General features: G+C 36.3%; 1 protein-coding gene across 1 annotated transcript; it reads left to right on the forward strand.

Annotated features, from left to right (window-relative positions):
- Positions 1-34,872: 34,872 nt before the first annotated feature.
- On the forward strand, positions 34,873-120,208 carry LOC116861911 (highly divergent homeobox; the record flags this gene model as incomplete). Its single annotated transcript, XM_032848806.1, has 4 exons — positions 34,873-34,994; positions 73,642-73,788; positions 79,767-80,882; positions 120,155-120,208. Coding segments are annotated over exons 2-4 (1,317 nt in total), but the record flags the coding sequence as incomplete, so codon positions are not given.
- Between the last annotated feature and the right edge of the window lie 17,529 nt (positions 120,209-137,737).

Genomic DNA, 137,737 nt, shown 5'->3' on the forward strand with positions numbered 1-137,737 from the left:
TTGGCTCAGGTCATGATCTCTGGGTCCTACACCAAGCTTGAGCCCTACATCAAGCTTCCGGCTCAGCATGGAGTCCGCTTCTCTCTCTCTCCCTCTCCCCCTCCCCACTACTCATTCTCTCTCTCTGTCTCTCAAACAAATAAGTAAAATCTTTTTTTTTTTTAAGAAGGAAATCCTGCCATAGATGACAACATGGATGAACATGGTAGGCATTATGCTAAATGAAACAATCCAATCTGCAGGACAGATACTGTGTGATTCCACTACATAAGGTATCTAAAATGGTTAAACTTATAGAAACAGACAATAAAATCGTGGTTGTCAGGGGCTGAGAGGAAGGGAAATTGAAGAGTTGCAATTTGACAGATCCAAAGATTCAATTTTACAAGATGAATAAAGTATACAGATCTGTTGTACAACATTGTGCTTATAATAAATAATACTGTATTGTGTACTTTTATTGAGTGTAAATTTCATGTTAAGTGTTCTTACCATAATAATAGAAAAAGAATTGGGCTCCTAAAACATTTTTTATTTGGCAAGTTGTTAATTATAAATGGGGGAAATTTTTAGATCTGATTTTTTTCTTGATGGTAGTGTTAAAGGATGGAATGGGCCCTGAGGCTTCATCTCTTATTGATAAGGTTGGAATCTGAACAATTTACAGATGGTTTTGAAAGGTCAAGGGTCAGGAGAACTTAGCCAGAAATTAAGATTCAAGACCCTGGAGAGTTTAAAACAACAAAGGGATGTTAATTGCTTTTTTAAAAGATAAAATAGTTCTTTGGCCAAAAGATTTGAATTTGGACGTTTCAAGTGATTAAACCTTTAGGATCTGGAGAATCTGTGAACAGTAAGTACCTATATATCCCAAGAATTTAGAGCTCTAAAGGAAATGGCTTATTTCTTGATTTCTTCAAATGGTGTTCATGACACATACCTATCATCAGGCTTAGCATATTCTTAATGGTCCAGGTGCTCTACGTGAAACTGTCATGGAAATAGAAAATCAGTTATCATGAAAATTTATTAGAGACATTCCAGGATCCAGAAACTGGTTCTGACTTTGTTCTTTCTTTTTCTTTTCTTTCTTTTCTTTCTTTTTTTTTTTTCTGGCTTTACTTCTAATGACTGAATTAGCTATGAGGAGTCTGGGAGATTTTTTCAGAGGAATTACATTTGAATAGCTGAAGCTTAGTCACATTAGAACTCACATCTTTACAAACCACCTTTTCAATGACTATTCTTCATTTCTTTAAATAATAAAATACACAAACCATAATAATAACAACCCTATTTAGACTCTTCAGCTGAAAAAGTCATTATTCATACAATTGAAATCTCTTAATTTTGTGTCATCCTTGTACCCTTATTGTAATATATTGCCAATGATAAATATTTGTATTGTTTTATACTCCTACATTTATGAGAGGGCTGGTTGCCTCCATTCTCCCTATCACTTGTTATTGTCAGAACTTGTTCCTCATCTCAAAAAGAAACTCTGTAGCTCTTAGAAAATAACTCCTAGTCCCTGGTAATCTCTATTATACTTTGTGTCTTTATGAATTTGCCCATCCTAGGAATCACACAATATTTGTCCCTTAGGATAATAACCTCAAGATTCATCCATGCTGTACATTTGTCAGAATTTCCTTCCTTTTCAAGGCTGAATAATATTCTACTGTATTTTTAAGTATACACACATATAAGTATATGCATATATTAATACATATATATCTAATATATATTATATATTTCATATTTTGTTTACTCATTCATCCATTGATGGACATTTGGATTGGCTTTTAGTTGTGCTTTTGGCTATCATAAATAATGCTGTTGTGAACATTGATGTGCAATGATTTGTCTGAGTCCATGCTTTCCATTCTTTTGGGTATATGTCTTAAAGTGGAATTACTGGAACACATGTTAATTTTATGCTTAATTTTTGAGAAACTGCCATACTGATTTTCACAGTTGCTACACAATTTTACATTTTCACTGGCAATGCATAAGTGTTCCAATTTCTTCATATCTGCCCAAACACTTGTTCTTTTCCTTTTTTATGATAGCAATACCAATGGTTGTGAGGTTGTATCTCATTGTGGTATTTTATTTGTATTTCCCTAACAACTAGTGATATTTAGCATAATTTCATTAGCTTATTGGCCTTTTGTGTATCTTCTCTGGAGAAATTTATATTCAAGTCTTCTGCCCATTTTTTGAATTAGGCTTTATTTGTTGTTACTGTTGTAGTTGTTGATGTTGAGTTGTAGAAGTTCTTTATATATTCTGAAAATTAATCACTTACCAGATACTTGATTTCCAAATATTTTCTCCCATTCTGTGAATTGCCTTTTCACTTTCTTGGTAGTGTCCTTTGATGTACAAAAGTTTTTTAATTTTGATGAAGTTCAATTTCTCTATTTTTTTGTTGCCTGTGATTTGGATGTCATATTCAAGAAATCCTCACCAAACCTAATGTTATACTTACCCTATATTTTCTTTTAAAAGTGGTGTAGCTCTTATGTTTAGATTTTTAATCCACTTTGAGTTATTTTTTTGTACATGATGTAAGTTAAGATTCCAACTTCATTTTTTTGCATGTAAATATCCAGTTTTTTAGAATGGTCTTGGCACGTTTGTCAAAAATCATTTAACCATGTATGCAAAGGATTCTATTTAGGATATCTATTCTATACTATTGGTCTATGTATCTGTCTTTATGTGAATACCACTGTGTTTTGATTATTGTAGCTTTGTGGTAAGTTTTGAAATCAGAAAGCATGAGGCCATGGACTTTTTTATTCTTTTTCAAGATTGTTTGGCTATACTTGTTTTGTTGAGATTCCATATGCAAATTTTCTATTTTTGCAAAAAAATGCTTTTGGAATTTTGATAAGGATTGCATTGAATCTGTAGATTGCTTTGGGTGGTATAGTCACCTTAACTATATTAAGTCTTCCAATCCATGAAAGTGGGATTCTTTCCATGTATTTATATCTTATTTATTTCAGTAATGTCTTATAATTTTCAGTGTTCCAGTCTTTTGTCTCTTTGGTTAAATTTATTCCTAAAATTTATTCTTTTTAGTGTTATTATAAATTGAATTATTTTTAATTTCCTTTATGGATTGTTCAGTGTTAGTGTATAGAAATACAACAGATTTTTTTTGTGTTGATTTTGTATCCTGCAAATTTATTGAATTGTTTATTAACTTTAACAGTTCTTTGTGAAATCTTTAGGATTTTCTACATATAATATCACGCTATGTACCAACAGAAATAATTTTACTTCTTTCAAATTTGGATGCCTTTTATGTCTTTTATTGCCTTAGTGCACTGACTACAACTGACAAGATTATGTTGAATCAGTGTGATCGTAGTGTATGTATTTTTTAATGTGCTGCTTAATTTGGTTGGCTAGTATGTTGTTAAGGCATTTTGCATCAATAGTCATAAGAGATATTGTTCTGTAGTTTTCTTTTCTTGTAGTTTCCTTGTCTGGCTTTAACAGCCTTCATAGAATGAGTTAGAGAGCATTCTGTCCTGTTAAAGATTTTGGAAAAAACTGAGAAGGGCTGCTGGCAATTCTTAAATATTTGTTAGATTTCACCAATTATGCCATTTGGTCTGGGACCTTTTATGGGGGGGTGGCTTTTGATTACTGATTCAACCTCCATACCAGTTATAGGTCTATTCAGATTTTTATTTCTTCATGAATCAGTTTTTGTATATTGTTTCTCAAAATCTGTCCATTTCATCTGATTATCCAATTCATTGGTATATAAATATTCATAATACTCTTTTATAATCTCATTTTATTCCTATGAAATTAGTAGTAATGCCCCCAATGTAATTTCCAATTTAATAATTTGAGTCTCCTCTTTTTTTTTTCTTTTTGCTAGTCAATATAACTAAAGGTTTGTCCATTTTGTTAATCTTCTCAAAGTTGGTATTTTCTAGTCCCTGAAAGTATAGACTTAGGTCACTCATTGAAGATCTTTTTTTTTTTAATTTTTGCTCTATGTATTTAGAGTTAAAATTTCCCCTAAACAGTGTTTTCACAGCATCTCATAAATTTTATGCTTTCTTCTCTCTCTCCCCCGCCTGCTGCTCCCCCTGCTTGTGTGCTCTCTCTCTGTCAAATGAATAAATAGATCTTTAAAAAAAATAAAAAATAAATAAAAAGTTTCTCCCTACCTTGACATCAAGATCTAATTGTATTTTCTTTGAAAATCTTTATACTTTTGTCTTTCACAGTTAGATTTTTTTTGGTTTTTCATCATGAAATATGAAAACTTATGTAAATTTGGTTCCATTTTTTTGGACTAGATACCCAGAATCAGATTAAATTTGCTTTTGTTTTTCCTCTACTAAGGCTTTTGTTTATATTTTAGCTTTGAGTAATGGAATGAATAAGTCATGGGGATGCAAGGTACAGCATAAAGAGTATAGTTAATAGGACTGTAATAGTGTTGCATGGTGATGGATGTTACAACTGAAATGAAACTAATGTTGATGGATGTTACAACTGAAATGAAACTAATGTAACATTGTGTGTTAACAATACTTAAATAAAAAATATGTTGAATTTTGTCAAACATTATTTAATCCATTGAGAAAATTTTACAAGTTTTCTCTTTCAATCTGTTAAAATGATGAATTACTTAACATCCTAATGTTAAACAAATTTTGCTTTCCAGGTAAAAGCTCAATGACATGTCCTTTTTATACATTCCTTTATTCTTTCTATTAGATATGATTTAGGACTTACATATCTATGTTCATGAGTGATGTTCATTTTAATAAAGTATTTTCTCATATAATCCTTGATAGGTTTTGGTATCACAGATATTCTAAAATGAGTTGGGGGGTGTTCCCTCTTACCTATTCTCTTGAAAATTTTGTGTAACAATAAAGGTATTTCATTTTTGAATATTTGGTGGAAATCATCTAAGCCACCTAAGTCTGCAGGTTTCTTTGTAGAAAAAAATTAGCAACTTATTTAGCTGTATTAATGGTCATAGTACTACTGAGGTTTTCTACTTCTATATGAGTCAATTTAAAAAAAATGTATCTTTAGGGGCGTCTGGGTGGCTCAGTGGATTAAGTCTCTGCCTTCAGCTCAGGTCATGATCTCAGGGTCTTGGGATTGAGCCCCGCGTCTAGGATCTCTGCTCAGCAGGGAGCCTGCTTCCTCCTCTCTCTCTGCTTGCCTCTCTGCCTACTAGTGATCTCTCTCCTTCTCTGTCAAATAAATAAAATAAAATATGTATCTTTAGGGGAATTCACCCATTCCTTCTGCATTTTCAAATTTATTCAGTTAATCTTGTCTATCCATTATAGCTTTTTATATTTGTAATATCTATAACATAGCACTAACTCCTTTTTTATTCCTGACATTTGTTATCTGTTTTCCTCTCACATATTCTCTCTTTCCCTTCTCCTTTTCCTCTCTCCCTTCCATCAACCCTCCCCCCAACTCTATTTTTGTCATGATAAGTATTTCCAGAAAACATGCCTTATGTGCATTTAATTCTTTGAAATTTGTGGATATAACATGATTTATTTCCCCAGTTATTGTAGGAGACTTTTTTTTACCAAAGGCTTTACCACTTAATGGCATGAATCACCATCTGCCTTAGCTCCAGTATTAGTTTGCTTACCAAACATCCCACCTTAAGATACAGATCTCTGAATTTGCTAGAACAAGCTTCAAGACCCAGTTCTGGAACTTAAACACAATGCATGTAAAAGTATATATTTAACACCCCAAAAAATAAAGAATCCAGTCAAGAAATAGGCAAAAGAGATGAACAGACATCCCCAAAGAAGACACACAAATGGCCAACAGATACATGAAAATATATACCGTATCACTTGGCATCAGGGAAATAAAAACCAAAACCATAATGAGATGCCACTTTATACCAGTCAGAATGGCTAAAATTAACAAGAAAGGAAACAACAAATGTGGGCGTAGATGTGGAGAAAGGGGCACACTTTTACACTACTGGTGGGAATGCAAGTTGATGCAGCCACTCTGAAAAACAGTATGGAGGTTCCTCAAGAAGTTAAAAATAGAGCTACTCTATGACCCAGCAATTGCACTACTAGGTATTTACTCCAAATATACAAATGCAGTGATCCAAAGGGCACCTGCCCTACAATATTCATAGCAGCAATGTCCACAATAGCTAAACTGTAGAAAGAGCCCAGATGTCCATTGACAGAGGAATTGATAAAGAAGATATTGTGTATATACAATGGAATACTACTTAGCCATCTACATCGACCTGGATAGAACTAGAGGGTATTATTCTGAGCAAAATAAGCCAATCAGAGAAAGACAGTTTTCATATGGTTTCACCAACATGTGGAATATAAGAAAGAGCACAGAGGATCATAGGGGAAGGGAGGGAACAATGAAGGGGAAGTCATCAGAGAGGGAGACAAAACATGAGAGACTCTTAACTATAGGAAACAAACTGAGAGTTGCTGGAGGGGAGGTGGGTGTGGGAATGGGGTAATTAGGTGATGGGCATTAAGGAGGGCACTTCATGTAATGAACACTGGGTGATATAGGCAACTGATAAATTGCTGAACACTACAACTGAAACTAATTATGTACTATATGTTAACTAATTGAATTTAAATTAAAAATATTTAAAACAATCTGAAGGGTTTGAAGAGGTGGGGGGGTGGGAGGTTGGGGGAACCAGGTGGTGGGTATTAGAGAGGGCAAGGATTGCATGGAGCACTGGGTATGGTACAAAAACAATGAATACTGTTATGCTGAAAGTAAATTAAAAAATGATTAAAAAATATTTAAAATGTATTTATTCTACAGTTGTTGGATTCAGTTTTTATTATTCAGTTTGTTGGAAACACTTTGTCAAATTTATTAATCATCTTATTCAGATCTTCTATATGTTTATCAGTTCATTTCTATTTGTTCTATTAATTAATGAGATGGTTTTGTGTCCTCTTGCATTTCTGTCAAGTTTTGCTTTATATACTTTAAGACTGTGTTATTATATGCATACATTTTTTATACTACCCTGGTGAATTGAAACTTTTTCACTATGAAGTAATGTGCTTCTTCTGTAGTGAAGCATTTTACATAAAGCTTATTTTGGATTTGTAGGGGCTAGTGGCAGAGATGATGCAGAGTGGGCATCCCTGTGCAGGGCAGCTACTCTCTGGCACCACTGACAAGTTTGTGCTTTGTGTTTGAAATAATTTAGTTAATGTCTTTTCTCTGTAAATAAGCGGTATTATTGTTACTTTCAAATACCAGTACTTTGATGTGGTCAGATTCTTTGGCTATATGCAAAAAAATAGACAGAAATATGATGCAAACCAGTATTTCCCTTTGGAGCATATTTCCTAAGCATAAATTTATATCCCAATTATGTTAACTTAAGCAAGTATTCAATTTTACTTGCATTCCTTTTTATGATTTATTTATTTATTTGATAGAGAGAGAGGGAGCACAAGTGGAGGGGACAGAAAGAATCTCAAGCAAGACTCCATGCTGAGCAATGAGTGTGACATGAGGCTCAAATTCAGGACCCTGAGATCACAACCCAAGCTGAAACCAAGAGGGGGATGCTCAACCAACTTCACCAGCCAGACACCCTGTTTGCATTCTTTGAGAATGTGTTTACTTGAAGACAAAAATAACCCAGGTACATGGGTCATTTGTAAATATGTTAGAATTTGTAAATATGTTAGAATCCAATCTATGACTTTGTTTTTCCACCCAGGGAATTATACCACACATTTATGTATGTATGTATGTATTTATGTATTTATTTATTTATGTTCAGTTAGCCAACATATAGTACATCATTAGTTTTTGATGTAGTGTTCAATGATTCGTTAGTTGTGTATAATACCTAGTGCTTATCACAACACATGCCCTACTTAATACCCACATAACCCTCCTTAATATGCATCACCCAGCTACCCTATCCCTCTACTCCTCTCCCTTCTCAAACCCTCAGTTTGTTTCTCAGAGTCTGGGACTTTAGACTTTCTTTAGATAATCCGCAAAATGAATACTTCCCATACACATAAATGAGAGTTGGCAATTTAGTACAGGGAGAATTCTGTACTTTTCAGAGGAAAAATTTAAAGCAAATTCTTTTTATCTCATTTTTCTTTTTATTATAATAACCAGCTTTTGTTATTTCCTTGTTACTGAGATCTACTTTTGGAATAACATTTTGTTTTCCATCTTAAAAAAAAAAGAAATAAAGCCTATTTTGTTTGCCATAACCATACTAGTTTTTTCAAGTAAATAAATAAATAATAAATAATGCGAGTTGTTGCAGCCACTTTGGAGAACAGTACGGAGGTTCTTCAAAAAGTTGAAAATATTTTTACTTAATATATAATTGTAAGTTAACAGTTTATTTCAGATCAATGAATATATTAGTTCACTGTTTTGATTTCCATTGCCACTACTGAGAAACAAGATATCTGTTTACCTGCCATTCTTTTGACAATGTCTCTCTCTTAGACTGTTATTAAAGTTTTCTCTTTTTGGTGTGTGGCTGTTTCATTATGATGTGTGATAGGTGCGAGTTTCTTTTATGCATATTTTTAAGGATTCATTATGCTTCTTAAATCTTTAATATCTTTTGCCATTGCTGGAAAATTCATAGCCGTTATCTCTTTAAATATTGATTCTACCCTGTCCTTTCTTTTTCCACATTCTGGTACTCTAATTAACCACATGTTAAACTCTAATTCTATTTTTATATCTCCTACCTCTTTTATCTTCTCAATCTTTTTATCTCTCTGTGCTTGCATTATTGGTAATTTCTTCTGACTTATATTCCAATTCATAAATTCTCTTCAGTTATTTATAATTTCCTTTTTAAAAAAATATTTTATTTATTTATTTGGCAGAGATCACAAGTAGGCAGAGAGGCAGGCAGAGAGAGAGAGGAGGAAAGAGGCTCCCTGTTGAGCAGAGAGCCCGAGGTGGGGCTCAATCCCAGGACCCTGGGATCATGACCCAAGCTGAAGGAAGAGGCTTAACCCACTGAGCCATCCAGGTGCCCTTTATAATTTCCTTTTAAAAGCCATACATTTCATTTTTGTCATTGTATTTTTTACTTTTATAAGTGTCATCAGATCTGCTTTGTCAGATCTGAGCCACTTTTTATGGTTTTTTGTTCTTTCTAAAATTGATATTATTCTAGGGGCACCTGGGTGGCTCAGTGGGTTAAGCCTCTGCCTTCGGCTCAGCTCATGATGTCAGGGTCCTGGTATCGAACTCCACATTGGGCTCTCTGTTCAGCAGGGAGCCTGCTTCCCCCTCTCTCTCTACCTGCCTCTCTGCCTACTTGTGATCTCTCTCTCTCTCATTCTCTCTGTTAAATAAATAAATAAATAAAATCTTTTAAAAAATGTTATTATTCTCTTTTAATTCTTTAAGCCTAGTAACCATAGTTATTTTGAAGGTATTTCTGATCATTTTATTATCTAAAGCCTTTGTGGATCTGCTATTTTTCCACTGGTTTTCATTCCTGGTACCAGGATTATTAATATACTTGATTATTATTGTGTGTTGCTCATTGACCTTGAGCAATTCATTGTGGGAATAATGTGAGACTTAGAATAAAGGTGACTTCATCTGGGAGAACTTGCATCTGCTTCTGGATGCCTAGAGACACCACAAGTTTGTTACCTTGTTAAACTAAATTCATAGCTTGAGGTTTTCTAGATGAGTTAATATGTATTTGTGTAACAAATGTAGTATACTTATGATTTACTCTTACCCAGAGGGTTGACACTTTAAGGATCCAGTTTACAAGATTCAAATTTTTCTTTATTGTCAAATTCTCTTAGGGCCAAATAACTTCAGTGTTCTTACTTCTCTGGATTGTCACTTTCCCTTCAAATTTTGGTTGGTAGTTTGTAACTATCTTAATATTTCTTTCTTGCTTCTAAAGGTACTTTTAAAATAAATATGTTATCCAGTATTTTAATTTGTTTTCTCAGGAATGATTGGTAAAAATAACCTACACTCTCATTACTGAAATGGAAATCCTTCACTTACTTTTTTGCAAACTCACCTATGCATTTAAAAAGATGTTATTTTCCCATCATCTTTAGATGTACTATAGTGAAGATTTTCATGTTTCTGACCATAATTCAGGAAATAGAACCCTCTAAGATTTATATTAATGGATAATACATAACAAAAATGCTCCAATACACTGGGCCAAAGTGTATATGAACTTCAAAGCCACTTTTGCTCTTTCAATCCAATGTTCAGATTAGAAAGAAGTCTGAGGTACCCGTTCTGTGCCACCCTTTACCTGAGTCCTTTTCCTGAGCAGAAATTTCTAAGCAGAAATTCTAAATTCTTAGCAGAATTTTCTAAGCTGCCTGAATTGGCTTTTGTTTTGGCTTTTCCCCCTGGTCCAAAGTTTTCCAGTCCTATTTTATTTCATCAACGACTTTGAAAGGAAATGATAGATTGTACTAGTCTAGTACCGCTTATATTCCCTTTCCTTATTTGATAAAAGCCCCACCTCATGAAACTATTTGTATGCCTAATTATAGGTCTTTAAAGATTCCATTTTGTCTTAATCATTCTTATTGGGACATATAATGCAGGGGGTGAGGGAGTAGTAGGAGTTGTGGTGAAGAGACTTAAGCAGTTAATTGCTCCAAGGAGAGTATGTAACCAAAATCAGTCCTGTCCTGCAGTACCACTTCCTGTCAGCGAACAGGAGAAGAATGAATCACAAACAAGTCAGCTGCAAGAGAAAGGGAGCAGGGGACAACAGTAGAAAAGACTGTTGCCCCAACAACTCCTCAGTCTCACTTTTATTAGATAGAAACAGTAACCAACAGAAGAGCCGAAGAAGGCCAAACATTAGTCATATGCCTTGTAGATAAACAAGAAGGAGGGCAAAATATGTCTGTACAAGCAGTATAAAGTTTACAGTTGAACAAGCACATTCAAAGGACTTATCTAACTAGCCACAGGTGCTTTTGGGGGGAGAAAGGGGAGATAATGGAAAAACGAAGCAGGCGGCTTTCCGCTTTCCGCCCTGAGCTAGCTGGGCATTCCCTGCTGCTCAGCTTCAAGGCCTTATATCATCCTCTCCCCCAAAGACCTGTTGCCAGTCTGTGTTTTTCTTAAGGTTATCTAAATGTGCTTAGTAACTAGTAAAATTTCCCATGGGTTATATTTTAAGTAATACATTGTTCTGAGGGACAGTTGCACTGTAGCCTAGAAAATTTACATTAATAAGCTTAACTATAGTGAAGAAGATAGCCAACTTCATGGCCCTTGGGGCATTTGCAGTATTTCAGCAATGGCATGCCTGATAGAAGTTTGTAGTCCCCTATCCCTAGTGTTTCTTCTCTATGTGGTACTTTCCTGGATCTGGGATTTGCCTTCTTTATTTGATATGGTGGGTAGGGCACAATGACCATATTATTACTTCAGATAAATTGTTCTTATTTCTAGAAATTCATTGACAACATATTTGAGGTACTTATAATAAATATTCTTCCTGCTTTTTTTCTTTTGTCAAGTTTTGGTGTTACTTTTTATAAAGTTGTAGCTTGTAAGGTTGTGTCACTCTCTAACATATGATATAAATTAGATGGAAGATGGTTTCATTTATAAAATATGAGCTTTAAAATGGAATAATTTCCATATTTTAACATTTTTAGTCACTACTAAATTTGTATAGAATTATTTTTAAAAAGTACATTTAATTCCCATTTGCATACAACCTACTAATTTCTCCATACATATAAGAAATTTCACAAATGTTGTATACCATTCATTCCATCCTTATAAAACAATGGAGCAACATATTCTATTCCCATTCTAGCTCTTGCAATGTCAGGTAACCTTTTTAAGGTCTTTATTATTTATTAAAAGTTTAATTCTTTCTTCAAATTTGATATTTGCCATAGAGATTGAAAGTGCACCATTTTAGAAAGGCAGTTAAGAGTGCAGTCATGTAGGACCTCAAATATTGATGCCCCAAATTGAGAAGTAGGCATAATTTGTCTTTGTTTTTATCCTTTCTCGGTAACATCCACCCCTCTTTATCTTCTATCCCTTTCATGATCTCAGTGTGTACGTGTTCTCTCCCTCTACCCCTAACTCAATTAAGGGGCTGATCTGCTATTGGTAACATACACTTTAGCACTAAAATTTTCCAAACCATTGGGTAGAAGAGTAAGAAATCATTTCTTTTTTTTCCCCTCTTTTCTCTAGGACAAGATGAACAAAGCTGAAGCAGAGTGTCGGTCCTGGTCCCAGACCCAGGTAACAAATGTACAGCAATGAACACTGAGTAAGGATCATCATCTGTCTGAAGAACAAGAGACCTGAGGCCCTCTTACCAACCTTTCAGTGACCTCAAGTAATTCTGGAGACTTCAGAAACTCAGAGGTCTTAGCCTTGGTCTATGAGGTCCCTATCCAAAATGGAAGATGGTTAGTGATATCTCCTCATGTTCTTAACCATTCTTCAAAATGGGAATGAGTAATGTATTATTCAGGCCAGCCACAGGTCCCTGACACTTGGAAACATTTGTAACATAATCACCATTATGGCCATTACAGGAAGCTACCTATTCCTGAGCTCCCAACTTTTCCTTTCCCACATTAGCCTACAGTAATGCATCTTATGTATTAACTTTTCCCCTTACTAGTGGCCAAAATCCACAATGATTGCAGTTAGCCTTTTTTATTATTTTTTTTATTCAGTAAATATTTATGGAATGCCTTCTCTGATTCAGACACTGTTTCAGCTTTTTGAAATATGGCTGTAGATGAGAAAGACAAGATCCTTGCCCTCATGGTTCTTGCCATATACTGGGGTGAAAAGATAATTAACAAGTAAATATATATTGTCTTATAGTGGTAAGTTGTATGAGGAAAAATTATGGCTGAGAAAGGTATTAGAGAGTGTCAGAAACAGGTGTAAAATTTTGATAGGGTGGACAGGGCATAATGAGCATCTAACTTCTTGTAGTCATGTTTTTCTATTACCTTCAAGACTTCTGGGCACTTGAGACCTAAAGTAGCTCATTCCTGGCAGGAAATAGGATGTACAGACCAGTTGGTTTTGCTGTGAGTAACTTCTTAGAAGACATGAAATAGGTTAGAAAATGGGAATCTCTCCCCTTAGTCACTGAGATGGAACTGAGGAAGAATAAAGACATGGAGGGCTTGCTGGTATTAGGTTCATGATTTCTTTAAAAATAATTATGTAAATGTGAAATGTACATAAAAATAGAGTTAAATGATAAAGCCCCCATGCATACATAACTCAAATTCAACAACTGTCATTATTTTGTCACGTTTGCTTAATATAAACCTTTTCTTTTGCTGAAATATTTCAAAGAAAAACCCAGATACCACATATTTTCGCTTTTGCATATTTCTGTATTTATCACTTAAAGAATGAACATTTTCTTGCATAACTGCTGCTAGTATCACATCTAACAGAATGAAAAATTATTCCTTTTTATCTTATCCATTATCTGGTCCATAATCAAATTTCTCCAGTAGCACCTCTTTTGAAAGAATGTGAATATCACATGAGTGTAGAGGGAAGTATGGTAAAGTGCTAATGAATGATGGCGTTGAAGTTAGTTGCAATAAATTTTGAATACTGGTTTTCTGACATACAAGTTTTGTAAGGTTAACCTCATTGAGACTTGGTTCCTCCTTTGAAAATGAGAGATAATAATGTCTTATAGCATTGTGGAGCTTGAAGTATTTAATATCTGCTATGAGGGAGGCACCTGGGTGGCTCAGTGGGTTAAAGCCTCTGCCTTAGGCTCAGGTCATGATCCCAGGGTCCTGGGATCGAGCCCCGCATCAGGCTCTCTGCTAAGTGCAGAGCCTGCTTCTCTCTCTCTCTCTCTGCCTGCCTCTCTGCCTACTTGTGTTCTCTGTCTGTCAAATAAATAAATAAAATCTTTAAAAAAATATCTGCTATAAGGTTATCATTCAATAAAAGGGCAAGTATTACAATCACTAGGTGTGGCATGAGATAAGAGGAATAGAGGTACACCCTAAGGTGAGAAAATGGGGTTTTTGTTTTTTGTAAGAGCTAGCCGTTAAAAAAAATCTAAAACTTCTATTCGACTATATAAAACTAATGTTAATTAAAGTCATTTAAATGAACTGTTTGTAATTTTTACTTATTATCATCAGTACAATAATGATTATTCATTTTTAATATTCTTATCTGTAAAACAGAATTAACTTACTCTTCTCTGAAAGATTAAATAAGATGACATATGGGGATAAATCCAGTACAGTGTTCAATATTGTGGGAGATTAATAAATGTAGATTAGATGTGAGTTAAAAAGGCCTGATATTGTACATTTTGATTACCACACAAAATTAATCATGTATGATGAGTCTTCAGTTTGTTGCTCATGATGCACACAGATGAAAAACGTTACTACAATTTTGCTTAGGAACAGGTTTATTTAGAAGGAGAAGAGATGCTTTTGATCTTTGGCAGTGCTGTAACTCTAAGTTTCCTGAATAACTTTCTCCACAGTATTAAAATACTAATGATAATGTTTGTGTAGGTAAAGGTTATATTTAAGATTTGAGAGTACTGGCCATTATCTCCAGGTGAGTTCGTTCAAAACATCCAAGATACCCTTATTAAAAGAAGGTATTGACTTACAAATAGGTCTAATCCATGTGTCTTTATAAGAGTTCTGGCCTATCACAATCTGAACACCCACTTTGGACAGAAATTGCTTTTATAAAGTTCCATAATATTCTACACATTATTTCAACATCTACCTATGTTTCTGTAGCTCCTGCCTCCATTTCTGATCACTGAGTTCCAGGTCCTGCTTTAGACTGTCAGTCACAACTCTGACCCATTTGATGCAACCCTTGTCAGACCCAGCTTAAATTTAAGACTTGCTTGACATACATCCTCTGTGAAATCACCCTCCTCAAATTGATTTCCTTAAAAGATATACCTACTTTCCCTGGCTTCACATTATTTCAGGATGCTTTCGATACTTTTTAAAAAAGATTTTATTTATTTATTTGACAGAGAGAGATCATAAGTAGGCAGAGAGGCAGGCAGAGAGCGGGGGAGAAGCAGGTTCCCCGCTGAAAAGAGAGCCCAATGCAGGGCTTGATCCCAGGACCCTGGGATCATGACCCAAGCTGAAGGCAGAGGCTTTAACCCACTGAGCCACCCAGGCGCCCCAATACTTTTTTTTTTAATAAAAAGGTAAAACTTAGGATAAAGTAAATTATCATCATTACCAAATAACTTAGGTCTTGATGGCAATATTTCAAAATTTTATTCAATTTAAAAGCTAAGTAAGTTATCCTATTTCTAATTAGAAAAGTGAATTTGTAAGGCAGAAATGCAATGAAATGTTTTCACTCCTCCCAAACAAAATCATTTTTCAGGTGTACTTTATATTTCAAGAGTAACCAAAGTTAAGTTAACCAATCTCTCCTTTAGCTTCAAGCTATTTCTCTGTAATCTGTCCTCATAGTTTTATTTCCTATCTTCAGTGTGCTGGTAATACTTAAACTGACTCTCTGGTCGGGGGATTCTGAATTTTAATGTTTATTATTTTCATTGTGTTACTACCCTCACCGTGGCTAACTTCAAGCTACCAAGGTAAGAGAGTTGTGAAGAGATACACACAATTAACTCTCCAGAGCTAACAGTCTCTAGCATACCACTGTCATTATTCTCCTATTTCTCCTCTTTTCCACCTATTTCCAGGAAGAAGAATATTTAATGTGCCTACTTTTAACATTATCAAATTATTTTGGATATAGTCCATTTGGGAGCAGGGAAAATAGATACAGACTCTACATCAATACTTTAAACTTAAGGAAATTAAAATGGTAGATCTAATGAAGTTACCTACTATTCACTCCATGTATCCAATTTTCCAGGTTTTAAACACACAAAGAATTGTGATTTTGAAATTGCTACACGAGATCTTAACACTAAAGACTTGTCTATGAAAAGAACAGTGGTGAATTGCCATAAATACCCAACTATGCATAACCTTAGGATAGACTGCTAACTGAACATATTAAATGTTAAAAAATGGCTCTTGTCATACTAAACTGCTGAATCATAATTAGAAATGTACTGCTAACACCATCAGCTTAGATTTTTAAAATCCTTAGAAGGCTCTCATGTATCAATCATAGCAGCTGAGAAAAAATGGGATGTATTGCAACACAACTCATTATAATTCCTTTAATGTATTGTGTATATAATATCATAACTTACATTCTATTATTTTGTGATACCTGACTGATTTTTTATTTTTTAAAGATTTTATTTATTTATATGAGAGAGAGATACAGGGAGAGAGAGCATGAGAGGGGGTGTGGTACAGGGAGAGGGAGAAACAGGCTCTTGGCAAAGCAGGTATCCTGATGCAGGGCTCAATCCCACAACCCAAGTTCAATGACCTGAGCCAGAGACAGAGGTTTAACTGACTGAGCCATCCAGTTCCCCTTGACTGATTTCTTTAAAAGATTCACTTATTTATGAGTGAGAGAGAGAGAGAGAGAAGGGAAAGGAGCAGAGGGAGAGAAACCCAAGCTGACCCCCCACTGAACACAGAGCACCAGGCAGGACCTCAATCCCACAACCCAAGAAGAGATCATGACCTGAGCCAAAATCACAAGCCCAACACTCAACTGACTGAGCCACCCCAGTGTCCCAAGACTTTTGTGGACATAATTGATTTTACTATTTTGCACATTGACCATGCTGGTTTTGTAAGTGATTAATCTACTATTTTTATTATGTTCATATTTACCTGTGGACTTTTTTCCTTTCATAATTTTCTTACTCCTGATTATGACTTTTTCTTTCTAATAAAAGAATTGTCCTTAACATTTCTTGTAAGGCTGGTTTAGGAGATACACACCTTTAACTTTTGTCTGGGAAACTCTATAAACTCTTATAAGACATCCAAAGCACTTCTTACTTTCCTATGAGTTTTATTGTCAGAATCTGAATGCTGGAAGCTACTACTTTTCTACCCACGTACACTTCATTCTAACCAGATGTTCTCAATTATATGCTCACACTTCCAGGGCTCACTTTTACCACAGTAAGGTTATAAGAGGTCAAGTCTAAAGCTGAAACACTATCTCATTTATTAGGATCCACATTGGCATTAATATCTGTCCATTTAAGATGGCAAACAGACAAGAAAAATATTCATCATCATTTACCATCAGGGAAATGCAAATCAAAACTATATTGAGATATCAACTCATACCTGTCAAAATGGCTAAAATCAACAACACAAGAAATAACACTTGTTGGTGAGGACAGGGAGAAAGGAGAAACCTCATAAACTGTTGATGGGAATGCAAACAGTGCAGTCACTGTAGAAAACAGTATGGATGTTGTTCAAAAAGTTAAAAACAGACTCATCATACAATCCAGTGAAGACACTACGGGGTATTTACCAAAGAATACAAAAACACTACTTCAAAAGATATGTGCACCTCTATGATTATAGCAGCATTATTTAGAGTAGCCAAGATATGGAAGCAGCCCAAGTGTCCATCAATTGATGAATGGAGAAACAAGTGATATATATAAGGAAATATTATTTAACCATAAGAAGAATAAAATTTTGCCATTTACAATGACATGGGTGGGACTAGAGAGTATAATGCTAAGTGAAATAAGTCAGAGAAAAACCAACTCCATCTGACTTTACTCATATATAGAGTTTAAGAAAAAAACATGAGCAAAGGGGAAGAGAGAGAGGAAATAAAGGAACAGACTCTTACGTATAGAGAAGAAACTGATGGTTAGTGGAAGCAATGTGGGTGGAGGTATAGACGTAACAGGTAACAGGGATTAAGGAGTGTGCATTTCTCATGATGAACACTGGGTGGTGTATGGAATTGTTGAATCATAATATTGTACATCTGAAACTAATATCACAATATCATATTGTATATTAACTAGCTGGAATTTATTTAATTTTTTTAAGATTTAAATTCAACTAGCCAACATATAGAACAACATTAGTTTCAGAAATAGAGTTCAGTAATTCATCAGTTGCATAGAACACCCAGTGCTCATCACATTACTTGCTCTCCTTAATGTCCATGACCCAGTTACCCCATTCTCCCATCCATCTCCCCTCCAGCAACCTTTAGTTTCTTTCCCATAGTTAAGAATCTCTCATGGTTTGTCTTCCTCTCTGATTTCTTACCATTCCTCTTTTCCCCTCCCTTCCCCTACAATCCTCTGTGCTATTTCTTACATTCTTCATATGAATGAAACCATATGATAATTGTCTTTCTGTGGTTGAATTATTACACTCAGCATAAGACCTGCCAGTTTCATCCATGTCGATGTAATTGGTAGATGTTCATCCTTTCTGATGGCTAAGTAACATTTCAGTGTGTGTGTGTGTGTGTGTGTGTGTGTGTGACATTTTTATTCATTAATCCATCAATGGAAATCTGGGCTTTTTCCAGTTTGGCTATTGTGTACATTGCTGCTATAAATATTGGGGTGCCGGTGTCCCTTCAGAACACTACATTTGTATCTTTGCAGTAAATATTTAGTAGTGCAATTGCCGGGTCATAGGGTATCTCTGTTTTTAGTTGTTTGAGGAACTCCCATACTGTTTTCCAGAGTGGGTGTACCAGATTGTATTTGTACCAACAGTGTAAAAGAGTTTCCCTTTCTTTGAATCCTTGCCAACATTTGTTTTTTCCTGACTTCTAATGTTAGCCATTACGACTGGTGTGAGGTGGTATCTCATCATGCCTTTGATTTGTATTTCCCTAAAGGCAAGTGATTTGGTGTATTTTTTCATGTGTCCGTTGGACATTTGTATGTCTTCTTTAGAGAAATGTCTATTCATGTATTCTGCCCATTCTTGACCATATTATTTGTTTTTAAGTGTTGAGTTTGGTAAGTTCTTAATAGATCTTGGATACTAGCCTTTTTTCTGATATGTCATTTGCAAGTATTTTCTCCCACTCCATAGATTGCCTTTTAGTTTTATTGACTGTTTCCAAGCAAAAGCTCTTATCTTGACGAAGTGCCAATAATTTATTTTTGCTTTTGTTCCCCTTGCCTTTAGAGACATGTTTAGCAAGAAGTTTCTGTGGCCTGGTAGAAGAGGTTGCTGCCTGTGTTCTCCTCTAGGATTTTGATGGATTCTTGCCTCACATTTAGGTCTCTCAACCATTTTAAAGTTATCTTTATATGTGGTATAAGAAAATGGTCCAGTTTCATTTTTCTGCCTGAGGCTGTCCAATTTTCCCAAGAACATTTGTTGAAGAGACTGTCTTCTTCCATTAGCTATTCTTTTCTGTTTTGTTGCAGATTAGTTGACCACAGAATTGAGGGTTCATTTCTGGGTTCTCTATTCCATTCCATTGATCTCTGTATCTGTTTTTGTGCCAGAAAAGCTCAAGTCTAAAGCTTTTGTGTCTGGATGATTACAGCTTTGTAATATAGCTTGAAGTCTGGCATTGTGATGCCATTAGCTTTGGGTTTCTGTTTCAACATTCCTCTGGCTATTTGGAATCTTTTCTGGTTCCATACAAATTTTAGGTTTGTTTGTCCCAGCTCTGTGAAAAATTTCAATGGTATCTCTCTTTTTTTTTTAAAGAATTTATTTATTTGACAAAGAGAGAGACAGAAAGAGGGGGAACACAAGCAAGGAGGAGTAGGAGAGGGAAAAGCAGGCTTCCCACTGAGTGGGGGAGCTCGAAACTGGGTTCAATCCCAGGACCCTGGGATCATGACCTTAGCTGAAGGCAGACACTTAATGACTGAGCCACTCAGGCACCCCATCAATGGCATTTTGTTAGAGATTTCTTTGAATGTGTTGATTTACCTGGGTAGCATAGACATTTTAACAATATTTATTCTTCCCCTCCATGAGCATGGAATACTTTTTTATTTCTTGGTGTCTTCCTCAATTTCTTTCATAAGTGTTCTGTAGTTTTTAGAGTACAGATCCTTTACCTCTTTGGTTAGGTTCATTTCTAGTTATCTTTGGGTGTTTGGTGCAATTGTAAATGGGATTTATTCCTTAATTTCTCTTTCTTTCAGTCACATTGTTAGTGTATCAAAATGAAACTGATATCTGTGCATTGACTTTATATCTTGGCATGTTTCTAAATTCCTGTATGAGTTCTAGGAATTTTGGAGTGGGGTCTTTTGGGTTTTCCACATAACGTATCATGTCATTTGTGAAGAAAGAGTTTGAGTTCTTCTTTGCCAATTTGAATGCCTTTTATTTCTTGTTTTCTGATCAAGGCTAGAACTTCTAATATTATGTTGAAAATCAATGTTGAGAGTGGGCATCCCTGTCATGTTCTTGACCTTAGGGGTAAAAGTTCTTAGTTTTTCCCGATTGAGAATAATATTTGCTATGGGCTTTTCATATATGGCTTTTATGATTTTGACGTATATTCCCTCTATCCCTACACTGTTGAGAGTTTTAATCAAGAAAGGATGCTGTATTTTGTCAAATGCTTTTTCTGCATCAGTTGAGAAGATCATATGATTCTTGTCCTTTCTTTTGTTAATGTGATGTATCATGTTGATTGATTTGCAAATGTTGAACCATGCTTGCAGCCCAGGAGTAAATCCCACTTGGACCTGGAGAATAATTCTTTTAATGTATTGTTGCATTTTATTGGCTAGTATCTTAGTGAGAATTTTGGCATCTATGTTCATCAGGGTTATCAGTATATAATTCCTTTTGATGGGGTCTTTGTCTTGTTTGGGATCAAGGTAATACTGGCCTCATAGAATATAAGTTTGGAAGTCTTGCTTCCATTTCTGTTTTTTGAAACAGCTTCAGAAGAGTAGGTGTTAGTTCTTTAAATATTTGATAGAATTCCCCTGGGAATCCATCTGGCCCTGGGTTCTTTGTTGGGAGATTTTTTGATGACTACTTCAATTTTCTTGCTAGTTATGGGTCTCTTCAGGTTTTCTATGTCCTCCTGGTTCAGTTTTGGTAGTTTATATGTGTCTAGGAATGCATCCATTTCTTCCAGATTGCCTAACTTGTTGGCATATAGTTACTCATAATATGTTCTTATAATTGCTTGTATTTCCTCAGTGTTGGCATGGTCTCACCTCTTTCATTAATGATTTTATTAAATTGGTCTTTTTTCTTTTTGATAAGTCTGAGTAGGGGTTTATCAATCTTTTAATTCATTCAAAGAATCAGGTCCTAGTTTCATTGATTTGTTCTATTTTTCTTTTGTTTTTTATTTCATTGATTTCTGCTCTGACCTTCATTATTTCTCATCTCCTGATTGGATTGGCTTTATTGACTGTTATCTTTCCAACTCCATTAAGTGTAGGGTTAGGTTGTGTATTTGATACATTTCTTCTTTCTTGAGAAAGGCTTGTATTGCTGTGTAATTCCCTCTTAGGGCCACCTTTGCTACATCCCAAAGTTTTTGAACAGGTGTTTTCATTGTCTTTTGTTTCCATGAATTTTATTAATTCTTTAATTTCCTGGTTGACCCATTTATTTTTTTTTGACCCATTTATTTTTTAACAGGATGTTCTTAACCTCCAAGTATTTAAGTTCTTTCAAATTTCCTCTTGTAGTTCAGTTCAAGTTTCCAAGCATTGTGGTCTGAAAATATTGGGAGTAATCCCAATCTTTTGGTACCAGTTGATACCTGATTTGTGACCTAGTATGTGATCTATCCTGAAGAATCTTCCATGTACTCAAGAAGAATGTGTATTCTTTTGTTTGGGATGGAATGCTCTGTATATATCTGTGAAATCCATCTGGTTCAGTGTGTCATTCATTTGAGCCCTTGTTTCCATGTTGATCTTCTGCTTAGATGATCTGTCTATTCCTGTGAGTGGGGTGTTAAAGTTCCCTAATATTACTGCATTAATATCGATGTGTTCCTTTAATTGTATTATTAATTGGTTTTTATAATTGGCTACTCCACATTAGGAACATAAATATTTATAATTGCTAAATATTCTTGTTGGGTAGTCCCTTTAAGCATGATATACTGTCCCTTTTCATCCCTTACTACATTCTTCAGTTTAAAATCTAATTTGTCAGAGTGCCTGGGTGGCTCAGTTGATTAAATGACTATCTTCGACTCAGGTCATGATCCTGGAGTCCCAGGATTGAGTCCTGCATCTGGCTCCCTGCTCGGCAGGGAGTCTGGTTCTCCCTCTGACCCTCCCCTTCTCATGCTCTCACTCTTTCATTCTCTCTCTCTCTCAAATAAAAAAATAAAATCTTTAATAAAATAAAATGATATCTAATTTGTTGGTATGAGGATTGCTACCCCCACTTTGTTTTGATGTCCATTAGCATGATAAATGGTTCTGCATCCCCTCACATTCAATCTGGATGTGTCCTTAGGTCTAAAATGAGTCTCTTCTAGACAGCATGTCAATGGTTCTTGCTTTTTTATTCAATCTGAAACCCTGTGTCTGATTGGAGCAGGTAGTCCATTTACATTCAGAGTAACTATTGAAAGATATGAATTTTGTGCCATTGCATTACCTGTAAAGTTACAGTTTTTATAGATTGTCTCTGTTTCTTTCTGGTCTACGTTACTCTTGGACTCTCTCTTTGCTTACAGGATCCCTTTTAATATTTCTTTCAGTGCTGGTTTAGTGATGACAAAGTCTTTTACTTTCTGTCTGTCCTGGAAGCTCCTTATCTCTCTTTCCATTCTGAATGTCAGCCTTGCTGGATAAAGTATTCTTGGCTGCATGTTTTCCTCATTTAGTACCCTGAATATTTCATGCCAGCCCTTTCTGTCCTGCCAGGTCTTGGTGGATAGGAGTGCTGCCAGTCTAATATTTCTAACTTTGTAGGTTAAGGACCTCTTGTTTTGTGCATCTTTCAGCATTTCCTTTTATTTCTGAGGTTGTTAAGCTTCACTATTAGTTGTCGGGGTATTGATCTATTTTTATTGATTTTGATGGGGGATTCTCTGTGCCTTCTGGACTTGATCCTCTGTTCCCTTTCCCAGATTAGGGAAGTATTCAGCTATGACTTGTTCAAATATACCTTCTGTCCCTCTCTCTTCTTCATCTGGATCCTGATTAATTCTACTATTGTTTCACTTTATGGTATCACTGATTTCTTGAAGCCTTTCTAATGATCCAGTAGTTGTTTTCCTCTCTTTTCCTCAGATTCCTTCCTTTACAAAATTTTGTCTTCTGTGTCACTAACTCTGTCTTCTGCTTCATTTATCCTATTTTTATGAGTGTCCATTTTAGACTGCATCTTAGTTAAAGCATTTTTTTATTTTAGCCTGATTAGATTTTCATTCTTTTATTTCTGCACTAAGGGATTCTTCAGTGACTTTTATGCTTTTTCTCAAGCTCACCTAGTATCTTTATAATCATTATTCTGAATTCTAGGTCTGACATCTTACTTATATGCATATGGATTAAATCTTTGGGGGTATTACCTCTGGTTACTCCTTTTGCTGTGAATTTCTCCTTCTAGTCATTTTGTCCAGAGAAGAATAGATGAACAAGAGAACAAAATAAAAAATATCAACTGTGACACCAGGGCAATATATACTAGGTAAATCCGAAGAGATCAGAAACCAAAAAAATAAATAGAAATGGGGGAAAAAGGAATATAATCTAACAGGTGGACAAAACTTGGTGACCCACTTTGTTCCAGGTGCATTTTGATCTGTTTTTAAGAAGACACTAGTTTCCAAAATTGTAGAGAAATAAAAACCTCCATATATCCAAAAATCAAATTGAATATAGTGAAAGGAAGCGAAAAATGAAGAATATATCTATAAAATGTAAATTAAAAAAGACTTAAAGAGTTGATAAAATAAGAAACTAGTTGCAAAGGAAAAAAAAGGAAAAAGAAAACTTTGAACTGAAAGACTAAAGATTCATGAGACAAAAAACCTGGAATTCTATGTATAATTTTCCCCTAGCACAGAAATTTTTCAATTTTGTGTGATCCATAAACTTGGAATTAGCTTGATATTCATGTTGGTCTTCTGGAGGAGAGGCCTGTTGCACTGATTCTCAGGTGTCTTTGCCTGGGCGAGGTTGCACCACCCTTTCCCAGGGGGCCAGGCTCAGTGTAAGCTGCTTGGGCTGTTCTATGTGGTTTTTGTTCCCTGAAGGCTTTCCATGCCACTTTAGAGGATGAAAAATAAGTAAATAAAAATGGCGGTGCTCCATCTCCAGCTCCAGAGCTGAATGATGGAAGCCCCCCACTCTTCAGTGCACCCTGGGGGAAAATCAATCACATCTGTGTGTGAAATTCCTTTGGTTTGCACGCTGTGAAAATCCTTTGGTTTGCACCCTCACCCATTCCTCTGGGGGAAAGAGGAGGTGTTCTTGCCAGCGTTCTGCCACTTGCTGTGTCCCTGCTCCAGGAGTGGTTACCTAATCCTGCCATGCCGTAGTTCATGATATATGGCAACAGTGAGGTGAGAGACCACTCCTGTGCTCACTGATTTTAGCTGGCTTCCCTGATCCTATGCATGGGGGACCCTGCTGTACTCAGACACCCTTATTCTTTCTGTGACCCCTGGGAGCCTGAGACCCTATTGTCCCATCTACGATTTTGCCAGGTTTGCCACCTGAGCACCTTTCAGGCAAGGAGGTCCCTTACCAGAGCAGAGTTGTAAAAATTCTGATTTTGTGCCCTGCTGCTATAGGACTTTCTAGTAGCTCTCTTATGGAGGCTCCCTCTCCCCCATTGGGTCTGTTATCAAAGGAACGAGACTGAGACAACGTGAAAGTTATGCAAAGCCTTATTCTATGCCAAGCCTTAGAAGTTAGACTGACAGGCCAGGGGAACGAGGCTGAGACAAAGTGAAAGTTATGAAAGCTTTATTCTATGCCAAGCATCAGGAACCAGACCGACTGGTCAGGGCCGCCTCCAAAGAGGGCAACGACCCCTTGGTCTTACAGGCTAGTTTTATAGGGCACAACCGCAGACCTCTACATATGTGGCTTTGGCTGATTGGATGTTTCCACCTGTCTGGCCTTGTTTTAGGTGTGTGTTTTAGTAACAGTTACCTGGAACCGATATCAATAACTGTTGAGGTGTTTATTAAACAAAATGGCCTTGTTTTAGGTGTGTGTTTTAGTAACAGTTACCTGGAACTGATATCAGTAACTGCTGAGGTATTTATTAAACAACAAAATGTCTACCTAGGCAACATGGAGTCACTGTGGCTAAGTAGGCCCAGGCAGGCCCTAGGGGTTAAACAGGTTTTAACGTGGAATTGGCCCCCAAAATCCCCACAGTTTATTTTCTGATATATCCCCTCAGATTCACTTCTCTGCACCTCCTACCTTGCAGAAAGTGGTCGCTTTTCTATTTGTAGAATTTCAGCAATTCTTTTCTTAGATCTCAGGTTGAATTCACAAGTGTTCAGGATGATTTGATAAATATCTAGCTGATTTCAAGGGACCAGATGAAAGGACAGTTCCCTAATCTTCCACTATCTTCCCTCCTCCCTTCACTAAGTGTAATTTAACTAAAAAGCTTTAAAAAATTTTTTTAAAAAAGGAATATGGTTAAGTGTATGTGTACTTTTACTTTCATGTCCTTGGTGCTTTATGCTTCTATGGCTGCTGTTCCTTGATTTGCATTGACCCCTGACCACTCACTATCTTGATTGTTAAATAAATCAAACTGGCCTGACCTGAGTTTATCTTGTTTGGTCTTTGGCTGGTTTCTTTTTATCTTGACTTTTGTATTTGAATTTTTTTATTTCTTTTCAGTGTAACAGTATTCATTGTTTTTGTACCACACCCAGTGCTCCATGCAATCCGTGCCCTTTCTAATACCCACCACCTGGTTCCTCCAACCTCCCACCCCCTGCCCCTTCAAAACCCTCAGATTGTTTTTCCGAGTTCATAGTCTCTCATGGTTCACCTCCCCTTCCAATTTCCTTCAACTCCCTTCTTCTCTCCATCTCCCCTTGTCCTCCATGCTATTTGTTATGCTCCACAAATAAGTGAAACCATATGATAATTGACTCTCTCTGCTTGACTTATTTCACTCAGCATAATCTCTTCCAGTCCCGTCCATGTTGCTACAAAAGTTGGGTATTCATCCTTTCTGAAGGAGACATAATACTCCATAGTGTATATGGACCACATCTTCCTTATCCATTTGTCCGTTGAAGGGCATCTTGGTTCTTTTCACAGTTCGGCAACCGTGGTCATTGCTGCTATAAACATTGGGGTACAGATGGCCCTTCTTTTCACTACATCTGTATCGTTGTGGTAAATACCCAGTAGTGCAATTGCAGGGTCATAGGGAAGCTCTATTTTTAATTTCTTGAGGAATCTCCACACTGTTTTCCAAAGTGGCTGCACCAATTTGCATTCCCACCAACAGTGTAAGAGGGTTTCCCTTTCTCCACATCCTCTCCAACACATGTTGTTTCCTGTCTTGCTAATTTTGGCCATTCTAACTGGTGTAAGGTGATATCTCAATGTGGTTTTAATATGAATCACCCTGATGGCTAGTGCATACAAAAGGTTGATATCCAGGATCTATAAAGAACTCCTCAAACTCAACACACACAAAACAGACAATCATATAAAAAAATGGGCAGAAGATATGAACAGACACTTCTCCAATGAAGACATACAAATTGCTATCAGACACATGTTGTATTTGAATCTGCCCAAGTTTTTGGTTACCAATTTAGACCTTAATGCTCTTTTCCCAGTACTCTGATTTATTTCAGATGCTTCTTCTCTTTAGTTCTTGATTTCTGTGGCCCAGTGTTTCATCTCTGAATTCAGAATCTTGCCTTCTGTGACTTTTGCTACATGTCTTTTTTTTGTGGGGGGAGGGGCAAAGGGAGAGTGAGAGTGAGAGCGAGAGAGAGATTCCTATGCAGGAACCACACCCAGTGTGTGGAGTCAACTCAAAGCTCAATCTCATGACTCTGAGATCATGATCTGATCTGAAATCAAGAGTTGGAAAATTAAGTGACTGAGCCACCAGACAACCTGCTACATGTGTTTTTATGTTTTCCCTGACTAGGTATAATTTTGGCTACACTGTCTGTTCTGACTGGTGGAAATTCTATAGACACTTACTTTGTTCTCTTCACACTTACATTTTCAGATCATCATTTCTATCTTGACTTAGGTCTGGATCCTGAATCCATTAAGTTGCCTGGCAAAACTTAGCTCTTCCACTTACATCCATTATCTAGGTCTTAAAATGACACGATTGTTAATAGTAACTTTCAAATAATCAGAAACTCTATTTAGTCAAAATTATATAATTTAATAAATTACTGATACATCGATGTTAGGTAATTCACTTTGCTTCCTTTTACTTTACTTTCCTCATTCATAAGAACTGATGTCAAAATGATGTTAAAAATGTGATAGTTTTCCCTCATTAAATTTCTTCAAAAATAGCCATTTCAATCATTTTAGTGGTTTTTCAAAAATTTGTCAAATGACTCTGAAATTTTAAGTACTCTTCTTTGCCTTTCCTCCCCCTATTCTTCCTAGAACCCAAATACTGGTTTAGAATAATTATGCTTTTTTGCTGTTTTCTTTGATAACACAGATACAAAGAATGTATCTGGGTACTTCTTCAGATACATCTTGCTTACTTGGACAAAGGTATTCTCAAGGTATCTCCTTTGATTTGACCTGAGGACTACTGGTCCTTTCAAAGCCTCAGATCTTTTAGATAAATGAGGTTTAAGATCAAATTATTGATGTCTGGTTGATATATATGTGTGGATTGGTAGTGAAAACTTGCAGAGGATACTGGTTTGAGGCATTCTGGAATGGCCCATACGTCATAGTACTAAATAACTAAGTAATCTCTTTCCAGACAATTTCTCTGGACTACTACTAGCACTCTTGCGACCAAACAGATAATTTTGGGGGTCATGTTGAAAATATAACAGAAGAGTTATTTCCTAGAATATACTCACTCCAGCAAAGTTCATTAATAATCTATAGGAAATGTATATGTGCATGTTTCTGGGGAAAGAATCCATGGCTTTGTAATATTAGCAGAAGTTATCCCTAAACCCCCTGAATGGCTGAGCACAACTTTAAAATTTAAAGAAGACAGTTTAACCTTGACCTAGTAGTCTCTTTTTTAATCCATAGAGTTCAAGCTGCTTCCAGAAGTTAATCAATGTAAATAGGTAGGTCCCCTAAATATCTGGCAAAATGTACAAATATATTTCAATATGGAATTAGAAAAACCAGAATCAACTTTATTGCACTTTTTTATTGCACTCAAGAGAGATATTTATAATTGGACTTTTTCCTGGATGTATACAGTGTTTCTTTCTTTCTTTTCTTTTTTTTTTTTTTTTAGCAGTTTGCCATTGCACAACTGCCAGGTTAGAATAACCGAGGCTCTGGTATTTTGCTTTATCCTGGCATTAGTAGCGTGACTAAAGGGAAAAACATCTGGAGCCATATGAGAAATATAGCTTTTGATATGTGAGAAATAGAGCTCCATTATACAAAAATCACTTATACTTATAGCTTTAGTATTCCTGGAACCACTCATAATCCCTGACACATTCCATCTCTACTTCACTATTTTGCATTTCCCTTTAAGTCTTTGACTACTGTATTAGATTGTAAGTATTTTGAGGACAAAAATCATGTTTTAGTAAATTAGATAGAGCTTCACATAAGGAGTTAAAAAGAAGTTTGTGGAATGAATGCCTCTAATATTCCCTCTCATATTTACAACTTAATACATTGGATCTCAATCTTTATCATACACAAGAATTCCCTAGAGAGCTTGCTAAAACAGTGGTTGCTGGATCTTACTCTCTGAGTTTCTGAATCTGTGAGTGGGGCCCTCAGATTTAGATTTCTAACAAATTTCCAGATGATGAAAACATGCTTAGTTTAAGTAGAAACAAACAGGAATATTAGTAATGGCTTACATCTCAAAAACCACAGGGCAACTTCAAAATCAGTTTTATTTTTCAAATTTACTAGGTGAACAAGTTTCATTAAATATATTTTCTATAAAATGAAGTCCATTAATAACTAAAATACAAAGTAGAAATATAGTATTCTGTAGAGGTTATTTACAGAATCATTACTAGTTATTTATCTAAAGAATACAAAAATACTAATTCAGTACTAATTCAAAGGGGTACATGCACACTGATGTTTATAGCAACATTATCAACAATAGCTAAATTATGGAAAAAGCCCAAATATCCATTCATCCATTCACTGAGGCCTAGATAAAGAAGGTGTGGTATATATATATATATATATATATATATATATATATATATACACATATGTGTATATATATATATATACAGTATGTTTTTCTTCTTGATTTTACTCTAACCTGGCCCACAGTAAACTGAGAGAAGTTTCTTCAACTGGCATCTCTTCAAATAACCAGAATACAAGAACATGACTGTGATGGATAATTGAAATCTATTGAAAATGTATAAATTTAACACTGCATTCTCATTCTAAATTTGTTCTACTTTGGATCATAAACATTTAAAAGAACAACACATAATTTTAACTTTCGGATTAATTTTTGGTATAAAAATTTGATTGGAGATATCAGTAAGCTGCAAAATGTCTGAAAGTTGGACAGCAAAAAAGTGAAAGAGAAGAGACTCAATAATCAACAAACAAAACTTTGAGCCTCTAATTAGTGAAGATCAGGAAAATCAACCTAATTTTCAGTAGCTTAGAAGTTAGTTTTTGAAAACCTTTTTAAATCCTAGCAAGCCATATTGTTAATAGTTGTGTTCTGGGCTTATAAAAGCAGGCTTCACATATTTTAGTAAGTGATGTCTTGATTAAGATAGACTGGAAATGAATTGCTTATTAATAGGGAAAGTTTAAATAGGAAAAATAAAAGTTGAAAACATTTTCTTTGGTGTATGCAGCCCAACACTGACCCAAAATGCACTGCGAAAATGTTTTATTTTGATTCTAACTACTGAAGAATCTGAGAGCAGTAATTTTTTTCTGTTTTATTAGTGGCACCCCAACCTAGAACATCCCTCCCATTTGGCTCAACAAAAACAAATTCTAAAAGACCAAACCCTTTTCTACTTTCAAGGCATATTCGGGACCAATTCCTATCTGACATAATCCAAAGATTAGTAAAGTTCCTGTTGGAATGGATTTTAGCACTCACTCAACATGGCTAAGACCTTGCTCCAAGCTGATGGTCACTATGCTTGAACATTCCTAATGATTTGAGGTCTTTTGACTTTACAGAACAGCTCTTGTCATTTTTGAACACTTGAATGTTAAGCTGAAATTTGTCTCCCTGTCAGTTCTCGTTTTTGGCTTTGGTTTTGCCTTTTTGAGAACCACACAATAAGTCTGTCTTTCTTTGTCCTGGTAGTCTTTCAAATATTTGATGGTAGTTATATTTTCTCCAGATCTTCCCTGATTTAAACTAACCATCCTCACTTCTTGGAGTCTTGCCTCATAGCGTATATTTTTAAGATGCTTCATCATTCCTGGTCTCTCTTCTCTAGGTGCAACCATTTATTAAATTTTTAAAAGGTTTTATTTATGTATTCATTCATTCATTCATTTAGAATGAAAGTGCTGGGGAGGGACAGAGGGAGAAAGAATCCCAAGCAGACTCATGCTGAGTGTGGAGCCCCATGTAGGGTCCAATCTCAGGACCCTAAGATCATGGCCTGAACTGAAATCAAGAGTCAGACACTTAACTGACTGAGCTGCCCAGGTACCCCCATTTATGTTTTTTTTTTAATTATGTTCAGTTAGCCAATATACAGTACATCATTAGTTTTTGAAATAGTGTTCATTCATGATTTTTTTAAAAAATAAGACAATCAACTGAACAAAGCAGATTTTGTCTGATCAGGGTCTAGAATTGTAGGACTCTTAACTTTCTTGCTTTAGATGCTAACGTTTTCTCTTTTTTAATAAAACTTTATTTATTTATTTGTCAGAGTGAGGGCACAAGCAGGGGGAGCAACAGGCAGAGGCCGAGGGAGAAGCATTCAGAGGAGAACTCGATGTGGAACTCGATCCCAGGACTCTGGGATCATGACCTAAGTGGAAGGCAGATGCTTAACTGACTGAACCACGCAGGCGCCCTGATGCTAACTTTTTCTTAATGTAGTTTAATTCTCGATTTTCTTTCTTTCTTTCTTTCTTTCTTTCTTTCTTTCTTTCTTTCTTTCTTTCTTTCTTTTAGATTTTATATATTCACTTGATAGTGAGAGAGGGAGCAAGTGAACACAAGCAGGGGGAGTGGCAGAGGGAGAGTAAGAAGCTGGCTTCCCACTGAGTAGGGAGCCCAATGTGGGGCTTGATCTCAGAGATCATGATCCCTGAGATCCCTGAGATCATGACCTGAGCTGAAGGCAGACGCTTAACTGACTGAGCCACCTAGGTGTCCCCTCAATTATCTTTCTTAACAGCTGTGGTATTCTAGCTCATACTGAATTTATAATTTTATAAATAAAATTTTCCCACCTTAAGTGTTTATTGCCCATTCTGTACTTGTACAGTTGATTTTTGTAGACCTAAAAGTAAAGCTTAACTGTTAAGCCCTCTCCGATTTGATCTTGCTGCATTTGAATTTTGAGTCTTTTGAGATTCTTGAAATCTTATTAATATCCATATTTTAATTATTCCTCTCAGATTGCTTTCATCCACAAATTCAATGAACATGGCTTTAATTGATACACTGTGTGCAGAACAGGGATGGATTCCTATGACATGGTACTAGCAACATCTCAGACTTCTGAATACCAATTACTCTAGCTTATACCACACAATCTATCCTTTTCTACACTCATTCATTCAACAAAGTTTCATACCAGGTGGGGATAGAACAGTAAATAAGAGAGATAAAATCCTAACCTCAGGAAAGGCAAAATAAATAAGCAAATTATGTGATTTCCTACAGTGATTTGAGCAGACTAATGCACAGCAAGAGGACAGAGGATGTAGTGTGATTTGGAGATGCTATTTTAAATACATTGGTCCATAAAGACATATCTGAGGAGGTAAATTTTAGCTGGCCACCTGAGTGAAGTAGTATGTTATGGGATGATCTGGGAGAAGAGTTTTCTAAGAAGGCATAGCAAGAGCAAAATCTCCAAAGAAGGAACAGGATTTTCAAAAAGAAAGAGAGATGGAAAGAAAAAAGGCCAGTGTAGCATAGTGAACCATGGCAGAAAGAAATGGTAGGAAATACCACAACAAGGATTTTGGATTTTATTGTTAATGTGCTGGGAAGCATTTGGAGGGCTTTAAGCTGGGGAGTAATATGATCCTATTCAACTTTATAAAGAATATTTTGACAGTTGCTAAGAGAAAGTATTAAAGAAAATAGTAGTAGACAAAACCAAACCATGTAAGATGATTTTGCAGTGGCTCAAACTAGAAATGATAGTGTCTTTGACTATTGTAGCAGTAATGGGAGAAGTAAGGAGTGCTTAGATTTTGGATGTATTTTGAAGGTACAACCTATAGGATTCATGGATGGCTTGGATATAGAGTGTGAAGGGAAAAGAAGAATGAGCAACTGGATGAATTTAATTACCTCTTTTTGTACTCTGGTTTCATATTTGTTTTCTCTTGTCAGTCGGACAATAAATTCTTTAAGGGTAGAGATCCTGGTTTCTCTTTCTCTCAAATCACTTCAGTTCAGGATATGCAGTAGATACTGGGGTGCCTGGTTGGCTCAGTCAGTAAAGCCTCCAACTGTTGATTTCAGCTCAGATATTGATCTCAGGGTTGTGAGTTCAGGCTTTGCATTGGAGTCCATGCTGGGTGTGGAGCTTACTTAAAAAATAAGTTTAAAAATCTGTGCTGTAAGTACTTAATGAATATGTTATTCTATCATAGGTAGGCCATCTCTGAATCCTCCTTTTTCATCCTAATCATTCCTTCTTTGAAATTTAATAATATCTCTTTATTACTGCTCTTGATGCGCTGATCTAGCCCCAAGTAATCTAGAAGCTATATTGCCACTGTGACTGTCTAACTTATCTTTCTTTCTTCAGCCTATCCCCAATCTGATTCAACCTGCAAATTGATGACTAACAAATCACTTGAAAAATTTGCTTTCAGTCATTCATTCAACAAATACTGATTTGTCCACCTTATATCCAGGACTCTTCTAGATGCCAGGAATATAAAAATAAGTAAGACAAAAAATCCTGCCCTTATGGAGCTTATATTTGCTAAATAATAATAACTAAAAATATAGAGTATGTTAGATAGTAGTAAATGCTATGAAAAATAAAACAGGAAAGGGAGGTAGATGAAGTGTTGAGAAGATCACAATTTAGAATAGGGTTACAGTGTAACTTCTTTAAAATTTCAAAGAGGTTACTTTTAAAGAAGTTACATTTGAGTAGAAATGTTAATCAAATGAACTAAAGTCATATAAAGATCAAACTGAACAACTGTATGAGGGTCCCCATGTGGTCATGAGATTAATTTGTTTGAGAAATGGAGAGAAGGCCCATGTGATTTGAAAGTGAGTTAACTGCAGAGTGCCAGGAGTTGAGGACATAAGGATGGCAAAGACCGGATCAGTTAGGACCTTGACACTATGGTAAGAAATTTGCATTTTATGTAATATATATGTGAATGTAAGCCATTGGACAGTCTGGATCTGGGCATGATTTGACTTTTCTTAAAAAAAATCCCTCAAGCTGCTTTGTAGATGACTGTAAAGGGTTTAGGTACCCTGCTCTAGGGTCTTCAGTGGCTTTTGATAAAATCGAAGTTCTCTGCCTATCTTCAAAGACTTTTATTATCAGTCTATCCTATTTCCCCACTGGTCTTCATATATGCTGTTTGCTAGGCTGAGTTTATCATGGATTTCCTTATATCATATATATCTATGCTTTCCTGCTTTTGCCTATTCTTCCCCTTTAAGACAGTGCTTTCAGTCCTCTCTTATCCACCATTCAAGAACTATTTCAAGTTTTGATTACAAAATAAAAGGATTTCCTAATGGTTATCACCTCACTGGCATTTCTAGTCACTAAATGATGTATCTCTTGTCTGTAGTTGATGATTGAACATCTAATAATGTGCTTAATTTTATTGTTGTGAATGTTTAACATTTGCTAATCTTGTCTTCTGAGTGATAAGTTCTATAGTAGCACAGGACCAATAAATTGTACATCTTTCATGGCACCCAGCAAATTTGGGGAATGTATCAAGTAGCATATGACTTGAAGTTGTGTTTTGTTTTGTTTTGTTTTGTTTCCCTTGCTATGGTGCAGTGGTGATCACGCAAGTAACTTCTGGCAGAATAGGGATTGAGGTTAGGTGAATAGAACTCATAATTTTAATTTCTTGTTTTAATCGGAGAGTCAGCTGGTCACATAAAACTGTACACTTGCTCTTATCGATAAATTCCAAAGGCTTGATGGAAACTTTCTTGATTTTAGTAGCACTGAGTATATACATGTCAGTTGAACACTGACCACAAAAGACTATATTTCTGTTTGTGATCATTTGATTTTGGCATGCAACAATTCTGCTGAAAGCGAATCTCAAGTTGGAAGACCAGGCAGCACCTGCTCAAAGGGTGCCATGTAACTACTGTAGTCATAGGGATGCTGAGTGTCCGCAGCTATTCAGGAAGGGAGAGGTACAGAGAAGCCTGGCCTTGGACACAGCTGATGTGTGCAGGGAAGAGGCAGCCCCCCTGCAGGCAGCTATCTTTCCTCCCCCCTCCCCACTCTTGGGTTCTGGGCTGAGGCCAGGGACTGTCCGGAGCTGATCTCGGGCTCCCATTGGTCGCTGTCTTTTGTGACGTCACAATCATGATGAGAATTGATGATCGGACACGCTGATTTCATTGTCTGAGGAGACAGTGAGACCCAGGAAAAATCTTGCTGAATTTGCCTGCCCCAGCACTGGCCTGATTTGGGATCCTTCGATCCTTCCCGTAACCGCACCACGCCCCGAGGTAAGGACTCAGCCTGGGTGGGTGTAAAGGGCGAAGGAGGATGAGCAAGACACGGGGCTAATGCCCTGCCCAGTGGGGGACTTATAGGTTCAGAGGCCTAAAGAGGCTGCCAACAAACCGCTGCGGTTAGGGGGGAGCCAGCTGCCTCTACTACCTGAGTCCAGGCTGGAGGCAGCCTGAGGTTAAAAAAACAGCTGAGGATAGGGATCCAGTGGGCATTGCCAGAGAGCAAAGGACCTTGCTCCTAGAGAGGGCGACGTTTGGAATGCACTTCTGGCTTCGGAGTAGGAGGAAGTGGCACATCTGCCTCCCAAGACAGGAGGCGGGGAGGGGGCTGAATTCTACCACTTCTACATTTCACTGGACAGCGGATTTCTCACAACCCTACTCAAACGCGCCGAGTGCTGCGCCTGCGCATTAAGAATTTGGGGGAGGGGGGAAGTTGGTGGCGAGAAGAATAGACGCGGAGTTTGCGCAGGCGCCTTTTCGGTTTCGCTGGAGGAGGTGGGGCTGAGCTGTCGGCCGAACGTGGAAAGGGCTGGGGAGTTGGTTGTGTGTTGTTTCAAGCGCCTGTTCATGGAGAGACACCGGCCACTTATTTTGAATCTGGCTTAGTGGGCATACCCAGACCGCACATGGGCCTGATGAATTTAAGAAAGCAAGTTCTTAATCTACAGATATCAGGTTTGTAACAACTGAAAGAACTTGAAGAGGAATTTGTGAAATAGAAATTCCTGAGATGAGAAACCATTAAAAAAAAAACACACACTAATTATTCAAGCGAATCCAACTTCTAATCTTCAATGAACTCTGATTTGAGGTGCCACTCAGTGATTTTGAAACTTAAACTCTTTGGAGAGACTCAGAGTGAGACCCATTGTGGAGTCTCAGAGTAAGAAATTTAACTTTCTTGTGTTTTTTCCTCTTTTTTCTTTTTTTTCTTGTAACGGTTTCTTACAAAGCCTTGGTCTCCCTTTCTGGTTTGGTGCTAAGTCTTTCTTTCTTCCTTTCTTCCTCAGTGTCTCTGCTAAAACCAGCAAAGGCAAATCCTTTTTGGGAGACCCTTTTAAACTCTCCTTTTTTGGGGGGGGGCAATATTACTCAGCAATGGTGAGGAACAACCTGTTTGTCCTTGATGGAAAAATTTTTAACTCCTGACTATTTCACAGAGAAATCTGATTTTCCTGCCACCATTTCTTATGGTTAAGTGGTTACAGAGTCCTGGTGAATTTTCCTTTGAAGGCCCACTGCTCTAATTCTTTATTCTACAATCTAAGCTCTCATCACCATCCATTCAGTCACTCCAGGAACCTCCCAGGAACCTCCAGGAACAGCTTTCACTTGTGCCCCAAATCCTTAATTCATCCTGCCAGACTGATGGTCAGTAAACACTCCTTTTAGCAAGTTATTTTCTTCACCAAAATATTATTGGAATTTATCTTTTATCCTTCCAAGCCCAATTCTAGTCAGACTGCAAAAACTTCATAATCTGGCTTCATTGTATCCTGGGACCCTTATTTTACTTGATTTTTCAGTGCACAATTCTCCTTAATATCTCCTGAACAATCTACCTCCCTGGCTTTGCTCCTGGAACCACTACAACACACTTCACACACTTCACATGCCCTCTCTTCTGCCTATTCAGATCTTACCCAATTTGGAGGTTCAAGTTGCACCTTTCTGCTGAGTGCCTTCTTAATGTAACCCAACCATTATTCAGCTCACTTTTTCTAGAACTTCTACATCGGTTCTTATATTTGTCACTTTCTTATAGTCTGTTTTATATTGTCTTCTTATTTGTGTGTGTGTATGTGTTGGACTAAATTTCTCAAATGAATTTAAAACCCCTTCTTAGGTGTTAGGATGATGCCATCTAATTCTTTATCCTCTGCCTACAGATGATTATTTGAATATATAACTACAACTATAACTATATATGGCTTTTGCATCCCAGTTTCTTGGGTAAAAAACAAGATTGTTATAGAGAAAACTGTATATATGAAAATTTATTCACCATTGGTCAAGCAAGGGACCCTCCGGTGACTAAATAAATTTGATTATGAGTCAGAGGAAAAGCAATATGGACATATCTATATAGCAGGTGCCCTCCAAACATACACTGTCTTCATAAAAAAGACCAAGGGGACATTATCCCAGAAGTGGTTCTGTCTGTAATTTTCTCAGGTTTAAAAACACTAAGACATTTTCCATTTATTTCTTTTTGATGACATTACATCATGTATGTTTTGTTAAAACCTACTAATTGTTTCCTCTTTATTGCAATATATCTTGGAGTTACTGCTTTACATTGACTATCACTGATAGCTTTCATTATATGTCTATTGACTCAGAGCTAATCATTGTGATGGCTGCCATAACTGCTATTGTATAACATATCCGCTGTCACTTTCCTACACCTAGGACTTCAAACTGCATTGTTTCATGGAGCTCGGTTTTATTTGATGGAAACTGTGATTACAGTTCAATATTGAGGCTTTCTAGAGATTTCACTTTGGCTGCTGCCTTACTTTAAGGCACCATCCCAACCAATATCGCATCAAAGTTTGTGGTTTAAGAACATGGATAGAAACCATTCTAGAAGGTATTATAACCTTTAAATTTAAGAATCGTTGTCATAAATCATTATGAGTGAACTATGAATGTTTTTATAAAGGAAAATCCTTTATCCTTGATTTTTTCTCTTATTACTTACATTATGGAAATTCCCAAAGTGTTTTAGCTTTTAGTAATTAATAAGACTTACCTAGACATTTACATGTAGATCAATAAACTAAATTGTTCAAAGGTAGGACACTCTAGATAGAATGTAAAATGATAGGGATATACTGCCCATTTTAGAACGCTTAAAATAAAATTTAAAAAAAGACTGCAGTATTCATGTTTGTTTTTTTTAATTTTTATTTATTTATTTGACAGAGAGAGAAAGGACACAAGCAGGGGAAGCTGCAGACAGAGGGAGAGGGAAAAGCAGGCTCCCCGCTGAGCAGGGAGCCCAATGAGGGGCTCAGTCCCAGGACCCCGGGATCATGACCTGAGCCACCCAAGTGCCCCTGTGGTATTCATGTTTTAAGGTTTATTTTACAGCTCCAGTCTGAATGAGAGGATGGCATTGGCCTTTCTCATTTAAGTTTTAGTTGAGCTGGAGGGGATTTTATAATGACAAACCAGTACCCCCATTTTACATATGAGGAAGCTGAAGTCTAGAGAAGTGGAGTAACTTAGCAGAATTAATAAATACTAATATTTATTAAGCACTTAATACTAAGCATTATGCTAAAAACTTTATATATGTTTTCACATTTAAACTTCACCACATACCTATGAGATAGTTTCTAGTATTATTTCTCATCTTACAAGTGAGAAAACAGTAGCTCAAAGTAGTTGATCTCCCTGGGGCCACACAATGACAGCATGTCACAGTCAGGATCCAAACAGGTCTGTTTTGATTCTTAATCACCAAATTATACTTGACTAGGGTAAAATGCAGTGAATCTTAGGCAAAGTTATTTTTTAAAGATTTTATTTATTTATTTGAGAGAGACAGAGATAGCAAGGGAGAGCACGAGCAGGGAGGAGAGGAAGAAGCAGGCTCCCCAGTGAGCAGGGAGCCTGACGCAGGGCTAGATTCCAGGGCCCTAGCATCATGACCTGAGCCAAAGGCAGACGCCTAACTGACTGAGCCACCCAGGCACCCCTTAGGCAGAGCTTTAACAAGAATCTTAATCTGTGGAGTCCTAGCCCAATGTGTGTGTATGCATGCACGTGTGTGTGCATATTTGTGTTTATATGTATGTATGTGTTTTATATCATAATGTTTTCCGTGAATAGCAGCTACTTCTACAAAATCACTGATTTCTAAGCCTGACCAAATAGTGTATAGTTACATTTCTTTTTAGATATTTTACTAAAACACAGTCTCTTGGTCTTGGTTGAAAAAGATGGCATTAAATTTTATATAAAAGATATTTTTAAAGATATTTAGTTCTGCTTTTAAAATTGTATTGTAGTTTCAAAAGGACTTATGTATTTTGTATGTTGTAACCCCAAACAGAGTAAAAATACTTGAATTGTTAATTTTTATTCTACAGTGGAGACAGCTAAACATGACATTAGTGGTGTCTTAATATACTTGTATGGAGTATATTATATCTAGGCATACTGGTTTAGAAGTAAGCAGTGAAAATTCTAGGGAGATATATTCTGCATAAGAAGGGAGCTGGAGATGTTAGTATATTCAGAAGCTGTCATTAACACTGTGAGACCTTTCTAGTCTGTGTAATATTTCAAGACAATAAATTGAAACTTGTATGTGCAAATGGAGTCATCCATACACCAACTAGTAGCAAAATTTCGTGGATTAACTGTGGCTCTAGGTACATGGCAACTGAATAAATGAGATTATATTGTGTCAATTAAATGCTATACTTTACATTTCTCATTTGTAAAGAAATCTACAACAGCAGCTGTCCTACCCTCTTGGTCTCCTGTTGTTTTACAATTAGAGTTACGTTCTAATTGGGTTGATCCTTAGAATCTTTAAAATGGAGGGACATGGGGAATTGAACAAAATGGGTAAAGGGGAGAGGGATATATGGGCCTCCAGTTTTGGAATGAGTAAATCACAGGAATAAAATGCAGAGCCTAAGGACTGCAGTTAATGATATTGTAATAGTGTAATGGGTCAGATGGTAGCTATACTTGTGAACATAGCATAATGCATAAACTTGTCATATCACTAAGTTGTACACCCAAAACGAATGTAACATTGTGTGTCAGCTATACTCAAGAAAGTGTTGTCAGAGTGGCAAAAATTTAGGAAAACATTTTCTTAGCCTCACTTCCCTTGGAGTTGGTGGCAATTCATTTTAAGATTCTTAAATGCAAACATGCCCCGGGTAGGCACTTTTCTCATCTAGACAAGAATTTGTGCATGATGTTTGCCCAAGGTCATGCAAGTAGTAAGTGGCAGAGCCAGGGCTTTACAGCAGGTGTCATTCTAGATGCTGCACTCTTTATTAGGATATAGAATAGAGAACTAGAATGAAGCCCACCTTTATTTATTGTTTTTAAAATTTTATGTGTATGCATGTATGTGCATGTAATTTCCCTCTAACTTCTCTCTCTTTCTGAGTCTTTACTGCTTTTGACATTTCTCTTTTTCTATCAGTGGAGATAAAATTTTTTAATAGAAAGCCCAAGATTTTGGAGAAAGAGATCATTGTGTTAACCTCCAATGGCTTCAGAAGCAGATGGCATATAGACCCATAAAACTATTCTTTCCTGTTGTCGTACCAAGCAATGGCAAAAGCATTTCTTCTTTCTTCTTTGGGTTTTGTTCTACTACACTAATAGATTGTTGTTGTTGTTGTTTATTAACATATAATGTATTATTTGCTGCAGGCGTACAGGTCCGTGAATCATCAGGCTTACACATTTCACAACACTCACCATAACACATACTCTCCCCAATGTCCATAACCCAGCCACCCTATCCCTACTCTCCCACCCCCAGCAACCCTCAGTTTGTTTTGTGAGATTGAGAGTCTCTTATAGTTTGTCTGCCTCCTGATCCCATTTTGTTTCATTTTTTTCCCCTCCCTACCCCACACAACCCCCTGCCCTGCCTCTCAAGTTCCTCATATCAGAGAGATCATATGATAATTGTCTTTCTCTGATTTAATATATTCTTTATATATACATACTGTTTTGCTTGGTTGGCTTGGTCTATGTATTGTGTGTTTTATGTATGAAGTAGTTATGCCACTTAGGAAAGTAATTATATGAGACCCATCCTCCAAATATCTTTACCCTTTCATAGACCTGTCAGTTGTGTTGAAATCTCTTTAATAGAGACCTGAAGCAATATGAAATGTGGAAGAAAAATATATTCTACATTAGTGGGCATTATTACATTAGGTATACAATGCTCAGCCTTGACTTATACCCACTATTCTTTTTTTAAAGATTTTATTTATTTGAGAGAGAGAGAGCAAGAGCTAGAGAGAGAGCACAGGCAAGGGGAGGGGCAAATGGAGAGGGAGAGACAGACTCCCTACCAAGCAGAGAGCCTGATGTGGGGCTCGGTCCCAGGACCCTGTGATCATGATCTAGGCCAAAGGCAGACAGCCAACTGAGCCACCTAGGCATCCTTATCCCCACTGTCCTGAGACAACATGAAGTTATTTTTGAATACATATGTAACTTATTAAAAATAATCATTTTATTTAGAACCTCTAGGCTCACTTTTATTACCAGTGAATGCTTAAAAGATGTTAAAGGTCAGTTTGAGTTTTTTTCTTCTTTTCCCAACTGCTAGTGCTTAATGTAAAGAGGCACTTAAACAAAAAATACAAAATACAAAAAACCCTCAGTATTGCTTGTGATGTGTAGCCAATTTACTTTTCTGGTATGGTTTAATGTATCTGTATCTAATTCTTGCTCCTCAAAGTGTGTTCCATGGAGTACCAGCATGAGCATCACCTGGAAATGTCTTGGAAATTACAGAATCTCTGACCTCAACCAAGTCCTACAGAATCAGATTCTGTGTTTTAATAAGATCTCCAGATGATTCATATGCACATTAAACTCTGAGAAATACTGATATAAAGTGAAATATAACTACATCTTAGATTTTTAAGAGCTGATAATCAGAAAAATCCCTTAATTTCTTTTTGACAGTTTTCACGTGTGTAAAGAAATATGTAATTGAACTATTATATCTCTAATATACATCAGCTTTGTTCCATTTTGGAGTCTAACTCATTGAAAGAATAGCTACATCTGTGATGGATAAAATTGCTGAGTCTGAGTGAATCCAATTATTTTGGTGACAGTAATGGCCTTGCCATTGAAATGACATTTTTCCCAATTGTCAACAGAATGTTACAAAAGAATATAGATGTATTGGGGTCACTGTCATTAATATCTTCAAGAGGAACTGTACTTAGTTTTCTATTTCCTACTGTAACAAATCACCACAAACATAGTGGCTTAAAACAATACATGTATTGGGGTGCCTGGGTGGTACAGTTGTTTAAGTGTCCAGCCCTTGGTTTTAGCTTAGGTCATGATCTCAGGATCCTGGGATAGAGCCCCACTTTGGGCTCTATGTGCACTATGGAGTCTGTTTGAGATTTTCTCTCTCCCTCTGCTCCTCCCACTCATGCTCTCTCTTTCAAAGAAATAAATCTTTAAAAAATAAAACAACATATGTATTATCTTACTGTTCTGCTGGTTAGAAGTCTGAAATAGATATCATTGGGTTAATGATATCTATTAAAACCAGGATGTCAACAGGCATTTTTTCCTTAAAGCATCTAGGAAATAATTTATTTCCTTACCTTTTTTAGCTTCTAGAGGTTACCCACATTCCTTGACTTGTGGCCCTGTCCACTCAGATAATGTAAAATAATCTCTTTATTTTAACATCAGCTGATTAGGAACCTTAATTTCTCTGCAACCTTAATTCACTTTTGCCATGGAACCCAATATATTCATAGGTTTCAGGAATTAGATGTAGATATTTATGGGTGTGTGTGTGTGTGTGTGTGTGTGTGTGTGTAAGCACAGGAATTGATGGCATTTTTGGTTGATAAAGGAAGTTACCCTCTAATCTTGTTATGGGAATAAGCAGTCACTGTCATGGGTTGAACTGTGCCTCCTCCCCCCCCAAAAAAAGAATTCATGTGTTGAAGTTCTCACTCCCAGGATCTCAGAATGCGACCTTATAATGAAATAGCATCATTGCACATGTAACTAGTTAAATTAATATGAGGTCATACTTGAGTAAAGTAGACCCTTCTTCCAATATAGCTGGTATCTTTATAAAAGGGGGAAATTTCGATATTGTCACACATACAGGGAGAATGCTATATGAACATGATGATGTTAAGGAGAGATGCTTAAAACAGAGCCTTCCTTCACAGCCCTCAGAGAGAACCAGCCCTCCCAATACTTTGATTTCAGGCTTCTAGCCTTCATAATTGTGAGACAATACATTTCTGGTTAAGCCATTCAGTTTTAGGTACTTTGTTTCAGCAGCCCTAGAAAAGTCAGGATTGTCCTTCAGTTGATAGCTAAGTAATATCAACATCAAAAGCAAGTTGTATTCTATAATGTGCTAGATATTAGACAAAGTGAATTAGACATCAAAGAACTTATGATATACATTAGACAGTTTTCATAAAACAAGCTCCAAAATAGATGATTTTACACCTCTGACCCTCTGTTTACTCAATTGTGAAAAAGACATAGTATTCAGAATATCTAAGAACATTTCCAGATTAAAAATCCATGTTTTATTACTTAAATTTTAGGAAGTTATTATATCCATACATTAATAAAAAGTATTAAGCACAGGGAAAGCCATCAAAATTGTGTTAAACTCTTCTTCAGAATCAGTATCTTAATTACTACCATCTCTGCTATTCATTGCCCACCTTCTATTCTAATTTTATTTTTTAAAGTTTTTTTTAAAGTTTTATTTATTTAAGTAATCTCTACACCCCATGTGGGGCATGAATTTATGACTCCAAGATCGAGAGTCACACAGTCCTCCAAATGAGCCAGCCAGGTGCCACTACCGTTCATTTTTAAAAGAGAAGTATTGAAGACATTATTGAGAAACACATTTATTCTTTTGACTCTCTCAACCCATTTGAAATTGGTTTAAGACTTATGTTCAGGGAGTGCCTGGGTGGCTCAGTTGGTTAAGCATCCAACTCTCGATTTCAGCTAGGGCCATGATATCATGGGTCCTGAGATCAAGCCCCATAGTGTCTGCTTGGGCCTCTCTCCTTCTCCCTCTGCCTGACCCCAACCCCCAGCAAGAGCCTTCTCTCTCAGATAAAGAAATAAACTCTTTAAAAAAAGAATTATGCTCAGGAAATAGTATATTTATGATGCTATGCACTCAGTGTATGTTTAAGAAACAAATTTAAATAAATGAGTAAATTGTCAAAATACCCGAAGCAAGACATTTCTGTACTGAATAATTTTGAGACCAGTGACTTGAAGAGGAAATGACTATTTTGAAAATGTTTTCCCCTGATTTCTCATTAATGCACAGTACATTGGAGCAATATGTGTTCTCATAATTCACAGATGAAGCTGTAGTTTATAAGTAGCCTTGACGATATTTTTGCAAATGGTTATTAGGTTTCCTGGATTAATTAGCAGTAAAATAACAATTGCTGAATATGGTCATGATCAAACACTGGATAGTATATTCCTTGTGTTCGGGTCTGGTCTGATTAACACCAAGGAATGTGATTGTAATGAAATACTTAGAAACACATTAGTTATGTAACAATCTCTGCCTTAGTGTCTCATGTCTACGTGAAAAAAAAAATGACTAGGCAGGAGAAATGCAGTGCCAAGAAAAATGTTAGGGATCAATGTTAATCCCATACTTCTGAACATATGTATGTCTATGATTTGACAGTAACATTTTTTTTCTAACAATGTCTTAGGGTTAACGTAAGGCAGTGTCTCTCAGACTGAGGGTCTGCAGACCCCTAGGGATGCAAGGACATGTTTTCAGAGGTCTGAAACTTTTATGGCTATTTCTAAATTTGAGGGTTTTATTTTGTCTTGAAATAAATGATCTTTAAAAAGAAAATGATGAGCTTGAAAGAAAAATCCACAATCTGTATGCATTCACTCACACACAAAGCCTTTTTACCAGGTATAAACACAAAACTTCTCTTTTATAGTCATAAATCACAGTTAAAAGACATTTGATGGAATAAATTGAGTACCATAATACACATTCCCTCAAACTGACATCCAAAGATAGATTTCCGCAGGATAGGAAAGATTTTGCTTTTGCTTTTGTTTTCTTCTTCCAAGGGAAGAAGAAAGAGGGAGATTTACCTATGGCTTTCAGATTTGGGCTGTGCTCCATAAAGCTTTTAAATTATTAAGCAGCTTCTTAGTCTATTCAAAGTATTTGTGGAGATAAATTTATGCTTCCACTATTTGATGAATTAAATATGTGTATGTATATCGTTTCAATACTGTATATGTGAATGTACTTATATACTGTTACGTACTTACTTGCCACTAGGTGGAGTGCATTGAGGAGTCTTTCTCTGATCCCAAAAACGGAGGACGTTTAATTTTTCCACTAAGTGTGTGTGTGGGTGTGTGTGTGATATATATATATTATATATATATATAATATATATATATTATATATATAATCTAAATCTAAAATAAATAAAAATATATCTATTTTTTTCTTAGATATATATCTATACTCATCATTTAAGTGCCCTCTTTAAACCCTATCACCCATTTAACCCATTCCCCCCACACACCTCCCCTCTGGTAACCATCAGTTTGTTCTCTGTAGTTGAGTCTGTTTCTTGGCTTGCCTCTCTTTTTCCTCCCCTATGATCCTTTGTTTTATATTTTAAATTCTACATATAATTGAAATTGTATGCTATTTGTCTTTCCTCAGTGACTTATTTCACTTACCATAATGCTCTCTAACTCCATCTATGTTGTTGCAATGGCAAGATTTCATTCTATTTTATAGCTAATATTCCATTATATATATACCTTCTTTATCCAGTCATCAGTGAGTGGACATTTGGACTTCTTCCATAATTTCGCTATTGTTGATAATGTTGCTATAAACATCTGGGTATATGTATCCCTTCAAATTAGTATTTCTGTATTCTTTGGGTAGATACCTAGTAGTGCAATTGCTGGATCATAGGGAGTTCTGTTTTTAACTTTTTGAGGAACCTTCATACCATTGTTTTCCAGAGTGGCTGCACTAGTTTGCATTCTCACCAACAGTGTCAGAGGGTTGACCCCCTTTCTCTGAATCCTCTCCAACAGCTGTTGTTGATAGTGTTAATTGTAGACATTCTGGTTGGTTTGAGGTGAAATTTCATTGTAGTTTTGATTTGTGTTTCTTTGATGATGAGTGATGTTGAGCATCATTTCATGTGTCTATTGGCTATCTGGATGTCTTCTTTGGAAAAATGTCTATTCATGTCTCCTGTCCATTCTCTTACTGGATTTTTTTGGAGGTTGTTGTGTTTTATAAATTCTTTGCATGCTTTGGGTACTAACTCTTTATCAGATATGTCACTTACAGCTATCTTCTCTAATTACCTAGGTTGCCTTTTAATTTTGTTGATTGTTCCCTTCACTGTGCAGGAACTTTTTATTTTGATGGGGTCTTAGTAGCTTATTTTTGCTTTCTTTTTGCATGTGCTGTCCAGTTTTCCCAACATCATTTCTTGAAGAGACTGTTTCCCATTGGGTATTCTTTCCTGCTTTGTTACAGATTAATTCACTATATCGCTAAGGGTCCGTTTCTGGGTTTCTGTTCTGTTCTATTGGTCTATATGTCTACCTCTGTGCTAGTACCAAACTATTTTGATCACTACAGCTGTGTAATGTAACTTAAAGTCCAGAATTGTAATGTTTCCACCTCTGCTTTTCTTTTTCAAGGTTGTTTTGACTATTTAAAGTCTTTTGAGGTTCCATACAAATTTTAGGATTGTTTGAAAAATGCTGTTAATATATTGATAGAGTTTTCATGAAATGTATAGATTGCTTTGGGTAATACAGACATTTTAACAATATTTGTTCTTCTAATCAATGAGTTAGGAATATTTTTCCATATCTTTGTGGCCTTTTCAATTTCTTTCATAAGTGTTCTACAGTTTTCAGAATATAGATCTTTTAGCTCTTTGGTTAGGTTTATCCCTAGGTATCGTTATGGTTTTTGTTACAGTTGTAAATGGTATCAATTCTTGATTTCTCTTTCTGCTGCTTCATTGTTGGTGTACAGAAATGCAACAGATTTCTGTACATTGATTTTACACCTTGTGACTTTGCTGAAGTGTGTCACTTCTAGCAGTGTTTGGGTGCAGTCTTTTGGGTTTTCTATATAGAGTGTCACATCATCTGCCAATGATGAAACTTTGACTTCCTCCTTGCTGATATGATAGCTTTTATTTCTTTTTGTTGTCTGACAGCTGTCTGACAGCTGTCTGACAGCAAGGACTTCCAGTATGATATTAAGTAATAGTGGTGAGGGTGGAGATTTTGTCTTTTTCCTGACCTTAGAGAAAAGCTTTTAGTTTTTCTCCGTTGAGGATAATATTAACTGTGGGTTTTTCATACATGGCTTTTGTTATGTTGAGGTATATTCCCTCTATCCCTACTTTGTGGAGGGTTTTTATCATGATCCCATGTTATACTTTGCCAAATGCTTTCTCTGCATCTACTAAAATGATCATATGGTCCTTTTCCTTTCTTTTCTGAATGTGGTGTATCACATTGATTGATTTGTGAATGTTGAACCACCCTTGCATCCCAGGAATAAATCGCACTTATCATGGTGAATGATTCATTTGATATACTGTTGGATTCAGTTTGTTAGTTATTTTATCAAGAATTTTTTTGCATCGATGTTCATCAGGGATATTGGCCTGTTCTCATTTTTAGTGCAGTCTTTGTCTGGTTTTGGAATCAGAGTAATCCTGGCCTCATAGATTGAGTTTGGAAGTTTTCCTTTCATTTCTATTTTTGTAATAATTTGAGAAGAATAGGTATTAACTCTTCTTTAAATGTTTTGTAGAATTTACCTATGAAGTCATCTAGTATAGGACTTCTCTTTGTTGGTAAGTTTTTCATTATTGATTCAATTTCTTTGCTGGTTATTCGTCTGTTCAGGTTTTCTATTTCTTTCTGTTTCAATTTTGGTAGTTTGTATGTTTCCAGGAATTTATCCTTTTCTTCCAGGTTGTGTAATATGTTGGCATATAGTTTTTTATAATATTCTCTTATAATTGCTTATGTTTCTGTGGTTTTGGTTGTTATTTCTCCTTTCTCATTTGTGATTTTATTTGTTTCGGTCCTTTCTCTTTTCTTTTTCATAAGTCTGGCTAAGGGTTTATAATTTTTTTCTAAGAACCAGCCCCTGGTTTTATTGATCTGTTCTATTGGATTTTTTCCCTTAATTTCCATATCATTTATTTCTGCTCTAGTCTTTATTATTTACCTTTTGCTGGCTTTCAGATTCATTTGTTGTTATTTTTCTAACTCTTTTAGGTATAAGTTTAGGTTGTTTGAGATATTTCTTGTTTCTTGAGGTAGACTTGTCTTGCTGTATACTTCCCACTTACAATAACTTTTGCTGCATTCCAAAGGTTTTGGACCATTATATTTCATTTTCATTTGTTTCCATGTATTTTTTTATTTGTTCTTTGATTTCCTAGTTGGCCCATTCACTGTTTAGTAGCATGTTGTCAAATATCCATGTATTTGTGGTCTTTCCATTACTTTTCTTTTGGTTGCCTTCAAATTTCATAGCACTGTTCTCAGAAAATATGCATGATATGATCTCAACATTTTTGTACCTGTGAAGACCTAATTTGTGACCTTTTCTGGACATGTTCCATGTGCACTTTAAAAGAATGTGTATTATGCTTCTTTAGGGTGCAGTGTTCTGAATATGTCTAAGTCCATCTGGTTCAGTGTGTCATTCAAAGCCATTGTTTCCTTGTTGATTTTCTGCCTAGATGATCTGGACATTGATGTAACTGGGATGTTAAAGTCCTGTACTATTATTGTATTATTATCAGTGATTCCTTTATGTTTGTTATTAATTGTTTTATATATTGGCTGCTCCCATGCTGGGAAATAAATATTTATAATTGTTAGATATTCTTGTTGGATGGTCCCCTTTATTATGATATAGTGCCTTTCTTCATCTCTTATCATGGTCTTTGGTTTGAAATCTAGTTTATCTGATACAAGTATTGCTATTTTGGCTTTCTTTTGACTTCTATTTGCATGGTAAGTATTTCTTCATCCCCTACTTCCAGTCTGCAGGTGTCTTTAGGTCTAAAATGAGTCTCTTGTAGACAGTTTATAGATGGGTCTTGGTTTTGTTTTGGTTTGGTTTGTTTTTTTTGTGTTTTTTTTCTTTTTTTAAAAAAATTTCATTCTGCCACCCTATGTCTTTTGATTGGAACATTCAGTCCTTTTATATTCAGAGTAATTACTATTATTATTATTATTATTGAAGATTTTATTTATTTGTCAGAGAGAGAGAGAGAGAGTGCAAGTATGCACAAGCAGGAGGAGTGGCAGGCAGAGAGAAGAGCTGGCTCCCCACTAAACAAGGAGCCTGATGCGGGACTTGAACCCAGGACCCCAGGATCATGACCTAAGCTGAAGGCAGATGCTTCACTAACTGAGCCACCCAGGCATCCCAAGAATAATTATTGATACATGTATTTAGTGCCATTTTATTACTTCTTTTTTCATTGATTCTGGAGATCCTGTCTGATCCTGTCCTGTCTTTGTTGCTTTCAGTCTTTCCTTTCCACTCCGAGAGTTCCCCTTAACATTCCTTTCAGGGCTGGTTTAGTGGTCATGAACTCCTTTGTTTTTTGTTTGTCTAGGGAATTTGTTATCTCTCCTTCTCTTCTGAATGATAGCCTTGCTTGATAGAATATTCTTGGCTGCTTATTTTTTTCCATTCAGCACTTTGAATATGTCATACTTACCCCCTTTCTGGCTTGCTCCTTTTCTGTTAAAGATAGATGTATAGCTAGCCTTCTGAGTCTTCCTTTGTAAGTTAGGGATTTCTTTTCTCTTGTTCCTCTTAAAATTTTTTCTTTACTGTTATATTTTGCAAATTTAATTATAATATGTTTTGCTGTTGGCCTGCTTTTGTTGATTTTGATGAGTGTTCTTTGTGCCTCCTAGATTTGGATATCTGTTTCTTTCCCCAGATTAGGGAACTTTTCAGATATTATTTCCTCAAAAAATTTTCTGCCCCCTTTTCTCTCTTCCTCTGGAACTCCTATAATATGAGTGTTATTACATTTGATTGAATCACGGAGTTCCCTAAGTCTATTCTCATGTTCTATAATTCTTTTTACTCTCTTTTGATGAGCATCATTATTTTTCTGTTAATTTATCTTATGTACCACTACTTCATTCCTACGCTTCTTCTATCCTTGTGTTCATTCTACAAAATCTATTTTAAGTCTCAGTTATTGTATTTTTATTTCTGACTGATTGTTTTATCTCTGCAGGAAGGGCCTCCCTGAACTTTTCATTTCTTTTCTTGAGCCTACCAAGTATCCTTATGATTGCTGCTTTAAATTCTCCATCAGGCATGTACTTATATCTGTGTTGATTAGATCTCTGGCCATGACCATACCTTGTTCTTTCATTTGGGATGAATTCCTGTCTCTGCATTTTTGTGTAAGTCTCTATCTTCTCTTTGTTAGAAAAGCCTGTTTTGTTTCCTGTTCCTGAGTGTGTCTGCTTTATGAAGAAAAGGACATACAGTGTCCAAGGCCTGGCTTTGCAGGGAGCAACTCTGGTGTGTCTTTTGTGCACTCTGCTGGGGTGTTTTGGCTTCTCTGTCCTTCAGACCAGTCATCTGTAGAGGCTCTCCTTGCCTGAAGTGGGATGTATTTGTTCCTTGGCTAGAATGTGGCAAGTTTTAACTAGGTGTGCTCTGCTCTGCTTGTTAAATGAGATCTGATTCTACTTCCATTAGAACAGAAGCCCTACAGAACTCTCTGGTTAGGAGAAATGGTGTAGACAGGGTTTTGTACTGGTTTTCTGGGGAAGGGACCTGCCACAGTGGGACTGAGGCAAACTTGACAAAGAAGGATGAGAAGGGCAGTGGTGCCAGATCTCACAGGTTGAAACTTGGTGTAAGCAGGTTAGGCAGCCAGTGTCAGGGCTGAGCTTCTTTCTGCAGGTGGCTCTGTGTTTATGCTGAGGGGCAGGGGAGGAAAATTGCACTAGCCTGCTCCTTTGTCCCAAGAGAGGAATCTCATCTCTCAAGGATGAGCTCTAAGAAGTGGGAAAATTCTACCCACTGTGGGTCCCAGGCATTCTTCAGATCCCTGTTTCCATGCCATCTGCCCCTGGGTTGTTTGCCTGTTTTCTCTCTGGGAGTAGGGAATTACACTCAGGGTTATTCCTGCCAAGCCTGCCAACCTTTAAAATTCCATTCTCTTAGCCCTGCTGGTTGCAAGAACTCGTGAAAATCAGGCCTTCTTATTTTTTCCAGCCAATGGTCTTGGGAAAGTGTTTTTATGTCTTTCCCTGTGTTTTCCTCTCCCTCTTGCCTTTCTCTGCAGCTGTAGTTGTCTTCTCTGCAGTACCTGTGATCCATTTTCCCCCCAAACCAAGTCTGCACTTCCTACCTTCTTTGATATGGCCTCTTTTTCCCCTTTAGTTGTGGAGTTTTTTCTGTCAGTCTTCAAGTTGATATCTGGCGTATTTAGAATTATTTCATAGTTTTCCAGTTGTGTTCCATGGAAGAGAGAAACCTAGTGTCCTCCTACTATACCATCATCTTTGAGCCACCCTGTAGCTTTTTTATTTTATTTTATTAAATATTTTATTTATTTATTTGACAGAGAGATAGAGAGAAATCACAAGCAGGCAGGCAGAGAGAGAGGGGGAAGCAGGCTCCCTGCCAAGCAGAGCCCAAGACTGAGCCGAAGGCAGAGGCTTAACTCTCTGAGCCACCCATAGTTTATTTATTTTAAAAATGAAAGTTTGTAACTCTTAATCCCCTTCACCTATTTTGCTTGCCCCCGCCCAAGCTCTCCCCTGTGGCAGCTGACTATTCTCTCATATTTTGTTATTGTTTTCTTTTTAATTCATTTTTTCTTTTTTTGTAGATTCTACATGTAAGTAAAATCATATGGTATTTATCTTCTCTTATTTCAAGATTTCATTATTTTTTATGGCTGAGTAATATTTCTTTGCATATATATGTATGCCTTATCTTCCTTATCCATTCATTTATGGATAGACATTTAGGTTGCTTCAATATCTTGGCCATTAGAAATAATTTTGTAATAAACATAGACATGCAGATATCTTTTTGAAATAGAGTTTTTTGTTTTCTTCAGAAAACAAAAGTGGAATTACTGGATTTATGATATTTCCATTTTTAGTTTTTTGATAAATCTCCATAGTGTTCTCTACAGTGGCTGCATCAGATTACATTCCCACTAAGAGAGTTTGAGAGTTCCTTTTTCTCCACAGCCTTGCCAACACTTGTCATTTCTTGTCTTTTTGATACTAGCCATTCTGACTAGTGTGAGATGATACTGATTGTGGTTTTGATGTGCATTTCCTTGATAATGCTGTTGAACATTTTTTCATGTGTCAGTTGAATGTATGTCTTCTTTGAAAAAAGTATATATTCAGGTTCTCTGCCCATATTTAATCAGATTATTTGTTTTCTTGTTGTTATTTAAATTCTTTATATATTTTGGAAATTAGCTCCTTATCAGATATATCATCTGCAAATATCTTTTCCCATTTATTTTAAAAGTAACTTTTTAACTCTCAATCCCCTTCACCTATTTTGCCTACTCCCCCACATGCCATCCACTCTGGCAACCAACTATTTTCTTATATTTTTTTGCTTTTGTTTGTTAATTCATTTGTTTTGGGTTTTTTTTTTTTTTGATAGATTTTACATGTAAGTGGAATCATATGGTATTTACCTTTTGTGGTCTTTTCATTTTCTTGGTGGTTTTCTTCACTGTGCAAAAGCTTTTTAGTTTTAGGTAGTCTTGTTTATTTTTTCTTTTGTTTCCCTTTCATGGGAAACATGGGACATATGCAGAAAAATTTTGCTAAGGTCAGTGTCCACGAGCTTACTACCTATATATTTCCTTTTAGGAGTTTCATGGTTTCAGGTATTACATTTAGGTATTTAATACTCTGAGTTTATTTATATGTGTGTTTAAGAAAGTGGCCCACTTTTGTTCTTTTCAATATAGCTGTCCAGTTTCCTAGAACCATTTATTGAAGAGAGTTTTTTTCCCCAAAATATATTTTTGCTTCCTTTGTCATAGATTAATTGACCATATAAATGTGGATTTATTCCTGAGCTCTCAGTTCTGTTCCATTGATCAATGTGTCTATTTTTGTGCCAGTACCATACCATTTTTATTACTATATATATTTTTTGTAATACAGTTTCTAATCTGGGACTATGATACCTCCAGGTTTGTTTTCTCTCAATATCCCTTTGGCTATTCAGGGTTTCTTGTGGTTCCATACAAATTTTAAGATTTTTTTGTACTAGTTCTGAGGAAAATACTGTTGGTATAGGGATTGTATTTAATTGTATTTATTTGTATTGTATTAATTGTATTTAATCTGTAGATTATTTTGAATCATATGAACATTTTAACATTAATTCTTCCAATCCATGAATATGCTATGTTTTTCCATTTATTTATGTCATGCTCAATTTCTTTCTTTTTTTTTAAAGATTTTATTTATTTATTTGACACAGAGAGAGAGATCACAAGTAGGCAGAGAGGCAGAGAGAGGGGGGGATGCAAGCTCCCAGCTGAGCAGAGAGCCTGATGCAGGGCTTGATCCCAGGACTCTGGGATCATGACATGAGCTGAAAGCAGGGGTTTAACTCACTGAGCCACCTAGGTGCCCCAATCTCTTTTGTCTGTGTTGTATGGTTTTCAGAGTACAGGTCTTTTACCTCCTTGGTAAAATGTATTTTTACATATTTTAATCTTTTTGATGTAGTTGCAAATGGGACTGTTTTCTTAATTTTACTTTCTGCTATTTTGTTATTAGTGTATAAAATGTAACCTATTTCTGTATATGAATTTTGTGTTTTGCAACTTTGCTGAATTCATTTATTCTAATAATTTTTGGTGGATTTAGGTTATCTATCATGCCATCTACAAATAGTGACAGTTTTAGTTATTTCTTACCAATTTGGATGCCTTTTATTACTTTTTCTTATTTGCTGCAGCTAGGACTTTCAGTTCTATGTTGAATAATTGCTGAGAGTAGACATCTCTGTGTTGTACCTCATCTTAGAGGAAAAGCTTTCAGCTTTTTACTGATGAGTATGACGTTAGTAGTGGGATTGCTATATATAACCTTTATTATTTTGAGTTATGTTTCTTCTATATCCACTTCATTAAGAATTTTTATAGTAAGTGGATTCTGAATTTTGTCAAATGCTCTTTCTGCATCTGTTGAGATTATTGTATGATTTTTATCCTTTACTTTGTTAATGTGCTGTATCACTTGATTGATTTGCATATTTGACTGTCTTTGTATCCCTGGAATAAACCCCACTTGAATGTGGTGAAAGATTCTTTTAATGTATTTTTGAAGTTCGTTTGCTAATATTTTTCGAGGATTTTTGCATCTGTGCTCATCAAGGATATTGGTCTGTAATTTTCTTTTCTTGTAGTGTCTTTGGTTTTGATAAAAGGTTAATGCTGACCTCATAGGATAAATTAGGAATAATTCTTTTTGTTTTTCTATTTTTTTGGAATAGAGTAGGATTGGTAGTAACTCTTCTTTAAATATTTGGTAGAATTCACCTGTGAAGCAAACTGGTCCTGGAATTTTGTTTGTTGGGATTTGTTGTTGTTGTTGTTATTGATTCAACTGTATACTAGAAACCAATCTTTTCAAATTTCCTATTTCTTCCTGAATCAGTCTAACAAGATTGTATGTTTCTAGGAATTTATCCATTTTCATGATAGAATCATAATCCTCTGTGTTTTTGTGGTATCTGTTGTAATTTCTCTTCTTTTGTTTCTTTTTTTAATTTATTTGAGTTCTTTATTCTTTTTCTTAATGAGTCAGAGTAAATCTTTATCAATTTTGTTTATCTTGTAAAGAACCAGCCCTTGGTTCATTGATCTTTTTTTAAAATTTTTTAGCTTCTATTTCATGTATTTTTGCTCTGATATTTATTATTGCCCTCCTTCTGTTAGCTTTGGACTTTGTTCTTTCTCTAGCTCCTTTGGGTGTAAGTTTAGGTTGTTATTTGATATTTTCCTTGTTTCTTGAAGTTGGCCCTTGCTATAAATTTCCTTTTTAGAACTGCTTTTGAAAGCTCCCAAGGATTTTGGACCATTGTGTTTTCATTTTCATATGACTCCATGTATTTTTTTAATTTCTTCTTTAATTTTTTTCCTTGTTTATTAACATGTTGTTTGGCCTTTATGTGTTTGTGTTTCCAGACTTTTTTCTTGTAATTGATTTCTAGTTTCATACTGCTGTGATTGGAAAAGATGCTTGATATGATTTCAGTCTCCTTAAATTTACAGAGACTTGTTTTTGTGGCCTAACATGTGATCTATCCTGTAGAAGGTTCCATGTTCCCTTTAAAGAATGTGTGTTCTCCTGTTTTTGGATGGAATGTTCTATACATATCTGTTAGGTTCATGTGGTCTTATGTGACATTCAAAGTCACTGTTTCCTTGTTGATTTTCTTTCTGGATGATCTACCTATTGATGTAAGTGAAGTGTTACAGTCCTCTACTATTATTTTATTACTATCTATTTCTCCTTTTATTTCTGTTAATACATGTTCTATATATTTAGTTACTCCAGTGTTGGGTGCCTAGATATTTACAATCATTATATCCTTTTTTTGGATTGATCCCTTTATTATTATGTCATGCCCTTTGGTTAACTATTGCTACTGTCTTTGTTTTAAAGTCTATTTTATCTGATATGAGTATTGCTACTCTGGCTTTTTATTCACAATTTGAATGGCATATCATTTTCCATCCCAATTTATTTATTCATTTGTTTGTTCATTTGTTTATTTATTTTTAGAGATGTTATTTATCTACTTGGAAGGGAGAAAGAGTTAGCACAAACAGGAAGAGTGGCAGGAAGAGGGGGAGGGAGAAGCAGGCTCCTCAATGAGCAAGAAGCCCAACATGGGGCTCAATCCTAGGACCTTGGGATTGTGACCTGAGCTGAAGACACACACTTAACCAACTGAACCACCCAAGTGCCCTATCCCTTCTTTTTTGGTCTGTGTTTTAGTTCTGAAGGGAGTCTCTCATAGGAAGCACATGGATAGATCTTGTTTTTCTTTTTTTTTTTTAAGATTTTGTTTATTTATTTGACAGACAGAGATCACAAGTAGGCAGAGAGGCAGGCAGAGAGAGAGAGGGGGAAGCAGGCTCCCTGCTGAGCAGAGAACCCGATACAGGGCTCCATCTCAGGACCCTGTGATCATGACCAGAGCCGAAGGCAGAGGCTTTAACCCACTGAGCCACCCAGGCACCCCAGATCTTGTTTTTCTTATCCATTTAGTCAACATAGCTTTTGTTTTTAATTGAAGCATTTGGTCCAATATTTAAATATTTATTAATGTACTTACTGTCATTTTGTTAATTGTTTTCTGTCGTTTATGTCATTCTCTTTTTTTTCTTGTATTCTTATTCTCTTCTCTTGTGGTTTGATGACTTTTCTTTTTCATAGTGTTATGTTTGGATTTCTCTTTTTGTGTGTATGTGTGTGTGTATTACCAGATTTTGGTTTGTGGTTACCATGAGGTTTATATATAGCATCTTAGGTATACAGCAATTTATATTAAGTTGATGGTACCTTAAGTTTGAACACATTCTAAAAGCACTGCATTTTTTACTCCCTCCTCCACATTTTATGTATGTGATGTCATATTTAATATCTTTTTTCATTTTGTATATCTTTTGACTAATTTTTGTCACCATAACCAATTTTACTATTTTTGTGGTTTTTTTTAAGATTTTATTTATTTATTTGACAGACAGAGATTACAAGTAGGCAGAGAGGCAGGCAGAGAGAGAGGAGGAAGCAGGCTCCCTGCTGAGCAAAGAGCCCGATGCGGGGCTCGATCCCAGGACCCTGGAATCATGACCTGAGCTGAAGGCAGAGGCTTTAACCCACTGAGCCACCCAGGCGCCCCCTATTTTTGTGTTTTAATCTTCATACTAGCTTTATAAGGGATTGCTATATTTTGTTTATTATGTTTTTACCATTCACATTTTTTCCTTTCATATTTTTTTTTTACTTCTAATTATGGCCTTTTTTTTCCACCTAAAAAGTCTCTAACATTTCTTGTAAGACAATTTTTGTGGTAATGAACTCCTTTAACTTTTCTTTGTCTAGGACACTCTTTATCTCTCCTTCAATTCTGAATGTTATCCTTGCTGGATAGAGTATTCTTGACTGTTTTTTTTTTCCTTTCAGCCCTTTGAATGTATCATGTCACCTCCTTATGGCTCGCAGAGTTTCTGCTAAGGAATCAGTTGATAGTTTTATGGGGTTTCCCTTTTATGTAACTATATAGTTTTTTAGTTCATGCTTTTAAGATTCTGTACTTAAGTTTTGACAGTTTAATTATACATCTTGATATGGACCTCCATATGTCTTTATGCTTGTGGCTCTCTGTAATTTCTGGACCTGCATATCTGTTTCCTTTTCTGGATTAGGGAAGTTTCAGCTATTATTTCTTCAAATAAGTTTTCTGTTCCCTTTTTTCTCCTTTCCTCTTCTGGCATCCCTGTAATATGAATACTATTATGATTGATGTTATTGCAGAGGTATCTTAACCAATCCTTATTTCTTTTATTCTTTTTTTCCTTGCTGTTCAGATTAGTTGCTTTTCATTATTGTGTGTTCCAGATCACTGATCTGTTCTTAATATTCTCTGATGTGCTGTTGATTTCTTCTAATATTTTCCATTTAAGTTGTTCTATTCTTCAGCTTTGCCTGTTTTTTTTTTTTAATTTCCTGTCTCACTGTTGAAATTCTCACTGAGTTCATTCACTTTTCTCTTAAGTCATTGAGCATCTTTATAACCATTACTTTATCAGGCAGAGTCCTTATCTCCACTTTGTTTAGCTCTTTTTCTGTGTTTTTGTCTTATTCTTTCCTTTGGAATATATTCCTCTGTCTCTTCATTTTGTCTGACTCTCTGTTTCTGTGTATTAGGTGGGTCAGCCACATCTCCTTGTCTTAAAAGTAATGGCCTTATTTAGAAGGCAATCCAGGGTGCTTTGTAGCACAATCTCCCCAGTCACCAGAAGCAGGTGCTCCTGGGGTATCCCCTGTGTGGGTTATATATATTTTTTCTTTTTAATGGCTGAGTTTCAGCTGCTATAGGCATGGTGGTAAGTGGGCTGGCCATCAGCCCATTGGGCTGCAATATATAGCTGCAGCTGCTGTGGGTGCACTGGTAGGGAGGTCTTGTCCTGTGTGCAGCTGGATGGGAAGCTACTGAAGCTCTTATAGGCTGTCTTTTAGGCAGGGCCAAACCTCACCTTTGCTGTCTGCAATTGTCTGCTGTCACTCTGTGGCTGCACTGATTGGCAGACTCTGCTCCCAACACAGTTGGTCCAAAGGCCTGGTTGCAGCTGCTTTGGATGTGCTGGTGGGCAGGGTTTCCTCCTGGCATGTTTAGCTTAGAGGCCTGGCTGAAGCTACTGCAAGGATGTTAGTATGTTTCATTAGTTACCCCCTCCTTGGGACGGGAGTTACTTTGGATGGGCACTGGTTCTAGTCAAGGATACCTGCTCTGTGTTGCAGAGTGGAAGTCACTTTGGTTCAGGGAAAACTGATTCAGACTGAAGCTGCCTGCCAGTTATGGAAAGGTGGGAATAGCTTTGGAAGTGTGCCTGCCAGGTTGGCAAGTTGTTGGAACAGGTCCACAGGGGAACTTTAAGACAGGGCATCCTGTGGAAGCAAGTTAGATGGAGAATGTCAGAACTGTCTCCCACAAGTTTCTGACTACCTAGGTTGAGGGAAGGCAAGAAAAATGGTGCCTACCAGCATTTCTGTTCTTAGAGAAATCTTCTGCAGATGCCTGTCCATCTGGCATACATTGTAAAATTAGTCAATAAATCTCTTTCACATATTACCCAGGCACCTTTCAAATTCCTGCTTCTGTGCTGGGTCTACGTTATAAGCCATCCTAGCTCCTTAAGGGCAGAGACTTAGTTTCCTATAGACCTTGGGTTCTCCTGGGGTTAAGTCATGCTGATTTTCAAAGCCCAACATTATGGGGACTAGTCTTTCCAGTGCAGGACCCCAGGGCTGTGGATGCCCAGTATGGAACTTGATCCCCTCACTCCTTTGTGTTTGTGATGTCCCTCCTGCTTATCAGTCACTGCACCAGGAGTTTGGGTCCTGACCATTTCTCTTCCCCTCTCACCCTTTTGGATATGACATTTTCTCAAATATTTTATCTGTGGAAGCTCTGTTTTGCCAGTCTTCAGGTCATTTCCACAGTGAGTTGCCTCAGTATATTCATGGGAGGAGATGAGTTTCAGGATCCTTCTGTCCTGCCACCTTTTCCTTTCCTAATCCATTAAATGTTTTTCTAAAAAATTTTTTTTTCTGAAGAACCAGTAATCTTCTTAGACATTAGACATGAAGCTATAGAGGCTTATTTCCCTACAAATGTATATCTTTCACATATTTATTGGAAGAATGTAAACACAAAATTGTTTTGCAATTTGTACTCAGGTCACTACGTATATATATTTAGCTTTCATGTAGCTGGAAAATACAAATATTAATTATACAGAATTTTCAATGTTTTTTAAATAAGGTTGATTTTTTTAAAGATTCTTTTTTTTAAATTTATTTGACAGACAGATCACAAGTAGGCAGAAAGGCAGGCAGAGAGAGAGAGGAGGAGGAGGCAGGCTCCCCGCCGAGCAGAGAGCCCGATGTGGGACTCGATCCCAGGACACTGAGATCACGACCTGAGCCGAAGGCAAAAGCTTTAACCACTGAGCCACCCAGGTGCCCCATAAGGTCGATTTTTAATTGTTTTGTATCCTAAGAAAATCATATGATAGGTTGTTATAATTTCTTGTTCCATATTTCCACCTAAGTAATAGAGTCCAATTATATCTCTAAAATGACAGATAAAAGATGTGTGCAATGTGTTTCAGTAATTATAGCCAAATAAAGAAATAATGAATATCCTTTCATAGTATTAGAATAGGCAAAACTGTGTTACTCAATTTTATAATTAGTAAATGGTAAAATTTATTTTTTGTAATACCTGTAAATTTTGAGATGTAGGCTATAAAATAAAGTAAATATAGAGAGCTGCTTTTTGTAAAGATGTGGGTCATTAAATGCAAATGACAGATTAAAATGACAACTGAAAACAAATTTACAATAGCAACTCTTATACATGTTCAAATTTCATTAAGTTCAAAGTGTTAATTCATTTTTGTGTATTTAATCAAACTTCTTCTAAATAGCTGCTTAATCACATAGTTTTTAGTAGAGTAATCTACCTGGTTAAATATGTCCTTTTATTTTATATACAATTTACATAAAAATTATGCAGAGACATCCATTCACATGGACATCATGCCCTCAGAATGTTCAAAGATTAAACTCTCTTCAGATAGAAGAGAGTCATAGCATCTGTATTCCTTTGGCCATGATAATATAATAAATTTTTTTCATTTGAGGTTTGTATACAAGTAGTGTGGGAGTGGCTTGATACTCGTTAAAACAATTATTACTTGTAGGAATAAGTAGTTATATATAATATTAACTCTTAACAAAAATAGCTTTTTCATTGCACATTATATTTTGCCATGTATTTTAATGAAGATAATTATATGCAGTAAAATAGGAAAGGTTTTATAGCCCCATTTTCCAGATGAAGAAACTGAGTCCAAGAGGCCTACTATCTCTGCTAAGGTGACAAAACTAGTAAGTAGTGAAGCTGAATATAAACAGATGTTTCCTGATTTTTAACATAGTGTTCCTACTCTACCACTCCTAAAAGCCACCTGAGCTTCTGCTTACAGCCATGATGAAGTAACAGGAACAGGATTTACCCTCTTATCTTAAATATCTAAAAAAAGGGAAAAATATATATGAAACAATGGATTTCAGATATTCAGCAAAAGGCAGCAGAAGACCATGATTATTGGGAGAAGGGAAACAAGAAAAAAGTATACAGATCACAACCAAAGGAAAGTGAAGCCAAACAGACTGGGATTCTCTCTGTATTGAGGACACAGAGTTTAGAAACGACAGGGTGGCTAGAATTTGAGGAACAATACTGGAAAGGGGAAAGCTTGCAGAGAGATTAGAACTGCACATTGAGAAAGCTATGGAAATTTATAGAGGGACCCCTCAAGTCTTTAGCTAACTACTAGTCAGCTCCAGTGTGTGAAAAAACTACTGAGGACAAGGAAAGAACCATTTGAAAAGATCAGGCAAACGATCCTAATAGCTCAAATAGGACCCAAAATTGTTTACATTACCAACAGTCAGATGGGAAAACCTCATATTTTATCAAGCATCTAGGATGCCTGATCCTTTCTACACACAGATTTATTTTGATAGAGCACTAAAAGAACAATCTGTAAAAGGTAAAACCGTGATAAGTTGAACTTCATCAAAATTAAAATCTTTTCTGTGAAATACACTTATTATTTTTTGAAATACACTTTATTTATTTTTTAAAGATTTTATTTTTATTATTTATTTAAGAGAGAGAGAAAGAGAGAGGAAGAGAGAGAGAGAGCATGAGAGGGGCATGGGTCAGAGGGTGAAGCAAACTCCCTGCTCAGCAAGGAGCCAGATGTGGAACTGCATCCTGGGACTCTAGGATCATGACCTGAGCTGAAGGCCATCACTTAACCAACGGAGCCACCCTGGCGCCCCACACTTTACTTTAATAAAATAAAATGGACAAACTACTAACAGAGAGAAAATACTTGCAAATCATAATATTTCTGATAAAGGACTTGTATCCAGAATATGTAATGACCCCTAAAAACTCAATAAAAAAATTAAAAAAATTAAAAAACTTACAAAATATTTGGATAGTTATACAAAGTAGATATATAGATGGCTAAAAAACATATTAGAAGATGCTTAATGTCATTATTCACTAGGGAAATACAAATCAAAACCATAATAATAACATGCAATTTAAAACCTATTAGAATGGCTAATTTTTATTTATTTTTTATCTATTTGTAAGAGTGTACTTATTTATTTGACAATGAGAGACACAGCAAGAGAGGGAACACAAGTAGATGGAGTGGGAGAGGGAGAAGCAGGCTTTCCACTGAGCAGGGAGCTCGATTTGGGGCTTGATCCCTGGACCCTGGGATCATGACCTGAGCTGAAGGCAGGCACTTAACTACTGAGCCACCCAAGCGTCCCTTATTTTTTATTTTTGAAGTGTTTATTTGAATTCAAGTTAACATATGGTATAATATTAATTTCAGGTGTAAGATTTAGTGATTCAACATTTCCATACAACACCTGGTGCTCATCACAAGTGCACTCCTTAACCCTCTGTCATCTATTTTACCCGTCCCCCACCCACCGCCGTTCAGGTAACCATCAGTTCTCTATAGTTAAGAGAGTGTTTCTCAATTTGCCTTGCTTTCTCTCCCTCTCTCTCTCTCTCTCTCTCTGCTTGTTTAGTTTCTTAAATTCTACATGTGAGTGAAATCATACGGGATTTGTGTTTCTCTGACAGATTTATTTCACTCAACATAATATTCTCTAGCTCCATTCATGTCATTGCAAATGGTGAAAATTCTTTTTTTATGGCTGAGTAATATTCCAATGAATATATATATGCCACTTCTTTATGCATTCATCAATTGATAGACATGGGCTGTTTCCATAATTTGGCTATTGTAGATGATGCTGCTATAAACATTGGGGTGTATGTATCCATTTGAATTAGTATTTTTGTATTCTTTGGGTAAATAGCAGTGAAACTACTGGATCATAGTGTAGTTTTATTCACTTTTTAAAAATATATGATAATTGGGGTGCCTGAGTGGCTCATTTGGTTTAGCATCCAACTCTTAATTTTAGCTCAGATCATAATCTCAAGTTTGTGAGATGGAGCTGTGCATCAGGCACTGTGCTGGGTGTGGAGTTTGCTTAAGATTCTCTCTCTCCCGGGAGAGACAAGATGGCGGGGAAGTAGGAGGAGGCGCCGCTTCAACCTGTACCCTAAAGTGAACTGATTTCCTACCAAAGAACTCCGATCACCCATGACATCAGCCTGAGATTGGAATTATACACATCTGGATCTCTACGGGGGCAGAAGACACCAGTGGGCAGGTAAAGCAAAGTGGGAATGTCGGGCTGATATCAGAAGATAAACAAAAGGGGGAGGGAGCCACCAGAGGCGACCCATTGGAAAGTAATACCCCAATACGAGAGTGCCCTGCATCTGGGGACCAGCATTAACTTGGAGTCTGGTTGAAAGCACTCAAAAAAAGCAAAGGATCGCGGGGGGATACTGTAGGAATTGGGGCGGTTAGGGACAGGGGCTTAAGTCCCTAGACCCAGGACAGCCACCCCAGGTGCTGAGCCAGAGAGTGTGGCGGAGAAACCAGGTCTTGGTCCCTGAGCCGCCAGCACGCCTGAGAGCGTGTGGGGTCTGGCTTCCATGAGGGGCTGGGAACCTCACCGGCTGGCAGAAGCACAGCCTTTTTGCACTCTCCACGTGAGCACCTTGCCGTGCTATCAGAGCCTGAGATGCGCGCATCCCACACCCTCCCCTGAGAGAGTGCGCACAAGCCAGCGCTCTCGGACCCGGAAAGACCAGGCACTCCCAGCCCGGGCCAGCAGGAAAATCTCAGTGTGCCCTCGCTGCTTGGAACCTCTATGGCGGTCTGGAGCTGTCCAGACAGCCACCGCTGTCATGGTTTTGGGTAAGCAGGAGTTCCTGTGTCCCCAGGGACTGTGACTCAGAACGTGCTCTGCCAGCGGCCGAGGGGAACTTATGTGCTCTGGATGACCCAGAGGGGAATAGACAGAGGCTTCTCACTGAGAGGGAGGTCGGGGTGCAGTTTGCTTTCTTCTAAACCTCCAAAAACCATCCAAAGCTGTCAAGGCAAGAGGAAAAAAACAAACATAAAAACCTCCAGAGAACAAAAGCCTGAAAAACCGGTTTCCTCAGAACCCACCCCCTTTGGGGGGGGGGGGGCGGGAGGACTTAACTCAGGGAACACTGCCTGAAAACGCATGTGGCAGGCCCCTCCCTCAGAAAACCAACAAGGAAAAAAAAGAAAAAAAAAGACGAGAACAACCACCATTACTTTATAGATACAACTTTTATTTTTAATTCGTTCCCACTATTCTGGTTCATTTTTTTTATATAGATAATTTTTTAACCTATTTACCATCACAGTGAGATGTCCAGTATATCAAATTCCGTAATAACCTTTTAACATGAACTTTTTGATACATATACCCGTGTTTTACTTTTTCATTTCTATTTTTTTAATTTTTTAAAAAATTTAGTTTAGTTTATTCTTTTTTTATTTTTATTTTTTAATAGTCATATAGAGTTAAACTTCAAGGTAATCCCCTTTCCCCAATCAATGCTACCCCTATAGGTAAACCAATTTTTAATCCCCCTTTATCTTAGGAAAGTTGAGTCCTTTAACAAAGATATCAAGATACATCCAGGAAGAATCAAAACAACCTTCCTTGCCCACACTGAGAATTTGTAACCACTATCCCATCTTTTTCTTCCGCCAGTGTTTCTGTGTATTTGTGTTTGTCCTGATAGTATATAAATCCTATATTTGGGGTTCTTTTTGAAGAGGTTCTTTTTTTTTCTTTGCTTTTATATATATATATATATATATATTCTTTTTTCTCTTGTCATATACTTTTATCAGTCTTTTTCTTTGTCTGTTTTTGTTTGTATACTTCATAAATCTTACCTTCTGGCCCATTTGGGCTGAGCCTTCTCTTTTATCTTCTCCCCCCCCCTTTTTTCTTTCTCTTTTCTTTTTTCTCTCATTTGGGTGGGGACTCCTGATTGCTCAGAAGCATTTCAGGGTGCAACATGACTGCATCATGGTTGATACATCCAGCTATATCCGTTCAGCCATCTCTCACCAAAATGATTAGGAGGAGGAATGCCCAACAGAAGAAAAATTCAGAGGATGGGCCTTCTGCAACAGAGCTAATGGCTATCGACATAGACAATATGTCAGAAAGGGAATTCAGGCTAACAATTATCCAGGCAATAGCTAGGTTGGAGAAAGCCATGGATGACCAGACAGAATTGATTAGGGCAGAACTGAAAGCCACCAGGGATGATGTTCACAATACTCTCAATGAGTTCCAATCTAATCTAAATTCTCTAAAAGCTAAGGTAACTGAGACAGAAGATCAAATTAGTGATCTGGAGGACAAACAGATAGAAAGGATCAGGAGGAAGCCTGGAACAAACAGCTTAGAAGCCACAAAAACAGAATCAGGGAAATAAATGATGCGATGAAGCATTCCAACGTCAGAATTATTGGAAACCCTGAAGGGGAGGAGAAAGAAAGAAGTCTAGAAGATATAGTGGAACAAGTTCTCCATGAAAATTTTCCCAATCTCGCTAATGGAACCAGCGTTCATGTAATAGAGGCAGAACGGTCTCCCCCCAAGATTATAGATTCTCAAAAGTCCTTGAGACACCTAATAGTAAGAATGAAGAATTATAATTGTAGGCAGGCCCTCTTGAAGGCAGCAAGGACAAAGAAGCTCCTTACGTACAGAGGAAAGCCCATCAGAATAACGACAGACCTGTCCACAGAAACCTGGCAAGCCAGAAAGGGCTGGCAATATATATTCAGGGCAATAAATGAGAAGAACATGCAGCCAAGAATACATTATCCAGCAAGGATGACATTCAAAATGGATGGAGAGATAAAGATTTTCCAAGACAGACAAGGCTTAAAAGACTATGCAACCACCAAGCCAACACTGCAGGAAGTATTAAGGGGGGTTCTATAAAAGAGGAAAAATCCTAAGAATAGCATTGAACAGAAATATAGAGACAATCTACAGAAAGAAAGACTTCAAAGGTAACACGATGTCAATTATCTATCAATAATCACTCTCAATGTGAATGGCCTAAATGCACCCATAAAACGATTCAGGGTTGTAGATTGGATAAAACAACAGGACCCATCCATATATTGTCTACAAGAGACCCATTTTGAACCTAAGGATATACCCAGACCGTAAATGTAGGGATGGAGAAGCATCTTTCATGGCAATGGGCCTCAAAAGAAGGCTGGGGTAGCGATTCTCAGATCAGATAAATTAGATTTTGAACTAAAGACTGTAATCAGAGATACAGGACACTACATAATTCTTAAAAGGACTATCCACCAAGATGATCTAACAATTGTAAATATCTATGCCCCCAATATGGGAACAGCCAATTACATAAGAAAACTGTTAATCAAGACAAAGAGTCATATTGATATGAATACATTAATAGTAGGAGATCTTAACACACCTCTCTCAGTAATAGACAGATCATCTATGCAGAAATGCAATAAAGAATCAAGAGCATTGAATGACACATTGGACCAGATGGACCTCATAGATATATACAGAACATTCCACCCTAAAACAACAGAATACTCATTCTTCTCAAGTGCACATGGAACCTTCTCAAGAATAGACCACATACTGGGTCACAAATCAGGACTCAACCGATACCAAAACACTGAGATCATTCCCTGCATATTCTCAGATCACAATGCTTTGAAACTGGAGCTCAATCACAAGGGAAAGTATGGAAGGAACTCAAACACCTGGAAGATAAAGACCACCTTGCTTAAGAATGCTTGGATCAACCAGGAGAACAAAGAAGAACTTAAACAATTCATGGAAACCAATGAGAATGAAGACACTTCAGTCCAAAACCTATGGGATACAGCAAAGGCGGTCCTAAGGGGGAAATACATAGCCACCCAAGCCTCCCTCAAAAAAATTGAAAAATCCAGAATACACCAGCTGTCTCTACACCTTAAGGAACTGGAGAATCAACAACAAATTAAACCGACTTCACACATAAGAAGGGAAATAATCAAGATTAGAGCAGAGATAAATGAGATAGATTCTAGAGATACAGTAGAATGTATTAATGAAACTAGAAGCTGGTTTTTTGAAAGTATCAATAAGATTGATAAGCCATTGGCCACACTCATCCAAAGGAAAAGAGAGAAAGCCCAAATTCATAAAATTATGAATGAAAAGGGAGAGATCACAACTAACACCAAGGAAGTAGAAACAATCATCAGAAGTTATTATCAGCAGTTATATGTCAATAAGTTAAGCAACCTAGATGAAATGGATGCATTCCTGGAAAACTATAAACTCCCAAAATTGAACCAGGAAGAAATTGACAACCTGAATAGACCGATATCTAGTAATGAGATTGAAGCAGTGATCAAAAACCTCCCAAAAAACAAGAGCCCGGGACCTGATGGATTCCCTGGGGAATTCTACCAAACTTTCAAAGAAGAAATAACACTATTCTCCTGAAGTTCTTTCAAAAAATTGAAGCAGAAGGAAAACTTCCAGACTCTTTCTATGAAGCCAGCATTACCCTAATCCCTAAACCAGGCAGAGACCCCACCAAAAAGAATTTTAGACCAATATCACTGATGAATATGGATGCTAAGATTCTCAACAAGATCCTAGCAAACATGATCCAACAGCACATTAAAAAGATTATCCACCATGACCAGGTGGGATTCATCCCTGGGCTACAAGGATGGTTCAACACTCAAAAATCAATTGATGTGATAGAACAAATCAATAAGAGAAGAGAGAAGAACCACATGGTCCACTCAATGGATGCAGAAAAACACTTGACAAAATCCAGCATCCGTTCCTGATTAAAACGTTTCAAAGTATAGGGATAGAGGGAACATTCCTGAACTTCATAAAATCTATCTATGAAAGACCCACAGCAAATATCATCCTCAATGGGAAAAAGCTCACAGCCTACCCATTGAGATCAGGAACACGTCAAGGATGCCCACTCTCACCACTCTTGTTCAACATAGTATTAGAAGTCCTAGCAACAGCAATCAGACAACAAAGAGAAATAAAAGGTGTCCAAATTGGCAATGAAGAAGTCCAACTCTCTCTCTTCGCAGATGACATGATTCTTTATATGGAAAACCCAAAAGACTCCACCCCCAAACTACCAGAACTCATATAGCAGTTCAGTAACGTGGCAGGATACAAAGTCAATGTACAGAAATCATTGGCTTTCTTATACACTAACAATGAAAATACAGAAAGGGAAATTAGAGAATCGATTCCATTTACTATAGCACCAAGAACCATAAGATACCTGGGAATAAACCTAACTGAAGAGGTAAAGAATCTGTACTCGAGGAACTACAGAACACTCATGAAAGAAATTGAAGAAGACACAAAAAGATGAAAGACCATTCCATGCTCTTGGATCAGAAGAATAATTGTTAAAATGTCTATAATGCCTAGAGCAATCTATAGATGTAATGCCATTCTGATCAAAATTCCACCGATATTTTTCAAAGAGCTGGAGCAAATATTCCTAAAATTTTATATGGAATCAGAAGAGACCCCGAATTGCCAAGGAAATGTTGAAAAACAAAAATAAAACTGGGGGCATCACGATACCTGATTTCAAGCTTTACTACAAAGCTGTGATCACCAAGACAGCATGGTACGATCATAAAAAAGACACATAGACAAGTGGAACAGAGTAGAGGGACCAGATATGGACCCTCAACTCTATGGTCAAATAATCTTCGCAAAGCAGGAAAAAATATACAGTGGAAAAAAGTCTCTTCAATAAATGGTGCTGGGAAAACTGGACAGCTATATGTAGAAGAATGAAACTCGACCATTCTCTTACACCGTACACAAAGATAAACTCAAAATGGATAAAAGACCTCAACGTGAGACAGGAATCCATCAGAATCCTAGAGGAGAACATAGGCAGTAACCTCTTTGATATCAGCCACAGCAACTTCTTTCAAGATATGTCCCCAATGGCAAAGGAAACAAAAGCGAAAATGAACTTTTGGGACTTCATGGAGATCAAAAGCTTCTGCACAGCAAAGGAAGCAGTCAATGAAACAGAGGCAAACCATGGAATGGGAGAAGATATTTGCAAATGACAGTACAGACAAAAGGTTGATATCCAGGATCTATAAAGAACTTCTCAAACTCAACACACACAAAACAGACAATCATATCAAAAATGGGCAGAAGATATGAACAGATACTTCTCCAGTAAAGACATACAAATGGCTATCAGACACATGAAAAAATGTTCATCATCAGTAGCCATGACAGAGATTCAAATTAAAACCACATTGAGATACCACCTTACACCAGTTAGAATGGCCAAAATTAGCAAGACAGGAAACAACATGTGTTGGAGGGGATGTGGAGAAAGGGGAACCCTCTTCCACTGTTGGTGGGAATGCAAGTTGGTGCAGCCACTTTGGAGAACAGTGTGGAGATTCCTCAAGAAATTAAAAATAGAGCTTCCCTATGACCCTGCAATGGCACTACTGCGTATTTACCCCAAAGATACAGATGTAGTGAAAAGAAGGGCCATCTGTACCCCAATGTTTATAGCAGCAATGGCCACAGTCGCCAAACTGTGGAAAGAACCAAGATGCCCTTCAATGGACGAATGGATAAGGAAGATGTGGTCCATATATACTATGGAGTATTATGCCTCCATCAGAAGGATGAATACCCAACTTTTGTAGCAACATGGACGGGACTGGAAGAGATTATGCTGAGTGAAATAAGTCAGGCAGAGAAAGTCAATTATCATATGGTTTCACTTATTTGTGGAGCATAACAAATAACGTGGAGGACATGGGGACATGGAGAGGAGAAGGGAGTTGAGGGAAATTGGAAGGGGAGGTGAACCATGTGAGACTATGTACTCTGAAAAACAACCTGAGGGTTATGAAGGGGCCGGGGGTGGGAGTTTGGGGGAGCCAGGTGATGGGTATTAAGGAGGGCATGTAATGCATGGAGCACTGGGTATGGTGCAAAAACAATGAATAGTGTTATGCTGAAAAGAAATTTTAAAAAATTTAAAAAATAAAAAAAAAAGATTCCCTCTCTCCCTTTTTTTCCCCTCTCCCCCCTTCTCTCCCTCTCTGAAAAATAAGAAATATCTGTTTATAACAAATGCTGGTGATAAAATGAAAAAACAGACTTATATAGAATATTGGTGAGAAAGCAAATTTTTACAGTCACTTTTGAAAACTGTTTAGTCGTTTCTTATAAAGTTAAATATACACTTACTATATGAAATCCCACTACTAGGTATTTACTCCAGAGAAATGAAAAGATAGAAACCTGAACACAAAATTTTTTTTATCAACTGCATTCACAGTATCCAAGAACTTTGAAATTTCAAATGTCTGTCAATGGGTAAATGGATAAAATGTGGTACATTCTATGCAATGGAATACTACGCTACAATAGAAAGGAGAATACTCCACATACAGACAACACAGAAAAATCTCAAATGCATTATGCTAAGTGAAATATGTTAGTCTAGGAGGAATAGAATATATACTGTTATTCCATTTATACAGTGTTCTTCAAAAGTCAATATTATAGAACCAGATTAGTTGTTGCCCAGGGATGGGATGGCGAGAGGATTTAATTATAAAGGAGCAGCATAAGGGAATTTTTTTGGAGTGATGGATCTATTTTGTATCTTGGTTGTGATGGTGGTTTCATAAATATATTTGTTTGTCCTAACTCATAAAACTATATACCAAAAAGAATGAAATTAACTATATATAAATTTAAAAGTGAATAATAATAATGGGTAAAAAGAGCAATGTTAATAGAGATATATTGGTCAAATTAAAGACATTCAAAATGTTTCATTAACCTAGATGCAACTCTTTATAAACAAACAAAAAATCAGTAGTTTACCTAAAATTGAAACTTTGAATATTGGAAAGAATATGTTATACTTGACTCGGTGGTGATTTTTTGGACTCAATCCATTTTTAGAATCAGTTTTCCCAAAATGAATACTTAGGAGTAAAATTATTTGGTATTTTTCAAATGATTTACCCAGTTAAGACATTATTAGGGCATTACTAGTCTGGGTTTATGTGTGAAATCAGATGTGTAAGAACAGTGTTATGTAGAAATTTATCTGAAATATTCCCATGTGAAAATATGACCAAAGCTATGTGATACTGCTAAGGGGAAGTCATTCTTAAAAGCTTCAATTTTTCAAGTACTCCTAAGGCAATAAATTTATATAATATTTTACTCAGTGCTCTGCTTGTTTGAATAGAACACACTGAACATAAACCTCTCTGTGGCTCAGGATCTTTATTAAAACACTGAATCCCAAAGCTGAGGGCAACCTGAGAAATCCCATATATGAATATGATAAAGTAAGGAGCCTAGTCATACTTACAAGTATGTTACAATTATAGCATGCTTTACATGTAAGAAAATGAGCTCCCAAATCCTTAGTTATTTGTAAAAACCCAGACTGGTAGGTAGTACATGTAGTATATTCTAGCATTTTACAAATTAGCAAATAGAGGCTCATAAAATTTAAGTGACTTGCACACTATTCCACAGTGGAGCTAAGTGTAGCACACAGGTCATCTTATTCCTATGTGCTATCATGTGCTAAGTGAGTGCCACATCGCAAAGAGTATTAGATTAGTAAGTCTTGAGGTAAGGCTAATGACTTGTTATTTCAGTATTTAATTCCTTAATTCAGTTACCCTCCATACCTCAACCCAACAAACCTCGATTTCCATGAAACCAATGGGTTGCCATTTTATTTCTGCAGAAATAAGAACCGGACTTTTAAAATGAAGGTTTTTACAATTCTCTTCCTGATTTTTGTGTAAATGATTAGTAACTTTGTCTATGCCGTCATTCAATATCTTGCCACTTCACAGGCCAAGGTACCTAAGGTAGATAGAGATAATGACAAGTTATCTTGGTTATAAGGTTTTTATCTAGTTGTTGTGATAAAGAATAAATGTCCCATGAACACCCGCTCTCTTGAGCAAGGTGGCCTTCTTGCTGTTGCTATGAATTTAAGAGAGAAACTGAAAAGGTCACAGCATCGTCTCCTGTCAGGAGGTAAATTCCAGAAGTCAATTTAGTGCTCAGCATCGGTATTTGACTGTTGTTATCAGTGAGGAAGAAATTGCTGTGCTTTTTAATGCTTATACCATACTTGAGTACATGTTGCTGTTGTAGCTACCCAATAGGAAAACACTTGTATATTTTACAGCTGTAACATCACACATGAGGATCACTCGTATCTCGTACTCTAGGATTTTTTGTTTTTGTAATTACAGCCCTGCAGAGAAGGATCAGAACCATTACCCTCATTATGCATCAGTGAAATTGAAGTTTATGGCCCTCCTCAGAACTCATTCCAAAATACTTTGCTTCTAAACCCACACGAGATGACATATTTTAGGTATTTGCCCTCTACTTCCTGGCTCCTCTCTTGACTGTAGCTGAATTATTTAGGAAAAGGAATTCCAAATTGCTCGAAAATGTGACCGCCATGATAGTAAATGTTGTTTTGATGGATACCATCACTACCCTCTGGCCCAAACATCCTTGAAAGTTTGGTCACACGGCACAATGTGATCTCCTTCAGAAAGTTAGTGAAGTTATTTTATTCCTGAAGTTTCAGGGACTATCAGCTTATCTTTTCTGCGTCCTTTCCCACATCTGATTTTCTATAATTGGATTTCTTAACATTAGATAGGAAGATGTTTGTGTGGGCAGGAAAAAGATTCAGTTGTACAAATGGCAATAGACTGCTATATGACTGTCTTTAATTCCTTTATTGTTCAATATATTCAGAGAAAGGAAAATTATTTTTATTTCCACGTCAGTGTACTTGATTGTTTCCATACCCACTATACTAGAATGATTTGTTTGGTTTGGCTTATAGTGTTTCTGTCATTGCTGTTTTCCTAATTTTGAAGGGACAATTTCCTTTGGAAGGGTTTTTTTTTTTTTTCTTTCTGTCAACTTTTAGGAATAACAATTTCAGTATAAATGCTTTAAATAAGAACCAGAAGTTGCCTTAATCTAATTACAAGGGTTCTTTTTCATTAAATGCACTACTAGAATTCATCCTTTTTAAGAAAAAAAGAGTTTGACCTGCTTTTTATTGTGAGTTTCACAGGTTGTTTTCTCTCAATATTAAACACTTTGTGTATTGGCAGAAAGGATAAAGTACATTTTTAAATTTCTCTTGTGTAATTATGATGCTGTCAGTTTAATTAAAATTACGTAGTTTTTACATGTTTCCTTTTAGTAAAATGCACATGATTTTGGACTTTGATTTATATACTATAGTTATTAAAAATAATTATTTTGGTTAGTAGAGATATTAGTATAGATATTTTGAGTTACCAACACTTCCTATTTATTTTTAAGCTTTTTAAAGAGAGGGTTTGTTTTTATATATGCAAAGAACCCCTTTATTCAGGAAAGGAAAAATAAAAGCACCTCTTTGTTTCAGACCACAGTTTCTGGCTGTAAGACGTTTGTCAGATGCCTTGTTTGACAAAGAACAGTGAGTGTTCCTGTTGATAACTGACCATGAATGTATGGCTACCACCATCTCTGACTTCACTAGCCAAAAATATTTATTTCAGTGAAAAAACCTTTACTTCCCAATGTACCAACACTAACCAGATAGGGTTTTCCTCTCTCTCTCTTTTTTTGTCCTTAAAGTTGTTACTTATTCTGAACAAATTTAATAAGCATTTGCATTATATGTAATTGTCACTTAGAACCTGTTTCCCTTTGGCAAACAAATTATTCCCCATTACTGGGAATTAGTTCAATTAAATAAATTTTGCAGCTTTGAAGCACTGAAACTGTATCAAAAAACAGTAGCATGCAAACTCTGCATATACCCAACACTTATTCCAATTTTCAGAGTATCTTCTTTTATTTTTAGATGAATCTACGTTCTGTATTTACTGTAGAACAACAAAGGATTTTACAGCGTTATTATGAAAATGGAATGACAAATCAAAGTAAAAATTGCTTTCAGCTCATATTACAGTGTGCACAGGAGACTAAGCTGGACTTCAGTGTAGTCAGGGTAAGTATTGAGGCTGTCATTCTTGAATTTATAGCTTTTTATAAGTGATAATTGCTTCATATGAGAAAAACTATCAGAGTATGAAGTCACTAACATTATAATAAACAGTTTCATTTCCCTGGTATAAAAATACTACTTTCTTATAAAATAATAAATAGAGCTAATCATTTAGTATGTATTTGTTTCTGTAAATTCCTTGAAAACACTAAAACTTTTGCATTGTAAACATAGCTTTAAAAAAATCCTAATCCTTTGAACTAATGAATACTTTTAAGATTAGTTGCTTATCCTGTGCCTTCTTTAAACCCAGGAATAATTTGGAGATAACCTGCCAAAATTATATCAGTAACACAGGCATTTACCAAGGGACTATTGTGCACCTAGAATATTTTCTTGGTGTATTTGAATTTTTTTCAGGCATTTTTGACTTCAGTATTTTGGGCTTTTTTAGGAAAACTGGGCCTTATTTTATGAATATCCGGCCTTTTTTATGAATACCCACTCCTTATCCTAAGTAAAATGCATGGATTTTAATGGGTTAATTAACGAGTAAGAAACAAGAAATCCCATGGGAGGAAATTTTCCTTTATCACAACCATAGTTATTCAGCTGTAAAAATCAGAGCCCTTAAACTTCTTTGAAAGACAATGAGAAGGTGATGGAGAGGAGACGAGAAAAATCTAACAGAATTAGTTACAGATTTTATTGGAGTACATAGGTCCTTTCATGTTTGTCTGAACATGGTACAAATACTCCTGGCTTGAAAACTTATGGATTCACAGATTGACGACTTTCTCATCCTTGTCATTCATTAGGCTATTTTGTCAAAGAGAATCTAGGACATCTGTTTTTAGGTTTATTTCTTTTGGAAGAACTTTCAAAAGACCCTAATTATAAAAGAAATCTCTTGACAAGCAGAATTCTTTGGAAAAACTATTTCTTAAAGACTAAAGGATATATTCACCTTTGAACAGGGAATTATGATACCAATTCTAGGGAATTATCACATGATATCTGTTTTTATGTGTTGAGCTCAATCATCATATTCAGATTCATGTAAGAACTAGAAATATCTTCTTTCTATTTGTAGATATAAATTCCCTAGTTGAATTTACAGCTCAAATTTCTTCTTTACTATGAATTCTAGACTATTTAATTTTTTTGTACCAGATTTGGTAAAATTGTGCCATAAATAGTTGATAAAATATTTATATTAATATAATATATTAATATTTTAATAATTAACAATATATCATAGTATATCACATTATATAATGTATATTATATATCATGTTATGTTATATATAATATTTATATAATGATTATTATTATTTTACAATTATATTTTTATATATTTATATATAATCATATTTTATACATATAATGTGATTTTATAGTATATAATAACTATTATATATTATGTATTGTATTATATATAATGGTCATATAATAAACAATAATTAACATTGATTATAAATAATATAATTAATTAACATAATACAATAAAATTTGGTAAAATAAGAGAAAGTATGTTTTAAGGTCAAAGGTTGTCCTGGTATATTCAAGTTCCTATTTCCCTTTAGTAAATCTCATAGAAAAATGTTTAATTTCCTGAGAAAAAATAAATTTTATATTTCAAATTGACAAGATTGCATTTTACAAGTGCAAACTCATTTTTTTGGAGTAACTGTTTTTCTTTTTTCCTCTTATTTTTTCTTCCTTTTTCCTTTTATTTTATCATTACTTAAAAGTGAAAAGTCTTATCAGACATCTTCTTATGTACTTTGTGATGGTTCATATTTCCAGTTTGTTATTGCAATAACTTACTTGATTGTACTTGAATATTGACAGTGCTGAAATGCAAACATTTATATTTATGTTCCAAATGGTATGAAATCTAAAACAAACAATTAGAATGACAGAAATAAATTCATAGATTTTAAGCTTACAAGTAAAATATTACTTAAGTTTTAAGGACTTGTGTAAAACAGATTCCTTCTCTCTGTTCTAAACGAGTGTAAATTGTACAGAAATTCACTCTTCCTAATCTAAATTCCAGCACAATTTTGGTTGCCTTCTGCAATCTGAGAAGGGAGTTGTTTATAGATCCATTATTCTATAACCTCCCTTGTCCTCAATATTTTCCTAGGTGTATATGTTGTACTTGAAAGAGACCTTCCTTTATTATTTTAATATAATATTTGTGTGTTTTTCCTCAGAACTCAAATCTTATGGTACTAAGAACCTGATCCCAATGTAAAATGAACTTAAAAGGCTAAAACATATGCAAAAATAGAGTAAAGGAACACAGAATCAAAGAAGGAGGTATAGAAAAAGGAAAACAGGTTTGGAGACAGTGAATTTCATTTGATCTTAGCCAAAATGCTGAGAAGCAATGGAGACTGAATTTTAAAGAGAGAACTGAAAGAGAATTTTATGAACTGATGACCTAGTGTTATTCTTTCTTTTTTATGTAGTATTGCTTTGTTATTAGTTATAGTCCCCAAATTCTCATCATATCAACTTTGTTTGACCCATTTTCTCTTTCAACCAATGAGGCATTTGGAATGAAAATCATTTACATCCTATGAGCACTGGTAAATTTTTGATCCTGTAATTGAATGGCTTTAAGTAAAATTTAATTCAGTTACTGGGAATGCTCGGGCAATAAATTTTCTTTATTTTCAGAATTTTAAAAATATTTCTTAAGTATATACTTTCTCACTTTAACTTCAATGGAAAATATTGAAAATCACTGAACCCTTACTTTTTGACTCACAGTTTCATTATGAAAATGAATTATTACATTGTGCTGTAAAATGGTAATGCTTATAACATGGTAAGCTATATGGGGTGATTTTCTCCTTCACTAAAGAACTCCAAACTATTTAATTATTTCTCACATTAATTCTCTTATGTATTTCCTTAACCTTTTTAGTGAGCAAAATTGCATAAACATTCTGTTTCGGTGCCATCTAGTTGCCTCTAATAGCAATTTCTGTCACCAATGCATTATTTCTAATTTGTTACAGATGAGAATACCAGATTTGGTGAAATCATATATAAAATAGGAGAAGGTGTGTTTTAAGGTTTAGGGTTGTGCTTTTAGCAAGGCCCATGTATCCTGTGATATCTGTGTTGGCTGTGTTCTGGACAAGTGAGATTGTCAGATAGCTGAGCTATCATATGCACACGATATTCTACTGCATTTTACTTTTTTATGAGTATGTAATGTAAATATCTAAAACTCTGTAAGTAACTGTATATAGAAATATATTTTAAATTTATGGCTTATTTTGATAGTTTTACAGTTCATTATATATATGAACAATTATAGTTCATTATACTTATCATTACTATTCATTATATATATATATGTACTATTAAAGTAAGCCATAAATTTGCAATTCACTAAGATCACTCTTAAGCTTTCTGCATTAAGGTAGTTACAGTAATGAGAACATTTATTTGTTTTCTTAGAAATATTGCCCAGATCTGCCCTCCAGATGTAGTACTTCTTCAGTTCAGATGTTACAAATTCACTGTTTGAAAGTTTTTAAGTGTAATGACTGTGCATTTTTAAAAATTATGAACAAATGCACTATGCTTCCTATGCATAATTTCATACTTGAAAAGCCATAATACAGTAACTTAGTTTGAATATTTGTAAAATTCACCTTTTTGGACCATACCTTGAAATTATATTTATCCAAAATACTTCTATTTAAATGTTTCTTTTGAGTATGTACTTTAAAACCTTTCACTTTTTCTACTCTGCCTCCTTCTCCATTGATATTTACATTTATTTGTCCCTTTGCTTGTAATTCTTACCTCTGCTGTTTAGTAAAACTAGAGTGACTGTAAAATTCCCACAGCCTCATGTGAAGCAAAATAGAGCATCTACATCTCTGGAACATTTTCCTTGTTAGAGAAGTACTAAGTATAAAAATTAAATGGCCAACAAGGATGACCATTTTGGGAGTTTCTTGCCATAGTGGAAGGAGAATGTGCTTTGAGGTCAAGTAGACTTGATTTTGAATCATTGCTCCATCACTTGCTGACAGGATATCCTTGTATAAGCTAGTTAATATTTCTCAACATCAATTTTTTTCATTTATACAATTAGAAAAATAATCGAAGAAGCTAATATACATAAAAACATATAATGGGGATTCAATAGATGTTAGCTTTTATTTATAATATTACAGCAACATTGATGTTGTATACTGTATAAACATCAAAAACTGAGAAATTCTTGTGGTCTTTAAAAAAAACACATCACAGGGGCGCCTGGTTGGCTCAGTGGGTTAAAGCCTCTGCCTTCAGCTCAGGTCATGATCCCAGGGTCCTGGGATGGAGCCCCATATCGGGCTTTCTGCTCAGCGGGGAGCCTGCTTCCCTTCCTTTCTCTCTGCCTGCCTCTCTGCCTAGTTGTGATCTCTGTCTGTCAAATAAATAAATAAAATCTTTAAAAAAAATAAATAAAAACACATCACATAAAGGTTAACCAAATATACCCTGCACCGTGTTTGTGAAAGGCTAGTTTATTTAATATTTTCACTTATTTTTTTAAAAATTTGTAATAGATTAATGTGTTTTGGCAGTTTATACTGTGGTATACATTTTAAAATACTTATAAGGTTTACTGATCACATTATGGAATGTAATATTTCTTATCGCATATTTTTACTGTATAATCATGATTCAGTATAAAATTACTAAGGTCATTATAACAGATTACTTATATAAAAGTACACATTTTGTAATCAAATTTAAATGCCAATCTCTTGTATTATTTTTATTAATAATGATTATTCTGTTTATAAAAGTAATGCACATTTACTATATAAAATTTGGTAAGTAGAGAAAAATACGAAGAAGGAAATAACCACCATAAATTGGTAACAAACTGGGGAAAATATTTGCAACTTGTGACAGTATTTCTATCTCTAGTAAAAAATAGCTTTTATAAATAAACTTAAAAAGATAAATACCCCAATATAAAAATGAGTAAAATTAATGGATAAGCATAATATAGTAACCATAGAAATTCAAATGCAAAGAGAAATTATATACCTTATATTAACTCCTAGGCTAGTAAACACTACAAAAAGATAATGCAAGATGTTGGTGAGGGTGTGGAGAAATCAGAACTCTTATACATTGGAGGGTAATTTGAAGATATCAAAAAGCCCAACACTTTCTTTTTTTAGTACATCATTAGTTTTTGATATAAAGTTTAATGATTCATTAGCACAAAGATGCATATATAATGACATATATTTCAGTATGGTTTATAATAGTGAATAATTCAAAAAATAACCCAGTAGTATCTTGCAGTATTAAATTAACCAAGTTATGATATATCCATAGAACAGAAGTTGTTAAAACTGAAGATTATTAAGTGTATATTTGTTTAATAATACTATGAGCATTTTCCAATGTCATTTAACATCCTACTTTAGTATGCTTCCAATCTTTCACTATTAAAAATAACTATATGATGAGCATAATTGCATATAAACTTTGTATACACATATGATTATTTTAAGGATAAATTCCTAGAAATGGATTTACTAGGTCAAGGGATATAAACATTTTTAGGATTCTTGCTGTAGATTAATTGAATGAATTTTGGGGAAAGAAGCAATAATGCAATTCTGTTTTCAAAGTTCTTGGATATTTATTAAGAGCAAGTTCTTTAACATTATACTAACCTTATACTTTATTTTTATTTTCTAACCTTATACTTTAGTTACTTCTTCTTTTGTTGTATCTTTTTTGTTTCATTTATTTATTTTTATTTCTTTTTTTTAATTCAATTAGCCAACATATAGTACATCATTCATTTTTTATGTAGTGTTTACAATTTGTATAGGCCTTACTTCTATGACAAATGAGAATACAATTTATCACATTGAAAGTGTTTTTCCTATATTTTAAGAACATTTCCATATTGTCATTTTTTATCATTACAGACGTGGGTTGGCAATAAGAGAAGAAAAATGAGTAGTAAGAATTCTGAATCAGGAGCAGCAACAACAGGAACTCTTCCTGGTACCTCTTTGACATCTCCAGACATTACAGTCAGAAATGTAGTTAACATCACTCGACCCTCAAGCCAGCAGTCTTCCTGGACATCTGTCAATAATGATGTCATTGTAACTGGTACATACAGTCCAGCAAGTTCATCAAGTAGGCAAGGGACAACCAAACATTCAGATACACAACTTACAGAAGCACATAAAATTCCTATTCAGAAAACGGCCAGTAAAAGTGATACTGAGTTTGAGTTGCACATTCCTGTTCAAAGACAAGTAGCACACTGTAAAAATGCCTCTCTGCTCTTAGGTGAAAAAACAATTATCTTGTCAAGACAGACAAGTGTGCTAAATGCTGGAAATTCAGTATACAGTCACACAAAGAAGAACTATGGAAGATCTTCAATGCAAGCCTCTGATATGATGGTACCTCAAAAGCCATCTGTGTGCCACCGACCTTGCAAAATTGAACCAGTTGGAATTCAAAGGTCATATAAGCCTGAACACACAGGTCTAGCATCACATAACTTATGTGGGCAAAAGCCACCTATTAGAGACCCTTACTGTAGAACACAAAACTTGGAAATCCGTGAGGTATTTTCATTGGCTGTTAGTGATTATCCCCAGAGAATTCTGGGAGGAAATGCCCCACAGAAGCCTAGTTCAGCAGAAGGAACTTGTTTGTCCATTGCAATGGAGACTGGAGATGCTGATGATGAGTATGCCAAAGAGGAAGAGTTGGCATTGATGGGAGCACAGATACCAAGCTACTCAAGATTTTATGAAAGTGGCAGATCCCTTGGGACAGAGAACCAAAGTACAGCATTGCCTGGACCAGGAAGAAATATGCCAAATTCACAAATGGTGAATATTAGAGATTTGTCAGACAATGTACTGTATCAAAACAGAGACTACCATTTGACACCTCGGACCTCATTACATACAGTAGCTACTACAATGTACAGTAATACAAATCCATCACGGAGTAATTTTTCTTCACATTTTGCATCATCAAACCAATTGAGATTGTCACAAAACCAAAACAATTACCAGGTAATGTATGCATTTATTTTATAAAAGGTTTTTTTAAAAGTTTTGCTTGGTATAAAAAGCTGTGTTTGATATCCAGTTAAACATGAGACCTGGCTCATTTAACTCCTATTTTGAAGTAATTTGAGAGTTTTTGCTTCAAAGTGGTGCTTTGGGATCTTTGAAGACTCTTGTGCTTTCTTGGTCATGTTTAAAATGGTGAGTTTTTCTCCATGGAATATAATCATGGAAGCTTTCTCCTAACATTTAAAATGATTTTGTTCAGGAAATAGTAGTTTTATAGGAAGCATGGCATTTCCCATCACAAAATAGGACTAAAGTGACTTGGCTCATCCCCTTAACATAGATTATTCCTGTAAGGGTTTTTGCTTGAAATTTGGAAAGCTGTCACTAGATAAGTGGTGCTTTCTTTGGATACATGGCAAAGCAAGTCAGTCATTTCCCTGAGAGATGGTGGCTAAGAAGTCCGAGTATGCAGTAACTCAGCCAAATGCTTTTTCTAAAAGTAAATGCTTTATTAAAACATCAAATGGGGACGCCTGGGTGGCTCAGTTGGTTGGGCAACTGCCTTCGGCTCAGGTCATGATCCCAGCGTCTTGGGATCGAGTCCCACATTGGGCTCCTTGCTTGGCAGGGAGCCTGCTTCTCCCTCTGCCTCTGCCTGCCACTCTGTCTGCCTGTGCTCGCTCTCGCTTCTCTCTCTATGACAAATAAATAAATAAAATCTTTAAAACAAAACAAAACAAACAAAAAAAAAATCAAATGGAATGTTGATCAAGTTTTTAAAGTGTTTATAAAGAGACATTCAGAGTAAAATTTAAAGCAACTTTAGTCCTGTGCAGAAAATAAGTGTTTTCTTCACTATTTCACGTATTCAATTGTTTAGATGTGCTGCAAATAATCTCAACACAGAGGCAGAAGCCCACCTCTGAACATCCCAAGACCATAGGTTTCTCTGAAAAAATATGTTTCTGAGAATTTGAATAGGACAGGGAAGTTTGCTGTTTTTCCTTGTTACTGGCTGGACCTTTGTACTGTGGACCTTAGCCACAGTGCTTAAGTTTAATCTGGACTTAAGGTCTTTCCAGGCTCTTCTCAACCAATATAAGGAACCAGTTTCTCCTCACTCCCCCGCCCTCTGCCCATCTTATAGCTCCCTGCTTCAAAACAAAAAGCTGTAACAGAGTATAGAAAGAATCTCTCCGGCGCCTAGTCCTAACAAAGGATGGCTGTATCATCATCATTAGTATTCATTATTACTGAGAACCAACTCATTTTTTCTGTTTCTTATTTCCTAAAGCATGCTTAAAGTAACACTGAACCATACCATTGAGATCTGAAAAAAAAAAAAAAACTTCCACCAAACCAGCTTTAATTCACCTTCGCTTTTGTACTTCTTTTTATACCCTTTAGTGTTTTTCTTAGTAATATTAATGACAGTAAAATTTACCATCTGTTGAGGGACTTCCACATACCAAGCATCATTAGTCATTTTATATACTTGATCTCATTTAATCTTCTGGACATGTAGCCCACTCTGGATATATAGGTATTTTATATATATTTCAATAACGTGTCCAGGATTACACAGCCAGTAAGTCCAATACAGAACCAGTATTCCAACTAAGAAATATATCGTGTATTTTTTTCTGCTTTATCATACAGTCTAATGATTTCAACTGTGTTAGAATTATTTGGAAGCCTGAAAGTGCAGTTTAACTTTCATTTATTCATAAGACAAGCACTCCCTTTAAAATAACTTAACCTATACATTTTTATAGTCTATTTTTTCCTGAAAAAACTTTTAAAGATATTAAATTTGTTTTATATAAAAGAAACTCTTGAAAGTAATAAAACTTAGCAAATAATTTAGTACTAATCTCTTTAAAGAAAGGCAGTCTGACATAACAATGAAGACCATTGACTTAGAGCCCAATAGACCTGGATTCAAATTTAGGTTTTGCCACTTTGCACTTGTGTGACCTCAAGCAAGTGACACAACTTCTCTGTATAACAGTTTCCTCATTTGTATAATGTGGTTAATATCCATTTCACAGGAAAGCTGTGACATAATTATGTCACAATCAGTGCAAGGCTACTTGTGCCTTCCCCGGCCCATAAACGTTCTTAAACTTTTAATGTTGTAGTTGGAAAGTTAATGAAGCTCTGCTGGTCCATGTCTCCTTTACATTCAGTTTCAAGTAAAATATTGCAGAGTCCACGATTATCACAGGGTAGCTGAAGAAGAAATAGCTGTAGGGCTGGCCGGAAAAAGACTGGAGATTAGCCATCAACTTTACCATAATCGAAGTACTTAATTATAATATACTGGACCTTTTCCAACTTGACCTTAGACAGTATGGTAAAGGGTGTTTGCAGAGAACCCTTGGGGCATTACTTTGCCCCACCTTTCTTTTAATTAGTTGAGATTTGGAGAAATCAAAGCAGCCTGAGGAAGTGTAGTCCATGAAAATGTCTTAGTCCAGTTGGGCTGCTATAATGAACATATTATAGAATGGGTAGATTAAACAACAAACGTTTATTTCTCACAGTTCTGGAGGCCAGGAAGCCTAAGATCAAGGTATTGACAGATTCGGTATCTGGTAAAGGGATGTTTCCTAATTCATAAATGACAGTCCTCTCACTGTGTCCTCATATGGCAGAAGGGACAAGGGAGCTCCCTGGGTTTGCTATTATAAGGAAACTAATCCCATTCATGAGGGCTCCATTTTCATGACCTAATCATCTCTCAAAAGCCCAACCTCGAAACACCATCACACTGGGGATTAGTTTTTAACATCTGAATTCAGCTGAAGTACAAACATTCAGTCTATGGTAGTTATTCTATAGGATTTTGATGAAGTTCTATTACCAAGTTATATTACTATTAGGTGAGGACTTAGAAAAATAGAACTTATGGCCATATTGGCAACTTTCTATAAAACTACAAGCAATTCTCATTAGTTTCTGACTTTAGGACTATATAACAGAGATATCTGCCTCTTCTTCCTGTCACACCAGGTATCTTCGAGCTGAGGTCCTATTCCTGAAAGATAGTCTAGTTCCAAGCGATCTAGGTGAGTGAGTACAGTTGAAGGACTCCCAGAGGATGCTGAAAGGAAGCTCTGTTTTGGATCCTCTTGGGAATACCATATTAAGGGTTGAAGTGGTAGTGAGGAAACTGTCAGGGGGTAGCTATGTCAGGATACTAAAGTTCAGTTCTAATTTTTTTCTTTACAGGCCAGTTTATTTCATTTTGTATACACGTTTTTTGGTAATTGCAAATTCCTATTTAAATTCCAGTTACTATACAGTATAATAACAGTTTTAGGTGTAGAATTTACTGATTTTATCATTTACATACAACACCCAGTGCTCATCACAATTGTCCTCCTTAATACCCATTGCCCATTTAACCCATCCCCCCACCCACCTGCCCTCCAGCAACCCTGTTTGTTCTCTGTAATTAAGAGTCCATTTTATGGTTGGTCTCTCTCTTTTCCCCCCATATTCATTTGCTTTGTTTCTTAAATTCCACATATGAATGAAATAATACAGTATTTGTCTTTTTCTGGTTGACTTATTTCTCTTAGAATAATACTCTCTAGCTCTATCCATGTCATTGCAAATGGCAAGTTTTCATTCCTTTTATGGCTGAGTAATATTCCATTATGTATATATGCCACTTCTTCTTTATGCCTTTATCAATAGACATCTGGGCTCTTTCCATAATTTGGCTATGGTTGATAATGTTGCCATAAATATCAGGGTGCATATATACCTTCAAACCAGTATTTTTGTATCCTTTGGGTAAATACCAATAGTGCAATCGCTAGATCATAGGGTAGATCTATTTTTAACATTTTGAAGAATCTCCATACTCTTTTCCAGACTGGCTGCACCAGCTTGCATTCCCACCAACAATGTAGGAGGGCTCCCCTTTCTTTACATCCTCACCAACATCTGTTGTTTCCTGTATTGTTAATTTTAATATTTCTGACAGCTGTGAAGTGATAGCTCATTTTAGTTTTCATTTTTATTTCCCTGATGATGAGTGATATTGAGCATCTTTTCATGTGTCTGTTGGCCACCTGTATGTCTTTGGAAAAATGTCTGTTCATGTCTTCTACCTATTTGTTAACTGGATTATTTGTTCTTTGGGTGTTGAGTTTTGTAAGTTCTTTATATATTGGGGATACTAAGGCTTTATCAGGTATATCACTTGCAAAAATTCTCCTCTTCTGTAGATGGCCTTTTAGTTTTGCTGATTGTTTCCTTTGCTGCTTAGAAGCTTTTTATCTTGGTAAAGTCTCAATAATTAATTTTTGCTTTTGTTTCCCTTGCCTCCAAAGATCTTTATAGTAAGTAGTTGCTATGGCCAGTGTCAGAGAGATTATGGTCTGCATTTTCCTACAGGATTTTGGTGGTTTCCTTTATCACATTTAGTTCTTTCATCCATTTTCAACTTATTTTTTGTGTATCTTGAAAGAAAGTTGTCCAGTTTCATTCTTCTGCATGTTCCTGTCCAGTTTTCCCACCATTTGTCGAAGAGATTTTTTTTTTTTCCATTGGACATTCTTTCCTTCTTTGTTGAAGATTAGTTGACATTATAGTGTAGGTTCATGTTGAGGTTTTCTATTTTATTTCTACTCTATTCTATTCTATTCCATTGGTCTATGTGTGTTTTTTGTGCCAGTACAATGCTGTCCTCATTACTACAGCTTTGTAATATAACTTGAGTTCTGGTATTGTGATGTCTCCACCTTTCCTTTTGTTTTTCAAGATTGCTTTGGTTATTCACAGTCTTTTGTGGTTCCACACAGATTTTAGGATAGTTAGTTCCAATGCTGTGAAAAGTGTTGGTGGTATTTTGATAGGGATCTCATTAAGGATATAGAATCCTTTCGGTAGTATCCACATTTTTAACAATATTTGATTTTCCAATCCATGAGCATGGAATGTTCTTTCATTTCTTTGTGTCGTCCTCAATTTCTTTCATAAGTGTTTTACACTTTTAAGAGTACAGATCTTTTACCTGTTTGGTTAGGTCTGTCCCTAGGTATCTTATGGTTTTTGGTGCAATTGTAAATAGGATAAATTCCTTGATTTCTCTTTTTGCTGCTTCATTATGGGTATATAGAACTGAAACAAGTTTCTTTATGTTGATTTTGTATCCTGTGACTTCAGTGAATTTGCTTATCAGTTCTAGCAATTTTTTTAGGGGTCTTTTGGGTTTTCTACATAGAATGTCATTTTGTCTGCAAATAGTTAAACTTTGACTTTGTCCTTGCTGATTTGAAGCCTTTTATTTCTTTTTGTTGTCTAATTACTGAGACCAGGACTTCCAGTGCTATGTTAAATCACAGTGGTGAGAGTGGCCAACACCTGTCTTGTTTTTGACCATAGAGAAAAAGCTCTCAATTTTTCCCCATTGAGGATGATATTAGCTTTGTGGGTTTTTTTTTGTTTTGTTTTGTTTTTTGTTGTTGTTGTTTTTTGTATATGGCCTTTATGATGTTGAGGTATGTTCCTTCTATCCATATTTTGTTGAGGATTTTTATCAAGAATGGTTGCTGCACACTGTCAATTGCTTTTTCTACATCTATTGAGAGGATCATAAGGTTCTTATCCTTTCTTTTATTAATGTGATGTATCACATTGATTTGTGAATATTGACTCACCCTTGCAAACCAGGATAAATCCCACTTGAAGTTTTTTTTAATGTGTTGTTGGATTCATTTTGCTAGTAATTTATTGAGAATTTTTGCATCCATGTTCATCAGTGATATTGCCTATAGTTCTCTTTCTTTGTGGAGTCTTTGTCTGGTTTTGGAATCTGGGTAATGCTGGTCTTATGGAAGGTGTTGGGAAGTTTTTCTTCCTTTTCTACATTTTGGAACAGTTTGAGAGTAGGTATTAACTCTTTTTTAAATGTTTGGTTGAATTCACCTCTGAAGCCATCTGGCCATGGACTTTTGGGGAGATTTTTGATTACTGATTCAATTACTTTGCTAGTTATCAGTCTAAGTTTTCTATTCCTTCCTGTTTCAGTTTTGATAGTTTGTGAGTTTCTAGGAATTTATCCATTTCTTCCCGATTGCCCAGTTTGTTGGTGTATACTGTTCATAACATTCTTTTATAATTGTTTGTGTTTCTGTGTTGTTAGTTGTGATTTTTCCCTCTCTCATTAGTGATTTTATCTGAGTCCTTTCTCTTTCTCTCTTTTCTTTCTTTCTTCCTTTTTTTTTAAATGAGAGTCTGGTAGGGGGTTGTCAGTTTTATTAAGGTTTTCAGAGAATCAGCTCCTGATTTCATTGATCTGTTCTACTCTTTTTGTTTGTTTGTTTCTATATCATTTACTTCTGCTCTAACCTTTATCATTTCCCTTGTTATACTGGCTTTAGGCTTCATTTGTTGTTCTGTTTTTAGCTCCTTTTTGTGTAAGGTTAGGTTCTTTATTTGAATTTTTTCATGCTTCTTAAGGTAGGCCTGTATTGCCACATACTTACCTCTTTTTTTAAAATGTACATTTTTTTTAATTTTTTTTCAGCGTAACAGTATTCATCGTTTTTGCACCACACCCAGTGCTCCATGCAATATGTGCCCTCCCTAATACCCACCACCTGGTTCCCCTAACCTCCCACCCCCCGCCCCTTCAAAACCCTCAGATTGTTTTTCAGGGTCCATAGTCTCTCATGGTTCACCTCCCCTTCCAATTTCCCTCAGCTCCCTTCTCCTCTCCATCTCCCCATGTCCTCCATGTTATTTGTTATGCTCCACAAATAAGTGAAACCATATGATAATTAACTCTCTCTGCTTGACTTATTTCACTCAGCATAATTTCTTCCAGTCCCGTCCATGTTGCTACAAAAGTTGAGTATTCATCCTTTCTGATAGAGGCATAATACTCCATAGTGTATATGGACCATATCTTCCTTATCCATTCGTCCATTGAAGGGCATCTTGGTTCTTTCCAGTTTGGCAACTGCTTTAAACATTGGGGTACAGATGACCCGTCTGTATGAACTGCTATATTGCTGCTATAAACATTGGGGTACAGATAACCCGTCTTTTCACTACATCTGTATCTCTGGGGTAAATACCCAGTAGTGCAATTGCAGGGTCATAGGGAAGCTCTATTTTTAATTTCTTGAGGAATCTCCACACTGTTCTCCAAAGTGGCTGCACCAACTTGCATTCCCACCAGCAGTGTAAGAGGGTTCCCGTTTCTCCACATCCTCTCCAACACATACTTACCTCTTATATCCACTTTTGCTGCATCTTGGGGAACTTCACTTTCATTTGTTTCTATGTTATTACTTCACTGATTTCTTGGTTGACTCATTCATTCTTTAGTAGGATGTTCTTTCTCCTCCATGAATTTTTGGTCTTTCCAATTTTTTTCTTGTGGTGGACTTCAAGTTTCATAGCACTGTGTTCAGAAAATATGCATGCTATGTTCTAAATTTTTTCTTATTTGTTGAGGCTTGATTTGTGACCCAGTATGTTAACTATTCTAGAGAAAGTCCCATGTGCACTTGAAAAGACTGTGTATTCTGCTGCTTTAGTATGGATTGTTCTGAATATATTTCTTAAGTCCATCTGGTTCAGTGTGTCATTCAAAGCCATTGTATCCTTGTTAATTTTCTTTTTAAATGATTTGTCCATTGATGTAAGGTGAGTGTTAAAGTACTGTACCATTATTGTATTATTATCAATGATACCTTTATGGTTATTATTAATTATTTTATATGTGTAGGTGCTCCCAATTTGGGTCCATCAATATTTACAATTGTTAGATCTTCTTGGATAGACCTCTTTATTATGATGCTATACTTCTTCATCATTTGTCACAATTTTTGGGTTAAAATTTGGTTTGTCTGATATACATATGGCTACTTTGGCTTTCTTTTGATGTCCATTTGCATGATAAATCTTTCTCTGTCCCCTCACTTTCAATCTGCACATGTATTTAGGTCTAAAATGATTCTCTTTTAGGCAGCATATAGATATAGATGGGTCTTGTTTCTTTTATCCATTCTGACACTTAGTCCATTTACATTTAGAGTATTGATAGCTATGAATTCAGTGACATTTATTACTTGTTTTGTTATTTCTGGAGATTTTCTCTGTTCCTTTCTTGTCTTTGTCAGTTATGGTCTTTGTTTCCCACTGAAAGAATCTCCTTTAATATTCCTTGAAGGGCTGGTTTAATGGTCACAAACTCCTTTCATTTTTGTTTGTCTCTGAAATTCCTTATCACTCCTCTTCTGAATTATAGTCTTGTTGGTTAGAGTATTCTTGGTTGCATAGTTTTTTATTTTTTCCATTCAACATGCTGAATGTAATATGCCACTTAAAAAAATAATAATATGCCAATTTCTTCTTGCCTCCCACATTTCTTTGAAGAAATCTGTTGCTAACCTTATTTGTCTTCCCTTCTAAGTTAGGGACTTTTTTTGCTTTGCTGCTTTTAGGAATTTCTTCTTTATCTCTATAGTTCACAAATTTAACTTTGCTGTCTGGGTTTTGGCTTGCTCTTGTTGATTTTGATGGGAGTTCTCTACACTTCCTGGATTTGGATGTCTGTTTTCTTCCATAGATTAAGGAAGTTTTCAGCTATAATTTCTCCAAATAAACCTTTGCCCTCTTTTCCTGCTGTTCTTCTTCTGGGATTTCTGTGATATGAATGTTATTCTTTATGGAGTTACTGAGTTCCCTTAGTGTACTTTCATGATCCAAGATTTTTCTTTCCCTCTTTTTTTAAGCTTCATTACTTTCCATAATTTTGTCTTCTGAATCACTTATTCTTTCCCTGTTTCTTCCATCCTTGTGATCATTATATCCAGCTGGCTTCAAATCTAGGTTATTGCATTTTTAAAAGGTTTTTATTTATTTGACAGAGCGAGAGATCACAAGTAGGCAGATAGGCAGGCAGGGAATGAGGGAAGCAGGCTCCCCGCTGAGCAGAGGCTCAATCCCAGGACCCTGAGACCATGGCCTGAGCTGAAGGCAGATGTTTAACCCACTGAGCCACCTAGGTGCCCCTAGGTTATTGCATTTTTCATTTCATTTCATCCTAATCTGTTTTTAGCTCTTTCTCTCTGCAGTAAGGGACTACATGGTGTTTTTGATGCTTTTCTTAAGCCCACCCTGTATCCTTATGATTGCTGCTTTAAATTTTCCATCACATACATTACTTATATCTGTTTTGATTAGATCCTAGCCATGACTTTATATTGTTCTTTCTTCTAAGATGAATTACTTCTCTTGGCATTAAGTCTAGACCTCTGTCTTCTCTGTGTTAGGAAATCCTGTTGTCTCCTGCTCCTATGGGTGATGGCTTTGTGAAGAAGAGGTCATATACTATCCAGGGCCTTGTGCTTCAGAGGTGTCTCTGATGTATGCTGTGTGTACTCTGCTGCTGTGTTGTGGCTACTCTATCCCTCAGGTTAGTCCTCTGCAGAGTTTCTCCTTGCCTCAGTGGGGAGTGTTTGGATCTTGGCCAGCGTGTAGCAGGTTTTAACTAGGTATGCTCTGATCTTCTTTTTAAAAGACTCCTGATGCTATCTCTACTAGAGCTGAAGCTTTTCAGAACTCTATGGTCAGTGAACATTGTGCATTTGGGAGTACGTCTTCTTACATTAGAGCCCACTCAGCTCGTTTCCAGGCACACTTGCCCAAGAAAAACAGTACCAGGAGGGTGCAGGAGGCAGGGGTGCTTGGCATAACTACATTAGTCAGCCAGTGTTGGCACCATGCTGTTTACTGAAGTTAGCTTATGCTGGGGGATGGGGCCAGAAATGGCACCAGCCATCTCCTTAGCTCCTGGAGAGGGGAGTTTGCACTTGCTGCTGTCCAGGAAGCCTCCCAAAAGAAATAACCATTTCCCCTCATGAATCCCAGTCATCCTTCAGACTTCTGCCTTCATGCTGTCTGTGTCTGGGTTGCTTGCTTGCCTGGAGCAGCACAGTACACATTGGGCTCAATCCTAGTCAGGCAGGCTGAATTTTAAAACTCCAAACTTTAGGAACCTGGTGTGGTGACAACCCACACTTGTCTTCTGGGGAAGGGTCTTGCTGTGCTGGGACTGATGCAGATTTGACTCAGAAGGGCATTTACACCAAAGAGCAGGGGTGTGGGGTTTGAAGTTGAGCACAGTAAAGAGCCAGTGTCTAGGTTAGTTGCCCTTGGCAGGTGTTTCTGTGCTTATGCTGTGGGCTGAGGCAGGGAAAGGCACCTTGCACCTCCTTTGTCCCAGGAGAGGCAATGCCATCTCTCTCAGATGCACTCCAAGAAGGGAGAACCATCTCAACCATTGTGTCCCATGGGATCCTGAGACTGTGCCTTCTGCCCCCAGGCTAGCTTCGTGCCTTCTCTCCAGGAGCACTGTGGTACCCTCAGGGGTCCATACCAGCCACACCAAGGACGTCTAAAATTCATCTTTGAGTCCTGTTAGTTACAAAAACCTAGGAAAACCAGCCCTTCTTTTTTTCTCCCAATCAGTGGCTTTGGGGAAGTGTTTCCTTGTACGTTCCTCTCTCTCTCTCTCCTGCTTATGACTAGGGCTCCCTCCCCTCTGCAGCACCTGCAGTCTCTTTCTCCTCTAAACCACAGCTCCACATCTCTTACTTTCCATTATATTGCCTCTTCTTTCCCTCTAGTTGTGCAGTTTGTTTTGTCAGTCCTCAGATCAATTTCTTGGGTATTCAGAATGATTTGATATTTATCTAGCTGTGTTCAAAGGATGAGTCAAGCCTAGCGTTCTTCTACTACTCTACGATCTTAGCTTCTCCCCTTTCCATTTCTATCTTAAACAAACAAACAAACAAAATGTTCTAGACTAACGTCACTCCTTTGGGGCCATATTGTGACCATATTGGTCTCCAAAGTGTGATTCGCTTTTTCTGATATCTCTAGGTCAGTTCATCTATTTATTGTAAAATCCTGTGCTGATTGAAGATTAATAATTGATGATCACTTATGTGAAGATACTGGAGCATTTTGGGAGACAGGTGCTATAAATACAGTTATAATTGTGGCCTACCAATTAACTGCATTTCCATCTCTCATGGACTTCATAAGGACTTAGGAGTTAATAGTAGTACAGTACTTTGAGTTTCATTTATTTGTTTTTGTTTTTTTGTTTCTAAGAACCTTTAATGCATCTTTAAAAGATACTTCATAAATACAAGGCATATTCATCAGTGAAAGTGCTTTCATAGTGCACTCCAACTTTCTACAAGTATTTGTGAACTTCAGTATATTTTTAAAAATAAATTTGAAAATTTAATGGTTGTATAAACTTTAAAATCAACCAATACAAATGGTATTGTGATCTGAGAAAAGTGGAGGTCAGTAATAAATGACTTTGCTAAAATAACTCAGACAAATATTCAACTTAAATAATAATAATAATAATATGTTTTGAATGGGTATAGTTAGCAGGGATCATTTTTGAAAAACTTCATTGAGACAAAATTCATATAGTATAGAATTCACATATTAAAATTGTACAGTTGCATCTTTTTTCCAGAGAGTTTTTCAAATAGCACCACAACCTAATTTTAGAATAATTTATTACTTCAGGGCTCCTGGGTGGCTCAGTCAGTTAAGAGTCTGCCTTCAGCTAAAGTCATGATCCCAGGACCCCACATCAAACTCCCTGCTCTGCAGGAAGCCTGCTTGTCCTTCTCCCACTCCCCCAACTTGCGTTCCCTCTCTCACTGTTTTTCTCTCTTTGTCAAATAAGTTAATAAAATCTTAAAAAAAAGAATATTTTATCACTTCAAAAATTAACTACCTACCCATTAGCCTGCCAAAACCCCCATCCCAGTACTAGACATCACTAATCATTTTTCTGTCTCTACGATTTTACCTCTTCTGGATATTATTTTACATCTTTTTAAAAAACTTTTTAAAATTTATTCATTTGAGAGGGAGAGGGGGAGAGGGTGAGAGCATGAGCATGGGGGATAGTAAGAAGGACAGGGAGAAGCAGACTCCCTGCTGAGCAGGGAGCACAGTTCAGGGCTGGATCCCAGGACCCAGGGATCATGACCAAAGCTGAAGGCAGATTGAGCCACCCAGGCACCTCTATCTTTTTTTTTAAGATTTTATTTACTTATTTGACAGAGAGAGCAGAAGCAGGGGGAGTGGCAGACAGAAGGAGAGGGAAAAACAGGCTCCCCCTGAGCAGGGAACCTGATGTGGGTTTCCATCCCAGGACCCTGGGATCATGACCTGAGCTGAAGGTAGCCACTTAACTGACTAAGCCACCCAGGTGCCCCCCAGGCATCTCTATTCTGGATATTATTTTAAATGGAATCATACAATATGTGACGTTCTGTGATTAGCTTCTTTCAGTTAGCACGTTTTCACGGTTTGTCCATGTTGTAATATGTATCAGCACTACATTATTTTATATTTCTCTATGATATTCACTTGTGTGTATATAGCATGTATGGTTTATCTGTTCATTAGTTAATGGACATTTGGTCTGTTTCCACATTCGTTTTTTATGAGTAATGCTGCTGGGAGTATCCATGTACAAATTTTTGTGTGGACATGTTTTCAAATCTTTGGGGAATATATCTGGGAGTGGATTTCTAATTCATATTGTAAATCTCTGCTTAAAATTTTGAGGAACTGCCAAACTTTTTCCCAAAGTAGCTGTACCACTTCAAACTCCCAACATCATTGTATAAGATGTCCAGTTTTTCCCTATCTTGATCAGTAATTGTTATGTCAGGCATTTTGATTATAACCATTATCATTGCTATAAAATACCTAATGGAATTTTTGATCTGCATTGCTCTAATAGCTACTGATGTATCCTTTTGATGTGCATGTTGGCCATTTGAATACCTTACTTGGAAATGTCTGCAAATAATTTGTCCTTTTTTTCAATTGTTTACTTTTTTCTTTCTGAATTGTAAGTGTTCAATTATTTACATATTTTCTACATCAGTCCTTATCAGAGATATAACTTGCAAATATTTTCTCTCATATTTTGCCTTTCTCAAGGGAATGGTTTATACAGAAACATTTTTAATTTTGATTAAGTTTTTTAACAATGTGTTGTACTTTTCAGTAGATAAGCCCTGCACTTCTTTTGTTAAATTTATTCTTAAGTATATAACTTTTTTATGCTATTTTAAATGGAATTGCCTAGTTAATTATTGAAATTTTTATTGATTTTTGTATTCTAAACTTATATCCTGAAAATTTGCTGAACTAAAGTATTATAATAGACAATAGTGGACTCCTTAAGGTTTTCTATATATACAGTTATGCCATCTACAAACACAGATAATTTTACTTGTGTAAAACCTGAATGCATTTTATTTTTCTTGACAAATTGCTAATTAACCTCAGTACAAGTTTGAATAGAGCTGGTAAGACTAAATATCTTTGTCTTCTTGACCTTAGGTTGAACACATTCTGTCTCTCCCAATTAAATATGGTGTTACCTGTGGAATTTGTGTAGATACACTTTATCAGGATGAGGAAATTCCCTTTCATTCCTGGTTTGTTGAGGGCTTTTATCATGAAAAAGTGTTGGATTTTTGTCAAATGCTATTTCTGCACTTAAGGAGATAGTCATGTACTTTTTTTAAATTTTATTCTATTAATATGGAGTATTGCACTGTTTGATTTTCTTTTCCTTTTATTCTTTTGGTGTTTATTTTGTATATATATTTTTTCAGTTTTAAAATATAAATTATATAGAGCACTGTATAAGGTTAAGGCGCTCAGCATTAATCATTTCAATTATATTGTGAAAGTATTACAAGAAGTTTATGTATCTCATATAGATACAAACAAAAACAAACAAAAGTGTTTTTTTCCTTGTGATGAGAATCCCTGGGGACTACACTCCTAACTTTCAAATATACCAATACAGCAACTTTAACTATAGTCATGTTGTACATACATTTCTCGTACTTATTTGTCTTATAATGAAAGTTTGTATATTTTGACCACCTTCTTCCAATACCCTACTCCCCTTACCTCCACCTCTGATAACCACAAATCTCATTTTTTTTTCCTTTGGGATTGTTTTATTTTTAGACACTACGTGTAAGTGTGATCATATAGTATTTATCTTTTTCTGTCTGACTTATTTCACATAGCAAATGACTTTAGGCTCCATCCATGTTATTGCCAATGACAGGATTTCCTTTTTTATGGCTGAATAATATTCTTCTGTGTGTGTATGTGTGTGTGTACCACAATTTATTTCTCCATTCATCTGTCAGTGGAAATTTAGGTTGCTTCTGTGTATTGGCTATTGTAAAAAATAATGCTGCTATGAACATGGAAGTGCAGATATTTCTTTGACAGAGATTCTTAGTTTCCTATTTCTCAGAAGTAGAACTGCTAGATTATGGAGTAGTTCTGCTTTTAGTTTTTTGAAGAACTTCCATACTATTTTGCATAGTGGCTGTATCAATTTGCAGTCTAACCAACAGTGCACAAGGATTGCCTTTTATCCAAATCCATACCAGTGTTTGTTATCTCGTGTCCTTTTTTATGATAGCCACTTCAACAGGCAGGTTGTATCTCATTGTGATTTTGATTTGTATTTCCCTTAAGATTAATGATGTTGAACAGCTTTTCATGCACATGTTGACTACTCATATATCTTCTTTGGAAAATGTCTGTTGAGGTCCTTTGCCCAGTTTTTAACTGGGTTGTAAGAATTTTGCTATTGCATTATATGAGTTCTTTATATATGTTGAATATTAGCTGTTTATCAGATACATGCTTTACAAATATTTTTTCCCCATTCCTTATATTACCTTTACATTTTGTGATCATTTCTTTGGATGTGCAGAAGCTTTTTTTGTTTGATGTAGTACCACTTTTTTTTTGAAGATTTTATTTTTAAGTAATATCTACACCCAACATGGGGCTCAAACTCACGATCCTAATATCAAGAATTGAATGCATGGGGCACCTGTGTGGCTCAGTCAGTTAAGTGTGTGACTTCGGCTCCAGTCATGATCTCAGGGTCCTGGGATCAAGCCCTGTGTTGGGATCCCCACTAAGTAGGGAGTCTGCTTCTCCTTCTGCCCTCCCCCCTCCTCATTTTCTCTCTCCTTCTCAAATAAATAAATAAATTCTTAAAAAAAGAATCACATGCTTCACTGACAGAGCCAACCAGGTGCCCCTAGTCCCACCTGTTTATTTTTTGTTGTATTACTTGTGCTTTAGGTATTGTATACAAAAAAAAAAAAATCATTGCCAACACCCATGTCAAGGAGCTTTTTCCCTATCTTCTAGGAGTTTTATGGCTTCCAGTCTCACCTTTAAGTCTTTAATCCTTTTTGAGTTTATTTTTTAAGCATTGTAAGATAGAGTTCTGGTTTCATTATTTTACATCTGAATATACAATTATTCCAGCACCATTTATTAAGGAGACTGTATTTTCTTTATTGAGTATTCTTGGCTTTCTTGTCAAGTATTATTTGACATATATTTGATATATATGCATTAACTCATTTCTAGGGTCTCAATTCTGTTGCATTCATCTATATGTTTTTATGCCAGTATCATACTGTTTTGATTGCTATAGTTTTTAATATAGGTTGAAGTCAGTAAGTATGATGCCTCCTGCTTTGTTATTTCTCAGGATTGCTCTGGCTATTTAGGGTCTTTGATGGTTCCATATAAATTTTAGGATTCTTTTCTACATTAGTAAAAAGAAAAATACCTTTGGAATCTTGGGTAGTGTGGCCATTTTAACAATATTAATTCTTCCAAATCATGAGCATAGGATACTATTTCAATTGTGTCTTTTCTGATATCTTTCATCAATGCCATGTAGTTTTTAGAGATATCATAGTTTTTAGAGATATCTTATCCTTTTGGTTATGTTTGTTTCTAAGTATTTTATTGCTTTTGATTCCATTACAAATGGGATCATTTTTAAATTTCTTTTCAAATAATTTGTGGCTAGTATATAGAAATATTACTCATTTTCATATGTTAATTTTTTTCTTGCAACTTTACTGAAGTTGTTGATGGGATCTAGCTTTTTTTTTTTTTTGAGTCTTTAGGGTTTTCTGTATATAGTATCATGTCATCTCCAGATAGAGCCAGTTTTGTGTTTTCTTTTTTCTTTTCTAATTCTGATGCCTTTTCCTTTTCTTACCTGATTGCTGTGGCTAGGACTTCCAGTATTAGGTTAAATAAGGGTGATGAGAGGGCACCACTGTCTTATTCCTGATCCTAGAGGAAAAGCTTTAAACCACTGACTACTGAGTATAATGTTATTTATGGACTTTTCATATATGGTTTTTTAAATGTTGAGATCTCTTCCTTCTATACCTAATTTGTTAAGACGTTTTAGCATTAACAGATGTTGGGTTTTGTCAGATGCTTTTTCTGCATCTACTGAGACGATTATATTTTTTTCATTCTACTAATGAATGCATTACATCAGATTGATTTGTGTATTTTGATCCCTTTTTGCATCTCAGGAATAAATCACACCTGATTATGGTGAAAAATACTTTTAATGTGTTGTTGACCTTGGTTTGCTAGTATTTTATTTTAGTTTATTTTTAATTTTTTATCTTTGACATTAAGATTTAAATTTAGGGCCTTCATCAGCCCCCTTCTTCTGTCCCTCGGTTTTTCTCAGGCCACCTTTGCTCACCGCTGAGTTGGGGTTGCTGCAGGTGGCGTGAGGATGAGAGATCACATGCTAGCATTTGGTGATTTTTCTCTTAAGGTTTAATTTTGATAAAATACAATTTTTTTCTTTCATGTATTGTACTTTTTTTTTTACTGTATCTAAAAACTCATATCTAAACCCAAGGACATGCAAATTTTTATCTAACAGTTTTATAACTTTGTATAAATATAATGTGTACTTGTATATAATTAAGCCTGAATCATTCTGAGTTATTTTTTTATGCAAGGTGTTAGGTATATATTGTTCATTTTTAAATAGCAGGTGTCCAGTTGTTCTAGCAGTTTCTTTTTTTTTTAATTTAATTTTTTTTCAGTGTTCCAAAATTCATTGTTTATGCACCACACCCAGTGCTCCATGCAATACGTGCCCTCCATAATACCCACCACCAGGCTCACCCAACCTCCCATCCCCCTCCCTGTCCTCCAATGAATTGCCTTTGTGAAGCATCAGTTGTGTGAGTCTGTTTCTAGCCTCTCTATTCTGTTCTACTATTTGATATGTCCATTCTTTAGCTAATGCCACACTGTTTTGATTACTATACTTAAGTCTGGAAATTTGGTAATGTGAGTTCTCTGACTGTTATTTTTCAGAATTGTTTTGGCTATTCTAGAGCCTTTGCTTTTCTATACTCTCTAAATAAGTTTTAAAGTAATTTCTGTCAATTTCTACAAAAAATTCAATTTGGGGGAGAGCGGTAATGAAATGATAGAACAATTTAGAGAAAATTATAATCTTAACTAAGGATCCATGAATAATGTATATTAATCCATTTATGTAGGTCTTTAATTTCTCTATATCTTTTAGTATACACACCACTTATATCTTTTATTACTAATCCCTAAGTATTTCATATTTTTGATACCCTTGTAGATGATATTATTTTTTAATTTCTTATTGTTTGTCATTATTATATAGAAACACAGTTGGGTTTTGTATATTATTATTCCATATTCTTCCAAAACTCACTCAGCTCCAATAGCTATTTTTGTAGATTCCATTAGATTTTGTACATAATCATATTTTTTGTGAACATAGTTTTACTTCTTCCTTTCCAATCTGGATGCCTTTTCTTTTTCTTGCCTAATGCACTAATTTGAATTTGCAATAGAATGTTGGAGATAAGTGGTGGAAATGGACATCCATGTATTGTCACTGATCTTAGGGATAAAGTATTCAGCCTTTTACCATTAAATACAATATTAGTTGAAATTTTGTGTAGATGACCTTTATCAGATTGAGGACATTCCCTTATATTTGTAGTTTGCTGAGAGTTTTTATTTTTTCCCTAAGATTTTATTTATTTATTTGACTGACAGCATGAGCAAGAGAGCACAAGCAGGGGGAACAGCAGAGAGTGAGGGAGAAGCAGGCTCCCCACTGAGCAGTGAGCCCAAAGCAGGACGAGATTATAGGACCCCAGGATCATGACTGGAGCCAAAGGCAGATGCTCAACTGACTAAGCCTCCCAGGCGCCCCTTGCAGAGCATTTCTATCATGAATGGATATTGGATGTTGTCAAGCGATTTTTCTGCATCTCAGATAACTTTTAAAAGATTATTAATATGGTGAATTACATTAATTTTTTGGTTCAAATTTTTATTTAAATTCTAATTAGTTAACATAGAGGAACTAGTATTAGAGTAGAATTTAGTGATTCATCACTTATATATACCACTCAGTGCTCATCACAACAAGTGCCTTCGTTAATGCTCATCACACATTTAGCTCATCCCCCCACTCACCTGTCCAGCAGCCCTCAGTTTTTTCTCTATAGTTAAGAACAACACTGAATTCCTGGGATAAGCCCCACATTGTCATGATGCTGTATTCTTCTACTACATTGTTGGATTTGATTTGCTAAAATTTTGTTTAGAATTTTGCATCTATGTTAAGTATTCATCTGAGTTTTCTTATAAAGCCTGTCTGATTTGTAAGAATAATGCCAACCTCATGAAATGAGTTCCAGAGTATTTTTTTTTCCTCTTAAGTTTTCTGATAAAATTTTGTATATAGCTGGTGTTATTTCTTCCTCAGATGTGTAATAGAATTCACTAATGAGGCCATCTGTGCCTGGAGTATACTGTGTGGGATTTTAATTTCTTCAATATAGGACTACTCAGTTTATCTATTTTTTCTTTTTCTTTTTTTTCTTTTTTAAAGATTTTATTTATTTATTTGACAGAGAGAGATCACAAGTAGATGGAGAGGCAGGCAGAGAGAGAGAGAGAGAGAGGGAAACAGACTCCCTGCTGAGCAGGGAGCCCGATGCGGGACTCGATCCCAGGACCCTGAGAATATGACCTGAGCTGAAGGCAGCGGCTTAACCCACTGAGCCACCCAGGCTCCCCTCAGTTTATCTATTTCTTAATGAATGTGTTTTGTTGTTGTTCAATTGTGGTAAAAAATGTAACATAAAATTCACCATATTACCTATTATTACAGGTACAGTTCCAGATTGTTAATTTTATTCACACTGTTACACATCAGATCTCTAGAATTTTTCCATCTACTGAAACTCTATACCCGTTGAACTACAATTCCCCATTTCCTCCTCCCACTATCCCCTGGAAATCACCATCCTACTTACTGTTTCAATGAGTTTGAATACTTTAGCTTCTTCATATAAGTGGAATCATACAGTCAGTATTTGTCTTTTCGTGATTGCTTTATTCCACAAAGTATAAAGTTATCAAGGTTCATCAGTGTGGTAGAATGTGGCAGGCTTTCCTTGTTTTTTGTTTGTTTGTTTGTTTTGTTTTTGTTTTTGTTTTTGAGACTCTCTACAAGGTATACAGATATACATTGTGTATATATATATATATACACACACACAACATTTTATTTATCCATTCAACCAAAGATGGATATTTGGTTTACTCTTCTTAGCTAATTGTGAATAATTCTGTAATGAACATAACAGGCAAATATCTCTTCAAGATCCTGTTTTTTTAATACTTTTGAATATGTACCAAACAATGGGGATAGATTGCTGGATCACACAGTAATTCTATTTTTTAAAAAAATATTTTATTTATTTACTTGACAGAGAGAGAGATCACAAGTAGGCAGAGAGAAAGGCAGAGAGAGAGAGAAGGGGAAGCAGGCTCCCTGCTGAGCAGAGAGCCTGATGTGGGACTTGATTCCAGGACCCCGGGATCATGACCTGAGCTGAAGGCAGAGGCTTAACACACTGAGCCACCCAGGCGCACCCTCACAGTAATTCTATTTTTAATTTTTTGGGGGGATTGCCATAATGTTTCCCATAGCAGCTACATCATTTTACATCCCACCAAGGCACAACAGTTTCAGTGTCTCCACATCCTAACAACTGTTTTTTTTTTTAAGTGCCCCTACAGGACAAAGCCCAACAAGTACCCTCCTTAATGCCCATCACCCTTTCATCCCAGCCCCCCTTTTTCCTTCCAGCAACCCTCAATTTGTTCTCTATAGTTGAGAGTCTATTTTATGGTTTACCTCTCTTTGTGTTTTTATCTTATTTTTTAATTTTTTTTCCTACCTTCCCCTCTATGTTCATCTGTTCTGTTGCTTAAATTCCACATGTGAGTGAAATCTTATATTTGTCTTTCTCTGACTGATTTATTTCACTTAGTATAATATACTACTTTGCTTCAAATGACAAGATTTCATTCTTGCTGAAGGCTAATATCCTATTTGTGTGTGTGTGTATGTTTATATACACACAAACATATATACACTACATCTTATCTGTTTATCAACTGGTGGAAATTATTGTTGATAGTGCTGCTGTAAACATTGAGGTACAAAGGCCCCTTTAAATCAGTACTTTTGTATCCTTTGACTAAATTCCTAGTAATGCAATTGCTAGGTCATATGGTTGTTCTATTTTTCACTTTTTGAGGAACCTCCATACTGTTTTCCAGAGTGGCTGCAGCAGTTTGCATTTCCATTAACAGTTCAAAAGTGGGGCACCTGGGTGGCTCAGTTGGTTGGGCAATTGCCTTCGGCTCAGGTCATGATCCCAGAGTCCCGGGATCGAGGCCAATGTCAGGCTCCCAGCTCCACCCAGAGTCTGCCTCTCCCTCTGACCTTCTTCCCTCTCATGCTCTCTTTCACTCTCTCTCTCTCTCAGATAAATAAATAAAATCTTTAAAAAAAACAGTGCAAAAGTGTTCCCCTTTAAGAAACAGACTGACTCTAAAGAGAAGACTGTTGATTACTAGAGGGAATGTGGTTGGGGGATGGTTTAAATAAGTGATGACTATTAAGAAGTACACTTGTGATGAGCTCTGGGTGTTGTATTTAAACGAATCACTAAGTTGTACATCTGAAATTAATATTACACTGTATGTTATCTTACTAGAGTTTAAATAAAAACTTAAAAATTATAAAGTCAACAACTATGACTGAATTACCATTTGTCTTTATCTTTTTTAGTTCTTTATATATTTAGGTCCTCTGATGTTGGGCACATAAACATTTACACTTTTTATATTGTGTCAATGGATTGGCTCCCATTATCATTGTATAATGACCTTCTTTGTCTCCTTTTACCCTTTTTAGTGTAGTCCAATTTGTCTGATTTGATGATAGATATTCTTGCTTTCTTTCATAGTGTTTTTGAAATATTTTTCTGTCTCTTTACTTTCAGTCTATGTATGTCTTTAAGGTTAAAGTGAATCTTTTGTAGTCAGCATATTATTAGATCATGTTTTTTCATCCATTGAGCCATTCTGTTTCTTTTACTTTTATGTCCCACCCCCATATTTTCAGTTATAGATGTTTACATATTTTTATATTGCATAACCAATAACACATTTTGTTACTTATAGTTATCTTTTTACTATGTGCTTTAACTTTTAAAGTACAGGTGTAAGCAAATGATACACCACCACTTCCATATTATAGAATCTAATTTTGACTATAATTACTAGTGAATTTTATTCTACCTTTAAGTGTTTTTATGGTGTTAGTTAGCATATTTTTAATATTTTTAATTTCATTAGTAGATCTCCCTTTAACATTTCTTGTAAGGCAGGTTTAGTGTAGTGAATTCCCTTAGCTTTTGTTTATTCAAGAAAGTATTTCTGAAGGACAGCTTTGCTGGGTATAGTTTCTGGGTTGACGTTCATTTTTTCTTTTCTTTTTCTAAAGGTTCACTTATTTGAGAAATAGAAAGTGACAGAGAGAGTGCATGAATGATGGGAGGGGCAGAGGAAGAAAATCATCAAGCAGATTCTCCACTGAGCACAGAGCCCAACACAGGGTTTGATCTCATGATCCATGAAATCATGACCTGAGCCAAAACCAAGAGTCAAATTAAGTGACTTAATCTTAAGTGACTGAGCCACCCAGATGCCCCAGTTGTTTTTTTTTTTCTCTTTCATATTTTGATTATATCATCCCATTATCTTTTGGCCTGAAAAGCTTATAATCTTATGAGAGTTCCCTTGTATGTAACTTCTTTCTTCTCTCTTGCTACTCTCAAATCTTTCTTTGTCTTTGACTTTTGATAATTTAGTATATAATGTACCTTAATATTGCCTGGTTCACTGTTCAAACTATTTAGGGTTCTTTGAGCTTCATGGATATGAATGTTCATTTTTCTCCCCACGTTTGCAAAGTTTGCAGCCATTGTTCCTTCAGACATACTTTCTGTCCTTGTCTCTTTCTCTTGTGGCATTCTCATAATGTAGATATTGGTTTTTTTTTGTTGTTGTGTCCCATAAATTCCATTGGCTTTCTCTCTCTTTTTCATATTTTTTCTTTTTGATCTTCTGACTGTGTAATTTCAAATGGTCTATCTTCTAGGTCTCTGATTCTTTCTTCTGCATGACTCAGCCTGGTTTTGAAGCTCTTCATTGAATTCTTCAGGTCAGTCATCATATTTTTCAGATCTAGGCTTTCTGGTTGTTTTTGTTTTTGTTTTCAGTGGTTTCTATTTATTTGTTGAACCTCTCTTTCTTTTCATGCATTGTTTCCATAATTTCATTTAATTGTATGGCTGTGTGTTCTTATAGGTCAGTGTGCTAGTTCACTTATTTAAAAGGGATTGTTTTAATTCTTTTTTTTTAACTGTTCATAGATCCCCATTGCTTTAGGAGCAGTTATTGAAATTTTATTAGTTCCTTTGGTGGTGTATGTTGACCTGATTTTTGATGATCCTTCATTATTTACTTTAGTGCCTGTGCATTTCAGTAAAGAGTCTCTTCTTCCAGACTTCACATGTTCTCTTTGACAGAGACAGTTCTTCACCAGTCAGCTCACTCTGGGTTTCTGAATATGGTGCTGGTAATGTCTTTGGGAAGGTGGAACTTGCCAACAGAATTTGTTTTGGGTCAAGGTCACTGCCTGAGCTCTGAGATTTTTGGGTTTCCTCTGGCTGAGAACAGTTGAATAGGATTGCTTGGTTGCTTCTCTACACAAGCAAGTCAAGTTACCTCTTAGGTTGTGTTCCACAATTGTCTGAGTTCCCTTGACAAGCTTCCTAAATGGTTAAGTCTGGGTACTATACTCCATAAAAATTGATACTTTGAAATTGTTCAGTTAACAGAACAGACCCCAGTTTCTGCATATCTTCTTGTTCAGAAATTTAAATCAGGCAAGACTATATACTGAATTCCCTAGCCAGATAGGGCCGCCAGTTTTTCTTTGCAGATGGGAAAAAGCCATGTGTTCTGCTTTCTGCTTAAGATTAACTGTAAGCAGGGCTGATGATGAGCTGTGAAACTTCCCATGTGCTCTTGTTAGGTTCCCTGGTTGGTTAGATAGGCAGCTGTATTTAACAATGGGAAGGGCTAAAAATTCATTTGTCTTGCTGGGTGGAGAGGGGAACTATTTTCAAGGCTGGAAGGCTCTTCGTTTTTGGTCTTGACTCAAGTCAAACCCTGCCACCAAATTTCCTGGCTTGGTGGGGCCACTGGCCTTGCTCTGTGGATAATCAGCTTTTCCTGCCAGATTCTCCACTCAAGTCTTGCTAGGCTATGATGCTCTCCAGGTGTGTCAGCCAGAGTTTTTTTTTTTTTTAAGATTTTATTTATTTATTTGACAGACAGAGATCACAAGTAGGCAGAGAGGCAGACAGAGAGAGAGAGAGGAGGAAGCAGGCTCCTCGCTAAGCAGAGAGCCCGATGTGGGGCTTGATCCCAGGACCCTGGGATCATGACCTGAGCCAAAGGCAGAGGCTTTAACCCACTGAGCCACCCAGGTGCCCCTAGAGTTTCTTGTTAGGTGGTACTGGGAGCTACACTTAGCAGTGGGTGTGGTAGGAAGTGTCTCCCCTCTGAGCAAGCAGGATAGCCAGCCCCAAGCAGCCTCCCATATATGACCAATCAGAGTATCTGGTCCAGAGGGGTTTGGAGCTATGCTCATCAATGAGGGGGATTATGAATTAACTCCCCTAGCTGGGCGGAGCAGGTAAACTGACTCCAAGCTGGAAGAAGCTCTTTATTTATGGTCTTGATTAAAATTGGCCTACTGCCCTAATTCCTTAATTGAATAGTGACACTTGCTGTGTTCTGTGGATGATCAGCTTTACCTGCTACACTTTGATCTAGTGCTGCTGAGTTATGCAGCTTCCAGGCATTCTGGCTAGCCTTTCTGGTTAGGAATGGCTAGAAGCTACACTCAGCAATGGGTTGGGCCATGACTTAGCAACCTCGGGGCAGATGAAGCTGTAGGGCTGGAAACTCTTCACTTGAGGACCCAAACAAGGCAGACCTGCAGCTTGCTGAGTTCTCTGGTCAGACTATACAACCATGCTGGCTCTGCAGGTAAGCCATATCACTGGTAGGACTACTACATGGACATTGCAGTCAGGAATTTGGTCTGCCCAAATCTGAGTGCTAGTTGTTGTGAGCCCCTGTGTGTAATGAGTCACTTTTGCTCCTTTCAATATTCTCTCCTTGTATGTGTCTTTTGACAGTTTGATTATAATGTGTCTCCATGTGAATCTCTTTTAATTTATCCTAGTAAGAGTTTGCTGAGATTTGTGGATTTCTATGTGGAGAAATCAATGTGGAAAAATTTCTATGTGGAGAAAGTCAAAGACTTTCCTCAGATTTGGGACGTTTTCAGCTATTATTTATTCAAATCATTTATCTGTCTCTTAGTCTTTTTTCTTTTCCTTTTGGGACTTCTATAATATACATATTGGTCTGCTGGTTAATGTTCCATAAGTTTCTTAGGCCCTGTTTACTTTTTTTCATGCTTTTATTTTGGTCCTCAAACTTGATAATATCAAATTACTTTCCTTCAAGTCCACTGATTCTTCTACCCCTTCCTATTTTCTACTAAACTTTTTTTTAAAGATTTTACTTATTTATTTGACAGACAGAGATCACAAGTAGGCAGAGAAGCAGGCAGAGAGAGAGGAGGAAGCAGGCTCCCTGCTGAGCAGAGAGCCCGATGTGGGACTCGATTCCAGGACTTGGGATCATGACCTGAACTGAAGGCAGAGGCTTTAACCCACTGAGCCACCCAGGCGCCCCTCTACTGAACTCTTGGAGTTAACTTTTAAACTCAATTATTGTACTTGTCATTTCCAAAATTCCTGTTTGGTTCTTTTTATAATTTCTATCTCTGATGATATTCTCATTTTGCTCATATACCTTCTTCCTGTTTTCCCTTAGTTCTTTGTCCATATCTTCCTTTAGCTCTTTGAGCATATTTAAGATAGTTATTTTAACATATTTGTCTAGTAAGTTTGATGTCATTTTTTCAGGCATATATTCTTGAGAGTTTTTCCTTTGAATGGGCAATGTTTTCCTGTTTTGTTGTATATATTGTGATTTTTTAAAATTGAGTATTTGAAAAACAATTGTCTTCCAGTCCTTGCTGTTGGGGTCTGTGCAGTTCAAGGCCTCCACTAATTAGCCTGGCATAAAGGCTTAAAGTTTCTGCAGGCTTTTTCTTGGGTATGTGTCTCCCTGGTCCTGTGTACATGCTTTTTATTGATTATCCTATTAAAGGTCTTAATTTCCCAGAGAGTATCACTTCTGCTTCTCCTAGAGCCCTTGGTTGGTCTGTTATACTCCTCAACCAGTAATCTTCTTCTCCAGATACATGCAGGTCTGCGGTGGCCTTGCAGCTGATTTTTGCTTGCTGCTTCCTTCTATTTCCTAGGCTAAGATGTAATCCATACCACTTTTAGCTATCTGAGCTCCAAGTTAGGTCTGAAAGAGAGTAATCACTCAGGCAGCCCAAATCCAGGTTAGAATTCAGTCTCCTCTGTTCTCTGGTTAATGTAAGAGAACTGGGAAACAGGCCAGCAGTTCCCCTGAGCTGCATTATGCTGCACCAGAAAGAGAGTATGACAACATCAAGTAAAAATGCTGTGAAACTTCCTACCATTTACAGTACGGAATGTTTTTGGTTGGGCTTTTGCCTGATTGCTATAGATCTTTGACTGATTTCTAAATCTACCATAATGTTATTCTTGTCAGTCTCTAGTTTTTAATATTTCCATGGGGGATGAGACTCTGGAGCTGTTTAGTTCCATCCACGTTGATGCAAAAGTTAAGTATTCATTGTTTCTGATGGCTTAGTAATATTCCATTGTGTAATGGAACGCATCTTCTTTATCCATCCCTCTATAGAAGGGCATCTCGGCTCCACAGTTTGGCTCTTGCGGACATTGCGGCTATGAACATTGGGGAGCATATGGCCCTTCTTTTCGCTACATCTGTATCTTTGAGATAAATACCCAGTAGTGCAATTGCTGGGTCATTGGGTAGCTCTATTTTCACTTTTTGAGGAAACTTCACACTGGTTTCCACAGTGGCTGCACCAACTTGCATTCCCACCAACACTGTAAGAGGGTTCCCCTTTCTCTACATCCTTTCCAACATTTGTTATTTCCTATCTTGTTAATCTTTGCCATTCTAACTGGTCTAAGGTGGTATCTCAATGTGGTTTTGATTTGAATTTCCCTGATAGCTAATGATGATGAACATTTTTTCATGTGTCTGTTAGCCATTTGTATATCTTCTTTTGAAAAGTGTTCATGTCTTCTGCCTTTTTAAAAAAAACTTGATCATTTGAAAGGGCTAGTATCCAAATTCTATAAAGAGCTTAGCAAAACACCCAAAGAACAAATAATCCAATCAAGAAATGGGCAGAGGACATGAACAGACATTTCTGCAAAGAAGACATCCAGATGGCCAACAGACACATGAAAAATTGTTCCACATCACTGGGCATCAGGGAAATACAAATCAAAACCACAATGAGATACCACCTCACACCAGTCAGAATGACTAAACTTAACAATTCAGGAAATGACAGATGCTGGCGAGGATGCGGAGTAAGGGGAACCCTCCTACACTGTTGGTGGGAATGCAAGCTGGTGCAACCACTCTGGAAAACAGCATGGAGGTTCCTCAAAAAGTTGAAAATAGAGCTACTCTATGACCCAGCAATTGCACTACTGGGTATTTACCCTAAAGATACAAATGTAGTGATCTGAAGGAGCATGTGCACCTGAATGTTTATAGCAGCAATGTCCACAATAGCCAAGCTATGGAGAGAACCTAGATGTCCATCAACAGATGAATGGATAAAGAAGAAGTGGTATATATATATACAATGGAATACTATGCAACCATCAAAAGAAATTAAATCTTGCCATTTGCGACGATGTGGATGGAACTAGAGGGTATTATGCTTAGCGAAATAAGTCAGTCGGAGAAAGACAACTATCATATGATCTCCCTGATATGAGGAAGTGGAGATGCAATGGGGGGTTTGGAGGGTAGGAAAAGAATAAATGAAACAAGATGGGCTCGGGGGAGACAAATCATAAGAGACTCTTAATCTCACAGAACACACTGAGGGTGGCCAGGGGGTGGGAGTAGGGAGAGGGTGGTAGGGTTATGGACATTGGGGAGGGTATGTGCTATGGTGAGTGCTGTGAAGTATGTAAACCTGGTGATTCACAGACCTGTACCCCTGGGGCTAATAATACATTATATATTTATAAAATTTTTTTTTTAAATTGATCATTTGTTTTTTGGGTGTTGAGTTTGAGAAGTTGTCTGTGGATCTTGGATATCAGCCCTTTGTCTATAGTGTCATTTGCAACAATCTTCTCCCATTCTGTGGGTTGCCTCTTTGTTTTGTTGATTATTTCCTTTGCTATGCAGAAGCTTTTCATCTTGCTGAATTCCCAAAAGCTCATTTTCACTTTTGTTTCCTTTGCCTTCGGAGACATGTCTTGAAAGAAGTTGCTGTGGCTGATGTTGAAAATGTTACTGCCTACTGCCTACTGCCTACTCTAAGATTTTGATGGATTCCTGTTTCACATTGAGGTCTTTCATCCATTTAGAGTTTATCTTCGTGTATGGTGTAAGAGAATGGTTGAGTTTCATTCTTCTGTATATAGCTGTCTAATTTTCCCAGCACCATTTATCAAAGAGACTATCTTTTTTCCATGGATATTTTTTCCTGCTTCATTGAAGATTAGTTGACCTTACAGTTGAGAGTCCAAATCTGGGTTCTCTATTCTGTTCCATTGATCTACGTGTCTCTTTTTGTGCCAGTACTATGCTGTTTTGGTGATCACAGCTTTGTAATATAGCTTGAAATCAGGGAACGTGATGCCCCCAGGTTTTTTGTTTTTGTTTTTCTTTTTCTTTTTCTTTTTCAACATTTCCTTGGCAATTCAGGGCCTTTTCTGGTTCCATACAAATTTTAGGATTGTTTGCTCCAGCACTTTGAAAAATGCCATTGGTATTTTGATCAGGTTGATGTTGAAAGTATAGATTGCGCTGTGCAGCATAGACATTTTAACAACGTTTATTCTTCTGATCCATGAGCATGGAAAGTTTTTCCATCTTTTTGTGTCTTCTTCAATTTCTTTTTTTTTAAGATTTTATTTATTTATCTGTCAGAGAGAGTGAGCACAGGCAGAGGCAGAGGGAGAAGCAGGCTCCCCGGTGAACAAGGAGCCCGATGTGGGACTCGATCCCAGGATGCAGGGATCATGACCCAAGCTGAAAGCAGCCGCCCAACCAACTGAGCCACCCAGGCGTCCCTTCTTCAATTTCTTTAATGAGTGTTCTGTACTTCTTGAGTATAGATCCTTTAGCTCTTTGGTTAGGTTTATTCCAAGGTATCTTATGGTTCTTGGTGCTATAGTAAATGGAGTTGATTCTCTAATTTCTATTTCTACAGTTGCATTGCTAGTGTTTAAGTGAGCAACTGATTTCTGTGCACTGATTTTGTAACCTGCCACATTACTGAATTGCTATATGAGTTCTAGTAATCTGAGGTTGGAGTCTTTTGGGTTTTCCACATGAAATATTATGTCATCCTTGAAGACAGAGAGTTTGACTTCTTCTTTGCCTATTTGAATACATTTTATTTCTTTTTCTTGTCTGATTGCTGTTGCTAGGACTTCTGTTACTATGTTTAACAATAGTGGTGAGAGTGTGCATCATTGTCCAGATCCTGATCTAAGTGGAAAGGCTCTCAGCAGAAAGGCTCTCAGCTTTCCCCATTGAGAATGATATTCACTGAGGGTTTTTCATAGATGGATTTTATGAGCTTGAGGAATATTCCCTCTATCCCTATACTCTAGAGAGTTTTAATCTGGAAAGAATGCAGTATTTTGTCAAATGCTTTTTCTGCATCCTTGAGAGGACCATGTGGATGTTGTCTTTTCTCTTATTTACATATTATATCACATTGATTGATTTGCAAATGTTGAACCACCTTGCATCCCAGGGATAAATCCCATCTGGTCATGGTGGATAATCATTTTAATGTACTGTTGGATCCTATTAGCTAGGATCTTGTTGAGAATTTTGGTATCCATATTCATCAGGGATATTGGTCTGAAATTCTCCTTTTTGATGCGATCTTTGCTTGGTTTGGTGATCAAGATAATGCTGGCCTCATAGAGTGAGTCTGGAAGTTTTCCTTCTGTTACTATATTTTGAAATAGTTTTAGGAAAATAGGTACTATTCTTTGAAGGTTTGGTAGACTTCCCCCAGGAAATCCATCAGCCCGTGGACTCTTGTTTTTTGGGAGGTTTTGATCACTACTTCCATCTTGTTTCTGGTTATTGGTCTATTCATGTTGTCAATTTCTTCGTGTTTCAGTCTTGGAAGTTTATATGTTTCCAGGAATGCATCCATTTCTTCCCGGTTGCTTAACTTATTTGTATATAGCTGTTGTTAATAATTTCTGATAATTGTATTTATTTCCTTGGTGTTAGTTGTGACTTCTCTCCTTTCATTCATAATTTTATTAATTTGGGTCCTTTCTCTTGTCTTTTAGATTAGTTTGGCCAGTGGTTTATCAATCATATTCTTTCAAAGAACCAACTTCTAGTTTCATTGATGTGTTCTACTATATTTCTGGTTTCTAATTCATTGATCTCTGTTCTAATCTTAATTATTTCCCTTTTCATGTGTGGGTTAGGTTTAATTTGTTGTTGATCCTCCAGATCTTTAAGGTGTAAACACAGCTCGTGTATCCGGGGTTTTTTTATGTTTTTGAGTGAAGCTTGGGTGGCTATGTATTTCCCCTTAGGACTTAGGCCTTTGCCATATCCCATAGGTTTTGTATTGATGGTCTTCATTCTCATTGGTTTCCATGAATTGTTTAAGTTCTTCTTTGATTTCCTCATTAACCCAAACATTTTTTAGCAGGATGCTCTTTAGCTGCCAATTAATTTAATATCTTCCAAACTTTTTCTTGTGATTGAGTTCCAGTTTCAAAGCATTGTGGTCTGGGAATATGCAGGGAATAATGTCAATCTTTTGATATTGGTTGAGACCTGATTTGTGACCAAGTATATGATCTATTCTGGAGAAAGTTCCACGCGTGCTCAAGAAGAATGAATATTCTGTTGTTTTAGGGTGCAATGTTATGTGTTTATCTATGAGTTCTATCTGGTCCAGTGTATCATTCAAAGCTCTTGTTTTTTTTTTTAAGATTTTATTTATTTGACAGACAGAGATCACAAGTAGGCAGAGAGGCAGGCAGAGAGAGAGGAGGAAGCAGGCTCCCCACTGAGCAGAGAGCCCGATGCGGGGCTCGATCCCAGGACCCTGAGATCATGACCTGAGCTGAAGGCAGAGGCTTTAACCCACTGAGCACCCAGGCACCCCTATTTTTTTTAATACCATATTGTGTCCCTTGATTTTTTAATTAATTATTTTTATTAACATATAATGTATTATTTGCCCCAGGGGTACAAGTTTGTGAATCATCAGGCTTACATACTTCACAGCACTCACCATATCACAAAACTGGCAAAGCTCTTGTTTCTTTGTTGATTTTCTGCTTAGATGATCTATGGCTGAGAGTGGAGTGTTGAGGTCTCCTACAATTAAGGTATTATTATCAGTATGTCTATTTTGGTCAACAGTTGGCTTATGTAGTTGGCTGCTTTCATATTAGGGGCATAGATATTTACAATTGATAGATCTTTTTGGATAGACCCTTTAAAAATGATATAGCGTCCTTCTGTATCTCTAACATACATACATACAGTCTTTAGCTAAAATTCAAATTGGTCTGATATGAGAATTGCTACCTCAGCTTCCTTTTGAGGTCCATTGGCCTGAGAGATGGTTCTCCATCCCTTCCCTTTCAGTGTGGATGTATCTTTAGGTTCAAAATGAGTCTCTTGTAGACAGCGTGTGGATGGCTCCTATCTTTTTATCCAATCTGCAACCCTGTGCCACTTCATAGGAGCATTTAGGCTGTTCAAATTGAGAGTGATTATTAGGAAGATAATATTTTATTGTCATCATTTTGTCTATGAAGTCCTTTTCTTCTATAGATTGTCTCTGTAAGTTTCTGTTCTATATCATACTTGGGGTCTTTCTCCTTTTATAGAACCCCACTTAATATTTCTTGCAGAGCCAGTTTAGTTGTTACATTCTTTCAGTCTCTGCTGGTCCTGGAAACTCCTTATATCTCCATCCATTCTGAATGACAGCCTTGCCAGATAAAGAATTCTTGGCTGCATATTATTCTCATTTATTACCCTGAATATGTCTTGCCAGCCCTTTCTGGTTTGCCAGGTCTCTGTGGACAGGTCTGATGTTATTCTGATGTTCCTCTCTCTGTATATAAGGACTCTTTTCCCCCTAACTGTCCTTAAAATGGTTTCCTTGGTTCTAAGATTTGTAAGTTTTACTATTACATGCCAGGGCATTGGTCTGGTCTACTTGGTTCTGGAAGGGATCATCTCTGCCTCTAGGACATGATTACTCATTTCCTTCCCCAGATTAGGAAAGTTATCGACTCTGATTTGGTCAAATATATCTTCTAGTCCTTGCTCTCCATCCCCTCAGGGATCCCAATAATTCTGACATTGGAATGAATCATGGCATCATTTATTTTTCTAATTCTGTTTCCATGGATTTTTTTTAAAATTTATTTTCAGCATAACAGTATTCATTGTTTTTGCACCACACCCAGTGCTCCATGCAATCTGCACCCTCTCCAATACCCACCACCTGGTTCCCCCAACCTCCCACCCCTTGCCCCTTCAAAACCCCCAGATTGTTTTTCAGAGTCCATAGTCTCTCATGGCTCACCTCCCCCTCCAATTTCCCTCAACTCCCTTCTCTTTAACTCCCCTTGTCCTCCATGCTATTTGTTATGCTCCACAAATAAGTGAACCATATGACAATTGACTCTCTCTGCTTGATTTATTTCACTCCACAAAATCTCTTCCAGTCCTGTCCATGTTGCTACAAAAGTTGGGTATTCATCCTTTCTGATGGAGGCATAATACTCCATAGTGTATATGGACCACATCTTCCTTATCCATTCGTCCATTGAAGGGCATCTTTGTTCTTTCCACAGTTTGGCGACTGTGGCCATTGCTGCTATAAACATTGGGGTACAGATGGCCCTTCTTTTCACTACATCTATATCTTTGGGGTAAATACCCAATAGTGCAATTGCAGGGTCATAGGGAAGCTCTATTTTTAATTTCTTGAGGAATCTCCACACTGTTCTCCAAAGTGGCTGCACCAACTTGCATTCCCACCAACAGTGGAAGAGGGTTCCCCTTTCTCCACATCCCCTCCAACACATGTTGTTTCCTGTCTTGCTAATTTTGGCCGTTCTAACTGGTGTAAGGTGGTATCTCAATGTGGTTTTAATTTGAATCTCCCTGATGGCTAGTGATGATGAACATTTTTTCATGTGTCTGATAGCCATTTGTATGTCTTCATTGGAGAAGTGTCTGTTCATATCTTCTGCCCATTTTTTATATGATTGTCTGTTTCGTGTGTGTTGAGTTTGAGGAGTTCTTTATAGATCCGGGATATCAACCTTTTGTCTGTACTATCATTTGCAAATATCTTCTCCCATTCCATGGGTTGCCTCTTTGTTTTGTTGACTGTTTCCTTTGCTGTGCAGAATCTTTTGATTTTGATGAAGTCCCAAAAGTTCATTTTCGCTTTTGTTTCCTTTGCCTTTGGAGACATATCTTGAAAGAAGTTGCTGTGGCTGATATCGAAGAGGTTACTGCCTATATTCTCCTCTAGGATTGTGATGGATTCCTGTCTCACGTTGAAGCCTTTTATCCATTTTGAGTTTATTTTTGTGTACGGTGTAAGAGAATGGTTGAGTTTCATTCTTCTACATATAGCTGTCCAGTTTTCCCAGCAACATTTATTGAAGGCTTTCTTATACACTAACAATAAAAATACAGAAAGGGAAATTAGAGAATCGATTCCATTTATTTTAGCACCAAGAACCATAAGATACCTGGGAATAAACCTAACCAAAGAGGTAAAGGATCTGTACTCAAGGAACTACAGAACACTCATGAAAGAAATTGAAGAAGACACAAAAAGATGGAAGACCATTCCATGCTCTTGGATCGGAAGAATAAACATTGTTAAAATGTCTATACTGCTTAGAGCAATCTATACTTTTAATGCCATTCCGATCAAAATTCCACTGGTATTCTTCAAAGAGCTGGAGCAAATAATCTGAAAATTTGTATGGAATCAGAAGAGACCCCGAATCGCTAAGGAAATGTTGAAAAACAAAAATAAAACTGGGGGCATCATGTTACCTGATTTCAAGCTTTACTACAAAGCTGTGATCACCAAGACAGCATGGTACTGACATAAAAACAGACACATAGACCAATGGAACAGAGTAGAGAGCCCAGATATGGACCCTCAACTCTATGGGCAAATAATTTTCAACAAAACAGGAAAAAAATATACAGTGGAAAAAAGACAGTCTCTTCAATAAATGGTGTTTCCATGGATTTTAAGCTGTTTGTTCCAGGCCTCCTCTTGCTCCTTTTCTATCAGTTTGTCTTCAAGATCACTAATTTGTTCTTTTGCATCATTTACCCTAACTGTTAGAGTATCTAGATTAGATTGTAGCTCACTGATAGCATTTTTAAGTTCTGCCAGATCCACTGTCATTTCTGACCTTAGAGAATCTATATTGCTATTAATAGTTTTCTCCAGCTTATTGTCTTCATAACCTCGACATTGAAGTCTATTTCTGACATCTTGCTTAGATCCATATCCATTAAATGTGCAAGAAAGGTCATTGTCTCTGGGCCCTTCCTTTGTTGGGTGTTCCTCCTCCCAGTCATTCTGTTGTGTTGTGGTTGAGTGGATATATAGCTTAAAATATCAACCACAATCCAGGGAAGGTTCAGAGAAATCTGAAGTGACCAAAAAACAAACAAACAAAAAAACACACCAGCCAAAATGAGACACAAGAGTAAGTTTTATAAGGTACAAACAAAAACAAACAAGAAGACTGACCAAACAAACAAAAAAAAAACCAGAAAATAAAAACAAAACAAAACAAAAACAAAAACAAAGGAACCCAAAATAAAAGGCACAGGTTATGGGACAGTGGTTATAATCCCTCCATTTGGATCAGGAAGGGTATTTCAGTTCTTCCTGGGTGTATTTTGTTCTGTTAGAGAACTCTACTTCCCATAATATGAGAAAATTAAAACTGGTATATATATCAAGGTAGTATTGAATAGAGAAAAAAGGACTACATTGAAGCTTATATTCATATCTATATAAAATGAAAAAGAAAAAAATGTATGTTTGAAAATGTTCAAGTTTAAAAGTTCCTATGGAGTATGTTGTATTAAACATCTAGTTGAAATGATAAGTAGGTTAAAAGAAAAAGAGAGAAAAGTTGTATCTAAGAAATATACAGGCTGCGAGGCAATACCAGGAGCTTAATATATTGTTTTCCCCTTGTTTTGGAGGTTTACTGTTTAAGGGAGACCCTGCGGTTCTTGTCCTCCTGTTCTTTCAGCATGTGTTCTAGGGGAGCGGGCTGCCATGTTGTTTTTCAGTCAGTCCTGCTTGGGAGGAGTTGGCGTGCCCCCTATTAAGGGGCTAGGCCCCGTGGAAACTGTTTTTTCAGGCTTTTGTTCTATGGAGGCTTTTGTTCTCTGGAAGCTTTTTCATCTTTTTGGGGCGTCATAGCAAAGTAAACTGTCTGCACTCAACCTCCGGCTCAAAGTGAAGCCACAATCTGCTCCTGTCTGAAGCCTCCAGAGTAGTCTACCCTTCTGTAAGTGACAATGAAAACAGTAGCCTCCTATAGGTGGTGTGTGCCCCCAGTGACCCTTTCAGTGGTTGACTGTGGACCCCTCTTGTCTCCATACCCTCATGCCACCAAAACCACCAGTGATTCTGGTCCTGGTGGCTGCTGTTTCTGGGACCATTGGCTTAGGTCCATGTCTGCCACCACCGGGTCCTAGCATTTGCCCCTTAGGCCCCTTTTTTCTGTTTGAGTGCTGTTATCAGTCCCTTCCCTTCTCGCAGCCATTGGTCTCGAAGATATTGCTGGTCCCCAAGTGCAGGACATTTTTGCACTGGGGTATTGTTTTACTTTCCAGTGGCTAGCTTCTGGTGGCCCCCTCCCCCTTCTGTTTATCCTCCAATATCTGTCCGCACAATCCCAACTCATCCTTCATAACTCTTGACTGATGATCATCTGTCCCCATAGAGATCCAGACATGTATAATCTTATATCTCAGGCTGATTTCATGGGTGTTCAGAGTTGCTTGGGAGATTTCTAGGTAAATTCAGGGGACCGGTTGAAAAGGAGTCCCCCACTTCTCCACCATCTTGGTGGAACCTCCTCTATTTTTCATGGAATTAGATGTAAATTTATTTTGGTATTCATGGCCTCCACAAAGTAACCCTAATTCCATTCTGAGTTTTAGTTGAACTGATCTTTTCCAGACACATCCTATCCTTTCATTCCATTGTGCTCATGCCCTTCTCTTCCCCTGGAATGCTCTTTGTTATTTCTATCAAAATTCTGCTCATTTTTTTAAGGTTCAGCTGAGATAAATCCTCAAGTTGGATGTAATTTTGCCATATCTTGAACTCCTATTGCATTTAATTTGTTGTACCTTTCTTATGACACTTATCATAGTATTCTTATATTAAAGTCATTTATATTCCTTTCTTACCTTTTCCTCTCATATCATAATTCTTGCCCTCTAGGAAATTATGCCTTACACATCTTCTTTATTTCCTGTAGCACCTAAAATAACACCTACTTTAGAAGAGATGCCTGATAAATATTTGAACAGATTTCAATTATTTACTTTGGAAAGTTATCTATACTTATTTCAATGATGTTTAATTTGTCAAGTTATTGAAGTTCCTTACAATTGCTCTGAGATTTTTTTAAATGCTTTTTTGGCAGCAAATCATCATTTGGGGAAGAATTTGATTTTGGAACATAATATTTATTCTAAGCTACACTTAGTGAATAATATTGATGTTCAATTTGGGCTTTTATGTTTTCAGTTAAAACAAAGGGAATACGAATTAATGAGACATAGTCTCTGTCTCCCAACTCCAAAAGAAAAGTTCCCAAAATGTTTTTGACAATAGCAACATCATTGTAATGACTTTATAACTTCCTAAGTTTTCTACTTTGAAACATACAGTACTCATTCAAATGTGTCAAGTTTGAATATATTTGTTACATCAGTCTTGTTTCTTTGTCAATTAATTTTACAGTTTTCCAGACCAGGGTGTTGAAAATGTGTTTGGAATTTAAATATCATTTAAATGATATGTATATTGTGCTGCTCATTTGAAATACTATTTTTGTAGCTTCTGGTGAAGAAGAAATTAAATCATCACTATTGACCAAACAAAACTTTCCACATTTGAAGAAAATATGTTTATACAGTATTATTATTTTAAAAAGCATACAAGTTCAGCTGCTGTGGTTGGCTTTCCTGAGTTTTACCAGAAACACAAAGAACTGAAAAAAGATTCTTTTTTAATTCTTATTTATTTTTAAAATTTATTTTCAGTGTTTCAGAATTCATTGTTTATGCACCACACCCAGTGCTCCATGCAATATGTACCCTCCATAATACCCACCACCAGGCTTACCCAACCCCCACCCCTCTCCCCTCCAAAACCCTCAGATTGCTTTTCAGAGTCCACAGTCTCTCATGGATCATCTTCCCCTCCTATTTCCCCCAACTCCCTTTTCCTCTCCATTGAAAAAAGATTTGAAGTAAACAGGAGAAGGTAGTTGGATATAGCATTTGAGTATTATGTAACTGGTGTCCTAGAATTATTTAAAAAAAAAAGGTGAAACTTCATCTCTTCCCAATGCACATAGTATTGATAATATTTGTATGTGAATGTCCTTATAGGAGTTTTCTATTTTCTTGGTTACATACAATTGACTTAAGCAGAAAATCACATTTTATCTATCCATCTATCTATTTATTTAATTTTATTTAGAGAGAGAGCGAGTTTCAGTGTGGGGAGGGACAGAGGGAGAGAATCTCAAGCAGCCTCCCCTAAGTGTGGATCCTAACATGGGATTCAATCCCACCACCTAGAAATCATGATGTGAGTCGAAATCAAGAGTCAGACACTTAACCAACTAAACCACCCAGGCACCCCAGGAAAAAATAAAAAACACATTTTATATTCTTAAAATGTATAATGCCCAATTTTAAAGATATTCAATTATCATGTATATTGTATGAATCATTTTTTTATTTCATATGTAACTTTTTAATACTTGTTTATGGGAGGGGTTGCAATTTGTTTGGTTTAACATGTTTTCTGGAGCAAATTTATATAGCCAGTTTTAAATTATCATAGCAGGTAGAAGCATGTGCACAGATAATCCAAAATCATTGGGTATCTCTGTTTTTTCAAGAATATATTGTGTGATTATTGCAGTAGTCTTACCTCTTTCACTGAGCTAGCAACCAATTTACTTTACAAACATTATGTTATATAGCAAGTACTGATGTGAGGACAAGAAAGTATATCTTTTAAAGAACATTTTTCCATAAAAATTTCATTATCATTCAGTTTACCAATTTTATTTATTTATTATTTTAGTTTACCATTTTAAGAATCAATTACTCAAAACTTTTCATGATCCTCAAGCATTATAGTTTATTGCCATGTTACTGTGATGGGATTTTAACTCAAATAAAAGTACTTTTTTCCTTAAAAGTATTATTTGGAGTTTATATCATTAATTTTTCTTAAGCTATCCCTAGTATGTTGGTGTACTTTGAACTCAAAATAAAATTTCAGATCTAGTGGCCAGGGGCAGTAATAATTTATCTGAATTTTGAATAATTAAGGATATTACTTTACTATTTGCATTGACTGTTTGATTATCACTCCTTATCAGTGGCCTAATACTGATTCATAGGTCATCACTAAATGTAATTTTATCAAAACAATAAACTTTCTATTCAGTACCATATTCTCAGCATCACCAATTTGCAAGGCTGATTTGACTTGTCAGTCTCTCAGGAGGTATGTGTTTGGGAGGGAAGGAGAGGGCAGGAGGAGAATTTGGAGTATTCCCCCAAACTTGTGAATCCCAGGGAAATGTAGGCTACCCTGTATTGTAGCTCACAGGACCACCTTGGTCTCTGTAAACAGTTGCCAGAATCCAACTAGAGTAGCACTTATCTCCTTGTGAGACAGTGCTGATGTAATAAGGTTTTGCTGGCTATTCATCTTAGTAGTTTCTGCTTAAAAAGGAAATTGCAGTTATGTAGGCTAAGTCTAGAAAACTAATATATAGCATGATGACTATAGTTAATAAGTTAATTATTATAACATGTATTCTACAGAGTGCTGAATTTTTACTATAAGAATTTTCTTTTTTGAAGATTTTATTTATTTATTTCAGAGAGAGCACAAACAGTGCAGAGGGGCAGAAGGAGAGGGACAAGCAGGGAGCCCGAAGCAGGGGTTGATCCCAGGACCCCAGGATCATGTCCTGAGCTAAAGGCAGATGCTTAACCAACTGAGACACCAGACTCCCCTATAAAAATTTTCTTGTCCACAGAATTTTGAAGCATGCTTCTAGGCCCCAATAATGCCCTAGAAATTTTCTTGAATTTCCAGGGGAACTGTACTACTTTTAAAGGAAGGCCCTTTAAATCTGTTGTGTTCAATAAGGAAATGACACTGTCTACGTGGGGCATATGCTCTGAATGCAGAACTATCTTGACATCCTGTATGAATTTTTTGCTGTTGATCATTATTTGAAGTACTGTTGATGCATACCTTACTGAAATTCCATTTCTTGTTTCCACAGATTTCAGGAAACCTTACTGTGCCTTGGATTACAGGGTGTTCTAGAAAAAGAGCAGTAAGTAATCTTTCATTTAAAACAACAAGTAGGGTTTTCCCCTGTGTTATTAATAAGAGTGCCATTGAGAATATTTTCATGATAAAGTTGGCAAAATTGAACCTCATTAAAACTGCATTATCTCAAAGTACATATTCTGAGATCATAATATTTATATATATTACCAATAAAATCTTAAATGAAATATAGTATTCAGTGCACCATCTAATCTTTGAGCAGGTTTTTATAGTTTTAAAAAGCACACAAAGATAATTAATGGGATAGGTGAAATAGAGGGGAATAAGAAGAGCATTGAGTAATGTATAGAATTGTTGAATCATTATATTACACCCCTGAAACTAATATATATCTAACACTCTATATTAACTATACTTCAGTAAAAAGATAAAATACCATAATATTTTTATATCTAATTATCCCAGTTAATTTGATCATATAATTGAGTTATGATTGATTTAAATGTCTCGATCAAAATTAAGAAATTTACATTACTATTTATTTTTAGTGCATTTCAGTATTTTTATGGTTGTAAAAGCCTTAACACACAATATGTTTTTTCCTTTAAATTCAATTATCCAATGATTAGTACATCATTAGTTTTTGATAACATGTTCAACTATGCATTAGTTGTATATAACATCCAGGGCTAATCACATCACTTACCCTCCTTAATGCTCATCACCCAGTTACCCCATCTCTCCATCCCCTCTCCCTTTCTGCAGTCCTCAGTTTGTTTCCCAGAGTCAGAAGTCACATATGGTTTGTCTCCCTCTCTGATTTCTTCCCATTCACTTTCCCCTCCCTTCACCTATTGTACTCTTCACCATTCCCATGTGATAATTGTCTTTCTCTGATTGACTTATTTCACTTAGAATGATTACCTCCAATTCCATCCATGTATATGTAAATGATATTCATATTTTCTGATTGGCTAAGTAATATCCCATTGTATGTATGAGCCACATCTTCTTTACCCATTCATCTGTTGAAAGACATCTTGGCTCCTTCCACAGTTTGGCTATTGTAAACATTGGTGCTATGAACATTGGGATACATGTGCCCCTTCTTTTCACTATATCTGTATCTTTGGGGGTCATAGGGAAGCTCTATTTTTAACATCTTGAGGAACCACCATACTGTTTTCCAGAGTGGCTGTACCAGTTTGCATTCCCACCAACAGTGTAATAGGGTTCCCCTTGCTCCACATCCTCACCAACATTTGTTGTTTCCTGCCTTGGTAATTTTAGCCATTCTAACTGGTGTAAGGTAGTATCTCATTGTGGCTTTGATTCATATTTCGCTGATGGCAAGTGATGTGGAGCATTTTTTAATAGGTCTGTTAGCCATTTGTATGTCTTTTTTGGAGAAGTGTCTGTTCATGCCTTCTGCCCACGTCTTGACTGTATTCTTTGATTTTTGGTTTCATAAGTTCTTTACAGATCTTGGATAACAGGCTTTTATCTGATGTCATTTGCAAATATTTTCTCCCATTCCATAGGTTGCTTTTAGCTTTGTTGATTGTTTCCTTTGCTGTGCATAAGCTTTTTATCTTGATGAAGTTCCAATAGTTCATTTTTGCTTTTGTTTCCCTTCCCTTTAGAGATGTGTCTTGCAAGAATTTCTGTATCCAAGGTGGAAGAGGTTGTTTCCTATGTTTTCCTCAAGGATTTTGATGGATTCCTGTCTTCACATTTAGATCTTTCATCCATTTTGAGTTTATCTTTGTTTATGGTGTGAGAGAATGGTCCAGCTTCATTCTTCTGCATGTGGCTGTCCAATTTTCCCAGCACTGTTTATTAGACTGTCTTTTTTCTGTATGATATTCTTTCCTGCTTTGTTGAAGATTAGTTGGACTAAGACTGAGGGTCCATTTTTGGGCTCTCTAGTCTGTCCCATTGATCTGTGTCTGTTTTGTGCCAGTACCATACTGTCTTGATGATTACAGTTTTGTAACATAACTTAAAGTCAGGCATTGTGATGCCCCCAGCTTTGGTTTTCTTTTTCAACATTCCTCTGGTGATTTGGGGTCTTTTCTTGTTTCATACAACTTTTAGGATTGTTTGTTCCAGCTCTGTGAAAAATGTCAATGGTATTTTGATAGGGATTACATTTAATGTGTAGATAGCTCTGTGCAGCCTAGACATTTTAGCAATGTTTATTCTTCTAATCCACAAGCATGGGATGTTTTTCCATCTCTTTGTGTTCTTCAGTTTCTTTCATAAGCATTCTGTAGTTTGTAATGTACAGATCTTTTACCTCTTTGATTAGGTTTATTCCAAGGTATCTTATGGTTTTGGTGCAATTGTAAATGGGATAGGTTCCTTAATTTCTCTTTCTTCTGTCTCATTGCTAGTGTATAGAAATGCAACTGATTTCTGTGCACTGGTTTTGTATCCTGTCACTTTGCTGAATTGCTGTATGAGTTCTAGAAATTTTGGGGTGGAGTCTTTGGGGTTTTCTACATAAAGAATCATGTCATCTGCCAAGAGTGAGAGTTTGACTTCTTTGCCAATTTGAATGCTTTCATTTCTTTTTATTGTCTTATTGCTGAATCTAGGACTTCCAGTATAATTTTGAATGACAGTGGTGAGAGTAGACATCTCTGTCGTATTCTTGATCTTAAAGGAAAAGCTGTCAGTTTTTCCCCACTGAGAATGATATTCACTGTAGGCTTTTCATAGATGACTTTTATGATATTGAGGTATGTTCCCTGTATCTCTATACTTTGAAGAGTTTAGAAACCTAGCAGATCAGAAAGGTGTGGCAAGTTATATTCAGGGTACTAAATGGGAAGAACATGCAACTAAGAATATCCAGCAAGGCTGTCATTCAGAATATAAGGAGAGATAGAGTTTCCAAGACAGACAGAAGCTAAGAGAATATGTGGCCACCAAGCCAACCCTGCAAGAAATATTAAGGGGGATACTGTATGCGAGGAGAGACACCAAGAGTAACAGACCAGAAAGTAACAGAATCACTCTTCAGAAACAGGGACTTTGCAGGTGATTCAATGGCACTAAATTAATATCTTTCAATAGTTTCTCTGAATGTAAATGGGCTGAATGCACCAAACAAAAGACAGGGTTTCAGATTGGATAAAAAGCAGGATCCATCCATATGCTGTCTACAGGAGACTCATTTTGAACCTAAAACACCTCCAGATTGAAAGTGAGGAGGTAAAGAACAATTTACCATGCTAATGGACCTCCAAAAAAGCTGGGATAGCATTTCCTCATATCAGACAGATTAGATTTTAAACAAAAGACTGTAATAAGGCATGTATAGGGACATTATATCATACTTAAATGGTCTATCCAACAAGATCTAGCATTTCAGTATTCAAAAGTAATGAGTAACTAGTAGTTTATCAGTCTTATTTTGTTTTTCTGACTTCCTACCCCAACTACTGTGATTTGTATAATGTTAATAAAAAACTTAATTAAAACTGTGTTTTATCAAAGAATCTTATTCAGTTGGTCTGTGTGGGACCTATAAATCTGAATTTTAAGAAACACCTCAGGAGATATTGATGTAACTGGTCAATAGATGGGAAACCATTAAAAGATTTTAATTATGAAAGAGGCATAAATAGAATTTTAGAAAGATAACTCGTTACTTTATGGTAGGTAGGTTTAGGGATAGTAAAGCTGAAGCTAGGAACTTTTGTACTGTACGGGATTATGTAGACTCTTTTTTACTTTCTCTTCCCCCAAAAGTAGAACTATAAACCATGGAAATAATATAGGATGCCACCAACGGAGATCTCTAAAAGTTGGAAAGGAAGCAACTGGTTAGTAATTCCAGGACTTGGAAGAACTACAGGGTATTTTGTCTCCCAATTAATAACAGAAGATAACCAGGCCAGGCATCTCATGACCCACAGTGTAATAAGAAAAAACAGCTTGGGTAGGCTCATTCCTCCCATTGTTGGGGTGGGAGTTCCCAAACAGCATGAAGTGATCCTGGCAACATTGCTATAGGAGAGCAGTTGGAAGCTTCAGTAACAATAAGGCAACCAGAGAAGTGTTCTCGTTCTCTGTCACACCTGAACCTTTCCTCCTTTGGTGGAGATACTAGGGAGAAATACCAAAGGGAGATGTCACAAAACGTAGTTTGACCTGGAAAACCTCTTTGGCATGGTAAGTCAGAGAATTATTTCCCCAACTTAGAGAATCAGGTGGCTTGGTTAGCACCAGCAAAAGTGATCAAGGCACTATATGTGCACAGCTTAGTAAGTGTGTTGTTCATCTCTGAAGGATAGAAAATCTATTTTCCCACATGGAGACACTAGCCCAGGTAGTACCAAATAAATCAAGCAATTAAAACAACACTACAGCTTATTTGAAAATTAAAATACCAACAGAAGGTACCATTGGAACCACAGCCCATAAATGTCGGCGAGGAACTGTGTGCTTGCCTGGTAAAATAAAAAAAGATTTAAATAAAGCCAAAAATCTCTTTACATAATGGCCAAAGTGTTTAAAAAAAAATCACCCAGAATACCAAGAACCGGGAAAATCACAGAATGAATGATAAAAGACAATCAACTAGCACAAATACTGAGATGAAGTAGATAATGGAATTATCTGACAAGGATTTTAGAGCATCCATTATAAAACTGTTCCAACATGCAGTTACACATTCCTTTGAAACAAACCAAAAAAATAGAAAATCTCAAGAAAACAATCAACGTTATAAAAGAACCAAATGAGAATTGTAGGACTGAAGAATACAATAACAAATAAACCTGCAGGATTCCTCAAGATTTGAGTGGTGATAAAAGAGAACAGAATCAATGAACCTGAGGACAGATTGATAGAATTTACTTAACTGGAACTAGAGAGAGAAAATAAACTGAAAAATATTAGAGGCTTAAAATCTTGTGGAAAAATAACAAAAGATTCAATATTTGTGTCATTGAAGTCCTATAGTAAGAGGAGACAGAGAATGGGACATAAAGGATATTCAAAGAAACAGTGGCAAAAGAATCTCAAATTTGGAGAAAAATCTAACATTACCTACAGATTCAAGAAACTGAGTGAATTCTAAGCAAGATAGATGCAAAGAAATCCATACGTAGGTGCATCATAATTAAACTTCTGAAGACTAAAGACAATGCAAAAAAGTCTTGAATGTTGTCAGAGAGAAATGATGCATTCCTTCTGGAAGAATACCAATTCAAATGACAGTGGATTTCTCATCTGAAACCTTGGAGACCAGAAGGTCAATATTTTTTCACATGTTGAAGAAGATAACTTTCAACCAATAATTCTTTGTTTGGCAAAACTATCCTTCAGGGAATGAAGGAACAAAAAGACATTTTCAGATGAAAAAGAAGTAAAGTAATTTGTTGGTAGCTTGCCTACTCTGAAACAATGACTAAAAGAAGCTCTTCACAGAAAAGGAAAATGATAGAAGAGGAATTTGGGGGCAGTAGGGAGGAAGAAATAACAACAGAAAGTGCAGAAATAGGCCCGTCTTACTCCTCATGAATTTTCTGTATTATATTTGATGATTAAAACAAAAGTAATAGTACCATCTCTTTGATACTCAAGATAATGGTACTTAAAACTTGGAAGATGAAAGGCATATAAACAGAAGTAAGGTTTCCACACTTCATCAGTAGGGGTAAGTTATGGAAACCAGTACACTATGACCAGTCACATTATGTGTATTTGATAGCCAGAATGATCAAACACTACAAAATAATACACTAAAAAACACCTAAAATTAATCAAAATAGAAACCTAAAAAATGTTCAAGTCACACAGGAAGAAAAGAAAAGAAAAAAAAAAGAAACACAGTAATACAAAACAGAAGAAATGGAAAATAATAAAATGACAGACATAAGCCGTAATATGGCAATAATTACTTAAATATACCAAGTAAAATTTAGATATATTGGCAGAACTGATAAAAAAAAAACTCATTTTTTTAAAAGATTTTTGTTTATTTATTTGATAGACAAAGATTACAAGTAGGCAGAGAGGCAGGCAGAGAGAGAGGAGGAGGTAGGTTCCCTGCTGAGCAGAGAGCCCAATGTGGGGCTCGATCCCAGGACCCTGAGACCATGACCTGAGATGAAGGCAGAGACTTTTACCCACTGAGCCACCCAGGTGCCCCAATACAACTCAATTTTATGCTGTTTATAACATCTGACTTCAAATTCAGTAGCATATGTAGGCTGAAATGCAAATGATAGGGGAAAATATTCCATGCAAATGTTTAGGGAAAAATATACCATGCAAATTTTAATCATAAAAGCCAGAAGTGAGCAGCTGTGTTAACATCAGATAAAATAGACTTTATTTATTTTCTCTCCAAATGTTTATTTAAATTCTAGTTATTTAACATAAAGTGTAATACTGGTTTCAGAGTAGAATTTAGTGATTCATCCCTTACATACAACACTCCGTTCTCATCATAAAAAAGTAACCTTCATCATACCCATCACCCCTCTAGCCAATAGCCTACCCAGCTCCCTCCATCAACCCTCAGTTTCTTTTCTGTCTTTGAGAGTCTCTTTTGGTTTGTTTTCCAGTCTCTCTCTTTTTTCCCTACAATTTGGTCATCTGTTTTGTTTCCTGAATTCCACATGAGTGAAACCAAATAGTATTTGTTTTTCTCTGACTGATTTATTTTGCTTAGCATAACACACTAGTTCTATCCACCTTGTTGCATATGGCAAGATTGCATTTCTTTGATGGTTAAGTAAAATCAAAATTTTCATGACAATTTTTGATAACTGTGAATATCTACACACACACACACACACACACACAGAGCACATCTTCTTTATCCATCAGTCAGTGGACATTTTGGGCTCTTTTCATAGCTTGACTATTGTTGATAATGCTGCTGTAAACATTGGGGTGAATGTCCACATTAGAATCTGTGTATTGTTTGGTTAAATGGCTAGTAGTACAATTACTGGGTCATAGGGTAGTTCTGTTCTTAATTTTTTGAGGAACCTCCATACTGTTTTCCTTAGTGTCTGCACCAGTTTGCATTCCCACCAACATTGTAAGAGGGTTCCTCTTTATCTGCATCTTTGACAACATCTGTTGTTTCATGAGTTGTTAAATTTACCCATTCTGACAGGTGTGAGGTGGTAACTCATAATAGTTTTGATTTGTATTTCCCCAATAATGAGTGATGTTGAACATCTTTTCATGTGTCTGTTAGTCATCTAGGTATCTTCTTTGGAAAAGTATCTATTCATGTCTTCTGATAATTTCTTAACCGGATTATTTGGTTTTTGGATGTTGTTTTTGGTAAGTTCTTTATAGATTTTGGATATTAACACTTTATCATATGTCATTTGCAAATATCTTCTCCCATTCCATGGGCTGCCTTTTAGTTTTGTTGATTGCTTCCCTCTACATCTGAAACTAATGATGTGCTACTACATGTTGGCTAATTGAATTTAAATAAAAAAAAATTTAAAATACCACCAGCATTATTTACAGAGCTAGAAAAAAAAAATCCTGAAATTTGTATGGAACCACAAAGACCCTGAATAGCCAAAGCTATCCTGAAAAAGAAAACCAAACCTGGAGGCATCACAAATCCAGGCATCGAGCTATGTTACAAAGCTGTAGTCATCAAGACAGTATGATACTGGCACAAAAACAGACACATAGGTCCATGGAGCAGAATAGAAAATTCAGAAGTGGATCTACAACTATATGGTCAACTAAACTTCAAAAAAGCGGAGAGAATATCCAATTTTAAAAAGAGAGTCTCCTCAATAAATGCTGGTGGGAAAACTGAACAGAAACATGCCAAAGAATAAAACTGAACCACTTTCTTATACCATACTGGAAAATAAATTCAAAATGGATGAGAGATCTAAGTGTGGTACAGGAAACCATCAAAATCATAAGGAAGAACATAGGCAGTAACTTCTTTGGCCTTGGCCACAGCAACTTCTTACTAGACACATCACTGGAAGGAAGGGAACAAAAGCTAAAATGAACTATTGAGACATAATCAAGAGAAAAACTTATGCACAGTGAAGGAAGAAATCAACAAAACTAAAATAAACTTTAAAATAAATGAAATTACTAGAGAAAAAGAAGTCATTAGATAATGTAAAGTGATATGTCCACCGGGAAAACATAACAATCCCAAAAGTGTACAAAAGCAACAGATCTTCAAAATGCATGAAGCAAGAACTGATAGAGCAGAAAAGATAATAGGGAAATCTACAATTGTAGAGGGATACTTCAACATCCTCTTCTCAGAAACTGATAGAGCTACTAGACAGAGAATCAATAAGGACAAAGAAGATTTGAATAACACAATCAACCAAAAAAATCTAATCAAAACATATAGAACATGTATAAAACACTCCACCCAACAAGAAAAGAACACATAGTTTTAAAAGATCCCTGGAACTAACCATCAAGTTAGACCTTATCCAAAACAGTAAAACAAATCTCAATAGCTTTAAAAGATTGAAACCATACATATTGTATACTCAGACCTCACTAGAATGAAACTAGAAACCTGTAACAGAAAAACAACATGAACATTAACTAATTATATATAAATTAAACAGCATGCTTCTAAATAATCTGTGAGTCAAAGAGGAAATCATAGAAATACATATAAGTACATAAAATGAAAATATAGCATATCAAAAGATGTGGGATATAGCTAAAACAATATTAAAATTTTTATTGCCATGCTACATGATCACATTGGAAATGAGGAAAGAACTGAAATTGAACATCTAAGTTTGTATTTAAAGAAACTGAAGGGGCACCTGGGTGGCTCAGTGGGTTAAAGCCTCTGCCTTCGGCTCAAGTCATGATCCCAGAGTCCTGGGATTGAGCCCTGCATTGGGCTCTCTGCTCAGCGGGGAGCCTGCTTCCCCCTCTTTCTCTCTGCCTGCCTCTCTGCCTCCTTGTGATCTCTCTCTGTCAAATAAATAAAGAAAATCTTAAAAAAAAAGAAACTGAAAAAATGAGAACAAAACAAACCCAGAGCAAAGAGAAAGCAGGATATTATAAGAGCAGAGATCATTGAAATTAAAATATGAAAGGGGTAAATAAAATCAATGAACAAATAATCTGATTCTGGGTAAAAATTAGTAAAATTGATAAACCTCTAGCAGAACTGGAAAAATATTAAACTGAAGCTAGAAACACAATGCTATTATAATTTCAATACTCCAAGCAGGATGTGATGAAGATTTGAATGAAGGCAGTAACAGTGAGGATAGAAAGGGGCAGTGAACACATTGGATGTTAAGGAGAAAATTTATTGGACTTGGTTAATGAATCAATGTGGAAAGGATGAATGAGTGCATGAAACCATAAGTGACTTCTAATTTTTTTTTTTTTACCATGGTGATTAGGTATGGGGCACCTGGGTCGCTCAGTTGATTGGTTGTCTGCCTTCAGGTCAGGTCATGATCCTGGGGTCCTGGGATTGAGCCCCAAGTCAGGCTCTCTGCTCAGTGGGTAGTCTACTTCTCCCTCTCCCTCTGCTTGCTGCTCCTCCTGATTGTGAGCTCTCTCTCTGTGTCAAATAAATAAAATCTTAAAAAACAACAACAACAAACAAAAACATTGGTGACTAAATGGAAATTCCATTAACCAACATAAGGAATTAAGAAGGATGAATGCATTTGGAAAGACTAATGTAGTTGTGACTAGAGTACTTGAGGTTTAGAGGAGTTGTTAGAATGAACTATAAAATATTTACATGTTCAATACCACTTACACACACTTGCACACACACCTTTCAAGTCCCACTTCTCTTTAGCTTCTGTCCCTAGCCCTCCATCATTCATGATTTCTCTGTCAGTTTGTATGATACACATAATCTAATGTCACTGCTATAGAGATAATCTGGCACCCATGTCTTTATTTCACTTCATCTAATCTTTCTCAATTTACTTTCTCTAAAAACATATTCTGAGATGAAGCCTGAGAATGAGAATGCTGAATCATGACAACTGCCATTTGTTCATTTGATTCATATTTTGGTTAGAGTGTTTACCCAATACAGTTACCACTAGCACATGCAGCTAGACTATTGCTTATTTTGAATGTGGCTAATGCAACTGAGGAACTGAATTTTCACACTTTATTTCATTATTTTAAATTAAAATTTAAAATCTGATACATGGACTTCCACTTCTGACCTAGACTGAGTAATAGTAGACGTATATTCATACCTGAAAGGACCAGAAGACTGAACTAAATGTATGAAAAAATAGTTCTCAAAACACTGGAAACCTGGCAACTGTATTAGTTATTTGTTGCTGCATGACAAATTACCAGTCTTAGCTACTTAAAATAACATGCATCTATTATCTCACCATTTCTGTGAGTCAGGATTCCAGGCATACCTTAGCAGGGTCTTCTGCTTAGGCTCTCACAAAGATGTGATCAAGGGGGTAGCTAGTCTGTGTTCACTTATGGGGGCTTGAATATGGATGAATACACTTTTAATTTCACACAGGTTGTTGGAACAATACATTCTTTGTGACTGTAAGTATGAGGCTTTGACATCATGTTGGTTTTTACCTGGAGGCTACCCTCAGGTCCTAGAAGGAGCTGCCTACAGTTCTAGAGACATTTCTTAGTTCCTAGAGGTTACTCACTGGTCCTAGATACTTCGCATATTTTCTTGTCATATAGGCTTTAAAGACATGGTCATTTATGCTTTCAAGCCATCAAGGGGAGTCTCTAGAATCTAGAGTGAGTCTGCTAGCAAGACAAAGTCTTTTATAATGTAACATTATTATAAGAATGACATCCTATCATTTTTACTATATTCTGTTGGTTAGAAACAAGTCACAGATCCTACCCATATTCAAAGGAAGGGATTATACAAGGACTTGAAAACCAGGTGATGGGATAATGAGGTTGCCACCTTAGAGACTGCCACAAAAATGGACAATAGTGTTACTAAATCTTCCTGGCATATGTTCCTGCCTTCAGAAAGCTCCTAGACTTTGATGTAGGGAAGAGAAGCCCAAGTGGAGCCTAAAAGTACTTTTTCAGTTGAAGAGATGGAATTAAGAGGCCAGGGAGAATAAGATGGTTAGAATTTGCCAGGCAGAGTATTGGAGTGGAGAGTGCTACACACAGAGAGAACTCGGGAATTTGGCAGAAATTTATCCTTGAATAGTGAACTGGGTACTGGTTACCCATATGTATGGAGAAACTAAGTCTGGAAAAAGGCCCATCTGAAAAGATTTGAAATGACTGAAAATGAAATGGCTTAGTGTTCATATGGGCCAGGAAGAGTGACTTACCTACCAACCATACTGGAAAACACGATTCATGAGTCATTGTGTAAGGCACACAAAAAGCTCGTTGTAGACTAAATGCTTCTCATATTCTCCCTAACAAATCCTAAAAGCAAATTCAGAAAGGATCAGTTTCCAAGTAACCTATTGGTATCCCAGATCAAAGTTAGATATTATGGAAATTAAAAATATATGGCATTCAACAAGATAAAATTTACAGTGTCTGTCATTCATCAAAAACTACCGGAAAAAGAAGCAAAGGAAAACATACGGAGAAGCAAGAAAATATGACCCATGATTAGGAGAAAATTAATGAAATGAAAATGACCCAGAATGGAAACATGCTAGAATTAGCAGAAGAGGAAATGAATGCAGTTATTTAACTGTATTTTGTATGTTTTAAAAGTTAAGTGGAGATGTGGCAGATATAAAAAGACCAAATAAACCTTCTAGAGACAAAAGTTACAATGTCTGAGGTGGGGGGAATATTAGATGGAATTAATGGGATATTAGATGTTGCAAGAGAAAAGATTAGTGAATTTGAAAGCACAAAAATTCAAAATATTCAAAGGGAAACAGAAGAAAATATTGAAAGAGGAGCATCAATAGCCTGTGAGAGAATTTTAAGTAGTCCAATGTATCTTATAATTGAAGTATCTCAAAGAATTGGAGATAAGACAGAAAAATATTTGAATAAATAATATATTAAAATGTTCCAAACTTGATGAAACTATACACAGACCCAAGAAGCTCAATGAAACCCAGGTGTAAGAACCACAAAGGCACATGATAAAAAATGTTTAATATTAATGATGAACAGAAAAATTAAAAGCATCCAGAAAAAAATATGTTATGAACAGAGAAATGAAGATAAGGATGGTATAGGGTTTCTCATGGGAAACAATACAGGTAATAAGGCAGTGGCACAATAATTTTATTAAAACACTAGAAGAAAAACTCAATCAGATTGTTATACCCAACTAGAATATTCAAAATTGACCATGAAATAAAGACCTTTTCAGATACACACCAATTGAAAGAATTCATCAAGCAGTTTGGATCCAGTGGAGGTTATACCAGCAATACAAGATTAGTTTAACATTAAAAAATCAATGTAGTCATGATACTATGAAATAAAAAGAAAAATCACATGGTTATGTCAATTGATGTAGAAAGAGCACTTGTTAACATCCATTATTGATAAACACAGAATTCTAGAAGTAGAAGGGAACTTCTCAACTTTATAAAGTGCATATACAAAAACCCTATACTTAACATCATACTTCATGGTGAAAGGCTGAATGACTCCTTACTAAGGTCAAATACAAAACATAGATGTCCACTCTCTCCACTTATATTCCACACTGTGTTGGAAATTCTAGATAAAGCTATAAGAGAAAATATTATTCATATTGGAAGGAAGTGAAGATCTCTTTATTCCTAGATGATATGATCATTTATGTAGATAATTCAATAGAATTCATGAAAAAATCAACTAGAAATAAGTGAGTTTAGAAAGATGACAGGATACAAGATGTGTATTTACAACCCAGCAAATAATCAGAAATTGAAAAAATTTTTAAAAGATTTTATTTATTTATTTGACAGACAGAAATCACAAGTAGGCAGAGAGGCAGGCAGAGAGAGAGGGAGAAGCAGGCTCCCTGCTGAGCAGAGAGCCCAATTTGGGGCTTGATCCCAGAACCCTGGGATCATGACCTGAGCCGAAGGCAAGAGGCTTTAACCCACTGAGCCACCCAGGTGCCCCAGAAATTGAAATTTTAAAAACCTTGAAGATATCTTAGAAATATGAAATAATGAGGGATAGAACTCACAAGCTCCACAACAAAAATAACAAACTATCTCTGGGTGAAATTTAAGAGGCTTAAAAAAAAGGGTCAAGATATTTAATATTGCTAAAATGCTATTCTCTCCATATTTATCTATATATTCAACTCTAAATGGAACTGCAGTAGGGTTTTTGTAGAAAATGACAAAGTGACTCTAATATTTATATTATAATTCAAAGGACATAAAATGGCCAAAACAACTTAGGAAAAAAAAAAAAACCTAGCTGGATTTTGGAGAGAGGATGACTAGAATAGGAGAAGCCTAGGTGAGCCTTGGTCCCATCAACACAACTATATATCTATCAAATCATCCTAAATACCACAGAAACAGACTTGAAAACTGATAGAAGTCTCCACAAGTAAAGGGAGAGACAGGGTCACACTGAAGAAGGTAGAAAGTACAGAGATGGAGTTCAGAGGAGAAACAGATCACAGGTGCTATGGAGGGAAGGGAGCTGAAGTCACAGAGAAGGGTGAGAGAGAGAAGAGCACATGGGAACCTACACAGAGAATATTTACCCAAAGGCATTGGCTTGGAAAATGAGGGGGGCTGAATTTCAAGGATTCTTACAAACAATGGGGCTTAAATCCTGGAGATTTAAAGGTCAGTGGTCTTGGCTTGGATAAAGCCCAAAGGGCACTTCCCTGCTCCTTAAGAAAAGGCAAGCAAATAACCCAGGTACTGACAGCATGGAAACTATAATCAGAAGAGTGCCTGGTGTGACAGTGAGGAGATAATTTGTTCATCTCCATGTGCATCCCTGACAGGCAGGATTCAGAGACACCTCTCCCAAAACAAAGGAGCACACCAGTGCAATTTTCTTCCCCCAAACCTCAGCATAAACACAGAGCCCACTGTGTAAATCAGTGCTGACACTGGCTGCCTGACTTGTATACCCCAAGCACCACGTCCCTATGATCTGGTGGGACTGCATTTAATCAGTCATGCTTCTCTCAGTCCCAGTGCAGGAGGTCCCTCCCCAAGAAAAACAGCACAAACATAAACACAACCCACATCTCCTGAGCACAGAGTTCCTTGGGTCCTCAGGTATGGTGAAAGTAGTGACAGGTCTCATTTTATAAGCAGACCAGAGCACACCTAGTTAAAACTTGTCACATACATACCAGGAAAAAAACACTGCCCAAAATAGCCAAGAAGGGCCTCAGCCTGGCCTGAAGGATAGAGCAGCCAAAACACAAAAGCAAACCACAAACAGCACACAACAGAGATGCTCTAAAGTGCCAGGCCCTGGACAATATATGGCTTCTACTTCATAAAGGCATTACTGTTAGAAGAAGAAAAAATAGCTGGCTTTTCTGACACACAGAAGAAGACAGAAACTTAGAAAAATGCCAACTAAGAGAAATTCATCCCAAATGCAAGAATAAGATAAGGCCATGGATAGAGATCTAAGCAAAACAGATATAAATAACATGACTGATGGAGAACTTAAAGCAACAATGACAAATATACTCTCTGGGCCTGAGGAAACAATGGACGACATCAGTGAGACACTTACCACAGTGATAAAAAAGAGTTAAAAGGAATTAATCAGAGAGGATGGATGCAATAAATGAAATTGGAAACAGGCTTGATGCAATGAACAGCAAGCTGGATGAAGCAGAAGAACAAATTAATGACTTAGAAGACAAAATAATGAAAAATAATGAAGCTGAACAAAGGAGAAAAAGAATTATGGGAACACAAGAATAGATGTATGGTAATCAGTGACTCCATCAAATGTAATAACATTTGTATTTTATAGTCCCAGAAGAAGAAGAGAGGGGAAAGGGGACAGAAAATTTATTTCGGAAAACAATACCTGAAAACTTCTGTAATCTGGACAATGCAGATCTCTCAACAGAAACTATAAATGTCAGAAGCCAGTGGCATGACATATTCAACATGCTGAATGGGAAAAAATCTGCAGCCAAGAATACTCTATCCAGCAAGGCTATCATTCGGAATAAATGGAGAGAGAAAGTTTCACAGAAAACCAAAGTGTTCTTGACTACTAAACCAGCCCTGCAAGAAATATTAAAGGGGACTCTTTGAGTGGAAATGAAAGAGTGATGAAAACAAAGGATCAAAGAAAATCTGCAGAAACAATGACAAAACAAGTAATAAAATGGCACTAAATACATAGCTATCGATAATTACTCTGACTGTAAGTGGACTAAACACTCCAATCAAAAGTCATAAGGTGTCAGAATGAATGAAAAATAAAGACCTGTTAATGCTGCCTACAAGAGACACACTTAGACATAAAAACACCTGTGGATTGAAAGTGAGGAGATGGAGAAATATTTATAACACAAATGGACATCAAAAGAAAGCGAGAGTAACCATACTTGTATCAGGAAATCTAGATTTTTAAACCAAAGACTGTAAAAACAGATGAAGAAGGACTTATAGCATAATAAAAGGGACAATCCAACAAGAAGATCTAACAACTGAAATTTTTAGACACCCAGCACGGAAGTGCAGAAATACATATATATAAAGGAAAAACAAACAAAGGAACACATTGATAATACAATAATTGTGTGGGGACTTTTAACACCTCAATTATATCAATGGACTGATCAGCTAAAAAGGTATATTCAGAACATTCTACCCTAAAGCAGAAGATTATACATTCTTTTCAAGTGCACCTGGGACCTCCTCCAGAATAGATTACACATGAGGTCACAAATCAGGCCTCAAGAAGTACAAAAAGATTCAGATCATATCATGCATATTTTCTGAACACAATGTTATGAAACTTGAGATCAACCACAAGAGGAAATTTGGAAAGACAACATATACATAGAGGTAAAACAACATGCTACGAAATAATGAATGGATCAACCAGTAAATAAAAGAACAAATACAAAAAATACATGAAAATAAATTAAAATGAAAACACATGGTCCAAAACCATTGAGATGTAGCAAAAGCTGTCCTAAGAGGGAAGTATATGGCAATACAGACCTACTTCAAGAGGCAAGAAATATCTCAAATAAACTACCTAACCTTATACCTAAAGGAGCTAGAAAAAGAACAATAAAGCTTACATCCAGCAGTAGGCAAATAATAAATATTAAAGCACAAACAAATGATATAGAAAGTAAAAACAAGCACAAATAAATGGTATAAAAAGTAAAAACAAAGATTGAAAAACAATAAAACAGATTAAAGAAACTAAGAGGTGTATCTTTGAAAAAATTAATAAAATTTATTAAACCTAGCCAGATTTAATCAAAAGGAAAAGAGAAAGGACCCAAATACATAAAATCACAAATGAGAGGGGAGAAATAACAACCAACACCACAGAAACACAAACAATTATAAGAGAATATTGTGGAAAAATATATGCCAAAACATTAGACAACCTGGAAGAAATGAACAAGTTCCTAGACACATACAGACTAACAAAACTGAAACAGAAAGAAATAACAAAACTTGAACAGAATGACAACCAGGAAAAAAAAATGAATCAGTAAGCAGACTCCCAACAAACAAAAGTCCAAGACCAGATAGTTTCACAGGCAAATTTGAACAAACCTTTAAAGAAGAGTTAATACCTAGCTTTCTCAAACTATTCCATAAATTAGAAAAGGAAGGGAAACTTCCAATGTTGTTCTATGAGTCCAGAATTATCCGATACCAAAACCAGAAAAAGACACTACTAAAAAGGGGAATTATAAGCCAATATCCCTGTTGAACACAGATAGAAAAATTCTCACTAAAATAGAAGGAAAAGGGGGCACCTGGGTGGCTCAGTGGGTTAAAGCTTCTGCCTTTGGCTCAGGTCATGGTCTCGGGGTCCTGGGATCGAGCCCCACATTGGGCTCTCTGCACAGCGGGGAGCCTGCTTCCCCCTCTCTCTCTGCCTGCCTCTCTGCCTACTTGTGATTTCTGTCAAATAAATAAATAAATAAATCTTTAAAAAAAATAGAAGGAAAAGGAATTTAATAGTGCATTTAAAAAAATCATTCACAATGGCCACATGAGATTCTGAAATTAAAAAGTCTGATCATACCAAATCTTGGTGAGGGAGTGAAAGAATTGGCAATGAAATACAATGCCATCAGGAATGTGAAATGGTACAACCACTCTGGAACAGTTTTGCAGTTCATTAAAAATTTAAGTGCACACTCATCCCATGATCTAGCTATTCTATAGGTATTTACCCAAGAAGAGTGATAGCACATATTCATACAAAGACTTGCACATGAATGCTGAAAGCAGCTTAATTTGCAATAGCCAAACTTAGGAACAAACCAAATGTTCATTAACAGATGAACGAATAAACAAATAGTTTTTATCCATATAGAGAAATAGTACTAAACTATAAAAAATGAACTATTGATGCACACAAGAACATGGGTAAATCTTAAAATAATCAGGCTGAGTGAAAAAAAAAA

The sequence above is a fragment of the Lontra canadensis genome, unplaced genomic scaffold, assembly GCF_010015895.1.
Source record: "Lontra canadensis isolate GAN:19392208 unplaced genomic scaffold, GSC_riverotter_1.0 scaffold209, whole genome shotgun sequence".
NCBI lineage: Eukaryota > Metazoa > Chordata > Mammalia > Carnivora > Mustelidae > Lontra > Lontra canadensis.